At 38.7% G+C, this 144,179-nt stretch overlaps 9 protein-coding genes and 1 non-coding gene across 15 annotated transcripts; 6 read left to right on the forward strand and 4 right to left on the reverse strand.

Moving 5' to 3' along the window:
* Window positions 1-1,489: 1,489 nt before the first annotated feature.
* On the forward strand, window positions 1,490-15,215 carry fshr (follicle stimulating hormone receptor). The gene is made up of 14 exons (XM_037753981.1): window positions 1,490-1,946; window positions 4,034-4,105; window positions 4,520-4,594; window positions 4,835-4,909; window positions 5,014-5,088; window positions 6,384-6,458; window positions 6,866-6,946; window positions 8,209-8,277; window positions 8,374-8,448; window positions 9,673-9,858; window positions 10,558-10,778; window positions 11,106-11,287; window positions 11,369-11,560; window positions 12,811-15,215. The coding sequence occupies exons 1-14, from the start codon at window positions 1,753-1,755 to the stop codon at window positions 13,345-13,347; spliced, it is 2,109 nt and encodes a 702-aa protein (XP_037609909.1). The 5' UTR covers window positions 1,490-1,752; the 3' UTR covers window positions 13,348-15,215.
* A 146-nt stretch (window positions 15,216-15,361) lies between these two features.
* Window positions 15,362-36,394, forward strand: fbxo11b (F-box protein 11b). 5 transcript variants are annotated; one of them, XM_037753978.1, is made up of 22 exons: window positions 15,362-15,559; window positions 20,515-20,678; window positions 21,585-21,666; window positions 21,889-22,033; window positions 22,121-22,250; window positions 25,713-25,796; window positions 25,974-26,106; window positions 26,245-26,351; window positions 27,473-27,584; window positions 29,071-29,177; window positions 29,454-29,591; window positions 29,680-29,897; window positions 30,744-30,924; window positions 31,049-31,171; window positions 31,618-31,703; window positions 31,824-31,900; window positions 31,988-32,131; window positions 32,767-32,877; window positions 32,988-33,095; window positions 33,199-33,307; window positions 34,594-34,692; window positions 34,862-36,394. In XM_037753978.1, exons 1-22 carry the CDS (start codon window positions 15,556-15,558, stop codon window positions 34,989-34,991), a joined length of 2,592 nt encoding a protein of 863 aa, XP_037609906.1. In that variant the 5' UTR covers window positions 15,362-15,555; the 3' UTR covers window positions 34,992-36,394. The 5 variants fall into 5 exon arrangements, with proteins under 5 accessions (XP_037609906.1, XP_037609903.1, XP_037609904.1 ...); XM_037753975.1 differs by lacking the exon at window positions 15,362-15,559 and adding an exon at window positions 18,379-18,697 and having other exon boundaries at window positions 21,892-22,033; XM_037753976.1 differs by lacking the exon at window positions 15,362-15,559 and adding an exon at window positions 18,379-18,697 and having other exon boundaries at window positions 21,585-21,645.
* Window positions 36,395-37,168: 774 nt separating this feature from the next.
* On the reverse strand, window positions 37,169-50,608 carry msh2 (mutS homolog 2 (E. coli)). The gene is made up of 16 exons (XM_037753979.1): window positions 50,354-50,608; window positions 48,924-49,072; window positions 45,884-46,168; window positions 44,862-45,008; window positions 43,873-44,022; window positions 43,397-43,530; window positions 42,803-43,002; window positions 42,234-42,343; window positions 42,003-42,126; window positions 40,563-40,713; window positions 40,356-40,453; window positions 39,822-40,067; window positions 39,082-39,286; window positions 38,754-39,001; window positions 38,418-38,593; window positions 37,169-37,465 (listed from the first exon to the last, which is right to left on the reverse strand). The coding sequence occupies exons 1-16, from the start codon at window positions 50,559-50,561 to the stop codon at window positions 37,289-37,291; spliced, it is 2,808 nt and encodes a 935-aa protein (XP_037609907.1). The 5' UTR covers window positions 50,562-50,608; the 3' UTR covers window positions 37,169-37,288.
* Window positions 47,840-60,697, forward strand: gch2 (GTP cyclohydrolase 2). Its single transcript, XM_037754040.1, has 7 exons — window positions 47,840-47,983; window positions 56,427-56,714; window positions 58,080-58,189; window positions 58,408-58,463; window positions 58,912-58,943; window positions 59,062-59,146; window positions 59,839-60,697. Exons 2-7 carry the CDS (start codon window positions 56,438-56,440, stop codon window positions 59,966-59,968), a joined length of 690 nt encoding a protein of 229 aa, XP_037609968.1. The 5' UTR covers window positions 47,840-47,983; window positions 56,427-56,437; the 3' UTR covers window positions 59,969-60,697.
* Window positions 60,698-64,465: 3,768 nt separating this feature from the next.
* Window positions 64,466-67,562, reverse strand: cript (cysteine-rich PDZ-binding protein). Its single transcript, XM_037754050.1, has 5 exons — window positions 67,403-67,562; window positions 67,121-67,186; window positions 66,447-66,501; window positions 66,176-66,279; window positions 64,466-64,937 (listed from the first exon to the last, which is right to left on the reverse strand). The coding sequence occupies exons 1-5, from the start codon at window positions 67,416-67,418 to the stop codon at window positions 64,873-64,875; spliced, it is 306 nt and encodes a 101-aa protein (XP_037609978.1). The 5' UTR covers window positions 67,419-67,562; the 3' UTR covers window positions 64,466-64,872.
* Window positions 67,563-68,819: 1,257 nt separating this feature from the next.
* Window positions 68,820-72,623, forward strand: pigf (phosphatidylinositol glycan anchor biosynthesis, class F). Its single transcript, XM_037754042.1, has 5 exons — window positions 68,820-69,206; window positions 70,273-70,364; window positions 71,171-71,287; window positions 71,387-71,495; window positions 72,255-72,623. The coding sequence occupies exons 1-5, from the start codon at window positions 68,979-68,981 to the stop codon at window positions 72,366-72,368; spliced, it is 660 nt and encodes a 219-aa protein (XP_037609970.1). The 5' UTR covers window positions 68,820-68,978; the 3' UTR covers window positions 72,369-72,623.
* A 7,364-nt stretch (window positions 72,624-79,987) lies between these two features.
* LOC119478944 (cytochrome c oxidase subunit 7A-related protein, mitochondrial) lies at window positions 79,988-88,667 on the reverse strand. The gene is made up of 3 exons (XM_037754049.1): window positions 88,510-88,667; window positions 80,984-81,118; window positions 79,988-80,314 (listed from the first exon to the last, which is right to left on the reverse strand). The coding sequence occupies exons 1-3, from the start codon at window positions 88,579-88,581 to the stop codon at window positions 80,174-80,176; spliced, it is 348 nt and encodes a 115-aa protein (XP_037609977.1). The 5' UTR covers window positions 88,582-88,667; the 3' UTR covers window positions 79,988-80,173.
* A 6,865-nt stretch (window positions 88,668-95,532) lies between these two features.
* kcng3 (potassium voltage-gated channel, subfamily G, member 3) lies at window positions 95,533-101,063 on the reverse strand. The gene is made up of 2 exons (XM_037754029.1): window positions 100,198-101,063; window positions 95,533-98,182 (listed from the first exon to the last, which is right to left on the reverse strand). Exons 1-2 carry the CDS (start codon window positions 100,821-100,823, stop codon window positions 97,537-97,539), a joined length of 1,272 nt encoding a protein of 423 aa, XP_037609957.1. The 5' UTR covers window positions 100,824-101,063; the 3' UTR covers window positions 95,533-97,536.
* A 1,271-nt stretch (window positions 101,064-102,334) lies between these two features.
* mta3 (metastasis associated 1 family, member 3) lies at window positions 102,335-134,583 on the forward strand. Of its 2 annotated transcripts, XM_037754018.1 has the most exons (19): window positions 102,335-102,705; window positions 107,565-107,632; window positions 109,908-110,001; window positions 115,291-115,417; window positions 115,609-115,672; window positions 117,251-117,368; window positions 118,324-118,426; window positions 119,642-119,741; window positions 119,841-120,029; window positions 121,521-121,595; window positions 122,253-122,311; window positions 122,440-122,564; window positions 123,886-124,043; window positions 125,601-125,823; window positions 127,357-127,449; window positions 127,579-127,740; window positions 128,252-128,283; window positions 128,380-128,498; window positions 134,320-134,583. In XM_037754018.1, exons 1-19 carry the CDS (start codon window positions 102,678-102,680, stop codon window positions 134,489-134,491), a joined length of 2,109 nt encoding a protein of 702 aa, XP_037609946.1. In that variant the 5' UTR covers window positions 102,335-102,677; the 3' UTR covers window positions 134,492-134,583. The 2 variants fall into 2 exon arrangements, with proteins under 2 accessions (XP_037609946.1, XP_037609945.1); XM_037754017.1 differs by lacking the exons at window positions 127,357-127,449; window positions 127,579-127,740; window positions 128,252-128,283; window positions 128,380-128,498; window positions 134,320-134,583 and adding an exon at window positions 124,530-124,574 and having other exon boundaries at window positions 102,340-102,705; window positions 125,601-126,085.
* A 4,802-nt stretch (window positions 134,584-139,385) lies between these two features.
* Window positions 139,386-139,479, forward strand: trnai-uau. Its single transcript has 2 exons — window positions 139,386-139,423; window positions 139,444-139,479. It is a non-coding gene; the product is annotated as a tRNA-Ile (tRNA).
* Window positions 139,480-144,179: the final 4,700 nt, after the last annotated feature.

The following is a 144,179-nucleotide window of genomic DNA, read 5'->3' on the forward strand; positions in this document are numbered from 1 at the left end:
TACATCAATAAATACTATTGTTGGTTAAATGATTTAAATGGATTGTGAAAAGAAATAAGGATTTATTATTTTTTCTTTAACCTCCAGGTAAAAAAAACAATTGGTTTTCCTTTACCACCATTCAGTTGATTAAATAGATACATTTATTTTTATTATTTTTTTATTTTGCCCTTCTATTTATCTTTCTCTAGCTCATGTTTAAAAAAATTTTTTTTGCTGAGTAAAATAATACAAACTAAGTTTAACAAAAATGCTCTTGCCCAGCAGTGATGTGAGTGATTTCACTTGTGTTTACTATTTTAGATTTTAAACTTTAGCCTATTCACTATTCAATTTTTCAGATTTTTCTTCATAAGATGATTCAACTCTTGAGGTGACAAATGTGTGTGAGTCTTGTTGTGAGAGATTGTTACTGTGTATGATTTTTAAAACATGTTTTGAATAAGAATTTATACTTACAAAAAAGTCTTGTACAAATTGCATCAGCATTGCATCCAGTGCTTGTGTGATTTGATTTGAATGAGAGATTTGAAGTGTAATGAATAAGAAGTGGAAACAGATTTTTGGACAGACTAGACCAGGGGTCAGCAACCTTTACTGTCAAAAGAGACATTTTAGGCAAAGAAATATATATAAAAATCTGTCTGGAGCTGCAAAACATTTGTGATGAAGGTAACACAGTTTATAGTCTAAGTATATAGTATATAAGTCTAATGCAGTGAGGGCCAAAGTGCAAATGTACTACGGCGTATTAGGTCCACACTAAGGGGAAAAAAAATCAGAGATTTCCAGAATAAAGTCATAATATTACAAGAAAAAAGTCGTAACATTACGAGAAAAAAAGTCATAATTTTACGAGAATAAAGTCATAATTTAACTAGAAAAAAAAGTCGTAATATTACGAGAATAAAGTCGGAACTTAACGAGAAAAAAAGTCGTAATATTATGAGAATAAAGTCATAACTTAACGGAAAAAAAAGTCGTAATATTACGAGAATAAAGTCATAACTTTACGAGAAAAAAAAAAAAAACTATGAAAAAAAATAAAATAAATAACTCTGACTTTATTCTCATAATATTAAGCCTTTTTGCCGCAGGTTGCAGACCTCTGAACTAGACGATGTAATAGGCCCTTCTCACAGCAGTCATTTTGACAGAGCAGGGTAAACACAGGTGTAATTGATCAAATTAATTATGGTATCGTTATATTTAGTGTGTCACAGCCCAGTCCAGTGAGCCAGCATGCACAATACCAGGGTCCTAACCCACCTAGATCAGGGCCATAATTAATGTAATTAATCACACCTGTGTTGACCCTGCAATGACTGTGAATGCTGTGAAAAGGCCTATTTATAAAAGCTGATAAAAATTGTCTTCACCACAACATCCTCAAGATCTGTGCACTACTGCGATGCTTTTTTACACACACAAACACACACACACAACCCAGCAGAGACCTCCTACATCCTCATACACCCATAAAGCTTTTCACACGCCCCCGTTATTCAGGAAGCACCAAAGCACCTCACGCTTCTTCTCTCTTCGACCTGGCGGTCAACCCAGAGTGGATAGACGGACAATCTGGGCAAAAACATTCATATCAAATGTGGAGTTTGGGCTCTGGTTTGAAGGCCTGTACATGTAAAAACACCACGTGGGAGACAGAGAGACCGAGACGAAATCCGAGTGGGAAGAAACACCGAAATTTAAAAAGTGAAAAACCTAAAACTACAACAATCTGGGCAGACTGCAATGATGATGGTGATGATTCTGATCATGTTAATGATTGTGATGATAAAGACGGCAGCAGCGTCGGCGCCTGGCCCTGAGATGGACATTAAACCTGGAGATGAGACCGGCTCGGCCAATCGAACCCTGCCCTGCTACCCGCTGGGCTTCGGGATCACAGAGATTCCCTCCAACATCCCCAGCAACACCCAATGCGTGTGAGTACACAGTTACTTGCTCGCAGCACAGTTGTTTCACGTCTCAGAGAAATAGTTTGGGAATTCCTGAAAATGCTAATTTAACACCGACACTGCTTTGCTCTTAATACAGTCCTCTTCTTATTGGCAACTCTACAGAAAACAACTTTATTGTGAGACCATTATTGTGGTCTCACAATAAATCCACAGGATAAGCTTTTATGTAGCCTTATGTCTAATTCTTCTTCTTCTTTTGACTCATTCCTTTCTTCAGATGGTTTTCGTGAACATGTATATTTGTGGGGTTTCTTTTTTTGTATTAATTGTTGTAAGTTGTAGGATTTGCAAGAGACATATTTCAAAATTGAACCAGCAGAGATATCCACACTTTTAGTCTCTAGTAAACTCCCAAAACACTGGATCCTACATTTCCCATAATGCAACTCAACAGCATCTTTTGCTGGACCCTCCATGCCTTGTGAATGCCACGTCTTTCATACTCCATTTTTTAATGCAGGCTTTCTGTTATAAACTTGTAGTCTGTTTTGTTTCTGTTTGTTTTTTCAGACATTAGGAAGCTCAGAATATACAGTTGAGTAGTACTGCTTATGATGACTTTCATGTGTAAAATCGATGTACTCAAGTACAGCTAGTGGCATTTGTCAATATTACAGAGAATACATCCCAAAATAGTATTTCTCATTCACCATCTTACACCGTCTTACACCATATTCAGGGTGCACGCCATGTGTACAATTCAATATCACATCCCGTGAGCGTGCATAATCATTTAGATTTTCCTCTCTAATCCTCGCTCATCTCCTCTTGGCTGAATTTTGCACTGAATTTCCATTTTTTTTAAACATTCATTTGCATAAGGGAATGTATGCAAAGCGTGTCTGCTCGTATTCAGCGACTCCCAGCGTAACCACAGCTTTCTAAAGTGGTCACAGGTTAAAGATGCCCTGTAGAGTTTTCTTGTAAACAAATAAAAGTTACATTCAATGTCACAAAAACACATTGTGTGTATCCTTGAAGCCTGAACAAATGTGCGGAATGCATTTTCTTCCCAGTAAAACATTTGCAAAGCTGATTTTCTTTCATATTTAAAATTGTGCATTGTTTACATCCATGTTTACTGTCTTGCACCCTCCCCCTTCTTCACTGCATTTGGGAGCACATTGCTATTTGCACGTCGCCGCTACCAACTGTCAATCAGCAGAATAGCGTGAAACTGGTGATAGGACTGTGTAGCACAAGTAGACATAATCAATAGCTAACATTAGCTAACCCTACTCTACTGGTCATATTAGTCCAAGTGAGGCAAAAATCTTGTTTCCCAAAATGTCGAACTTTCGAAGAGGGATTGTATTTCTTATTTTCAAAAGTTATGCAGTGTGGCTTTAGCCTCCAAAGGTGTTGATTGAAGGTCCTGTAAGTGGTTTAGGTGTTTTTGACACAGTGACACAGAGCGGGATGAGGCACGGAGTAAACACTGACCTGTTGTTTTGGCCGTTGAAACATTTTGAAGAAATCTCAAGGCCAGTAGGAGGAGAGGATGGCGCGGTGGCGGTGGCGGTGGCGGTTAGCATAAAGATTAGGATCGCCTGAAGCGCAATCATGCATTTATACACAAGAACAAAGTACAGATGCACATAATGTTACTTATAAATACAGCCGACACACACACAGACAAGGACGTAGCCTACTTTGTGGCAGAAGTATAGCGTCCATTCCCAAGAGACGGTCTGCGAACTCCCAGGCGGCGATGTGTGTGTTCTCATCTGTTCTGTTCTGCTTGAAGGTCAAGGCTCAGGAACAGTGGGGATATTTACAAGTATGCAGCAATGGAGGGCCATTTCAGATGTGATCTACAACCACCAGATGCACAATAAGCTTGGGATCTTTGTATAGACATTCTGTACACATAACAGTTTGCTTCTTGCATGAAAAGAAAATCCCCAACACGAGTGCGTAACTACTGGTCATGTGATCCCACCCACGTCAGCGGCGCACAACAAAAAATGTCCACTAACGAGTTTTTTTCTCTTCACTGTGATCAGTGTATCGCTGAAATATGATGTGAGTTGTTGTTTCTACATCAACAGGGAAGTTGAGGGGACGCAGATCACAGTGATTTCCCAGGGCGCCTTCGCCAGCCTGCAGCATCTCAGGAAACTGTGAGTGTCTGTCGTCCATGTTTGTTCTTTGATGTGGAACATAATGAACGGAGGAGGTCAAAACACTCAAGATATGGATCATCCAAAACAGAGGAGACGTAGTCAGGCCTCACCGTCAAATTTCTCTGTACCTAGATTAGGTTTTATTCCTCCAAATTAGTTTAAATTTAATGGCAATACAGTTTTGTGTTTAGCTGAATTTGATATGCAGTACAGTACACATTCACGGTAACTCTACATGAGATTAAATCACATATAAAGTAATGGAAAACAAGAAAGCTCAAAAACAGAGGCTTCCTGTCTCTATATTTGGTGTTTTTTGCCTTCTTCTACCTTAGCATTGTTTTTTTGTAAGTGTCCTTTATATCCTTTAATTCACCCTCTCCCTCTTTTCCCCACTTCCCCCAACCGTAGCTTCATATTGAGGAACGACATGCTGGAGAATATCAGCGCGTTGGCCTTCGCCAGCCTCCCTCGGCTCACTGAGATGTGAGTATACGTTTTTTTCTAAACGCCACCGCTCGTGACGTATTTTATCCATTGTGTGTTTAGTCTTTGTTATGGAACAAGAACAGCTGCAAACTCTGAGAAAGCTGATCACCCAAACAGCTGAGGAGTAAGCCTGGCAGGGTGGTGGAGACAAAATAAATTTAAAATATGAGTGTGAATGAAGACCTAACAGCTGATATATATGTTATATTCTTCTTTGCACATCTGTGTTTCCCTTAGCTTCATCTCTGAGAATGCTGCGTTGAAGGGCATAGGGGATTCTGCTTTCTCTGATCTCCCTGAACTCACTAAGATGTAAGTATAACTGGCAGGATAATTGCAGTGGTGAAACCCTGTAATCATACAGTAAGACCTGTCATTCATACTAATGAGTACATGACTCTATGTGTTCCTCTCAGAACCATAATAAAGTCACAACACCTGAGACACATTCATCATGATGCATTCAAGAACATGGTGAAACTGCAATATCTGTAAGTACTCAGCGGGAGTGCAGCGGGGAGGAATACTTTCTTCTTCAGTTTGTGTTTTTGAGTCCAAAATGGGTCATGGGTGACAGGCCTACTTCTGACGGGCCCCCCACACGACCAGACATCATTTTTTAATTAGCTCGGATCCCCTGGAAGAGAAATCAAGTGTCACACTTCATCTCATGAAAATAAGTTTTTCCCATAAAATGAGTCATCCGTCATTCCAGCCATGTAAAATATATCTGCTACAAAAAAAATAATACATTTGATTGTTTCTATCTTTTGAAACAGTCTCAAAATTATGAAGGACAGTACGTAGCCAAAATCATTCGCTATTACTGTTACGTTTGTCCCAATTTGTAAGAACTGGGTCAGATAAACAGAACTGTTTATGGTGTAAAAATAACCATTATTAAACTATTTAACTTTTAAACCAGGGCACCTTAGGTAACTGTCATAGAATAAAGAACACGCCAGAAATACATTTTTAGAATAGGCAAAAATAAAACATTTATACTGCATGCAAAAAATTGCATGGCTTTTACCCAAAACTGCATGTGATTATCATAAAGAGGGCATGTCTGTAAAGGGGAGACTCGTGGGTACCCATAGAAACCATTTTCATTCACATGTCTTGAGGTCAGAGGTCAAGGGCCATGCCAGTTTTTCCTCGCCAAAATTTAGCGTAAATTCGGAGCCTTATTTATCCTCCTTCACGACAATCTAACATGACATGGTAACCAATGGATTCCTTAGGTTTTCTAGTTTAATATGATACCAGTATAAAACTGAGCCCACTACAACCTCCGAAAGATCGAGTAGAAGCCGGAACCGACGGCGGGCCATCGGATTTTTAAGAGATTAATTAAAAATCGATACAGTATCGCAACACATAATATCGCAATATTTTCTTACACCCCTATTAGCTGTAGACGCTCAGTCTTGTTTTGAAATAATCAAGTTAATTCTTTCCAAATTCAGAGCCTGTTTTGTCCTCATTCTGAATAATCAGTGTTTCACAGATACTGAATGTTGAACTTGTTTTGTGTTGCTGCCAAAATAAGGACAGTTATTTGGAACAAGGGAGCTCTTTAAATGTCTGATTTATCTCTCTGCCACCTGAGCCTCTCTCTGAATTGTCTTGGAATCTCTTCACTTGCTAATTTTTAAAAAAAAATCTCTGTTAATACAATGAATTGTCTGATTTTATCACGATGACTCACTGCACAAGAGTATCTGTTGTTCAGAGGTTGCAGTGTGAATGTCGTAACATTTGGTGGTTAATCTGCCCATCACAGGAAAATCGCCGACACCGGACTGAGAAGGTTTCCGAACTTCACCAAGATCCACTCAGCTGCCAGCAACTTTATGTTGTAGGTCTCAACACAATACACAAATGAACCACAAACACCCACACACCATTATTCCCACATGCATTTGATCATATATGCTAGTGTATGTGCACAGAATTAAAATATGCCCGGAAGAAATCACACCATGTAACACTGCAGTGAAAACCTACGCATGAGTAGTCCTCACAAGAGCAGAATATCAGAAATACAAACCATCTGTCCCTCGTCTCCAGCCTTTAAAAATCCATCTTCAAACTGTCTCCCATCTGACATCTATCAGCTTCAAAAAGGGAGTGGATTTAAAGGGGGTTGTAGCATGTATTCACGATATCTTAGTGCACATATATCTGCTGTTTTCTCTACTTACCAATCACGTTCTTCTCAGTATGTGTTGTTAATCCTGTGTTTTTGATCTTTGTGCCTCTTAGTTACCTGCAAGACAACCGCCACATAAAGATAGTCCCCGCCAATGCCTTCAGAGGCCTCTGCACTCAAGCTATCAGCTATCTGTAAGAGATTCATCACTTTTTTTAGAAACATCACCCTCACACAGCTCCGAGTGGGCATTACATGCGCAATGCAAACGTTCCCTGGAATGCTCTCTGACCTCTTTACTGAGTCCTGTCTTCTCCTACTTGTCTTCTCTTTTTTTTCTGCAGTTTTAACACTCTTAACGCTATATATCGCCACTCTATGTTTTTCTTATTCTCTATGTCTGCTCCATGTTTTAAAGGCAAATATTATACTTTTGACTCCACTACACTGACAGTTACTGGATACTTTACAAATTAATATTTTACATACAAATCATGTCTTCAGTTAATAAAAATATAATGCAATTTTGTGGATTAAAGTTACCATGGGGAACTTTGAACTGGTTATGAAACCGTCTCAATGTAATACTGATGCCTCTATATGACCTACATAAGTAAGCGAGACCATCAGCTAGAAGATTGGCTATTTCTATATAGTTACTCTTAATGCTTGGCATCGGTGCCACCGGGTCTGATTCCACGCAAAATCAGGTTCACCAGAAACTCCTTTAACTCAGACTCCATCGAGGCCTCCGGGAGCGACCAGACCGCCACGGTCAAACCCAGATCCTGCTTCGCTGCCGTCTTCGACATGCAGTCGGAGCTCCCGCTGGAGGTGGAGAGCTCCACGCCCGGCAACATCGGCTCCTCCTCCTGCCGGGAGTAGAGCTTCGCCTCGCTGCTCCACCAACACTGACACCACGCTGTTGGTTTTCTGAAGGGACTCTGGTGCTCGGAAACACTAACGCTTTTGTCCGAAAGGACCGCCAAAATCAACACAAAAAAAGTTCCTTGAAGTAACTTTAAACTTACTGACAGAATGTAAAATAGTTAAAAGTAGCTCCCTCTCGACCGGTTGCGACATTACTGTTAGTGCAGTTTGCCGAGAGTGTATTTCCAAAAATGTTGAACCATCCCTTTCAATAACATTTTGAATACAGAACTCTTACTTATAATAGAGTACTTTTAGATTGTGGCATTACTACTTTTACTTCAGTACAAATCTGATTATACTGCCAAATCTATCCAACAAGCTTCCAAGGACTCTGAGGAAGTGTTACATGATAATAAATACAATTTATTTAGTGTTTTCTGTGTACTCATACAGCTTTAGTCACTGGGAACACAAGAGCTGCACACACTAAAATTATCTTTGTTAGTTCAGAGAAGTTTATTGTTGTGAATTGTTTGTGTTGGAGCACACATGACTGTAATTTGGCTTCTCTTTCTAATGACAGACGGCTCCCCAAAAATGGCATCAAGGAGGTGGCAAGTGACGCCTTCAACGGCACAAAGATGCACAGATTGTGAGTCACAGGCAGAGACGCGATAACAAACAGAAGATTCACCAAAAAGAAGAAAAAAAAAGAAGTCCACTCACATATTTAATTTGTCTCTCTTAGATTCCTAAGAGGAAACGAACAGCTTACTCACATCAATACCAACGCCTTTGTGGGTTCCAGTGAGTTGGTGGTACTGTAAGCATGACATCCAACAGCAACTCATGCCTACATGATTCACCCTCATCATCATCATCACTTATTAAACTAGAACAAGAAACAATGTGGCATTTATGGGGAGGCTTAGAAACACTTAGAAACATGCCAGATTTAAGGTAAAAATAAACCGAGAGCAGGTGAAGTGGTGGTGGGGAGAGATTTGTTCACCTGTTTATTCCCCAATCAAAGAGACACACATTTCTGTTGAAGTAGCAATCAGAAAAAGACTATTTGTTTTTCTTTTGGGCCGTCATTGCTGTATTGTCTTTTGACTCCACTTCCCAGCAATCACTTGGCAATCAAACAGTGGCTCTGGGTTTCAGTGTTTTATTCAAAGCAAAACTGGAAGTTTTTTTAATGTAATAATGAAATATAAATGACAGCATTTATGAAATGCCTATTACATTAACAAGACATTTGTAATTTGGAAGACGGAACCTGCCAAAATAATAAATAAATAAATAAATGATTCGATAAATAAATAAATAAATATGTAATTACATGTAGCAAAAATAATATTATTAATAATAGCTATTTTTTTAATAATAATTTTCCCTTTTATTTATTTATGTATTTATTTGTATTACTTTTTAAATGTATTTATTTTGCATTTATTTTTATTTATTTATTTATTTATTGAGTGGCAGCCCCCTCATTTGCATAATGACACAGAAATGCATAAAGAAATGTGTAAAGAAAAGAATACTGAAATAAATAAGTTTGGGGAAATACATAAGGGTTGAAATGCAAAGGGAAAATGGTGCAGAAATAAATAAATGCATAAATACACAAGTAAATACATACATTTACAAATGAATAAAAAATATAGAAATAAATAAAAAATAAATGCAGAACTAAATAAATAAATTGATTACAAATACATACATAAATAAATAAAAGGGGAAATTAAACAGAAGAGTAAATAATTAAGGGAATTAAGGATAAATAAATGAAGAAGCAAATTAAAACAAATATCAATGTATGTCACATTTCTTCAATTAATTAATGGCTACATTTATTTTTTATATTTTTGCTACATTTAATGACACATTTATTTATTTATCAAGTCATTTGTTTATTTATTAATTTATTTTTGATTTTGGCAGTTTCCGTCCTCCATACTGTTAAGCATGGATTCTGAAAACTATAATGACCGTTACTCCTCTGTTAGATACCAACTTGTTTTGTATTTGTTTTATGCAGGGACATTTCCCAGACAAACCTCAGCTCCCTGCCGGACAACATCCTCGGTGGGCTCAAGACGCTGTTCGCAGAGTCCACCTTACTTCTGAAAGAACTTCCTCCTCCGCAGCTCTTCACCAAACTCAGCCAGGCCAACCTGACGTATCCTTCACACTGCTGCCCCTTCCAACTCATGAGCAGGAACGAGTATGCATCAAAATTTGGGGAAATATGCTCATTTCTTGCCGAGAGTAAGATGAGAAGATCAATAGGCACAATATACTGTATGTACCTTGTGTCTAGAGTGCATGGAGAAGTTAAAACTCACCTTGAAGAAAACATTGAATGCTTTTAGTCCTGTTTAGAACATGGGTTAGTGGTGCACTTCTGCCTCTTGTGGCCGAAATGAGTATCACATTAACAAACTCTCTCTTTCTCTCATATATACACAAGTGTATGATTGAAGGAGCCAGCAATCTTCAGCTGAAACATACAGTTAACTCGTAGGTTAATAGCAAATATTCCAGTAGTTAATGTTAACTTGCAAGTTGCCCCATTTCGGGCAGTGCTTAACAAGGCAGCTGTTGCACACTCACCAGGGATTTCGATGGCTGCAGCAATTTCTGTCCACTTCTTTCTCAACAGTTTCTTGTCAATTTCCACCAGGAGCAGGATGTGACATCATCTCCAAAGGAATGTAGTTGTAGTCTTGTAAACAGTGACCCTGCAAGAGCCCTAGTCTTTGCAAAATATTAGTCTGTGACTTAATACACACTGTCTTTAGATTGTCTTTTTTCTCTCTTGCCTCCCAGGGCTTCCATAGAAAATATGGAAAAAAAGGAAAAATGAAAACACCTCATACATATTATTTACATGCACTTTTTGTATGTTGTTGTTGTTTGCTAGATCGAGGTGGCACCCGCTGTGCTCCCACCCAGACGCTCCGACTGACCGTAACTTCCAACAGGACTATTGCTTCAACTTCTCCTCCGTCGCCTGCAGCCCAACCCCAGATGACTTTAACCCCTGTGAGGACATCATGTCCGCCGTCCCCCTACGGGTCCTCATCTGGATCATCTCTATCCTCGCGCTGCTGGGGAACGCAGCGGTACTTCTGGTCTTGTTAGGTATGAAATGGGACAATCGTTACTAACTCACTTCCTTCTTTCCTTCATTCCCTCACCCTGTCATACTTTCTCTCATCATTTTGTTTCTTTCCTTCCCTCTTTTTTTACTCTCTGCTTTCCTTTCTTGTGTTCTTTCTTCCATCCTACCTTCTATCCTTATTTCCTTATAAGCGTATTTCTTATTTACTTCCATTTCTTCTCCCCAAAACTGGAATTATAAGGTTTTCACATCACAGCTCAACTACTCAATAGAATATCAACATTTTACTGTTGATACTTGTTTACCAAGTTCCTTTTGGGTACCAAAGTTTTGTTTTGTCTTGTCAGGCAGCCGCTCCAAACTGACTGTTCCTCGTTTCCTAATGTGCCACTTGGCCTTCTCTGACCTCTGCATGGGCATCTACCTGGTAGTCATAGCAACTGTGGACATGCTCACTCGTGGCCTGTACTACAACTACGCCATAGACTGGCAGACGGGCCTTGGCTGCAGTGCTGCGGGCTTCTTCACGGTGTGTATTCGTGCGTGGAGTCCTTTGCATCCATGTGATAGCTCTAGATAAACAACAACACTCAGAAATGTTTTGTTTCAGGTGTTTGCCAGTGAGCTGTCAGTGTTCACATTAACAGCGATCACACTGGAGCGATGGCACACCATCACACACGCTCTGCGGCTCGACCGTAAACTTCGCCTGAGACACGCATGTATTATCATGACAGCAGGCTGGATCTTCTCCTCCATCGCCGCTTTGCTGCCCACAGTCGGGGTCAGCAGCTACAGCAAGGTGAGCGCTCTGCGTAGACCGCCTTGTGTCAACAATTCACTGTATTTGCTCATGTCCATGTAGTTGGGGATGCAAAATGGTGCATGAACTCATGCTTTATTTGCATCAAAATAAACTTAAAATATGCAAAACAACAAATGTAATATTATTTTCATTAGCGATTAATCTGCACAATTATTTTCTCAATCAATCGTTTAATCGCTTGGTCCCTAAAACACCAGAAGAAAGTGAAAAATGGGCATAACAAATTTCTAGAGCCCCAAGGTGACATCATTAAATGTCTTGTTTTGACTAACCAACAGCCCAAAACACAAAGATATTCAATTTATTACCATGTAACACAAGGACAAGCAGCAAATTCTCACATTTGAGAAGTTGGAACCATCAATTGTTTGCTTGAAAAAATAATTTTACAAATGAATTCATTTTCAAAATAGTTGCAGATGAATTGTGTCGATCAACTAAACAATTAATGGACTTAATTTCCATAAATATGACTCATCATTGCACACAGTATGCTCTCTGTGGTGTCTAATAATGCGTTTCCAATATCAAATCTATGTTTTTAAAGAAAGTTCTTGTACAGCAACTTGTATCATGGCTTTTTTGGGTTTGCTCTTTTGTTTTCAGTATATTACATTCATTTGCTGACCTTTAGTTGGTAGCTTAGTTGCTTTGTTCATATCATAGACTGTATATAAGGAGTGGACGTATACATTCTGACGTCACCCATTGGTTTGTGGACTGCCTTTTTGAAGCCTCGAGTTCGGCCTTTTGGTCTGGTTGTTTGCTACCAGAAGTGACACGAGAGGGTGGAGCAACGAAAAACTGAATAAGACAAGGCGACCAAAGTGGTTACAATTAACTTTGATGAACTGAAAACACACAAAGTTGTAAGACGGACAACACCCAGACCGGACAATGATGTGGTAGCAACCTGTCAATCACAAGATAGCCACGCCCTAAAGCATCCCCTGCTTTATGGTCTATTTGACTCTAAATGGGACCATAATTTACTAAATGAACATCATGCTGTATTGAAGAAGACTTGAAACTAGAGATTGAGACCATAAACTCATGTTTACAATGTTTACTGAGGTAATAAATTAAGAGAGAAGTAGGCTCATTTTCTCATAGACTTCCATACACCCAGACTTCTTTTTGCAACCAGAGGAGTCGCCCCCTGCTGGCTGTTAGAAAGAATGCAGATTTTGAATACGTGTGTGTTTATGTATTTGTTTGTGGTGCAGGTGAGTATCTGCCTGCCCATGGACGTGGAGTCTGCGGGGGCACAGGTCTACGTGGTGTCTCTCCTCCTGCTCAACATCCTGGCCTTCTTCTGTGTGTGCGGCTGTTACCTCAGCATCTACCTGACCGTCCACAACCCCTCGTCGGCACCGGCCCACGCCGACACCCGCGTTGCCCAACGCATGGCCATCCTCATCTTCACCGACTTTCTCTGTATGGCTCCCATCTCCTTCTTCGCCGTCTCCGCCGCCCTCAAGCTCCCTCTCATCACCGTCTCAGACGCCAAACTCCTGCTGGTTCTCTTCTTCCCCATCAACTCGTGCTCCAACCCCTTCCTGTACGCCTTCTTCACCCGCACCTTCAGGCGGGATTTCTTTCTCCTCACCGCTCGCTTCGGCCTGTTTAAAACCCGAGCGCAGATTTACCGAACGGAGAGTTCCTCCTGTCAGCAGCCAGCATGGACCTCTCCAAAGAGCAGCCATGTGATGCTGTACTCCCTGGCCAATACTTTAAGTCTAGATGGGAAACAAGAGTGCTGACTGTCAATCAAAAATCCACAGATACAGACCTGCAGAAGTCCAATTTCTCTCAATCCATCTTAGGTCTGATGAATACACCATTAAAGTTACAAGAAATTCAACTTTGCTTAAGAGGTGCACTTGTTATCATGTGTGCGAGTTGCGGAGACACTGAACAGACTGATAAATCCTCAATATGATGCCCCAACTCATTATTCTTATGCTTTGGATGACATCGAATTTTGTTGTTTGTTCTCATATACGTCCAATATGTTGCCAGTATCTTTGGCCAGCACGTCAGCCGATGGCTCAATCCCAACGTCCCCCCTAAGGCCTGAAGCCCTGAACCCTCAGGGACTTGACTGACGTCACCTGGTAAACGGTTGAGTGTGAGGCTGCAAGGGCTTAAAATGGTATAAATATGAATGGGACAACACTTTGCGGCGACATATCACGTTACCTTGACGATGCCATTTGTGGGATTTTATTTTAAGTTTTTTTTACTGAATGTTTAAACGTCTTCCAGGGTCTTGCCTTACAAGACTAGAGGTCAAAAAATATATTTATTTGTTTTTGTCAGACTTCATTGAGAAAAATTAAAAGAAATGGTTGATAAATTAATCAAATTATGCAAATGTAATACTCCAGGCTGAACACCCATGTGCCGTCCTCTTTGTTTAACTTCTTTTAACGCCTCCGGGCTTCCCCTGGTAACCGTGGTAACCCTGTTTTTAACGCCACAACGCTATGAATTGTGGGCAATTCCCTCAGGCAAAGTCTGCAGGAATGCGGACTTAATAATAATAATAATATAATAATAAATATATTTATATAGCACTTTTCAAAACAGATGTTACAAAGTGCTTCACAAGACAATAAAAGCAGATAAAGTAAAAAATAGGGTAACTGTTAAAACAACATATCAATGATAATAAAATGGTAAAATGGTAGAACAAGGTGATAAAAACAAATATATACGGTATACATAAATGTGTATAAATATACACATTTGCATATACAGACATATAATATTGGGACCTTATAAGAATGCTATCCTAAAAAAAGTTTTATATACAGAGTTAGATGATCGAATCTTACGAGACTTACGGAAAGTCTTCATAAAGGGCTCTAAATGTCTGCCAGAGAGACCTCAAGGACTAAAAGATTTGACAGTGGGACAGCCCTAAACCCTCACGGACTTTGCGGAAACGCGCTTCAAAGTCTGTGAGTTTGTGGACATTGGGATTGGGCCACTGACCTTTGACCTGCAACAACAAGTGTCCTTTATAAACCACGTGACCCCTGGGGTAAACTCTACTGTATGTAAAGTGTGTACAGAAGCAAAGCTACAGAACTGCAGATACTTTGACCAAATCTAGGTCAAATAGCTGTCCTAGATAATTCCTAGCGTTTGTTTTTACCTTGATTGGAACGCCAGACGGGTGGAGTTTACTGCGTCATAACAATTTAGATCACAAGTTAAAAGTAGAACGAGTAGAGGAAGGTGAGTAAACTGATTTCCCTTCCATGCATCGTCAAGATAATGAAATAAACTGAAGTACGTTGAAACAGTTTAACAAAGGTTTGACACTCGGGATGTCGGCATCTAGAAATCAACATTCATTTAGCATTCAACGTTATGATTGAATGATATTCATTAAGGAGCGCGCCGCAGGGACCCGCTGATTAATAATCTCCTCATACACTCTGTCTGATGGAGCTCTCCATGCCTCCACATCCCTCCTACCCTTCTTAAAATGTAATTATCTTTCTAATGTAATTTGTAAATGGAAGTGTCACTTTTTTATATATATATATTTGTGTGTTTTGTAAAAAAAAAATATATATATCTTTGTGATGGTTTTCATTTATAAATATGTTATATCCTCTCTGCTTGAGTAGTTTTTATGGTGAATGTGAGTGCACGAGGAGCAGCAACAAAAGGAAAACACACATTAAATTGAGCTGTCTTTATCTAGAAATGCTGTCCTTCAGAGCATCCGAAGCTTTCAAGGACAGAGTGACCCCCACCGACCTCTGCTCTGCATGCCAGGGTGGGGAGACGACACAGCTGCTGCTCTTTCTGCTTATTACAGGAGGATGGATATGGCAGCTAGATAAAGCACACTCAGAAGCGAGCGACCCGGGGTTTCAAGGCTGCAGCTGCACGAAGGAATCTGAGTCCGTCTCATTGATATGGATACACTGCCTCCTACATGCCAACATTGAATGTGTGAGTGCATTTATACTCTTTAACCAGCAGGTGGAGCTACTGATGCAGGATTTATTGTGCTCTGTTGTGGTCCATTCAGCTGTGAACATCAACATATTTAAAGTCACCCTCTCAACAGGCACTATAAGTGATAGTGAAAGCACACTTTTACAGCAGTTCAGTGTGAAAAACATACATTTAACAGAATAAAATGTGCTATTCTCTTCACAGCTGGGTGCCATTCTTTCATAACATGCATTTCATACATCAAACCATGACTATTATGTCAAAAAACAAACGGTTACATACAAGATTACATCACTGATGCTGTCTGCAGTAATGTTATTTCAGAGAAAGGCTGATACAGCTGTTGCTTTGCAGTTCAGGATTGGAAATAATCTCCCCTTCTCCTCACCTGCTCTTGCAGACAATAAAGCACATGCAGTGCTGACGATCTTTAAAGTCTCCAGTGAAAAATACTTTTACTCAAGTACTGTACTTAAGTACAACTTTGTGGTATGTGTTCTTTTTTTGAGTATTTGTATTTTATGCTACTTTATACTTCTACTCCACTACATTTCAGAGGGAAATATTGTACTTTTTTACTACATTTATTTGTCAGATATAGTTATTTGTTACAAAAAAACAAACATATGATCAGTTTCTAAAATACGATTTCGTTAAAAGTTAAACTAGTAGCTGTTCTAGTTTGGTCCCCCCACATGTTTCAAATAGTATACATTGTGGTATCGGTACTTTTACTTAAGTAAGACTTTAAATGAATGACTTTTACTTGTAATGGAGTACTTATACATCAATAAAAATGATCAATCGCTGTTTTTGTTGAATATTTAAAAGTGGGGCAAGAGCTCTTACATGTAAAGTTTTTTTCCCGAACAGAAAAATAATGTGTCAAAAGAAAAAAAAGAAAAATAAACGCCAGATAAAACCTTGTAACAATGCAACAAAACAGTCTCAGTAATGCTGTACTGTGAGATTATAGCCTAATCGTTTGCAGCCAAACAATGCCATCTGGTGGTCCAATTACATGAAATGATACTAATTGTTTATTAAAGTGATTTATATCCACTTAAATAAGTAGGCTATAGGCTTTTTCAGTGTTTAAATCTAATTCATTAATACATTAATATATTCTTTTAATCATAAATTGATTAATTCAATTTGTATTTAAATGACTCAAAATAAAAAAAATAAATTAAAAAAATCATTCAATTTCCCTGCATCAAATTTGAATAGAATTAACTTTTAAAGAGCTTTTAGATTTTACTTTAAAATTTTAATTTTACTCTACCTGTCTCATTGATACATTCTAAATTTTGAGCATAAATTGATTCATTAAATTTGTATTTAAATAAAAAACATAATGACAAAAAATCATTCAATATCCCTGATAATTATTCCGTTAAAATCATTAATTGATACTTTAAATTTTGAATAGAATCATCAGAATTTAACTTTTAAAGGGTTTTTAGATTTTACTTTAACATTTTAATTTTACTCTAGGGGTCACATTGATACATTATGAATTTGAATTATAAACTGATTAATTAAATTTGTATTTAAATGACTCAAAATAAAAAATAATGACAAACAAATCGTTGAATTTCCCTCTTAATTGTTTCATAATCATAAAATTAACTTTTAAAGGGCTTTTAGATGTTTATTCTATTTATACATACATATACATATACATATATACATATATAATAATAATAGAAGAAAAAAAATTATAATAATAAAAATAATAATGATAATAATGAATAAATAAATAAAATAAAATTTAAAAAAGGAAAAAGAAGATACTACTACTGGCTACTCAGAGATTACTGTAGTGGGTTTCTCAAAAAATGACAAAAAGGGGCCCCATACTTTGTAAAATGTACTCTCTGTTCCCCGGGTGGTATAACGGATTTTCTCTAAATTCATACAGGACATAATGTCTCTGATCCAATGTGAGTGTGCATTATTTTTAACATTATTATCATTATTAAAATAATTATTATTTATATTATTATTACATAAAATGTATGTATTTATGACAATATAAAATGTGCATTATTTTTTAGCATTATTATTATTATTATTATTATTATTATTATTATTAATATAATAATAATTATTATTACATAACCTTTATGTATTTATGACAATATAAAATGTGCATTATTTGTATTATTATTATTATTATTATTATTAATATAATAATTATTATTATTATTACATAACCTTTATGTATTTATGACAATATAAAATGTGCATTAGTTTTAGCATTATTATTATTATTATTATTATAATATTATAATTATTTTTATTACATAACCTTTATATATTTATGAAAAAATAAAACGTGCATTAGTTTTAGCATTATTATTATTATTATTATTACATAACCTTTATGTATTTATAACAATATAAAACATGCTTTATTTTAGCATTATTATTATTATTATTACATAACCTTTATGTATTATAACAATATAAAGCATGCATTATTTTTAGCATTATTAATTTTTTTATTACATAACCTTTATGTATTTATAACAATATAAAACATACATTTTTTTAGCATTATTATTATTTTTATTACATAACCTTTATGTATTTATGACAATATAAAAAGTGCATTATTTTTAGCATTATTATTATTTTTAGCATTACTATTGATAAAAATCGACGCTTGACCGATCCCGAACCCCAACAGAAAGGTTTTGTCTTGAAACGAAGCTCCTGATTGGCTGCTACAGGAGGACATTACAGAACGCCCGATCTGATTGGTCGAGCGGCCACTCTGCTGTTTTCTTCTCTCGCGATTGTTTCCCGTGTGTGTTTAATGGCTCCTCCTGCTACCGACTGAGACGGAGCTGGCACCGAGCAGCGACATACGGGGGGAAGAGAAATAAGCGATTTACACCCCAAATACCAGCGGGTTTCTGATCGCAATCATCTCAGAGTGTCCTGGGGAAACAAAGCGGGCTGTTCGCGGGTGTTAGTTTGGGTCTAAAGGGGCTAAATTTAGCATCATTAGCTTAGTCTATTTATCAAACCAGATGAACTCCGTCAGAGCCACCAACAGGAGACCCAGGCGAGTGTCGAGGCCGCGCCCGGTGCAGCCCGAACGCAACAACGGGGATAACAGAGGTAAGCTAGGCCGCGGCGGTTGGCTACTTATATAAGCCGCGTGAAGCTGGTTAACGGTAAACGCGTGACCCGTTTTCAAATCTACAGAAGCAGCCGTTGGTGAGCAGGAAACACCGAGGCTCTGTGGTTTAGGCCAGGCCGCGCTTTGTTTGGCTTGACTGATTGAGACTAGCTAACTTAGCTTAGCTCAAGCAGGTTTATATGGAGGTTGGGGGGGTTGGTTGTTTCGCCCTTAATGCGTATGTACATTAAACTGTTAATAATGTGTATATTCAGGTATTTAAAATGGAGCTCTCCACAGACACAATCTGTGTGTGTTTCTCGGCCGTCGCATTCCCAGCTGTCACTAAACGATTCAGAGGGTGTAAAAAAAAAATCTGCGGCGTCCTTTTTTTTTTTTTTTTTTTGTGACTGCCTGCCATTTTTTGGGGTGTAACGTTAACAAAAACATTAGCAAGCCCAAAGCTACAAGAAGGGCCAAGATCAGCTGTGACTAGATGATATATTGTGGATGCATTCACTTGTTTTTTAATAGCAGATTGAACCCACATCCCCTTCCTTGTTCTCTCCAGCTCTGCTAGCTCCATTTGTTTACACCGCGGATTTGCCAGCTACGCAGTTCAGTTTTGTAGCCATTAGCCTGCACGTCTAGATCTGATCTGTGGGCCTTATTTCTGACAGCAGAGTCTGCAACACCACCAGAGACAAATGCATACATATATCCCTTCATATATCAGCTGTGTTAAATGACTAGGCTGCACGATTTGTGTGGCTGCAGGGGGGTTGCATCTGCCATTATCAATCACTAACCTTTGTCTGCCTTTACCAACTATTTTACCCCATGTCTGTCTGTTTAGCCTGCGCAGTGTGTGCAATACTGCATGTGAGCTGAATGCACACTATTGTGTCATTAATGATGAGGAGAATTAAAGTGTCAAAGCTGCTATCACTGGAGTTGAGCAAAAGAGAAATGACTCTCATATATATATATATATATATATATATATATATATATATATATATATATATATATAAATAAATAAATATATATAAAATCGCATGGCCTTGCCCTATACTGCAGCTTTGTGCATTGAATGCACACTATTGTGTCATTAATGATGAGGAGAATTAAAGTGTCAAAGTGTTTGCTGCAATTACTAGAGTTGAGCAAAAGAGAAATGACTCTCATATATATATATATATATAAATATAAATATAAATATATAAATATATAGATATCTATATATATATATATATATATATATATATATATATATAGATATCTATATCTATATATATATATATATAAAATTGCATGGCCTTGCCCTATACTGTAGCTTTGTGCATTGAATGCACACTATTGTGTCATTAATGATGAGGAGAATTAAAGGTGTCAAAATGTTTGTTGCTGCAATTACTGGAGTTGAGCAAAAGAGAAATTACTCTACCCTTTTTATATTTACAACAAGGAAGGGGATGTGGGCTCAATCTGCTGGTTACTTTAAAAAACAGCTCCGAGCACACAAAAAACAATGAATGCATCCGCCATATATCATCTGATCACAGCTGATCTTGGCCCTCTTGTAGCTTTGGGGGGGGGCTAGCTAATGTTTTTGTTAATGTTACACCCCAAAAAATGGCAGTCCAAAAAAAAAGACGCCGCAGACGTTAGGGGCAAGTATATATATATATATATATATATATATATATATAATTGCATGGCCTTGCCCTATACTGCAGCTTTGTGCATTGTAGTGCCTCTTGAGAAAAGTGCTATATGTATGTATAGGAAATCTGTTTTCCTTTTTCCGTCCCAGATGAGGAGGCTCCTGCAGCAGCTGCAGCAGAGATGGCTATTGAGGAGTCCGGTCCAGGAGCTCAGAACAGTCCCTACCAGCTTCGACGCAAGACCCTGCTTCCCAAGAGAACCGCTGCTGCCTCTGCCACCGCCTCTGCCTGCCCCAGCAAGGGCCCAATGGAGGTTAGACTGAAACATTAAAGTGCTTCTTTTTTTTTTGAGTGTGCAGTGTGCATGGCTACAGACTTAAAGCTGCAGTAGGCAAAATGATTTTGGCATCATTGGGGTCAAAAAATGCCATAATAACCTTACAGCATATTGTAATTCAAGTGCTCTGAGAGATAACTAGACTTCTGGCTTTAGAAAAATGTAGCCCGTGATGGGAGACTTTGGCCAATCGCAGGTCATTTCAGAGAGCGAGCGTTCCTATTGGCTGTTAATTCAACGGAGGCAGCTGTCAGTCACTCGTGAACTCCGATCAAACGGTCAAATTAGGCAGCGCTGATCAAATATGAATCAATATTCTGTTACTGTAATGCCTATTTCTCACCTCAAATGTTTTCAGAAATATCTTGTAGTGCACTGTTTAGCTGTAAGATGAGAAAGTTTTCTCCGGCTGGTGGGTGGTGCTTGGTATTTCCTCAACTGATCTCAACATGGTTGACGAGGTCACAAACTTTCAAATTTTTGATCGGAGTTTGCGAGTGATTGACAGCTGCTCAGAGAAGGCAAGGCTCCAGCTCGGCTCTGATTGGTTGTTTTCCTCCGGTCTGTGAAATCTCGCAGATGCCATTAGGAGCACCGGAGGACACAGGCGCATGATTTTTTTTTTTTTTTTTTTTTTTATTACCTGTCTCATGCACTACTGTCAGGATATAGTGCCCGTTTTATAAAAATAACTTTTCTTAATCATATTTGCTCCATTTCTACCCACTGCAGCTTTACGTGTGTGAATAAGAGAGAATTGCTGATTGATTGTGTCCTCCTTTGACAGAGCAATGATTTTGTGACAGAGCATTACATTTTCCAGTTCATTACTTAGTGCTGCATCTTGGCGTGAAGTTGATATCCTATTCCCCTCTTTTACAGGGAGCTTCCACTTCATCAACAGAGGCCTTTGGCCATCGAGCCAAGCGGGCACGAGTGTCCGGTAAGAGCCACGACCTGCCAGGTGTGTGTTTAATCTCCACAGCGGTGGCAAGGAGAGTGTCAGCTTTTTTTTTCTCCCTTTTTTTTTTGAATCTATATTGATTTTTCTGTGTGCGCTGGTAAATCTTGTTATTTTGCAATCCATTAAATAGCATGACTCCATAGATTAATGTGCTTGGAGTGAAAATATTTTTTCCTAAAGCTTACATTGTGACTGCGTGTGTGTATTTGTGTGTTTTTTTAGCAGCCCCAGCAGAGCAATATCTGCAGCAGAAGCTTCCAGATGAGGTTGTTTTGAAGATCTTCTCCTACTTACTGGAACAGGACCTCTGTCAGGCAGCTTGTGTCTGCAAGAGATTCAGCCAGCTAGCCAACGACCCCATCCTATGGTCAGTGCTGCTGAAGAGAAGGAAACTTGTCTTTTCATTAAAAGGCAAACAACTGAAATTAATTTTATGTGGTATTTAATATTCTAGGAAGCGTCTGTACATGGAGGTGTTTGAGTACACGCGTCCCATGATGCACCCTGAGCCCGGCAGGTTCTACCAAGTCAGCCCCGAGGAGCATGAACACCCGAACCCCTGGAAGGAGAGCTTCCAACAGCTGGTAAGTCCTCACAGTTTTTTGTGTGTTGTTTAACCATGAAGAAGAAAGTGCTCTCTGAAGAGTATCGATATCTTTGCACAGACTTGGTTTATTTTATTGACTCCTTACATTTTTCTCTCTATATATTAAAAAAATACAATGTGCAGATCTGAAAAGTCATATATAGCCCTGCAATAAAATCCTTGCCTCTCACCAGGGTAATAATAGCCGACCTGGGGAAAAGAGTGCCCGTAATGTTAAAACACTTTGCACACACACTTTAGAAAGTCTGTATATTTATTTTTGAAATATGTACAGAGAGAAATGGAAGCATAGCTATCACTATATAACATGGATAAGCACTTAGGATTTAGGGTTGTGTCGATAGACGATGTTCAGAGCGATCGCCAATAGCCAATGTCAAGATGATATTTAACCTGTATTCCCATTAATGTATTAAATTATTATTATTAGTAGCAGTAGTATTAAATCTAACTGTAATGCAATGAATACGGTCTGTCTGTATGTCCTTCGCAAATCTCAAGAACTGCTCATCCAATCTACTTCACATTTGGCGGGTGTATTGCTGGGGACCCAAGGGAGGGCTTTGTCGAATTTAGTGCAATTTGGACATGCAACAATATTAATGAACTTTGGCCAAATAAGTGAACAGCGCTCTGTGCAGCAGCAGGGGCGGGGCTTCAGGGCTCATTGACTGCCATTCACTTTAAAACCAAACTCTTTAATTTCCCTGGAGTCAACACGAGCGGATAGCCAAATGGAAGCAGAATCGAACCAGAGTGTATTTCACCGGTGTGACCGCGAGTAATCCGCAACTTGGGTGTGTTTTTCCCCCGCGAGTAAGATGGTATTTCCCCGGTGTCAGATTTTATACTAACTGATAACACTACACCATTAGCAAAATACCTCCACTAATTAAATCTATGCTGTACTTTATAACCACAGTGGTAATGTCAAAGCAAGCGAATAGTACGCCTATTTGGAAATTACCTCTGCTAAGTGAATTTCACCGATGTTTCTGACAGCGAGTAACCGCGACTTGGGTGTGTTTTTCAGGGGCGGATTTAGTGATTTTGGGGCCAAAGCAAATGTTGTCTTGCTTTACTTTTCCCTCTCTCTAACTGGGAATGTTGGTATTGTTAGTGGTAGAAGAAGTAGGCCTACCCAAAACTTTCTGAAGTAAATCTATTTACTATTAATAGTAAAACTATTAACACACAGCAAAAGTCCGGCATTCAAATGTTTACTTCAAGTGAAGAGTGAAAGAGAGGTATATCAGCACATTGTACTTAAATTTACTGTTCAAGGTGGAGCTTTCAATTCTAATATGATGCTGGATAGTTTAATGAATAATAATGCATCATATTTTATTGGTTAGATTTTGTGATATAACCAGTAACATTTCTCTGTCAGGCAAATGTAGTACCACAATATATTCCTATGAAGAAGTATACAGTTGAGTGGCTTTTTTACATGCTTTGGGGGCCTTTTGTAAGTTATTTCAGGGTTCAGTGGTGTTGCCTATCTTGCCTAATGGTAAAGTCAGCCCCTGGTGTTTTTTTTTTCCCGTGAACCAGTGTGTATTTCACCAGAGTTTCTGACCACAAGCTACGACTTGTGTGTGTGACATAACTATGTCATGGCGGATGTATTGCTGAGGACCCGAGGAAGCTCAGTGTCGAGTGAAGTTGTTTGTATGAGCGGTTCTCGAGAAAGATGCAAGCATCAACACCTCAGGCCAAACATTCAGCCCGTTGTGAACCGGCATGTTTTGAGCGTGCACTAGTCAATATTCAAACTAATTAGCACCGTCATAAATAATGTCTTCCGCGTGTACCGTCAACATTTCTTTGCATAGGACATTAACTTGGACCCGGCGCCACTGCTACATTTAGGCTATTTGCATAGGGCTGCACAGCGCTGTCCCCGGTACTGAATGGAGGGAGGAGAGAGACAGAACACATCACTGCACCTTGCTTGCTTTTCGTGCCCTTATTCTATTTATATATTCTATTACCACAACATCGACTGTATTTGTTATTTTCTGGTAACACCAACAAACTACTCAGAATTTTTTACGCTGTTCCTTTGTGTCTTTGTTTCGAGGAAATTTTGGTCAGCGTTTTATTTTGACCAGTAGCTCTCAAAACTCCTCTTCTGCTTTTTCTTTTTTTTTTTAAAGTATTTCTTAGAAGTTTAGTCTCATAATGAATGCGGTGCAACGTGTACATGTGACCACAAAGTTGTTCTAAGGCTATGTCAGTGCATCTCATTATCTAATTATGTCAATCCAGGGTTTCTCTCAAACTAAACATTGTCTAAGCTCCTCAGGCTAATTGGACGCAAACATTTTTGCTTTATTAATTATAATATAAAGTGAAAATGAGTCATTGATTGCGTTTTTTTTTTATATTGATCACTTGACTCTTTAGTTTTTGCAGGAGCCCTACCTCTTACTGTTAGGGGCTTTTAATTGTGATGTCTAGAAATCAAAGAGTGCTGTGTTTTTTCTGTGTATCTATTGCAATCCACTCTGAAATCTACCTTTGCATATACTGTTCTGTGGACGCCAGTGGTTCCTAATTTGGGGTTGGAGGGTTGCAGGATGGTGAACTGGACAGGAACCAGGAAAAACATATTTCTGCTACACAAAATTAGATTTATTTTTTCAGGCTTTTGCCCTTTTTTGCAGTGACTTGTTGGAACATTTTACCTCTTCAGGGGGAAAAAACTCTGCGGTTGAAGTGTTTATAGCCAGTAGACATGCAACAAGGGGTCACAAGTACACATTGCTTTCAATAAGGTCACGCCTGAAAACGCATCGCATGACCATTCACGTAAACTGGGCATGTGCGTGCCAGTGTAAACAAGAAGCAGCGCGGTTGGTTATTTAGTTACAGAATATACTACGAAGGAAGAACAGCAATGGCGAAAAGTAAGACCAGAGATTTCTTTGTCTGGACCGACGACGCTTTGGAGCTGTTACTGAAAATAACACACGAGTATGAGGGAAGGACACGTCATGACTGATGAGACCCAATCAAGAAGAGAACGTGGGTGTCTGCATCATCGTTTATAAAGGTTTCCGTTTCTACCCGTCTCGACTAAAACACAACCCTGGAGTTTTAAAACTAAAACGGGGTCAGCAGCGTTTTCAAACGTCTCTGTTTTAGGGGCTCAAAACGCCATAGTAGTGTGGACGTTAGGCATAAACGTAGCAAAAGTTATGCGTCTTAAAACATATTAGTATGGATGTAGCCTATGTCGCTTTTCGTGGTACCCTCTTGTGTAGCACATTCAAATTGCGCTGTATTTTCCATAATAAAAAAAACGCACTGCACCTATATAAACAACATCATTGCGTCAAAAGTTAGGTTAGTGTCATACCTAGGTTGTGTGGGGACCATGTTAATGTTTGGTGTGATCACCAGAAACTTGACTTTGGTGTTTTCTGTGTTGCAGTACAAAGGTGCTCACGTAAAACCAGGCTTTGCTGAGCATTTCTACAGTAACCCCGGCAGATACAAAGGCAGAGAGAACATGCTGGTAAGTCATAGTTAAATGAGAAATCCTCCAGGATTTATTTCATTAGCCATCACACCGACATTTATGCAAAGCAGCACAGCTAATGTAAACACCTGCTTGCTTTTCCAAACTGCCTGGTGATGAATTGTTGTTGTGTTTACATTCTGCCTGAAAGTGTTTGTACCTTTTCTCCTGCAGTATTATGACACCATTGAGGATGCGCTGGGTGGAGTACAAGAGGCTCACTTTGACGGTCTAATCTTCGTCCACTCCGGCATCTATACAGATGAGTGGATTTATATAGAGTCCCCCATCACCATGATTGGTGCAGGTAAGCATGTTTCCTTCACTGGAAAGTAGATTCTTGTGCCGCATGCAATCAATATCTCTCTTAAGATGGGATACACTCAGCGGTGTTTATGTCCATATGTATGAGGGTGTTAATGAGTGTTCTCTGCTTTCCCCTCAGCTCCCGGTAAAGTAGCAGACAAGGTGGTGATAGAGAATACTAGAGACTCAACGTTTGTCTTCATGGAGGGCTCAGAGGACGCCTATGTGGGATACATGACCATCAAGGTAAACAAACATCTCCCCTTTCCCTCGATTTCACCTCTTACATTGGCTTTGTTTTATAGTCTCATCACAGGGCTCCTCTGTTAAGCTGTGTATTCACAGTGGAAAAGTCCAGCTTAGTCTATAATTTATTATTTATTCATAGTTGAGGTTAAAATGATTATTATCTCCCAAATGGAGACTCCTGGGTTTCGGAAAATGAGGCGAACAACAAACCTTGTAACGATGCTCATGGTCTCTTGATAACAAAATGAAATTGTGTTGTCAACTAGAAAATTTGTCTCTGCAGTTTTGAAGATTGGAAAAGGACATTTTGACCATAATATAAAATATGTTTTGCTGTATAGAACTGTATAGATGATAATATAGTAAGTAATGAAGTTAATAATGGCCTGATATTGGTACAGCTCTACGCTACTTCATCCTCTTGTTTTCCTCTTCAGATTGGTTTGCTGATCAGTTGTTGGATATTTTTTTTAAATAAAAGCTAGATGGTTATAATATAAATCGTGAACTAGGGCTGCAACTAACGATTATATTCATTGTCGATTTAATCTGTTGATTATTTTCTCGATTAATCGATTAGTTCTTTGGTCTATAAAATGTCAGAAAATGGTGAAAAATGTGGATCAGTGATTCCTAAAGTCCAAGACGATGTCCTCAAATGTCTTGTTTGGTCCACAACTCAAATACATTCAGTTTACTGTCATAGAGGAGTAAAGAAACCAGAACATATTCACATTTAAGAAGCTGGAATCAGAGAATTTAGACTTGTTTTCTTAAAAACTTGATCAGACCGCTTATTCGATTATGAAAATGATGTTTGATTATTTACACAATATTATCATGTGTGTATTATTAACATATCAATATTTCATTTTTAAATATCACAGTTATCGTCAATGCCGGTATATCACGGCACTCCTAGTACTGATTATTCTTTTTTCCTCGTGGTGTAAGAAATCAGTTTCCTGGTTATATCCTGTTACCAGCTACATGTATTAGTGTCACTGTTGCCTCCAGTAGCGAGAGTCCAGTGTGGATGTGGTGGGTGGAAAAGAAGCTTGATGTGTTTGTCAGTAAGCGCAGCCTCTGTCTGACCTCTGCTGCTCTTCTCTCCTCAGTTTAATCCTGATGACAAGTCAGCGCAGCACCACAACGCCCACCACTGTCTGGAGATCACAGTCAACTGCAGCCCCAACATCGACCACTGCATCATCCGCTCCACATGCACAGGTAAACGCACACGCCGACCACTTGTTACTGGGGGAGGACACAATGACATGAACACTAGAAAATATCAATACACTTGAGTACTGCAATATTATGTTTTGTGATACTGTATCGATTCTCAAAAACACTGTTGATTTTAATTAATAGTTAACATGCAATGTTTCGTGGCAGACAGTGGCTCATTTTGTGTTTAAACCTCCGACTGCTAGGTAGAAGTGTTGTAATCTATCTTCAGCCCTCTGACTCTTCTGCTCCAACGTAACAACGTATACTGAAACAGAAAGTAGTGTCAGGGTGCACTGCGACGTTTTCTTTTAGCTGTCACTGTGAAGGAATTTTCCCTGCTGTGATGAGGATTGGCTCAACAGCGAGATATGCAGTACTGTCGCCGTTTTTTTTGCCAATTACTTCATTTATTCAGATTTTTGTGCCATATAAGTTTTATTGTTAGGCTATTATTAGGTATATTGTTGCTTTGTAAAAGACAAAGATGACAGTTTTAAAACTATGTGGCGATTTTTGATAAATAATCGACTAATTCCCAGTGATTTTCAAATAGTATTTTTGCTTGGAATGCACATCCCGAATCATGATGCGTATCGTATCACTAGATTCTTGCCAATACAGCCATAATGAACACCTGTACAGCCCTAAAAAACAACAACAACAACAAAGTTGACAGATGCAACATTAGCTTCACAAAAGTAGCATTTACTTCAGGGGTCTTGTATTATTTTACATAATATTATACAGGTGTATATGTTAATGTGTACTCCTGTATTATAACAGTTTAGAGACATGGTTTACTATGGTTAGAATTAGAAACACAGTGTCCCTAATTGTGGTACATCACTAAATGATCCGTGTGTTCATTATGTCCCAGGATGAGAGACTAAATTTGTCTTTTGGGACTTGGACTGAAAACCAAAAAAAACCCTGGAGCAGTATTTTTTTTTGGCAACAACTATTATTATGACATGTTCTCTTGTTCTTTTGGGTTCTCGGGTTGCAGCAATAGGAAATGTAGGAAAAAATCTGTGCCAGTATTGCGTGGTATAACACAACCTCTCGTGTACTGACGCTTCGTTTCCATCAAGGGTTCAAGGTTCTTGATTTGTCATTTGTCAATGATTATCTTTGGTCTCAGGTTCCTTCAACAATGCTCATAAAATATGTATATATAAAAGTGGAAATCCTACAAGTAAAAGTAAAAGCAAAATAATAATCTAAGGCTTTAAATAGTGCAGTTAAAATAAATATAAAGATAAGTAAATATAAGATAGTAATGTATATTTGTAATTTTGTGGAAGACAGTATTTCAAAACAACTCATTTACAGTTAACAATGCTCTTCAACCTCTCGGCATGTACCCCAATAATATGACATGATGATGATTTTTTTGTATGATGTTGGTTATTTGATAATGGAAGTGACCATTACTTGCCGCCCTACTGTAGTGTGACGCTTTTGTTTTACTTTCTGTGTTTAGTGGGTTCAGCTGTGTGTGTGAGCGGCCAGGGAGCGTGTCCAACCATCAAACACTGCAACATCAGTGACTGTGAGAACGTAGGACTGTACATCACCGATCACGCACAGGTAAAAATGACTTTTCCTCCTCAATAGCAACACAAATGGTTTGTCATAAAAGCTAGGGGTGGGAATAAATATCGATTCACCTATGTATCACGTTTTTTTTTACAATTTTTTAAATGGATTTTTTTATACCAGAATCAATATATTTGCTTCATTTGAGTCTATGCAGAGGTAGAAGGAAGTTACCTCTTTTATTTTTGTACAGGAGATAGCCCTTTTAAATGCACATACAAATGTTCACACAGGTTTCTGACTCCACGTCTTCTCGTCTGTTTTCAGGGCATTTATGAAGACAATGAAATCAGCAACAATGCGCTAGCGGGAATTTGGGTGAAAAACCACGGTAATCCCATCATTAGACGTAACCACATCCACCACGGACGAGACGTTGGAGTGTTCACCTTCGACCACGGCATGGTAAATACACAGCAATTATGTCATGTCGTACGTTTTACTCGAAGAAACATCACAGAGCGTCTTATTTTTCTATTATTCTGTGTTTCAGGGTTACTTTGAGAACTGCAACATCCATAGAAACCGCATAGCAGGCTTTGAGGTGAAAGCCTACGCCAACCCCACAGTGGTGCGTTGTGAGATCCATCATGGCCAAACGGGAGGCATCTACGTCCACGAGAAGGGGCGGGGGCAGTTTATCGAGAACAAAATCTATGCCAATAACTTCGCTGGTGTGTGGATCACGTCCAACAGCGACCCGACGATACGGTGAGGACACACAGCTTTTGTAATAAACCTATAGAGGGACACGGCCTATTTGGGCATCGGTTGTGTGCAAAATTAGATTTCAATGGAGGTCAACATGGCTGATATTGATACTAGGGCTGTCAAACGATTACAAATTAGTTTTGACACCACTCATTTCTTTAACGCAACTTGTGATTTTTAGGTTGTAGCGGGCTCGGTTTTAAAGCTAGACTGTAGATACTGGCATCATATGAAACTAGAAAAACCTAAAGAATCCATTGGTACCAACCATGTCATACTAGCTTGTCGGGAAGGAGGTTAAATAACGCTCCAAACTTGCGCTAAATTTTTGGCGAGGAAAAAACGTCATGCCCATTTTTAAAGGGGTCCCTTGACCTCTGATCTCAAGATATGTGAATGAAAATGGGTTCTATGGGTACCCACGAGTCTCCCCTTTATAGACATGCCCACTTTATGATAATCACATCCAGTTTGGGGCAAGTCATAGTCAAGTCATCACACTGACACACGTGTTGTTTTTATGCTAGATGCAGTACCTGTGAGGGTTTCTGGACACTTTGCCATTGTTTAGTGTTGTTGGTTAATTTCCAGTAATAAATATATACAGGCATTTGCATAAAGCAAGCATATTTGTCCACTCAATACGTGACAGATCTCCCTTTTAATGTACATTTTGAACCATTAAAAAATATGCAATTAACTATGGACATCTTGATTAAATATTTAAATCGATTGATAGCCCTAATTGATGGGGGAAAATACATGGTTGTGTAGGAAATTTGATGTCAACATGTGCATGTTTATTCCAAGATGGTGACTGTATCTTTCCTTTTTTTTTATATCCAGGGGAAATGCTATATTCAACGGTAACCAAGGAGGGGTGTACATATTTGGAGATGGACGGGGTTTGATAGAGAGTAACGATATCTATGGTAACGCCTTGGCGGGAATCCAGATCCGAACCAACAGCTGCCCCATTGTACGACACAACAAGATCCACGATGGACAGCATGGGGGCATCTATGTGGTAAATACACTCTTCAGTTTGGTTAAATATGTAACCCCCTTTTCCCAGTACAGATAATTTTTTTATGTTTTTAATAAAAACTTCAACAGAAGTTTTTGACAGCTGATCCTGCTTTGTGTTTCAGCACGAAAAAGGCCAGGGGGTGATCGAGGAGAATGAGGTTTACAGCAACACGCTGGCTGGAGTCTGGGTGACTACAGGCAGCACTCCTGTCCTCCGCAAGAACCGCATCCACAGTGGCAAACAGGTAAAAAAGATTTATTATATTTTTTGCAATTTCTATATTTAGCGGATAGTTATATAGAGAGATAGAACATTTCACCAACTACAAAGAAATAACATGTGTTACAGAGAGAGCTAGAAGTCTGCAACAAATGAACAGCACATTTTGAAGCTTTTACCATTATCCGTTTATAACAAATATATACATTAACATGTTGGGAGACAATTCAGTAAGTTATCTTACTTAACATACTTAACACAACAAAGTCCGTCCTCCCTATTCTATTTTTATTTTTGGTAGTATGTAATGACTTTTATAACTTGATGTTTATCAGGTACCAAAACAGTTTGTCCTTAATACTAACTGTTTTTTTTAAACTTTCTAATTTTTGAAATTAGTTCAATAAATGTATTATCTTTTCATGTGTTCATTCGATGTTGTGAAGTGATGTTGCTAACTTTTTTTTTTAGGTTGGCGTGTATTTCTACGACAACGGACACGGTGTGTTGGAAGACAATGACATCTACAATCACATGTACTCTGGTGTACAAATAAGGTAACGAACCTCCCTTTAAGCATTGTGTCCACTGAACATACAAAATATGAAACACGTCTTTAAACTAGATGATTCTACGTAAAAGCTTTCATCAAATATTGAATTGTTAAATCTTGACAGGACGGGGAGCAACCCAAAGATCAGGCGCAACAAGATCTGGGGAGGCCAGAACGGAGGGATTTTAGTCTACAACTCAGGTCTGTATTTCTCACTCTGCCACCACGTTTGTCTCGTATGTATTGTACGTGTACTTGCATGTTTCATCCTGCTGTTTAACACAACAGGTCTGGGCTTCATCGAGGACAACGAGATCTTTGACAACGCCATGGCGGGGGTGTGGATCAAGACGGACAGCAACCCCACGCTGAGACGAAATAAGATTCACGACGGCAGAGATGGAGGCATCTGTATCTTCAATGGAGGCAGAGGTATTTAAACACAATCTGTAGCCACATAATAAAAGAAGAACTAAACCCCAGAGTTGTGGCTGAAGTGCCTCTACCCTGGAAATTCAAAGAATACCTCTAGAACGTGAGAGTTTGTGGATGAAGCATCAAATTTTACTCATTTTGCAGCTGACTAGCTGTGAATTTGAGTTTGAAGGCTGGGATATGTGTATGCTAGTGATTAGGATTAGTGCTAGCTTTTTAGGCTGAATGGCGATACACAATATATATATCTCGGTATCTTCGACGAAGTGAGCTAAATGTTCAGTTTTAAGTCAAAGCCACATGTGAGATGCACAAGCACTTTTATTAAGACAGATATATATCATATGACGTGGTTAAGCTATCACTTTAATTCAATAAATTTAACAATATAATCATGCTATCGTCAACCATTTGTTGTTGTGGATTACTCATCTAAAGTATTATTGTGTAATTAATCATGTTACTTTGTTAAACAGACCAGACTGAGGTTACATCCCATGACAATTATGAACAAAAATGTGGTTATAATAATCATCCTCTTATAGTGATCAATTTGACCCGGACACACGTGATCACTACAACCGGCTCCTGTATATCTACAGTTTGAATCATGCCCATCTTTTCCTCTGTAGGACTCCTGGAAGAGAACGACATCTTCAGGAACGCTCAGGCTGGTGTGCTGATCAGCACAAACAGCCACCCGATACTCCGCAAGAACCGCATTTTTGACGGCTTCGCTGCAGGTTAGCTTTTTTTGTTTTTTCCCAAAATCCAACTTCATAAGAGTACAAATAACGTCTCAGTTTCTGTCTCTTTTTGGTGCTGATGACAAACTTTTCTTTTTCTTCTCCAGGTATTGAAATCACCAACCACGCCACCGCCACGCTGGAGGGCAACCAGATCTTCAACAATCGCTTCGGAGGCCTGTTTCTGGCCTCGGGGGTCAACGTCACCATGAAAGGTAACTAGCTGCTTTGTGGGCGTTAAAAGATTTGCTCAGCCTGGTCACAAGCAGTTTTTTTTATCTGCTTTCTAAATCACATTTCCTGTCCCTCTTCTGTCAGATAATAAGATTCTGAATAACCAGGATGCCATCGAGAAGGCAGTGAGCAGAGGACAGTGCCTCTACAAGATCTCCAGCTACACCAGTTACCCCATGCACGACTTCTACAGGTAAACTGCGTCACAGGCTTGCCGCGGTAGTCGTGTTCAGGCACACACAGATTACATTGAATAACCATTATGTAGATGCTAGGAATTCAAAAAAGGGTTCTTAGAAAAGGCAAAAACAGGAAACTGGCCATTTCTAAGAAAATACAACTTAATTAAATCACAGGTGTCTTGTCACATCATGCAGCATTACCAATAACCCCGGGAGGCTTTCATTAAATTCAGGCTAAATAACATTTTAAAAGGTTATCTATATGTGGCATCATGTTTTAAAATGTATTCGTCACTCGCTGTTTCAAAAGAAATATGATGTTCTTGAAAAGGGTTAGTCAAAAAAACAGACTAACAAACACATCCAGAAATAATTCTTTATTGACAAACTATACAATTCAAGCGCTCTAACGTGCTTGCCTACAGTACATGAACTTTGACCTTTGTTGGCCATGATGAGAACGCGAATACAAGTCTCAAAATCAAACCGTTTTTCGCAGGAACACAGCGTGAAAGTATCTCTATAATATACGTGTTATTTTTGGCGAATGAAGCTCCCGCCACCACCGTCGGTTTGCTTTTTTTTATAGAAATAAAACCCATTTAGTTAATTTTCGCGTATCAGCGTCGAGTTATTAATACATAGACGGATGCTATTAAGTGAAAGTGTCTGCTCCGTACGGAGTCTCAGCTCAGAGTAGCAGACAAGTTGACGGACAAGATGATGGCGGAGGATTTGGTGTCAAAGCGAAAAGCAAAAGCGCCTATTTGGCAATATTTCGGCTTTAAACCCAATGCTACAGTATAAGGGAACCATAATGTTAATGAGGCAATCGCCGTGCGGAGGACGGAGCGGTCACAGCTGGTGTGCAGCAGCGCCAGGTGGAAACCTGCGGCCCTGCAGCGAAAGCTCCACCAGAGAAGCCAGACACACAGCCATCCAACGTTAAAGATCAAAGTAAGCTCTCTCCATATATTGTGCGTCAATTAATTAATTAATCGTTGTGTAAAGTTAATTTGAAAGTAAAAATGCCGAACGTTACCTAGTTCCAGCTTCAAGCTGTTGTTTTCCTCGTCTTATGTGACAGTTAAATAAATACCTTTTCATTTCTTTGGACTGTTGGTCAGACAAAACAAGAGGTTTGAAGATGTCACTTCTGGCTTTAGGAAGTTGTGATGGGCATTTTTCACTTTTAATTCTTAGTTGAAACATGAATTATTAGATATTTGTCTTTCTTTTTATTTCCCTCATTGTGTTTTATGTAAATTAATCCGTTTTTGTCTTTTTATCTCTCCAGATGTCACACCTGTAACACAACAGATAGGAACGCCATCTGTGTAAACTGCATCAAAAAATGCCACCAAGGGCACGATGTAGAGTTTATACGGCATGATCGGTAAGACATTTCTGGTTCCTTCCTGACAATTTTTTTTCATGTTTGAAAAATATGATTTTTGCAGTTTTTTCAATATTAACACAATTTAAAAAAAAATGCTTTGTAAATTTTCTCTCCATTCTTTGAAGGGACTCTGGTTCATAACCCCTGATATTTGTTCCCCTTTCAGGTTTTTCTGTGACTGCGGAGCGGGAACGTTGTCCAACCCGTGCACGCTGGCCGGAGAGCCCACACACGACACAGACACTCTGTATGACTCGGCGCCGCCCATCGAGTCCAACACGCTGCAACATAACTGAAGGCATCCGGTCCAGTTACACTCTCTCACATAAGCATATAAACACATTACATTGCACACAGCCATACACACACACACACACACACACACACACACACACACACTCAAACAAACACACACACACACACCGTTACGTACACACACACACATCCACTTGCAGCCATAAGGACCCAGAGAGACTCTGTGATTGCGGCGCTCTCCGATGGGATCGAGGTGAAAGAGGCTGCAGAGGAAGCAGCTTCCTGCCCGCTGCAGTCGGACGCGCTGCAGTGGAGGCAGTCTCCACTAGAGGGAGCAGTGGAGCTGAGGGTGGACGGCCACAAGAGATTCCTCACTCGAGTAATTCTTATTGCAGTCTGTAGACAAAGAAGATGAGAAGAGAAGGGCTACGCAGAGGGGCTGTCGATGGCGGCCCGCGCCGCGTTGGCAGCGCGTGAAGATGCCCTCCCCCGCCCCCGGTGTTAATCCTCGGCTCCCAGCCCACTTCTTCTTCCTCCTCACAAGAACTGCTGTCAAAGAGACTTCCTGCTTCCTCGCAGCTGCCATCCCCATTGGCTGTCCAGGCAGTTGTAACTAGGCAACGGATGGACGGATGTTGCTCTGTTGTGTGTGGATAAAGAGCAAAGATTGTGTGTGTGTGATGGAGCACTTGGGCTTTTTTAAAAAAAAAAAAAAAATGTTCTGATCAGTGGATTTTATTTCAATGCTTTCTCATGTAGTTTTGTATTTTCAAGCAAAAAGTTGACTGTATTTGAATGTCTTTTATTTTATTATATATTATTATTATAATTATTATAATTTTTCTTTGGTTAGCATCCCTCCTCCCCAAACCCCGACTCCAAGGCAACGTGCAGAAACTCAGACGTCCCAGTGGTGAAGTTCTTTCTGTGAAAGAGAATTTAAACACTAACAACCCTCTCCGGTATATTCGCTTCAATGGCAGGTGGAGGAGCTCCACACTTGTATAAAGGTGTGTATGTGAGTGTATAAATGTGTGTTGTGTACAGTGAAAGTTGTGTGTATGTGTGTGTGTGTGTGTGTGTGTGTATATGTTTATAAGTTGATGCAGTCAGTGTTTTGTGGAGAGGGTTTCAATAGGAGGCGTCAGAGCTCCTTCGAACTGGAACGTAAGAGTCAATCTGCAGTCCTCCCCGCCCGTCCTCCCCTCTCCCCCCCTCACTTTCCACCCTCTCTCCCCCGTGTATCGTGGTGACTGTGGCTCCTCATGCAGCCTGAATCGTATGCATGTACCATAACATCTAGACTTAATATATTGTGAAGTATTCAATAACCATTATGTAGATGCTAGTTGGAATTCAAAAAGGGGTATACTTTCTTAGAAAGATTAAAAAAAAGAAAACAGGAAACTGGCCATTTCTAAGAAAATAAAACTTTATTAGATCACAGGTGTCTTTGTTTTTAAATTCACATCATGCAGAATTACCAATTACGCCGGGAGGCTTTTGTTTAGTTCAATGTGTTTAAGGGTGAGCTACATCATGTTTTGAAATGTATTCATCTCTCATTGTTTCAAAAGAAATGTGATCTTGAAGTTATGCAATGTCAGTAATTGGGTCAAAAAAAACATCCAGAAATAATACTTTTATTGTAAGTGCTCTAGTGTGGTTGTCTAGTTTCAAGATCAAGTCGTTTTCACACAGCGTGAAAGTTTCTCTGTCATATACATGTTATTTTTAGCTCCTGCTTCCATCAGGCACACACCGTTTACATTACCTACCCAATGTCGGTTTGCCTTTTTTTATAGAAATGAAACCCATTTAGTTAATTTTCACGCATCAGCGCCGTGTTATTAATATATAGTCGGATGACGGACGCTAGAAACTGAAATTGTTGGGAGTCTCAGCTCAGAGTAGCAGGAGACGAGAGAGAGTTGACGGATAAGACGATGGCGAAGGATTTGGTGTCGAAGTGAAAAGCAAAAGCACCTATTTGGCAATATTTCTGGATTAAACCCAATTTTATAAAGGGGACCATAATGTTAATGACGTAATCGCCGTGCGGAGGTCGAAGCGGTCACAGCCGGTGTGCACGGCCCAGCAGCGCCAGGTGGAAACCTGCGGCACTGCAGCGAAAGCTCGATCAGAATTTCTTTCAAAAGAAATGTGATCTTGAAAAACGTCAGTATTTGAGTCAAGAAAAAACAGACTAACAAACACATCCAGAAATGATTCTTTATTGAAAAACTATACAGTGTTAAGCGCTCTAGTGTGGTTGTCTACAGTACATGAACTTTGACCTTTGTTGGCCATGATGAGAACACAAATGTGAGCCTGAAAATCAAGCCGTTTTCCCAGGAACACAGCGTGAAAGTATCTCTGTGATATACGTGTTGTTTTTGGCGACGAGCTCCTTCTTCATTCTCCTCAGCGCCGCCTTCACTTCTTCGTCACTCATGGTGTCAGCAGGGAGCGACTTCGCCTTCTCCAGGAAGTCCTGGATCAGGTTTTCTCCCACCTGAAGAACCAAAAACAGAGGTTTCAGCCTCATGACCAAGTACGTTTATATAGTTGTTTTAGTAGGAAATACGGTTGGGTCATTGGCTGAGTACATTGTCGGTTATTAATTCTTTTTTTTGGGGCGATGTCATTTTAATTTGCTAATTTAATGGTCTGCCTCCGAAGAACGAGAGAGGCAGAGAGAAACAGCAGGGGAAAACAATGTGCAGAGTCAGCGTATCATCACATTTAATAGTGAAATAAGTATTAATTTTGATAAAAACCAGAGGTGGTTAATGTTGGAAAGACTAACCAAGACAGTTTAGGTGAGTTTTATTTTGTTTATGTCGAGTTTGACTGAAGTGTGTTTCATGATGCTCTACCGCTAGAACGGCTGATTTCCCAGCTTAAGCTACTAATTTTATTTTTATATCTTCACGACATACTATACTATGCCAATTTATGACATACGATGACTTTTCTGGACATGTTTTTTGACATACTATACTATGATGTTTTTCTTTTACATTTTTACAACATACTTTACTATACCATGACTTTTTTTGACATGCTATACTATGACTTTAGTTAAAGTTGTGACAAATTTTATAATTTTTGATGTCATACTATTCCATGTATAGTTGCCTCTCCGTGATTGGTGCAGCTTTAAGTCAAATTTGAATTTATAATGGAGTGTTTTCCTCTGATATTACTTCTTACTACTCCAACTTTATGTAAACAACTTGGCCTGATGTTGAAAACAGGCAAATAAATGGAGGCTACCGATGCAAAGAATCTTTACATTTGGGATAAAAAACTTTCTTATCTCACCTTCTGTATCAAGTTAAGCGTTTCAAAGCATTTCTAATCTTTTCCTTGACCCACCCATCAACTATGCAGACTATGCAGACTATGCAGGTACTGATGCATTGCCATATATTCAGCAGGATTACTGGAAAATCGAGCCCTACCTGTTTGTCTGTCCGTCGTCTCTTTGCCTCCGGCTCTTCGTCCTGCTCCGACTTTTCCCCCGCAGGTTCCTGGAACTCCTCCAGCTCCTCCGCCTTCTCCTTCGCCATGGCAACCACCGATGGCGGGAAGCACGCCAGCTCGGCGACGTGGATCCCAAAACTCTGATCACACACACCTGAACACACAGTAAGTACTTTACTCTTACATCTTATACACTTACATAGTCCAGAGAAACAACAAAATAGATCTAACTTTATATCAGTTTACATCCATATGAGGGCTAGGAAAAACGCTTTAATGAACATTGTGTGGAACCATGTGTGTTGTGTGCAGACCTGGTTTGATTCTGTACAGCATGGTGAGAGTGTTGTGGGAGGTCAGGGCTGTGACGTGCAGGTTGTGGACGGTGGGCTGCTGCGCTGCCAGCGCCGTCAGCTCGTGGAAGTGAGTGGCAAACAGACAGAAGCAGCTGATTTTGGAGGCGATGTGCTCGCTGATGGCCCAGGCCAAACCGAAGCCGTCGTACGTGGACGTGCCTCTGCCGAGCTCGTCGATTATGATGAGCGAGTTCTCCGTGGCCGAGCTGGAGGGGACGACACGGGGGCGATGAGAAAAAGTCTCATGTATCATCTTTGTAGCTGTAAGTGTGGCGTCTGTTCTTACCGCAGGATGGCAGCCGTCTCCAGCATCTCGGACATAAAGGTGGACACTCCTTTGACCTGGCTGTCTCCAGCTCCCACCCTGGCCAGGACGCTGTCAATCACGCTAAGCTCCGCCTTCTCGCACGGCACAAAGCAGCCGATCTGAGCCATCAGAGCGATCACGCCCACTTGGCGGATAAACGTCGACTTGCCGCCCATATTTGGTCCTGCAGACAAAAAAAGAGAGGAGTTGTGTAAGCGAGTTTTGTCAAACAAGACAAGTTAATTTTTTTCTTGGTTGACGTATCGGATCGGAGCGTAGACTGGCGTACTTGCCGATACCGAATTTTGGGCAGTATCGGACGTATTTCCAATACTGGTATCGGAAAGAACTCTAGCTAAAAGAGAGTGAATAACTGACTTACATTCATAAGGTGGACACAAACACGACTCCAAATGTTTGTTAATGTTTCTCCGTAACTGCTGGATGAGTTAAAAATTAAAATAAGTCGTACGATGTAATAAACCAGAATTATTCTTTAACTTTTAAAGCTGCATTCATTTATTTTTGTTGGCCACGTGGGGGCAGAAGAGCTGCAACGTGTCCAAACAGACACACAAGTATTGATTTGAGGTTTCTGAAAAATATAACTCCCATATTCACTCTCTTTTTAACTTTGATATTTTTCTCGTTATCATTGCGATGAAAGTGTTTTAAAAACGTCAGATATTTCACATGAAGTGCGTCATCTCTCTCTGCACCTGTTATAATATAGAAGTTCTTCTCTCCCTGGGCGAAGGTGATGTCGTTGGGTATGAAGGCGGTGTCCGCGTCCGTCTCCATGCAGGGATGTCTGGCCTGCTGCAGCTCCACACGCCTGCAGCCGTCCGCCAGCAGCCGGGGCCGAACATACGGCACAGGAGCCGAGACGGACGCCACGGCGAAGCTCGCCACCGCGTCCAGCTGCGCTATCACGTCGCTCAGCGTCTGCAGGGGATCCACGTAACCTGGTGGTTCAAAAGGTTCAACGCTTTAAATGATTCATCACAGAGACGGCACCAAAACAACTAGTATCTGATGAAAGAACGCCATGTGATCACAATCTCGGCAAACTCTCTATTTAAAAGTTAAAAGCGGTGTATGATTTACTGGTCTGTGTAGAAAATGTGAATCAATTGCTAAAAGGTCGCATAAGACAAGATCCCATGCGAGTAAGAAATCATCTCAACTTCTGTCTGTGAAATTGATGCCACGCCGACGAGACACAGTGAGCAGCATGTGATGACATTCCTCACCTGAGGCGATGTTGATGATCTCTTTGACAATAGCATTCTGGGCCTCCTCGTACTCCTCTCTGTTCTTAGTGTACTCCTCGTTTAGAGAGCTCAGCTTACTATAAACACATGACAGAGCGCATGTGAGACAACAGACCATCAGCTGACAGGAGGAGCGCGGCTATCCGAGGCAAACATTAGGTGTGTGCGTGTCACAGTGAGACGGACCTGTTTGTGAAGCGCACTCCGTTCTTCTGGACGTCGAGCGTGGTGAATTTCTTGTTGTTCCTCAGACCCTTCTCCTCCTTGCAGGTGACTCTCAGGTAGAAACCCAGCATGGCGTTGGACTCCAGCTTCACCGTCTTACCGGCGTCCAGACCTGAAACACAAAGATGCTGAAATTCAAACAAACATCCGAGTATAAAAGGCAAGGCGACACAAGAAAACCCAGATGTTTCTCTCCCTAAAGGCAAGTAATATATCCACTTTATTAAGCATGTTAGTTTTGTTGTTCGTTACCAGACATCCTTAAGTTTAGCTGTGGCCTGCACTAACCATAATTAATTAATCTTCTTGTTGATAAAGACAATTAGCTCATATCTTTAAAGGCTCTGACACACCAAGCCGTCAGTCGGCCGTCGGACAGTGAGCGTCTATCGGCCTAGTTTCTGCAGCGTGTTCCGCACAGTCGGCCTCTAGTCTGCCCATGTCAGAGTTTTTTTGGCCGATTCAGCATGTTAAATCGGCGGCGTTGCCCGTCGGTGAGAGAAATCACTCTGATTGGCTGTTCAGCTGAAACGAATCAGTGCACGAGAAGAGAAACGTTAGAGAGGAAAGCAAGCCAACAAGTAAAGGAAGGCTCTTCTCATATTTCATCTTCATCTGATCATTCCAATACACGGATATTTTCACAGCGACATGAACATCTGGAATGAAGCTAAGTGGTGAGTGAGAGTGGTGTGAAAATGGTCGGCAGACGCCGCTTTGTTTCACGTACATATCGGCTTCTATAGCCACCTTCCTCGGGTCTTCTGGTTTCTCTTTTTGAATGACAAACACAGACCACCACGTGGTAGTTGGTCGTCAGCTGTAGTCTTTGCGGTGTGTTCGAGTGCAACTTTTTTGGCCAAGATAAAGGCGACTCAAAGGTCGGCCTTCGTTGCCGCTAGTTCTTTGATGACGGCTTGGTGTGTCAGGGCCTTAAAGGGGACATATCATGCTCATTTCTAGGTTCATACTTGTATTTTGGGTTTCTATTAGAACATGTTTACATGCTTTAATGTTCACAAAAGATATTAGGAAGGGGAGCGAAATCTGAATGGCTTGTTGAATCAACACAAAAAACTGACTGGGTTGTCGTATTTCACAGTTTGTGGGCTGGTAGACACATGATATGTCCGCTTTAATGTCGTTTTAGTTTTGACAGTCAGTCTGATTTATAATCTCAGTCTTTCAGTTGGAGGTATTGGAGGAAGAATTTACTACGCTCAAAAAAATGTCTTTGCACGGTGTAACTGACTTTCTTTTTTTGCCGTTTTTGTCACACCACGCTTTAAAAACTCATCAGCAGATACGTGCGTTCAGTCACTCCTTTCTTTCTTTTCACAAAATTCAACATCAAACGGATATCTGTCGGTTACAGAAATACACCCGAGTCCTCTGGCTGACCTAGTTCTCTGGCTGCAGCGTTCAGCACCGCCTGCATGCTCTTTTCCAACGCGTCCATCTTTTCTCTCAGCTCGCTCAACACAGGATCGAACGACGCCTTCACCAGGAACTCGTGGTGGTCGATCTGCACGCGACATGCAAGAAAAGATGAACATGTTGAATTAGATAATAATTGTAGAGATGCGATATTCTTACATTGTACATGCGTACATAAAATACTAAAGCAAAGACCTGGTTCATGTCCAGCGTGGTTTCAATCATCTCCTGGTACTTGGTGAAGTCATTGTTCAGGTCTCTGAGAGGAGAGAGGAACACCGCCTCCAACAGAACCTGGTAGCTACCTACAACACAAACACACATCAGAAATCAATAGGTAGTATGCACAGACGATGAATGAATGCACTGTACTGTGCAGTATGTATGCAGGCTACTAATACATAGATTTCTTTAGCATCAATTGACAGAAGGATTTGGCCCGAGCAACATCCAGTCCAGGGAGTCATCCTGTTAAGTATCAACAGTACAGTCCGGTGGTGGTGTTGGTGTTATGTATGGCGCAACACATTAAGGCAGAGGTGAGGACAAGTCATTGTTTTGCAAGTCACAAGTAAAGATCTTTGCACACAAAGTCTGTATTTTTCCGTATGCGTTTTTTTGATCAGTCATCCGATAAAAAACGCTACGCACAGAAACCTTTGCACACCGAGTCTGATGCGTTTTATTATTCTATTCGTTGCGAAAATTCGCAATATAACACAAAAACTGAATGAATTGCATGTTAACTGCAGCTTTGTGTGTACCTGAGTATCTCTCCAGGACTGTGACGAGGGCAGGGACGTGGCTCACGGCCTGGTAGACGCGGTAGCAGTCCTGCAGCGTCGCAGAGTGACGGTGGAACTTCTTGGCCAGACGGTGAAGGTCGGGAAACCGCCGGAGCAAGTCCTCCTGACAAGTCTGCCTGAGCTCAGAGTCGCACACGAAGCTCTCCACCAGGTCCAGCCTACACACACACACACATACACACACATGTAAAAGCATCAAGACTATCCTCAACATTTCTCCTATGAATATTAATTTAATTTATATAGCATCAAATCATACCAGAAGTTATCTCAAGACACTTTTCATATAGAGCAGGTCTAGACCGTACTACTACTATCATTTACAGACTCCCCTTTAACGCGTCAAAACCTAGCCTCTAAATGTGATGTAATTTATTTTTCACAAGCTTCTTGATTCAACTACTTGACGTCCTGGTTCAAAACTATTACATTTATAAGGTTAAAATCATTGATACACAGGTTAAACTGGCTCCTGAAACCGGCCTGAGGCGGTCCGCTGTAGACTAAACAGATGTTTGATCCTCAGAACTTTGTTCCCATCGTTGTAATTACCTCTCCTCTATTTTGGTTTTGTCAATAAGCGGTTGTTTGATCCACTGGTTGACGAGTCGCTGGCCCTGCGGCGTGCGGCACTTGTTCAACAGACCGGCCAATGAATGAGCTCCACTGGTGTCATCAGGAGATCCCTGGAGGGGGAACAATTCAAAAAGCCTGTTTCAAAGACAAATACAGCGTACACTTAAACTAATATTGACTTTTTTTAGGTGCTTAAAATATGTTTTTCTGCCGTCCCCGTCCACAGCAGTGTATTGGCTTTGCTCGATAATGGGGGCGTGCCGACCATCATCTAGAAGTAATACACTGACTGTGGATAAGTACCTCAGAAAACCCCACTTCAACAACACTCAAACTATCCCTTTAAGTTTTTCAAATTTTATAATGTTAGCGTGGCTTTTCTCCGGGTTCCTCCCACAGTCCAAAGACATGCAGGTTAACTACTCCTCTATGACCTGGTTCCCGTCACTGACCTGGAAGAGGTTAAGAGCCCTCACGGCGGCGTTGTCCAGCCTCATGTACTGACCCAGGTCCAGTGCGGTCAGACTGAAGGAGTTGAAGTTGGACTCGTCAGAGAGCAGTTCAAGGAAACGCACCACTGCAGCCAAGCACGACATCGCCACCTGTGAATGACACCGCACATAGATCGCCATTTAGACGTTAATCTGATTTTGTACTGTATATGCAGACTGCAGGAGGGCATGATAAAGCTTCCAATCAGGGCTTTTTACGTTAGATTTAGGGCTGTCGAATGATTAAAATATTTAATCGTAATTAATCATTTTTTTTGTAAAATTTTTTTATCTGTTCAAAATGTACCTTAAAGGGAGATTTATCAAGTATTTAAAACTCTCATCAACATAAGAGTGGGCAAATATGTTTTCTTTATGCAAATGTATGAATATATTTATTATTGGAAATGAATTAACACAAAACAATGACACATATTGTCCAGAAACCCTCACAGGTACTGCATTTAGCATAAACAAATATGCTCAAATCATAACACGGCAAACTGCAGCCCAACAGGCAACAACAGCTGTCAGTGTGTCAGTGTGCTGACTTGACTATGACTTGTCCAAAAACTGCATGTGATTATCATAAAGTGGGCATGTCTGTAAAGGGGAGACTCGTGGGTACCCATAGAATCCATTTCCATTCACATATCTTGAGGTCAGAGGTCAAGGGACCCCTTTGAAAATGGCCATGACAGTTTTTCCTCACCAAAACTTATACCCCCAACTGCATTAATGCACAAATCTAAGTAACAAAAACCAGGACGTGAACAAGATTACACATGTCTAACCTTTTGAAAATGTTTTGTTACACTAACAGTGAGATTATATTCCCTCCTGGGAACAGAGCTCAACATCTGTATTGTGATGTTCTCGATGGTTTCATGTGTGACGGATGATTTAAGTGGAACTGTTGGGGTGTCGGAGAGCTCGTTCTTTTAGTTCACCTGTTTGTCCAGCTCGGGCAGCGTGTTGCTCGCCACCGTCTCTCCTTTCTTGGCCCTCAGCAGCCTGTTGAGATCCTGGACCATGTCCTTGCTACTGAACTCTGCTCTCTTCCTGTCAGAGACCAGCATGCCGCCACGCTGCACCACCTACACAAACACACAGTAACAGAAATGTCTTATTTACACCATACATCTGCCTGCCTGTACCGTTAGCGGGCGTCAAAGAATGCAACCATTGCTGGGGGGGGGCGTGTTGTTTCAGGTTGCACCGAGACATGAAACACAATCCATATAGTCCAGTTTGACGGACAGATCCGTGAGATTAAATACTTCTTAAACTCTGCACAACCTGATTTTACAACCCTGGAAATGATCTTATCTTCATTTATGACGTTTTGTCGGGTAAACGGCGCATCTTTTCACACATCTGACATCTGTCTGAGCGCAGCCGTATATCCACATCTCTGCAAGTTTTAATCAAATTATGTAAATCCTTTTAAAGCAAGGGTGTTGACGTAACTGTAACTGCAGGAAAGATTCGACATGAGAGAAACACCACAACAACAAAACTCCCAAGCCGAATGGGAGATGTTACACCAAAACTCATGTAATTTCATAATGCAAGCTCTGATTGATCCCAAATTTGGTGTGAAAGTGGCCAGGGGGTTCCTCTACATGTGTGATATGAATATATTAATGCAATGAGGAAATACAGTACTACAAACACACAAGTACACTAAGCGGAAATATCAAATATTAAAGCCTATGAAGAATGTGTTCATTTACTTTTAGGCAGCTTTGGCTGTGATTATCCCCGAAATACAAATCAGGGTTTGCTGGAATTCGGTCCAACTCTATCTTAAATTTACAGTTTCAGGATTTTCCAAGAAGTGCAGACACCTTATACATACATACAAATATGCATGTCAAAACTGCACAACCCCACGGAGTGATTTTGCTTGTTTGTGTTGATATATTGAACAAACAGTGACTCACGTTTCTTTCAGATGGAGCACACATACCTCCCGTAGTTTAGTGCCGTCGGTGTTGCATTCACCCTGGACCAAGAGACACTCTTTGGGGCTGATTTGGACGAGAAGGGACTCCAGGTTGGAGAAGATCTCGTTGTCTGGGAACTCGCACACCCCCATCGTCCTCTGGGCGGCGTCCACGTAGCCGACCCCGACCACGCGCTGTCCGTCGGCCCCCATAGAAAGACGCACGGCTACGACTCCGGCGCATCCCTCTGCTCCGGTTCCACCGCCGAACAGAATGTCCTCAAACTGAGTCAAGTTTCCTGGAGAGGCCTGAGAGGAAACGGGCGAGATGGACGACGGACAACAGAGAGAAAGAGAGAAACAAGAACTTTATTTTATTGGTTTATCTAGATTGTTTTTAGCCCTGTCGCCTCACAGCCAGAGGGTTGCAGGTTCAAACCCAGCTTGAGGCCCTTCTGTGTGGAGTTTGCATGTTCTCCCTCAGGTGATAACTCTCTGTAGATATCATCCGTTTCACATTTTGAGGGAACTGAATTCAGTGCTTTATAAGATTTTTGAAGACCTGCAGATGTATTTTAACATGTTGGAAGCATGTTGGACTTTTATCATGATATCGGGATATGAGACTAAATATCGTCTTAGATTTTGGATTTCATAATATGGCATAAGTGTTGTCTTTTCCTGGTTTTAAAGGCTGCATTACAGTAAAGTGATATAATTTCCTGAACTTACCAGACTGTTCTATTAGTTGCTGTTACTTATTTAGTCATTATATCCACATTACTGATGATTATTTATCAAAAATGTCATTATGTAAATATTTTGTGAAAGCACAAATAGTCAACTTGCTCTGCAACAATTAATCAATTAAATGAATCGCCAAAATATATATATATATATATATATAAAATAATATATATATATATATATATATATATAATATAATATAATATAATATGTATAATATAATATAATATATATATATATAATATAATATATATATAATATATATATGTATATTATATGTATATATAATATAATATATATATTATATATATATATATATAATATTATATTATATATATATATTATATATATATTATATAATATTATATATATATATATATATATATATATATATATATAGCAGGGAAAAAAAGAAAAATAAATATATATATATATATAGCAGAAAAAAAATATATATAGCAGAAAAAAAAAAAATATATATATATATATATATATATATATATTGCAGTATGAAAAAATACAGGAATATTCACCCTACCGTTTTTTTTAGCTACATTTAAAGTTAAATGCTTCAATCTGGTGCACTTCGAGAGCAAAATTAACAACAATAAGAGGCTAGATAAACAATTTTATGCTCTTAATTTAATCATAAACACATTGGTTGTATAGATAATATCTATAACCGAAAAGTGAAGGCAAAACATCTGGATCACAGGCTGGTGGCTGGCTGTTAGTTTAGGAAGTGCTTGATTTGATGTGCATGCAGCAGAGTTTTCTATGAGCAGAACGCGCATTTTAAAACCTAAATATCAAAAGTGATCATGTTCAATTAATTGTGGGGAAGCCAAAATTGTGATTGTGATTAATATTTGATTAATTGTGCAGCCCTACCTTATATAGTTCCATTACACTGGGCATCCCTAACAGCAGGATGTGACAGGTTTATATTTCTAAAGCCCTTAACTTGCCATCATATATTATAACAGAACTGAACCGATAGGTTAATATAAAACCATGATGAGCAACTATTCTACTCTTTAATGTAACTGGTCTGTTTGTTTTCTTGTTAACTATTTTGTTTGTGTGTATTTATTCAGTTTTAATTGTACTCTGGACATGATACTTCCAGCCATATCACCCAGTCCTAGGTCATATGTGTATAGTGTGAACAGCCCAGGGCTAAATTATCAAGTCATATCTGTGTACAGACATGTGCACAAACCAAAATCAATATGGCCTGCGCTCTCACAATGTTATACAGATGTTGGTTCCAAAGGTTAGAACAGAACTTGATAAAGGAGAAGCTTTTAAATACGCATGTTCTTCCTGGAATAACTTACAGAACGACGTGAAATTGTCAGAAAGTTGCCCCTCCAGGTCAGTGTGATTGCTCTTGATTTCCTCACTGAATCGTTTTGAGATTTACCTGTTTGTGTGTTATAGCCGTTTTTGTGTCACGTACAATCTGGACATCATGTTTGTTCACTTGGTGGTGTGTGACAGTTGTATTTGTCTGCTTGTATTGTTTGTTTTTATTGTTGTAACAATGTTCATGCTGCCCTCTTGGCCAGGTCGCTCTTGGGAAGGATAAAAATGAGTTTTTACCGGGGTTAAATAAACGATATAGTATATACCAGAGGTCAGCAACCTGCGGCTCCGGAGCCTCCAGTGGCTCCCTGTGGATTTTTTTTAAAAATTAGTGGAAATGAATAACTGTTTTTTGTTTACATTTACAATTTTATTTATCATTGTTGTAGGTCTATGGTACGACGGAGTATTAGGGCCACATTGAGGGAAAAAAAATAAGAAAGTGAGAGGAAGTCGTAGTATTATGAGAATGACGTCATAACATTATAAAGTAGTAATTTTAGGTGTTATTTTCTTTTTTTCTCGTAAAGTTCTGACTTTATTCTCATAATATTAGGACTTTTTTTCTCTTAAACTTTTGACTTTATTCTCGTAATATTAAGACTTTTTTTCTCGTAAAGTTATGACTTTATTCTCATATTACAACTTTATTCTCGTAATATTACGACTTTTTTACCTAGACTACAAAGTGTGTTCATCACAATGCTCAAATGTTTTGGGGCTCCAGACAGATTTTTTTTTTTATTATTTGCCTAAAATTTCTCTTGATAGTAAAGGTTGCTGACCCCTGGTATATACAGTGTGTATATATATAGTTGCTAATTAAAACACAAAAGCTTTATATAGTACACTACAGAGCACACATGATTCATAATGGAGTACTGGCACAATTACAGTAGGACAACAACAACATAGCTCATCTACATGTGGTAGAGTGACACTGTTGTACCTTGTAGTCGATCTTCCAGTCGTGCTCCTTGCTGTTCTTGCTGTGGTTCTTGTAGACCTCCACTCTGTACTGCCTCACCAGCAGCAGGTCTCTCACAAAGGCCTCAAAGTTCAGCTTGCTCAGCACCACACTCTCCAGCCTGCGACTCCCTGCAGACACAACACGACCACATTAATGATAGAAACGATTGCCCAGAAGTCTTTAGAGACATTTAAATCAATATCCTCCTCACAAACACTAACCATACACTTCCATGCAACACACACACACACACACACACACACACACACTTGTCTTTTTTGATATATTTACTGTATTATTATTGTTGTTATTGTATATATCTTGTCCTAATTGTTTATCATTATTATGTAGTCATATTATTTCTTTATATTAACCTTGCCCTAATTGTTTGTTATCAATATTATGTAGTCATATTATTTCTCTATATTAATCTTGCCCTAATTGTTTGTTATCAATATTATGTAGTCATATTATTTCTCTATATTAATCTTGCCCTAATTGTTTGTTATCAATATTATGTAGTCATATTATTTCTCTATATTAACCTTGCCCTAATTGTTTGTTATCAATATTATGTAGTCATATTATTTCTCTATATTAACCTTGCCCTAATTGTTTGTTATCAATATTATGTAGACATTATTTCTTTATATTAACCTTGTCCTAATTGTTTGTTATCAATATTATGTAGTCATTATTTCTTTATATTAACCTTGCCCTAATTGTTTGTTATCATTATTATGTAGTCATATTATTTCTCTATATTAACCTTGCCCTAATTGTTTGTTATCATTATTATGTAGTCATATTATTTCTCTATATTAACCTTGCCCTAATTGTTTGTTATCAATATTATGTAGTCATATTATTTCTCTATATTAATCTTGCCCTAATTGTTTGTTATCAATATTATGTAGTCATATTATTTCTCTATATTAATCTTGCCCTAATTGTTTGTTATCAATATTATGTAGTCATATTATTTCTCTATATTAATCTTGCCCTAATTGTTTGTTATCAATATTATGTAGTCATATTATTTCTTTATATTAACCTTGCCCTAATTGTTTGTTATCAATATTATGTAGTCATATTATTTCTTTATATTAATCTTGTCTCTAGGTGGAGGCTTCAGATAAACCCAGTGGGGTTTTTTGCCTCTTCCTGCACTGTATATTATTCATTTATGTATTTTTTGTTATATTTTATAGACTTAAATTGTGCAAAACAAATAAATAATACACAAAGCAAATCCTATTCCCCATGACGCCACATACAGTAGCTAGCTAGCTTAGCAGGACTAATATGGATGCATCTGCAGCTATCTTAGCTTGCAGCTGCATCTAAAGCCTCTTATACATCAACAGTTTGAGCTGCAGCTACTTGGTTAGCTACAGAGGAGAGCTTACCTGAGCCCAGATACTTGATGACCCCGTTGGTCTTGAAGACTTCCTTCGCAGCGAATAAGGCGTCCTTTCCGTGAACCGTGTAGTAATCGTTCCGGTCGAATACTCTGAAAGTCGTGTCTGGTTTCTCCGGCATGGAGGAGATGAAGCTCAGGAAGCCGTGCTCGGCTGCACTGTCCATGGACAGGTTGTGTTTCGGTTGCACCGCCATGCTGGAATCTCCCGCCACCGCTGGAGCCAAACAGGAAACTACGTCATTCTTCTTCTTCTTTTGGAATTTTCAGCGGAACTAGATTCTTCTTCTTCTGTGTTTATTTGAGGATCGCAAAGCAACATAAAAGGTGCATACTGCCACCTGCTGTAGAGGAGGGTGTTGATTTATGGCTTTAAAGCAGCAGTAGGCAGAATATTTTTGGCATCATTAGGTACAAATTTAATAATTACGATGGAGTATTAGGGCCATATTGAGGGGGGAAAAAAATCTGAGATTTCGAGAATAAAGTCATACTATTTCAAGAAAAAAAGTGGTAATATTACAAGAATAAATTCATAATATTACGAGAAAAAATTCACAACTTTGCGAGAAAAAGTCATATTACGAGAATAAAGTCATAGCTTTAGGAGAAAAAAAGTTGTAAAATTACGAGAATAAAGTAAAAACTGCGAGGAAAAAAAGGTCTTAATATTACAAGAATAAAGTCATAACTTTGCGAGAAAATTTTTTAATATTGCGAGAATAAAGTTATAACTATGCGAGAAAAAAATTCGGAATATTACGAGAATTAAGTCTAATTTTACAGCTAAACAGTACACTACAAGATGTAGTGTCTTCAGTCTGTCAGGATATAGTGACCGTTTTATAAAAATAACTTTTTTTTAAATCATATTTGTTCCATTTCTACCCACTGCTGCTTTAAATCCATGATTACAAACTATTCCGCTCTTGAATGTGACTGTTTTTAACATTGTTCTATTGTTATCTGGCTGATTGCTTCTTGTTAATTATGTTCTGTGTTTATTTATTTTGTTTTATTGTACTCTCCACATCATTGAAAATGAGGGCATGCCCTCAGTGATACGATTGCTGGGTATACTCACAAGACTTTGAGTGTATGCAGAAAGAAAACAAATAATAATTCAATTCAGCTGAGGATAAAATCCTAATAGACACAGCTGGAACTCTTGATTGAAACATAAAGGTTAATTACACGCCCGCATTTGAGAAATATCAGCTCCTTTTTCATTCTCCAGCATCTGACACAAGTTTCCAAGAAACCGCATGCATGACAAATGTCATCAGCAACAGCCCATGCAACGTGCTTCTAGGACAAGACGTTGTTCCATTGTCAACCACCAAAATGTTTGCGTGTGGTATGACTTAACCGTGATACTGAGTTAAACAGAAAAGGTTATTTCAGGAGAAATGCTGGTCTTAGAAATGCTCAGTTACTGTGTATCATATTATAATTAATGAATGTCCTCTCCCAACCCTCTGATCTCCATGAATTCCCCCTTCTGGGGATCAATAAAAGCTTATCATGTTAAGAAAGAAAGAGTTTGATTTCAGGTCAACACATGCCAATCATTTTCCCCACAGGGGAAATTCCTTCACGCGACAGCCCTAACGCAAATTTCTTTCATTTCTTTCAACCACCCAAACCACATTTTGCATGTCTTCTGGCAGGTCATAAAATGTAAAGTGATTATATTGACTAAAGGCAAATGTGACAGTGCCGTGAGGAGCTCCCTAAATGGAAATGGAGCCTGATCGGTCATGAAATATACCATTTTGTATTTAAAAGATTTATGATTTTCATTTATTTTGCCTGTAAAGAAAGCAATGTTCTCTCAGAAACTGGTATAAGCCGATGCAAGTGCATGCAGTGAAGCTATTGTATAAGTAGTAAGTTAATTATCGATCTAAATAACGTTAGATTAGAACATCAAGTTAGCTAGTGAATAAAGATATTAGCCTATTGAATTTACTTTCTTCTCAGAAATTGTCAACATAGGACTGTTTCTTTTGTAGGTCAAATCAAAACTGTTCACAATGAGGCTTGTGTTATAATCTATTCTGGGAAGTCAAATTGCTTTTGAGTTATTCATCAACTCAATTCCTTTCACTCTCACTTCTGTTATAATGAGGTATTTTAGAGGTGTATATCTCCGATGGTGTAAATACTGTACATTTGTGACATCAAAAAATTACAGAAATCCTGACCGCTTGTTTAAAGGCACAGTTTCTGAATACGGGCTGTGTGTATTTCTCCAGCGTTTCAATACGTTCACAGTATTCATACAACGATAAAACCTGCTTTATAATATAAAAGACGTGAAAATCTCACTTTTTACAATATGAGACTTTAAAACTGAATGAATCCAAAGTATAACTGAGGATCCGGAGACAGAATTTGGGTTGAAACTTTCCCTTCACACCAATTCAGCGTAGCAATCACACACCACATGCAGCAGGACGGCGACTCAGAGCCATCACAGCTGAGGTCGTCATGAGCCCGGCAGTACATTTGTCCTGATTTTGCTGTGATAACTCGCTTCTCCTCAGTTAGTAGCAGTTAACGCACCAGCACTGACAATTTGTTTCAGATTTATTCCGTCACAATTTCATCCTCCATCCTGATCCACTTGTAATAACTTTTTAACCACGCTAGTGTCTGTTTTTGAGCCTGTCGGTCAAGCCACCACTTTGGTTCAGGCTGAAACATCTCAACAACGACTGGATGGATTGCCATGAAATTCTGAATAGACATGGTCCCCAGAAGATCAATCGTAATGACTTTGGTGATAGCCCACTGGCACCACAAAATACATTGTTTGTCCATATTCTCTGGAGCAAAAGTCTTTGTCTTGTTAAGGAAATAACAATTAAGTAAGGGATAATGTACAGCGAGTCGGTCATTGTTGTGAAAGAAAGCCCGACAGGGCGATTCCGTACCCGACGCGGAGCGCTCTCATCACCCTGAAGGGGATTTGCTATGCAAAGATATAGAGGAGTAATGTCTACCTGAGCAGAGAATGAAGTTTCTCTCCCTCTGTGTGTGTTGTAATCCGAGCTTCTATGTGCTTTGTTGACATATCCGCGCATGCTTTTAGTGCATGTGAGCATGCTCCACTGGCTAGCTCAAGGCTGTTGCTCTGCACTGCTTTGGGGTTACAGCTGATAACGCCGTCCCGACCGACGGCACAGTCACGGAAGCGTAGCACCCACCCTCCGGTTCCCCCTCAGGTTAACACTGTTAGCTCGGTCAGCACTGTTGTCATTGTTTTCACCGTTAGAAATGCAGAAATGCTCCCAATCTCGCATTTAGCACCTTTAGCAACCCCCGAGGCCGAAGAACGAGTTGTTCATGAGCACACACCGTGATCCGGAGAAACGAGTGCTGAATGATGAATCCAACTTTAAATTATTGGCACTCCTTAAATATTACTTTTAATTATAAGGTGTAATGCCGTGAGCAAATACTCTGACGCATGCCCCAAGAATTGTCTGTAAGAAGAAGAAGAAGAACTTTAGTTGAATTGAGTTACTGTTAAATAAACTTAAACAAAGGAATCATGTGATTTTTACATAATATCATTCAAGTGTTTTATAGACTTTGATCAATGGACCAATTGCCCACAAATTTAATAATCCAATCTTTATAATTACTCTAAAACATATACATCTTTTATTATATAATATTCTGTCATTTTTTTGATGTTCTTCAAATTCAAAACATATGCTTCCTTGCGTTGCACATTTGTGGACTTTGAAAACAAGATGTTTTCTTGGAAAGAGGGCTGTCAATCGCTTGTAAAATGTTCTCTTAACTAAGAGCAAAAATATAAGGAATTTAGTTTGAATATTGCTTCCTGCGTGAAACCCATTGAGAGCAACAAAGAAATGGAGACAAAATTGCTGGTATGTGGGCTCTTCTGATAGTTTCCCAGCAGAAAATGAATCCATTAGGCCTAATTGTTTAATTCATTTATGAAGCAAAAAAGAATCCAAATTGAGGATTCGCTGCTTTTCATTGTGTATGAAATGTCTTTGGGGCTTTGAATTGATCGGAGTCCGCGAGCTGTCAAAACAAGACATTTGTCATCATTTAGGTTCTGGGGCATTGTGGTGGACAATATGTTTTATTCCTGTATGTGTATATATATATATATATATATATATATATATATATATAAGGATATATACTAATGCAATGCGGTAGTGATGACAACGTTCATAATACAATTATATAAATATAATATATATATATATAATATATATATTTATAATATATAAATATTATGTATATTATATAAATATATATTATATATATATCTTTGTTTTTTGTTGATTTGTTATTTGTTTTTCTTTGTATAATATAATATTTAGTTTTTTATATGTCACTGTACTTGTCTTCACCTGTTTTGTAATCACTTTATCACACAATTGAAGAAAAATAATAATAATAGCTGTAGCCCTAATTTGAAAACATTCAACCTCTACTATATACTGTACCTGCATGGCAGAGCACACATCATGTAAAATAACCTGCTAAATTACAAGAAAGAACTCTTTAATACTGCATGCATGCATTGTGATCTCAAGTATTGATTGTGGCTTATCAATGCATTTTACATGGACATATGACATCTGTAATATTGGATTTAATAGAGACCTAATAGGCCTAACTGTAAAGAGATCCTGTGTGAGCTCCACGTGGAGTCATGAGCCTGCTGTAAGAGAGAGGAGCTCTGCCTGTCTGCTAGTAAAGAAAGATCCTCAGAACGAATGAATGGAGACGGATGATGATAGTTTGTGTCAAGAGATGAACTAATTATATAAATATAATATATATATATATAATATAATATAATATAACGTTTTACGTTGCAAAAGCCCAAATTTACATTAACTCTCAGAAGTTTTGCAAAAAAAATCTGTATTTTTACAAGAAATATTTTTAGAATTCCATGAAATCCTTTTCTTCTAACATAAATTAATTGTTAAAATAGAGTCATAAACCTCTAAAAAAACAGAATAATTATCTTAAAAAATTATCAAGAAAAGCTTAAATACAGATAAGTACGTTTTATTCATTAAAAAATACTGCAAATCTAATACCATTTACATATAAATCACAAATTAAATATGTAATTTTTACATTTTTTCTGTCATTTTGTCATTTTTTTTTTTACAGTGTAGTAAAGAGAGATCATCAGAACGAATCAATGGAGACGGATGATGATACAGTTTGTGTCAAGAGATGAACTAATTATATAAATATAATATAAATATAACATATATATATATATATATATATATATAATTGTTTTGTGTTTTGTTGTTTGTCTTTCTTTGTATAATATAATATTTTGTTTTTTATGTCATGTTTTGTAATCACTTTAGGATGAACTAATTATATAAATATAATATATATATAATATAAATATAACATATACATATATATATATATATATATATATATATGAATATAATATATAATTGTTTTGTTTTTTGTTGTTTTGTTGTTTGTCTTTCTTTGTATAATATAATATTTTGTTTTTTATGTCATTGTACTTGTTTTGTAATCACTTTAGGATGAACTAATTATATAAATATAATATATATATAATATAAATATAACATATATATATATACATATATATATATATATATATATGAATATAATATAATATATAATTGTTTTGTTTTTTGTTGTTTTGTTGTTTGTCTTTCTTTGTATAATATAATATTTTGTTTTTTATATGTCATTGTACTTGTCTTAGCTGTTTTGTAATCACTTTAGGATGATCAGAACGAATGAATGGAGACGGATGATGATACAGTTTGTGTCAAGTGATGAACTAGATGGGAGGAGGAGGAAGAGGATCTCTGGTGACATTTAACCTGCTGACGAAAACTAAATGTTTTGACGTCACTTTGGAGAATGATGCCCACGAGGCTCCGGGTCTGGGCTTTAAAAGCTCAGTGCACACTAGAGACCAGGAGCACTTCCTTCCACTACAGACCTGCAACAGGACGCATCTCATCCTCCTCTTCCTCTTCCTCCTCTTGCAGAGTTAATAAACATGAACATGAACAGCCACTGCAACGGACAGGTCCACGACAACAAGGACTTCAGCTCGGAGCTCATCAAGAAGTCCGCTTCCTCCGTGCACCGCAAACACGAGACGTCCCGCAAAGAGGACGAGGACAAGTCCCACCTGCCTGCGCTCGAGTCCGCCTACACGAGCATCCTGCGGGAGCTCGGGGAGGACACGAGCCGCCAGGGGTTGCTGCGCACGCCGCTGCGCGCGGCCAAGGCCATGCAGTTCCTCACCAAGGGCTACCACGAGACCATCGAAGGTGAGTCCTCTATTTATCTTATTATCGATTATCGATTATCGAGATCTAGCTGTGTGCTTATTCAACTTTACTTTATGGTGCTGAAATTTGCATTGGATTGCATTAGTGTTTCTAAAAAATCTTCTGTCCCGATAACGATAAATATCACGATATATTTCTGATTATTCAATAAATAAAGAGTCTATATGAAATAATCACAGGAAAAGCCTATGATTTATACTCCGGTGGGACTTAAATACATGCCTTAACTGTGTTGATTCAACTTTGCATTAAACTACACATGTTTCTAAAAAATCTTCTTTCCCGATAACGATAAATATCACGATATATTTCTGATTATTCAATAATTAAAGAGTCTATATGAAATCAACTTTATGGTGCTGAAATTTGCATTGGATTGCATTAGTGTTTTTAAAAAATCTTCTATCCCAATAACGATAAATATCACGATATATTTCTGATTATTTAAAGGGCCTATTTGTAACTTTCAGAAATGCTTGTTAACAGCGAAACCTGTGGCCGTTAAGTCAGCGTCGGGCTCGTGCTGGTTCGCGCTAAATAGACATGAACGAGCATCGCTCAACACAGTGAGGCGACACACGTCAGCTAAAACCACAGTATTACTCTATATTTCACCTGCTTGGCAGTAATGTTAGCTGACCAGACGAAGGTCTCTACGTGAATCAATGCTGATCGTAGTGTTGGCTGAAATGTTATCGCCTCCGACCGCAGTGAACAGGGGAGACACCGGAGTTTTGGTCAGAGACGATAACGTAACTCGTCACTAAACCCGTCACTTCACAAGACACGGGAAACCTCTGTTGGTCTGGAGGAGCTGCAGCAGTTATTTCTGCACAAACGTCCGCTGTGCATTCACTAGATATTCTCAGAGATAAACTAACTCTACTGCAGTGTGTAGTGTGCACGCATGAACGTGAGGTGGAGCGAGAATGCACGCGTTGTGTGAGTGAAGGCAGGCAGGCAGAAGAGCGATCTGAACAGCGTAGCCACATGCGAGCGCGCATGGGAAACCAACCCGGTAGATTTATACGTGTAAAAAGTTATAAACAGTCCCTTTTAATGTGTTGATTCAACTTTAGTGGTGAGAGTTGCATTGGATTGCATTAAACTACACGTGTTCCTAAAAAAGCTATCCCGATAAATATCACGATATATTTCTGATTATTCAATAAATAAAGAATCTATATGAAATAACCATATAGGTAAAGCCTAAAACAAGACATTTTGAAGGTGTCTTCTTGATGGACATTTTTCACTATTTCCTAACATTTATCAAGTGAGTGATTTACTGTAAGTGGATGCTATTTCTTATAGTGTGCATACTTGTGTTTGTGCCCTCCCCAGACATCTTAAACGACGCCATATTTGATGAAGACCACGACGAGATGGTGATTGTCAAGAACATAGACATGTTTTCACTATGTGAACATCACCTGGTGCCCTTCTTTGGCAAGGTAAGGCTGTGTGTGTCTGTGGGTTGAAAGCAAATTTTAAATCATCATTAAGTTGTGCATGAATTGAAGAGTCAGCATTTGAATTGCTAATATGTACCATCCTGGTTGAAAGCAAATATTAAATTTTGCGTGTGTTTTTAAGCATGGTAAAGATCTTCATTTTAATTGTTAACGTGTTCGCTATAATTATCTGACACCTGGCTGTCATCTCTCTCCAGGTTCACATCGGGTATATTCCCAACAAAAAAGTGGTGGGACTGAGCAAGCTGGCAAGGTAACACACGCACACACACACATCACACACTACTGCTGCCACTGTGGCTGTATGTTTCTGGTGTTAGTGCCGGGTGGCTGCGTTCTTCTGTTATTTCAGCGCATTGACCTGGAGGATTAAGTCTAAGCCCAGTGGCCATCATCTAGTCCCCTCATCAAGCACACTCACAGACAGAGAAAATCCCTTCAGACCTGTGGGAATCACCAGTTATTATCACAGCCTCTCTGTCTGGTCCTTCTCTCTCCCTTTCCTAAAATATCACACCCGGAATAGCAGTAACAGAGTCACTGGGTTTTTTGCAGATTCAGAGGGTTCTGAATCATTCACAGACGAAGGGTCTGTGCAGTTGGGAGTAGAGGCCGGGAGTCAGGGACTGTTTATCAAAAGATGAATTATTATTATGCCTGATCTTTAATCAGCCCTCTTGCTTGTGCTCTGCTTTCTGCAGGATTGTGGAGATCTTTAGTCGGAGGCTTCAAGGTAAGCGGCTAAAGATATAACACGATTTGTACACAATCAACAGTCCCTTTCTTCTTGTTTACCACAGAATTTAAAATGCAATCTGGTATCACATAATATGTCCCGTTGTTTCTTTCAGTTCAAGAGCGTCTAACCAAGCAGATTGCCATGGGAATATCAGAGGCTCTGCAGCCTAAAGGTGTAGCTGTGGTTATTGAAGCAGCGTAAGTACGCATACACACACACACACACACACACACTCACACACACACACACACTCACAGTGGTGGAAAGTAACTAAGTACTTTTACCCAAGTACTGCACTTAAGTACAATTTTGAGGTATGTGTGCTTTACTTGAGTATTTACTTCTATTCCACTACATTTCAGAGGGAAATATTGTACTTTTTTACTCCACTACATTCATTTGACAGATATAGTTACTAGTTCTACTAAAAACACATGATCAGTTTATAAAATACTATTATATTATATTATATATCAGTAGTTTAGTTCAGTGGTTCCCAACCCTGGGGACTAAAGACTCCAGACCCATTGAATTTGTAATATAATATAATATAATATAAATATATAATCCACAAAACACATACTTTTACTTTGATACTTTTAAGTACATTTTGATTATAATACTTCTGTACTTTCACTTAAGTACGATTTTAAATACTTGTTACTTGTAATAGAGTACTTATACATCGTGGTATTGGTACTTTTACTTAAGTAAAAGATCAGAGTAGTTCTTCCACCACTGCACACACACCACTTTCATCATCATCTGTATGATTTAAAGCTGCCCTACTATGTCACAGGTTTCATATTGAGGGGTACATGCGCTTACATGAGCATTACTCGCTCCTCACTTGCTGCAAATCTGATGTTCCATGTGTGTGTGTTTGCAGGCACATGTGCATGGTCATGCGTGGTGTCCAGAAGATGAACAGCCGCACGGTGACGAGCACCATGTTGGGCGTTTACCTGGAGGACCCCAAAACCAGGGAGGAGTTCCTGTCTCTGTCACAGAACAACTAACAAGCGCCACTCACTCCAGGGCCGCTGCAGCCCACCGAAAGTTCCAGAGCAACCGTGGATCCGCATTGACTTTTAAGAAAACATAATAGCAGGAAACATAAAGGTGCTGTTTGATGCAGGAGCCAAGCCAACTCTGGAGCTCAACCAATCAATCCACTGACGCCTGATAGATTTCAGTCCTGCTGCAGAAATCAATCACTGTGAACATGATAGGAAATACTCCTATTCTCTGTGCCTTTAGTAGATATTTTAAGTCTTGTATTGCAATATTGTTGTTATCAAGTATGAAACCTGATATTGTAACATGTCAATAAGATATTCACTTTTTTTTTTTTTTTTAAATGGGACTTTCATTGGTGCTTTTGCAAAGTGTTACTCTTACATCTTTCCTTGCTTTATTATTTAAAAATACACAGATTTTCAAAATTGAATGTGTCATTTATAGATACATTTATAAAGTCTTTGTAATATATGACATTTCTAAGATGCAAATTATTATATCTGTAGTCTAAAGAGTAGAATAAATTATGTACTTAACCAGATTTTTGCTTTTATCAATGATCGCTGTTGCATGTATTTTGAAGAATATTTGCTTAAATAAAATTATAGAAACATTATAAAAGTTGTCAACTTTACTTTGTGTATGACGTCAATAAGAGTTATACCGTGGTCTGGGTCAGGGGTCAGCGACCTTTACTATCAAAAGAGCCATTTTAGGCAAAAAAAAAACAATCCGTCTGGAGCCGCAAAACATTTGATCATTGTGATGAAGGTAACACAGCTTATAGTCTAAGTATATAGTATATAAGCCTAATGCAGTGAGGGCAAAAGAGCAAATGTACTACGGAGTATTAGGGCCACATTGGGGGGAAAAAACATCTGAGATTTCCAGAATAAAGTTGTAATATTACGAGAATAAAGTCATAACTTAATGAGAAAAAAAGTCGTAATATTACGAGAATAAAGTCATAACTTTACGAGTTCCCTGGCAACACCTGAGGCTTTGCTAATACCTGGAATAATCGTTACCATCCCATAGGGTTCTTATGCAATGGAAACGTTGCTCACTCCTCCTATAAATAGGACGAACCTTAACTAGGACTTGACAACGGGAGTTATTTCTAGTCCGCTCAGGTCGTTGAACGCTTTGGCTCAGTTATGAGCCAGAAAGCTAACGTTAAGCTAGCAAGATTCAAAGTCAATAAAATTGCGTACGGTTGAAAATCAGTAACTTACTTCTTGCAGTTTTTGTGCTGCAGTCGCCACGTTGTGGTTTTCAGAGGATGAGGCACTGAAGGACTAACGTTACACTCACTGTTAGATAAAATATTCAGATTTTTGTAGCCGGGCTTTCATTTAGAACAGGGAACAGACAATGTCACTGGAACTACTTAGTAGGTGTACATTATCAGGAATTAATGGACACCCTGCAGCCAATCAGAATCGAGTATTCCCCCAGACCAGGGGTCAGCAACCTGCTGCTCCGGAGCCTCTCTCCAGTGGCTCCCTGTGGATTTATAAAAATGGAAATTAATAACTGTTTTTTGTTTACATTTTCATTTTTATTTATCATTGTTGAAGGTCTATGATACGACGGAGTATTAGGGCCACATTGAGGGAAAAAAAATAATCTGAGAATTAAGTCATAATATTGCGAGAATAAAGTCATAGGTTTACAAGAAAAAAAAGTTGTAATATTATGAGTATAAAGTCAGAAGTTTAAGAGAAAAAAATCATAATACTATAAAGTAGTAATTTTACGTGTTATTTTCTTTTTTCTCGTAAAGTTATGACTTTATTCTCGTAATATTACGACGTTTCATCTCGTAAAGTTATGACTTTATTTTCGTAATATTACGACTTTTTTCTCGTAAAGTTATGACTTTATTCTCATAATATTACGACTTTTTTCTCGTAAAGTTATGACTTTATTCTCGTAAAGTTACGACTTTATTCTCGTAATATTACGACTTTTTTCTCGTAAAGTTATGACTTTATTCTCGTAAAGTTACGACTTTATTCTCGTAAAATTACGACTTTTTTCTCGTAAAGTTATGACTTTATTCTCATAATATTACGAAAATAAAGTCATAACTTTACGAGTCCATAATCTGAAATAAATGGACTACCGTTTTCCATTTTATATATATATATGCTGATATACATATACGTATATGTATAACAGAAGTGCTGAATGAATGCTGAAAAATAGGATCTATCATCAAGTGTGTAAAAATGCAAGAATAGCATAAATAAATACAAATGTTAGTTTAAATGTACTGTATAAATAAATGCCAGAGTAAACCAGATTATTGCACAGCTGAATCAATGCACTAAATTATTGTACTGTTAAGTCAGTATTGCACAGTTGAAGATATAATAAATTATAGGGTTATAGCTGCTGATAGGGGTAAAAAATAATGTTGTATATATATATACAGTATATATATATATATACTGTATATATATATATATACAGTATATAGTATATAAGTCTAATGCAGTGAGGGCAAAAGAGCAAATGTACTACGGAGTATTAGGGCCACATTGAGGGGAAAAAACATCTGCGATTTCCAGAATAAAGTTGTAATATTACGAGAATAAAGTCATAACTTTACGAGAAAAAAGTCGTAATATTACGAGATATGTGAAACGTGGGTGTGTTGTGATCTTTTTTATGTTCCGGGCATTGTTACCATATACACATAAAACACGCAGTGGGGCAGTGTGTGCGCAATAGGGGCCAATGCCAGGAACATAAAAAAGATCACAATATACCCAGTTGCTACTGATGCAAATAATAAAAATACCGGTGTGTTTGATGTGAGTATGTTTTGTAAAATGTACTGTGATCTCGCCAAGAGACTTGTTCTGCCCGGAACAAGCTCATGTTCCCGCTGTGCAGCAAGTGTGCTGAAGATTTTAACAAAACGTCTTGTACTCAAGTGTGGCATTTTCCCCAACAAGACAGACACATTGTTCAAGGACTAAGTCAAAACATTTCTAAAATGCAAGCAAGAGGCTTCTGGCTACCCCGGACATGTCAAAACACCTGATGAACAGAGATTAATGTCTCTAAGATCAAGGCACTGACGCAATTCAGAGACATTAAAAGCTGGTATGTCTCTGATAAGTATGTCATCTGTATCAGTAGTAGATGAAAGGGAACTTTCTACAAGTCTTCCCGCCCCATCCTGTACATATCCAGTAATCACCGTCTACACCCTGAGACACACCACCACCAGTGCCACTCATCAACGCCAAGGTGGTCACAGATCAAAACATTGCCATCAGTACACAAACACTTCAGCATTTGCACCAGCAACAATGGGTGTGTTGTGGTTGTTATTGAAGGCATTGTCATCACCACATGCAGACATGCCGGCATTTGCATCATCAGCAGCGGGGACATCTAAAGTAGATATAATGCCCGCCATCATACTTAACAGAGTGCAGAGTCTTGTGCTTTGGATTTTAGACCACTTTCTCATAGTTGCGTGATCATATTTTACATCGGTCTCTTTGAATATCTGTCACTAATGGTATAATACCCTTCAATAGTGTCAGGGATATCAGGGATTTCATTATCACTAACACCACTATGATCATCAGCATCATTATCATCAGCATTACGACCAGCGTCATCACTATATTTGAATTTTTTTCTAGAAGGTGACATGTTAACAGCGCATTTCACATGCACACGCAAATATACCCCATATATACTACTGTCTTCAGTAAGGGCAGCTGGTTATGTCGGCATCGATGCAGGCTCGCTGTTGGAGGGTTTTATTACCCACTTCCACTCCCCACTAATTGGTTTTGAATGGCACTTAACATGGCGGACCCTCCGCGCAAACGGAGTAGAAGTGGGTAGGGAGAGGGTGTAGGGGGTAGTTTGGAATTGGGCCCTTGTTGGGCATTATCCATTACATATTATACTGATGTCCCTGAACGCACCACAACAGAATAACAGGAACAAAAGGGCAGTGATATAACAAGCAAACTAGAGGATCCATACTTATACTGTATAACCAGTTGTATTCTCTTGTAAACTCTTTTTTTTATGTTAAATCACTTGCTTTTAATGTTAAATCACTTAGGAAGGTCAATCTAACACATTTGCTACATCCCAACATTACCTGCTGTATATTACATGTATTAGCTGGAGACTGATGTAGATCTTGTGCTGTGGTAAAACAGCATAAATCAATAATGAGACGTGTGCGCACATGTGGTTGAAGGCCTGAGGGAGATCAAGGCCTTTAAATGTCAAAGGACGAGCCTGTCGTCAGACAACCTGTGAACTATAACCTATATCTCTGACAGCAATGGAGGAGGGGGGGGCTCACACCTGACAGCAGCACGCAGTTTCCAAATATGATTATGTAAGAGTAAACCAATTATTACAGGCATACAGGACAAATATATGAGTATGTTGTGCGTAAGAGGCCGAAGTTGTAACCTTTGTGAGGTCAGGCAGAGGTATAAAATAAATGTCCTTCATATTGAATGGTTTAATTCGCTCAAAAAATGCAACACTTGATATATTACATACAGAAATCTACTTTTTAAAAAGCAAAGAATCAAAGTAAAGAAATTTAAAATATACAAAAAATATAGAAGCCTTGGCTTGAGAAACAGGTTATGACCGGTGATGCATTTGGATACAACAGTGCTTCCCTGTGTACGGCCACTGTAATAATTCCAGTGGCATTATATGATATTCTGTAATAAGAGGGCAAGGCCAGCTCCAAATCTCTCTCTTTCACAAATGTGGGAAAAGATAACAAAATAGTTATAGCTGTATGGTGAGCAGGATATTGTGGAAAGTCGGTACAAGATGACAAACATAAACATCAGTCTCCATTCACTCGCAGAACGCTTCTCTGATCGGCACACTGTCACACAGACGTCTGTTTGTAGTTCTTGGTGTCCAAAACTTTCCTTCCACACATTGCACAGATTCCTGGAGAGACAAAAAGGGAGGAAAGAAAGAGAAGAGCAATTTAAAAAAAAAAAAAATAGTATAGAGAAAAAAGCAATATCGTGAGCAGGTGCAGCACTTCTTGTATTATGTAGCATGTGATTAACCATAGCAGTACATTTGCAATCAAAACGTTGTTATCAAATCCATTAAAGCATGATACAGTTGTCAATTTTTGGATTCATTTTCTGCATCTTTGCAGGCATTCATTTCTGCACAGTATAAAAATCAACTATCATATTCTTGAAACTTGCTTGATGAACGCAACTTATATCTCAGTCTGAGGAAACTTAAAAAAAGGACAAAAATTTGGATACTAAAGGGAGGAGATGATTCCAAGAGGATCACGCATCAAGAAATTCCCCTCATTTGGGTATAAAAATGTCAAATTCAAAAGGAAATGGGAGGCCATCCTACACAAATGTTCTTTTGATTTGATTTTGTAATTAATTGAAGAAGCTAAGCAACAGAAAACCAACATACAATCAGAAATAAATCCAATTTTTAGAAAAGACTCCATTGATCCCTCTTAACAAAACTTCCAATTGAAAACAAACTACGTGAGCAGATGGAGAAACTAACAAATTTATTGAAACGGGACAAACTGGCTACATCATCATAAAAAAAATCATCCATCTGCTTCGTGTGGTCTTGACATGAAAAGAGTTCATTTTTTCTCTCCATGCCCTTATAAATGCATAATCTATAAGCTTGTTTTGTATATGAATTATAAAAACAATTAATGAATGAAAATGAAATGCTACTAAATATGTCTAAAAATGAGAATGATGGGTAATAATAGATTATAACGGAGTTTTTACTACCCTGCCTGTGAAAAAGACGAGAGCCTTACGCAACCACTGTTCCAAACGAAAACAGATCTTTTCAGATTAAGTCTGGTATGAGCCAGTTCTCCCAGATTTTGTCACTGGAAAATAATGTATTTTCTCTTCCAGGATGCTGAACAGAAAGACGCAAAGCACAGCGATGAGCTGACAGAGACAGACTTCTCAAAACCTGGCCAAATAAACCCCAAACTATGTACATCGCTACATACCAGAAGAGTAAGTACGTGAGAAGACATGGATTTTTTTGCATTTAGGCGACCCAACCAGTCGAAGTGATCTGTTTGTTACAGATATGTTTCATCCATGAAAAAATCTTGATACTGTGTTTTTTTTTTTGGCTCTGTGTTAAGTCCAGTGTGAGTGTGTTTATACCTTTCTTGTATGCACAGCCCTGACAGTAGTGTGATCCAGACTGATGAACGGAGCTCTTGCAGATCCTGCAGGTAGCAAAGCCCGTCTTGCTGTACGGGTCAAACCTGAGAGGGAGATGCATTACAGATACATTACTACACATGCACCAATATGTGTTTTGTCCACTAAAGAGACACATGTTTAGGGAACAAATGAACATGAAAATCAGAGTGAGTTGATAAAAACTACTTTTGTGTAGATAAAAACAGAGAAAATGATGGAAGCAACTCACCTGGCTTTCTTAGAAGTCAGGATCTTGTTTTCATTTAGCTTACGCCCACCACCCTCTGAGTGAAAGAAGCAGAAGGATCTCAATTAAACATCACCATCTTAGTCAGAGGTTCCCAAGTCAGGGGGGACTCTTGATCAAACATAAGCAGTAGATTAAGGACACTCACATCTAATTTTGCAGGAGGTAGTAAGATATTTCATTTTGTTTCTTTTTTAAGAGTTTGATGGATAGAAACACGTTTCTTTCTGTATAAAATAATCTCTCCTCAAGCCTAAAGCTGATCACATCAGAGAGCATATTCAAAGTGGCCTTGAAAACATGGTTTCGCAGTCATTTGCAGGCTGATTTGTATTATGAAGGGAGCTTGAGACAGTAATATAGTTTTACATTAATTTTGTTTCTTTTTCAAGAGTTTGATGGGTAGAAACACTTTTCTTTCTGTATAAAATAATCTCTCCTCAAGCCTAAAGCTGATCACATCAGAGAGCATATTCAAAGTGGCCTTGAAAACATGGTTTCTCAGTAATTTGCAGACTGATTTGTATTATGAAGGGAGCTTGAGATAGTAATATATAGTTTTACATTCTATTACAACCTGATCTCAATGTAGCCATACATATGAACTATGCACAGTAGCAGTAATAGATTTCACTGAATCTGTGTCCTCAAGTTACCTGTTGTATTCCGGGCTCCATCCTTCCAGGTGTCAGGTGTGATGACTTTACCGAGCTTCTTCTCGCCTGGAATAACAAGTAACACACACAATTTGTAGAGAAAATAACATACTTATTAAAGAAATAAAGTCTAACTTGTAGGGTCAGTGTTCATAAACCAAAACAACTCTGAGGACACAGTAATGACAACAGTTAGCTAACAGTCACATAACGTTAGCTTTAATTCCCAGACTTCTAGGTGAGATTTGAAGACAGAAAGCATCCCAACATGTTGATACGTACACTTTTCACAAACCATCTTTACTCTGTGGTTGTTTTAATCCGACGATTTTCAGCAGTTGGTCAAAATAAAAACAGAAATGTGAGCTAAATGTTAGCTTGCTCTGTTGATGTTTGTAAACTTCCGGTCGTTTCTTCAGCTGGCTCGTATTAGCAACGATTTGATTGGTCAACACTGTGGCAAGCTCGAATTTCATTGGCTGATAGGACCGTCCGTCACAGAAGGTCCCAGTAAAACGTCACTGACCTTCTGTGATTGGTTAGAGGACGGCCGTTACGTCACAGGTTACCTACAGGATAATACTTTCTGTTTTCCTCGTCATTTTTCTTCAAAATAAAAGTCCGCTGTTGCCATCCTAGATGTACATAATATTTATTTATTTGAGAGCAAATTAGCTATATCATATGTTAAAACCTAACCAAGGTGACAACTAATAGGGTTCACCTGTAGATACATTTGACAATGTAATTATATTCTTAGGATAAATTGATTTCATTATGGAAAAATAGATAGATTAGTAGATAGATAGATAGTTAGTAAAAAAGTTAGTAGTGCAAAGTACAAAAAAATATATCAGATAATACAAAAATACAAGGAGATGAAGAAAACTGTTAAAACTGTGCCAAACATAAAAGGACAACAGAAACCAAACAAAACCAACATAAAATAATAATGATAAAAAATAATAATAATAATAATAAAAAAAGCGAGAGTATATCAATAATTTCACTTAAAAACTTTAAAGATATTGCATACATTCATTGTTTTCATTGCTTTTTTGTTTTGTGAAGAAGAAATTGTTGACAGATATAATTCCATTTCTTTCATAAATACAAAGAAATTGGGCTTTTTTTTGGTAAATGTTTTCTTGTGAATGTGGAACTTTGCAAGAATTCAAATTAAATTAATAATAAAAAATGCATTACTGTCTTTGTCACCTGTAATCATAGCAACCGAATATAATATTTCTATAGTATCTATATGAATGCGCGTGTGGATATAGACATATGTATATACTGTATGTATATATATATATATGAGGTTGGTTGTATGTATATGAATATGAATATTATTATTATATCTTGACACTGCACTATACTAGAACTTTTTTATTTTCTTTTTCTTATGTTTCTTTTTTGTTTTATATATGTTGTTGCTGCTCTCTGTAAGTCCTTTTTACAAGTATGTGTATGTATTCCTTTAACCTTAAATAATAAAACATAAATAATAATAAATAATAAAAAATCTAATATTTCTATAGTACAGTGCAAAATCTGAGAAATTGTTAATACGTATAAAATTATTGACATCTTTCCACAATTCACATGTAAATTTACAGGACCAGAATAAATGAGAGCAAGTTTCAGGATGTGATTCACAGAAGAAGAAGAACTTTTATTGTGAAGTCTAAGCGGAAGTCTGTGTCACTCCATGTTTACGGAAGCCAGGTCATAAAACTCACTCATGGGGGTTTAACCTACTCTGTACATCCGTCACTATATTAACACTTTAAAGTGTTTTATTTGAGTTGTGTGTATTGTTTTAGTCTCCTAGTTGTAGATAGTTTCAGTCTTCATCATGTGGGACCATGAGATCAGAGCCATGGCTTCCTCTCACGCCATCCTCGCCTCCTCGGTGTTCATGGCGACCGTCCTACCTGCAGCTCTGGTGCCGGGCTTCTCTGTGTACGGGACTCACCTGCTGTGGCTCTACTCGGTGTCTGGGGCGGTCACCGCCGTCAGTGTCTCCGTCTTCTGGCTGCTGGGCATCACACCGCCCACCAAGAAGCACACAGTGGGATACAAGGTGGTGACTTACTGTCATTTTTATTTATTATATATATTATATAATATATAATATATACATATATATTATATATTATATAATATATATATAATATATTTATATATAATATGTATATAATATATATATTATATATTATATATTATATAATATATAATATATATATATATTATATATTATATAATATATATATATAATATATTTATATATAATATGTATATATTATATATTATATATTATATAATATATAATATATATATATATTATATATTATATATATATAATATATTTATATATAATATGTATATAATATATATATTATATATTATATAATATATAATATATATATATATATATATATTATATATTTATATATAATATGTATATAATATATATATATATATTATATATTATATAATATATATATATAATATATTTATATATAATATGTATATAATATATATATATATTTATATTATATTTATATATATTGTATAATTATATTATATATTATTATATTGTATATATTATTATGCCACATTTGTTCTGATCGGTCAAAAGTCTTGAAATTTGGTATGAACATACTGCATAACATACATAATGTGTGTTAATGTTTTCCATATGATATATATTTTTACACTGCATATGTGTGCAGATCTTGGATATTCAACTTGTTCTGAGTTCATTGATACAAAATACTTGATTGTGCTCCTTGTAGTTTCTGAGATACAGACATTTTCTCTTCATACTATATCTAGTATTTGAATACACAGGACTAAAGTTTTTTCCTAAAACATAATGGCATCTTTTTGCAAAAACAGAAGTCCCATCATGTGCCCAAAGACTAGATATAGTATGATAAGAAAAAGTAACCTTTCAGCCAAACGGTTTGACCGATTTTGAAAATGTCTTCATATTTGTGCTCAGTCAAGCCCAGAGAGAACTTTTCGAAACATTAATACCTGGGTATCAAAGGCTCTATCATTTACTCTTTAACTTTTAAGTTTTGTGAACTTTGTTTTTACATAATTTATTAACCTGAACTGTCTTCCCCCATTTCTTTCTGCAGCTGTCTAGGTTGTTTCGTTCCTGTCTGTACTTCTTCCTGTCGTGCCTCTTCTTCCACACTGTGGTTGTTCTCTATGGAGCTCCGCTGATTGAGTGAGTAGCTGCTGATGCTCATGTGATGTACCTGTATGTAGAGCGATGTAAATCAAGATTAAAACAAAAATACAGAGGACAGTAAAGGAGGACGTGTTGCTTGCAGTTGATTTGCAGAGATGTAAGGATAGCACGTAATACAACTTTAAATGTATCACTCATAACCAAATGGTTGAAAAACAAGTAAGTAAATGCAGCTTTTATTGAGTATTTGCACACTGTCCGTGAGATTATTTTTCTGACATGCTACATATTTGCAGATTTTTATTTTGTCTCTGTATGTTTTTGATTGCATTAAAGGGATAGTTCAGGTGTTTTGAAGTAGGGTTGTATGAGGTACTTATCCATAGTCAGTGTATTACCTACAGTAGATGACGGTCGGCACGCCCCCCAGTTTGGAGAAGCATTCAGGAGTTACTGCTCGGAACCAAAGCAATGTACTGCTGTGGACGGGGCAGCAGCAAAACGTATTTTAGCCACCTAAAAAATCAATACCAGTTTAAGTTTACGCTATATTTAGGATATTTTCTAATATTTTACCTTGCCGTCAGACAGCCCTTTCCGACGGAGAACTGAAGCCGTTGTATCCATCAATGCTTTCTTCTAAGCCACCAGACTCCATTGAAAAAAGCTGTAATTTTACCTCGCAGAACACGGGGGTTGCTGGTCTACCACTGCCTCGATCAGTTAGTTAGTTTGTCCTATTGTGTGACTTTGTTGAATCTGAACTTCTATCACTAAAACTCTGTTGTGCTAGACAGCTGCCATCGATACTGTGAGTCTTTAATTTCTCATATGTGTCTCAGGTCCGCCTTAGAGACGTTCTCCCTCGCTGTGCTGCTGACCTCTCTAACCACGCTGAGGTGTCTCTGTGTCCTCGGCCCCAATGTCCAGGCCTGGATACGAGTATTCAGCCGGCATGGGTGAGCCTAAAATCTCCCTGTCCTTCTATCATGTGCTTATCTTGTGTTTCTAAACTGAATGTACTAACTGCAGTTGCTTTGCTCTGTGTCCATCTCCAGAGCCATGTCTGTGTGGGACACCTGTCTACAGATCACAGTGGCCTGCACCGTGGTAGGAGCCTGGGTGGGAGCCTTCCCTATACCTCTGGACTGGGACAGGCCATGGCAGGTCAGTACACAGTAGAAAGACTGCGGTAACGTGAGCTGCTGAGCACAAAACTGTGATAAAACCAGTTCTCAACCAGAAACGATTTTTAGTTTCAGGTGATTATACACTAATAAAACATAATAATGAATATTATATTCCATTTCTGCTTTACACACTGGCCCTTTAATTGCACAAATTTATCATAAATCCCTCTTTTCAACTTGAGGAATGCAGCCTGTTCATGAGCAGGTGCACATTTATGAGATTTCATCATTAATATAATCAATGTTCTTTAAAGCAATGCTCTTTGTCCCTAATATTGCATATCTGCAATTGCTGCTTACTTTTTTGTACAATAATAGGAGTATTTTCTGTAATTTCTTTGCCAATTGTCATCTTGTTTGACCTCCTCTGTTAACAAGGAGCCAGTTGTTTCCATTCATCATTGAACAATATTAAATACAACCTCCATCAGTCGGAAATTATAATTCAACGCAGTAACCATTCGATTGTTTTAAATGACAAAAAGGAAAAAGATTAAAATTATAATTGCAAAGGGAGTTCTCTGCAAAATGACTGGAGGGAACTGCTAATTAGAAACAGCGGTAATTGGAGCGTAACTCTAAATGACACACTGCTGTACGGCTGGTTTTTGCTTTTAGAAGTTCCTCTTCCGGGAGACATGCTTGTGAGGGAAAAAAAGGATGAAGTTATCTAATAGTTTGTCTCCTCTCGATCTATCAGTGCAACAATCAGACTCTCTTGTCTTGTTTCTTGTAGGTTTGGCCTGTTTCCTGCAGTCTGGGCGCCACGATCGGCTTCCTGACCGGACTCGTCGCAGCTCCCGCGTGGATCCACTATCATCGCAAGCAGCTCACATACAAGTGCAAGTGATGGAAAAGACATAGGTTTCTGTGTTTCTATGTTTGTGACCACGGAGGTATTTCTCATATTCCTTTAACTTTGTACTGATTATTTATTGGGAACATTCACTCCATTTGGAAAGATGGTTTTGTAATAACGCAAGACGGTATGAGCAACATTATTTTGTACGCATTGAAGGCTGAACATGTTCCTGACGATTACTTCTCTCTTGGAATTTTTTGATTAAAACGTGAGGAGTTTATAACTGAAATGTCCTCAACATCAGTGATTTGAGTGATTGAATCTACAAACGCTTAAACCTGTAGGTGGTGCTGTTGGATCACCACGTGTGTGTGTGTGTGTGTGTGTGTGTGTGTGTGTGTGTGTTTCTTATGTGAGGCTGCAGAGAGTTTAAATGAAGAGAAGAAATGAAGCCACACACTCATTTGCAAAGTAATACAAAGTAATCACTGTTATGGTTGGGTGGTTATTTATTGAAAGAGTGGCGAGGGAAAGTTCGAAAGTTAAAGACAAAGTGTAAACTCTCACACACACACACACACATACACACACACACACTGACGTTGTTCTGCACCTGCAAGCCGACTACTGATGAATACTGTTCCTTTTTAAACAGCCATTAATCTCTCTCCAACTCTATTTCAACACCCTCCTCCCTCTCTCCCTCTCTCCTTCTCATTCCAGCTTTTCACATCCCCAGGCCACCATATTGATTCACTTTAATTTTAGGGACATTAATTTTCCCTCCTTTCATGCCGCCCACATCTCTTGTTCTCCCCCTCGCAGCCTAGTAGCCACAATGAAACTTACATCTTCTGCATCGCTGTGTCAAGCCGTAAAGTAAATGAGGGATGGTGTTCGCAGATAAGTCTCTAAGACTTTTGTAATACAATGCGACCTAAGTAATTACACGCAAGAAAAAGAAATGCCATCTTTGCAGCGTGAATGGGATTGGTGGACAGTTTGAGCACAGAGCCAAGGGCAGAGCTGTCCATTCACCCTGCTTTTGAACTCTTACATAAGGTAGTTGCCAGGGAAAGGCTAAGAAAAATAGCCTGAAGGAAAAAGAGGGAAAAAATGGAGAGTAATTCAAAGCCTTTTAAGAAGCCTACATGCACTTATGACACCAATCAGCACACCTCTTTTTTTCATCTGACCTCAAGCTGTTACCTCCATTACCCCTTGTACTCCGTACTTTTTTTTTTCACCACCTCCTGATACGTTATTAGCCGCCTAGAGCAAAGGAAGTGGCGAGTAGGGTCCTCGGAGAGCAAAGGGTGCGATCTAACTGATTTCTCCTCCAGCCTCCTAGTAGTGTTGAAGATAATTCATACGTGTCACCCCACTGGGCATGCCACATCTGGTGTTTTTTTTGCAGTGTCGCAGTCTGTCCCTTGAGGTGTTCTTATACGTGCAATCGATGTACTCGGAGGACAGAAATCTGGACGGAGTTGCTTTGTTCCTGTGCTCCAATTCCACTTGTGGTGCTTTCATCTGCAAGACAAGGAGAAGGCCATTCACACACACACACACACAATAGCTACTGCTTCAAAACAACATGCTCCTCGTTCAATCTTGGAGAACTTTATTTATTCATTGTTTGTTCTCAGGCTGTGCTATTGTGGCAGGGCGTTGCGAGGAGAGGTAATTTGTCACTCTACGCACCCCTCTTCTCTCCCCCAGCCTCTCCTGCGAGGCTGTGGTTGTATTCATCTGTTTGTTGTTTGCGGAATGATTCTGCAGAGTTGTATATATCCTGAATTAAGATGCATCCTCTTCCCTCTGTGGCGAATCATCCATAATTAAACCTGACTTAATCAATATACTTTAAGGGCAGCATTGAATAAAATGACTATGCAAAAAGATTGCTCGGGCTGCAGAGAGCACAGAGTTCACAGCCAGCTCTGCAGCTTTTTCAGCCATCATCTTGGTTTTAACAGCCTGCAAATTCAATTTCAGGTTTAGTCTCACAGCTCTTATTAACTCTGTTTCTAGAGTTGTTTTCAGCAAGCAAGTTCTGATTAATCCCCTGTACGCTGCCAGCCCAGCATCAAACGGCAGACTGACAAAGCGAGCTGGTGACAAGAAGAGTCAAACAATCTAACAAGCTAACAAGTCAGATATATTTCTCAGGAGTTGGTGGAGACAAAACCGCAGCGAGAAACAGAAACATGGCACCAAATGAATGTTGCTCCATGTCTGCTTGATGTGAAAATAATTTGACAACATGTTCTGCCCCATAGTGGCTACAAATATATGAATGCAGCTTTAAAAATAAGGGGGGAAAGTGATTAACTTAAAGGAAAAGTGTGTAGCATTTAGGGGGATCTATTGGCAGACATGGAATCAAATATTTCTAAGTATGTTTTCTTTAGTGTATAATCACTTGAAATTAAGAATCGTTGTGTTTTTGTTACCTTAGAATGAGCCGTTTAAGATGGTGAACATTGGAAAAATTGGCTATTATCAGCATGTTAGCGTTGTCATTGTGAGCCTGCTATCATTTAGCTAAAAAGCACCTAAAGTGCTGCCTAAGTACAGCCTCACAGAGCCACTAGCGTTTGTCTTGTTATTTTGAAATATAACACTACATCAGCAATCAGAAAAAAAAGACTATTTTCAAACACACTCTTAGTTCAAGCTATCTTAGTTATCTTAATATCCATTCTGACACCACCTTATTTTACTAGAAATAAATACAAAAAGAAATAATTCAATGCTGAGAAAAAGAACAACATCTTAGTTCACATCAATGACATCAGTGTGCCTCCACCTTATTCGTTTGTTTACGCATCTATGCCCCTCTTGAGGAAACATTTTTCCATCTTCTTACACGTTCTTTATGACATTTGTTCACCTCGGCCTCTCTCATCTCGATGAGGAGGCACTCCAGTCCCTGCGTCTCATTTTCTGCCCAATCATCACTGCTGTCTGGGTCCAGTTATACCTTACAGTCTCCTAAATTTGTAATGAGATGTGAAGCTGTGGACAGAATACAAATGACTGCAGACCTATGACGTTCACAATACAACAGGGAATTTTCATCCAGAATTGTTGGATTACAGGGCATGTCCACTGTGCATGTACTAGTGTACCCAGATCTGCCCTGATCCGGTTTATCGTTTTCTATTTTAAAGGGAGAGTGTGTAGGATTTTTTGGAGGCAAGTGCAAAACCGTGGTAATGCCGTTCGCCTCGCTCAGAGGTCATCCTTACCATAATAACACTACTTTAGGAGCAACGGATGTCAGACGGTGGCTGGCGGTACCACTGTTTTGCACTCTGCAGCTCACGTTACCACAGTTTCACAAGCGTGTTGGAGAACTACAGTGGCCTTCAGGTATGTGAAAACACGAAAGGCTCTCTCTAGATTCAGTGTTTGGTTTGTCCGTTCTGGGCTACTGTAGAAACATGGCGGAGCAACATGGCGGACTCTATGAAGAGGACCCGCTCCCTATGTAGATATGAAGGGCTCATTCTAAGCTAACGAAAACACTACAATTCTTAGTTTCAGGTGATTATACACTAATGAAAACATAGTTCTGAATTCCATTTCTGCTAATAGATCCCCAAAATGTTATACACTGTTCCTTTAAATGTTTACTTTGGGTCAGAAAATCCCAAAATAATTATGCTTAAAGCCAGTATGTGTATAACTTCTGGTTCTGATGTTCAAATCTGACACAGGACACTAATAAAAGGGCTGAAAGCGACACATATACTTCACAAATTTTCACCAGGATTGTGTCATTTTTCTACAAGGAAACAAATGCCATCAGAATAATTAGAAAGCTGGAATAGTGTTACACATACTGGCTTGACAATGATTACAGTTATTACAAGAAGGGATTAGAGCTGGAAGGTGAAACAGGATGGACAAGATGTTATCGGTTTCCTCGTGTACTAATCTGGTTCTGCTGAGGAGGCTGTGAGTAGCTGTAAAGAGGGATTACATTTTCAATTTTCTCCCGATAAATCACACCCATCCTCCACATAACAACCTTCCCTTCACACTCTCCTCCTCCCCCTCCTCACACCCAACTTGCTTCCTGTGTTTTGCTCTCCTTTTCCCCAGTTTCCTGTGTTCCCGCTCCCCCCCCAACCCCGCCTGGTGCGTGCTTCATTAACAGTTTCAGTGCTGTGTTATTGAGTGGTAAACATGTTATTGCAGAGCTCTCGGGTCTCTCCTGTCAGGTCTAAGAGCAACAACAAAAGCATCCATTGTGATCGAGGGATGCTCAAGTGGGCTGTCATGACGCATGAGGGAGGGGGGAGACATTAAGGGGATGCTGAAGGGTTCCTTGATGAAAAGCAGGTACGAGGTTTATTATCAAAACAAGATATTGGGTGCATCTCATGACAAGTTAATGTCAGTGGGAGGATAATGACTAAATAAATGAGAATCAGATGTAAAAGGAGCAAATGAGTAGGGGATCCCTTGTTAAAACAACAGTACAAAGACAGGTTTTGTACACCAACGCGTTCTCATCCCAACTCGACACCTTTTCAGACCCCTCGGCGTCACTCTTTTCAGTTGCAGTAAACCCAAAAAGACGTGCTTAGTTTCAGGAAATTAAACCACTATAGTTAGGTTTAGGAAAAAACAACATGGTTGGCCTTAAAACTACTACGTTTGTACAGTGAAAATGAAACTGAACCTTGTGAACGCGGGACATGAACGAACAGCTGATTGTAACGTGACGCACGGAACACGAACAGCGGTCTCCTGGATGAAAGCCTTGTGTTTGTTGGACCCATCCACCTACCTTCCCAGTGTGTGTCTTTTCGCTCTTAAACGTTTCCACCCTCCCGGCGCACTTTCCCTGAGCGTTTATATTGATGTGGATGGGTTTACATTATAGTTAATGGAAATTTCGGTGCTTCTCGTACTGGTCCTAAAGGGTGCCTTAAGCGTCGGCATCTAATGCCGTCGGCTGTGACAAATCGTTGGTAAAATAAACCATAAGGATAAAGAGATTTGCTCGGAGATTTGCCACGCTCGGAATGGAAATGTCGGTCTGCCGGCCTGTCGGTTGGCTGACAGTCGCGCCAGTTTGTGGAGCTTCTGAACTCCGAAAACGTCAATCAGTTTTTGTTAAAACTGCCAATATTCAAAATCTACACAGTTGATTTCTCGCCTCAGAAATTCTCAGAAGTGAATTTAATATTGAAACAACATCACGGACCGGGTAGCCTACTGCCATCTGGCTCGGACTGCCATGGTTGAGTCGCTCTCCTCAGCCATATGTATATATATATATATATATATATATATATATTATTGTGAAATACTAGATACCTGCACCTCTAACAACTGTATAAATTAAACCATCTCTTCTTGTGTTGCAGTGCTTGTAATTCATAGACACGTGCAAGCTGTGACAAGAGGGTCACTAGTAATGATTGCCTCAGTTTAAAGGATCAAAAGCCAAACACAGTTGGGAAGCAGCGTTGTGTTAGAAGGGTCTTCAGAGTCTCGCTTTTACACGTGTCTAATGCCAGCTAGACATTGGCGCAAAAATAAAGACTGGGTAATTAACTCTAAAAATTAGCCTCCCTAGTGTCTGAGTTTCATGCCATGTTTCCATAGTAACAATCAATAACATTAAAAGGGAAAACATGGTTTGTGAATGTTGTGGAATAAGCAATGAATGACTCAAGGTCCACCCCTTTGTGAATATGTAAACATGTTATTATTCTGCTGTTAATTCTTCAACAAGGCACAGCACATGTTTTCAGTTTGGAGTGAATAGAGCCTCGCACGTTGAATGTAGAGCTTGATAGGCCAAGTGTTAAAGAGTAGTCTTGCTCTGGTCACCTGGCAAATTAGTGCTATTCAAGATAGTGAGGAACTCAACACCTACAGTATGTGTAGCCAGTAAACTAGGATGTAATGCACCTGTACTCTCTCCTTCATCCTTGCTTTGTAGAAATGTTTTTAAAGACACTCTTCTGCCTTTATTTATACTCATTATTTCCCCACAGAGGGTCAAATTAATTATCAGTGGCATCATCAATTATCCATCATAACGTTTTGCTCAGGGTGTGGAGTATTGATGACAAAGGGAGACAAATTAATGTGCCATATCTTCAGTTTTATTTTTTAAATCTATGCATACAACTAAAGACTTCTTATTCCCTCCTACACTGCAGTTAGAAAGTATTTGGACAGAGACACATTTGTTGTGTTAGCTTTGTTCTCCAGAAAGGATTTGAAATGAGTTTAATGTTCTTACTTCGAGGGTGTTTACAGAGCTGATGAAACTCCTGTCATAATGACAGCACTGCACATGTGTGCACCATGCAGCATGTTCATGCTTTGAGCTACTTGATTATTACAAGTGGTAGATCTCTCTGCGAGTACATCGGGTACATCAAGATGTAACGGCTTACAGCATTAGAACTGGTGATAAAGGCTTTGAGTCGAATATAACCTTGAAAAAAAAGACTTCTTCAGATATCTCCAGGCTCCGAGACTGAATATCTAATTTGGTCGATATATTAATTGATGCATATAAGATTAAAAACAACAAACAAATATATAATAGAGTAGAAAACTACATTAACAGAGAGAGAGTAAGACCTTGATACGTTTGAGGATGATTTATTTTCTGCATAATGAGTACTTTAACTTTTGGTACTTTAAGTATATTTTGATGCTAATAATTTCGCACTTTAAAAAAAAAAAAAAAAATAATAAATTAGTCTTCAAACTCATTTCTTTGGAAATGTTAAAGTTTTTGCGAACTAAAATCCAGACATTGGTATTACCCTGCTAGCTTCCCACGAGCTAACGGTGAGGAAACTGATTCACATTTGATTGGATAAACTGCTTACCGAGTTCTACGTCATATTTTATATTGTAGAACAAAGCGTTTAAATTCTCTTCAGCTTGTGTTAACCACAGACCTTATTTCAGACATCTAACTAAAAACCCATTTACCTCTAGACGAAGGAACAGGAAGTGCTAAAATGCTAACTCATTTCTGTGTTTTAGGACTCATTCCTGTAGTACTCTATATCTTTACATAGCAAATAGTTGTTAACTGCTATATTAATGCTCTGAATATCGTGTAGAGCACCTTTAACTGTAAACTACACTGTATATGTGCCTTTAAGTTGTAACACATTTCATTGAAAGACCCTTTTCCTCCACAAGTATTATGTTCATGTATGAAAATATTATTAAAAATAAAGTTGCAGTAGAAAAAAAAAACATAGAGGCAAGAGAGAAAACGCAGAGCCTGAGATCATCATCAGTGTTTCAGCAGCTTGATGTGGGGCTGCCAACATGTCTGTCTGAAACGAACTCGGCGAGAAGCATCTGACATCACACCAGAGCCCACACGTATAAATACTGTATGAGACCGTACTCAAGCCAAGTGAGCAGCAGCTATGTTCCAGATGGGGTGTCTCCATCATGCTCTCTCTCTCACACACACACACATGCTCATCACTGCACTACCACACGCCTGGCGTAGAAAACTATCTTTACATCTCCGCTTCTATTTTGGCTCTTTACCCTATAGACAGTTTCATACGTGATGTGCATCTGTCTGTTTATCGGCAACACCTCTGAGTGCTATTTCAGTGAAGATGTAATGTTGAAGACAAACAGGAAACAAGAAGCACCTTTGTTTCCCCTTAAAATTTATTAACTTAGACATTTGTTTTACAAAGAAGACAGACATTTTTATTATTGAGCGTGATGTTGTGTTTGAGTCCCAAGAGGTGGCATGGCGAGGGCAGATGGAGGCCGGGAATGTCAGGTCGATGAATGAGGTGTTAGATGGAGATCCTGGGTTGCGTTGTTGGTCACTTATTGTTGGGCTGGGCTGCGAAGTAAAGAGCCACCAGACAGTAGAGAGCGCCTCCCACAGTGAGAGCCATGGTGGTGCGGTACAGTAGCCTGTCGGGGACGCCACGCTTCAAATGAATGGGGACACCGTCCGACGTCTGGGGGGGGAGATGAAACAGGAGGGGGAAGGCAGGGGAGAGTTAATGAATTATTTGGGTCAGAACATCATTTCTCTTTTTCCTGTCCTTCATAACACCCAGTTTCAAACCAGGTCTGCATGTTTCCCCGATGCTGTGTGTGTGCAGTGTGCTTTTTCTACATAACCATTGTCAGAATGAAAAAATATTGGAACAATTAAAATTGACTTTTTAATTATAAGTTTAATAATAAGAAGGAGAAAGAAAAAGTTTTCTCCATTATTTAATTTGCCCTGGAAGGCCACAGTTTCTACATAGACTTCTGGTTCACGTGTCCTTCACTTTAACAAAAAAATTCCCTTGCAATTTGAAAATCGCAGCAGTCATTACTGTGATTTCCATTTGTTTGAGTGATTGCTCTGCCCAACTTCATAGTTATTTCCCTCCATGCCTCTCGTGTGATGAATACTGAAGGAGGGGGGGGGGTCATTAAGAACGGAGGGAAATAAATATCAGTCATCGCCTGAGGCTAAAAAAATCTTCAGTGCTTTGACTGACCACTTTAACGGCTCATGAACTTTTATTCTGAGGACTTCTTTGAATTAACAAAAACGGATTCACGGTGAAGACTGTATCAGTGTCAGGTGGAAATAAATGATCTTCTTGTCACAACTATTTCAGTCTTTTTACCTGGAATAGCCTCTGGAGGTCAGGGACCCTGTTTGCTCCCATGTACTCCACCGTGGACCCGGCCTCTGACACCACCTTGGTGGGTGTGGCGAAGATCATGGTTGGGGCCTCTGCTGGCACACCCGGCTTCAGCCCCTAAACACAAACAACCAACTGGTCACAATAATGCACTTTTCTATTCAACGTCATTAGCACACATGCATGACAGCACCTTTCTTCCTATAATTTCTAAGCAGATTTATGGACGTTTATTCACGACGGTATATTGATATCCTCAGAAAGTGTAAATCTCTCGTATCTTATGTTGACCGACTAGCAGTGCTTCCGTATGATTAAGACCACTTGTATTTTTTGTAATATATGTTTGAATTTTATTTGGACGTAGTGTATTTTGGCAGACTGATGGACTTATGGCATATGAGATGTATTTCTCTCGATCAGCTAAATTGTATGACAGAAATGACCCCTAAATGTGGTTTATCAGCCTAGTTTATCTGTAGCTTGGGATTCATCCTATAATTATTATTACTGTCAATGTGTTATTTTAGTTTTTTCTTTTCTTTCTTTTTCTTCTTCCTTTTTTTTTAAATTTAACTTTGTTTTTTGTTCTTTATCCTTTTTGCAACGGCAGTGGGTGGGGGTTGGGTGGGAGGGGGTTTTGGGGGGTGTATTAATTCCCCTACCTATTTACTCTTCTGTTTAATTTTCCCTTTTAATTATTTCTGTATTTATTTTTATAGATTTGTAATCTATTTATGTATTTATTTTTATTCATTTATTTATTTTTTTATTCATTTAATATTTATCTTTGAATGTATGTCTTTATGCATTTATTTATTTCTGCACAATTTTACCTTTGCATTAGACCCCTTATTTATTTCTGTATTTTTTTCTTTATACATTTCTTTACACATTTCTGCCTCATTATGCAAATTAGTAAATTCATTTAAATAAATACATAAATAAATAAAAGGGAAAATTAAACAAGAGTAAATAAATAAGAATTAATACAAAGATAAATAAATAAAGAAGCAAATTAAAACAGAAATATAAATTTAAGTCACATTTTTATCAATGACATATTTATTCATTTATCGAGTCATTTATATATTTACTTATTTATTTATGATTTTGGAAGGTTCTGTCCTCCATAGCACCCACCTTGGGTCTGAAAATGACTGGGAGACGGGGAAAATTAAATCTGACATATGAAAATGCAGAGGCACTGAAAGCAGATTATTTTTAAATGCCATTTAAGAGGAAGCCTAACTAAAAATGTTAACAGCAGGGAATCATCTTTGTGCATTAAACCAGAAATACAGACATAATTCCCTTTGAGTAGTTGTAGCCTCACCTGTTGTTATTACAGAGGGACATGTGCTACGCTGTGCAAGATGCTGAGGGATAATAAATAGCGAAAATGCAAAGGAGAAGAACAAAAACGCTGCCTTGTATGGTGGGGGTCCCTTCACCTTTATCTAAACACATACAGGTAAGGCAGACTGGAAATTCTACATTGTCTGAAGGTGTGACTCCAAGTGTGAATGTTGTTGTAAATTTTTTTTTTAACCTTTACAAACTAAAATCCTTTCTATACCTGCCTCTGTGTGAGGAGACCCGGGCAAGATGAGTTGATGTCACATGACCAGCTTTAAAGGTGATAATTAAGTGGGAAACGCTGCAGTTGCCATAGTGCTGCATCAACAACTGCTGGTAAAGGTGAGATTTTCTATTACTCTACTATATCAGGGATCAGCAATTAGGTTTAGGTGGCTGGCTGTCTGTTTAGGAAGCGCTTGACTTGATATGCAGCTTTTCTTTGAACGGAGCACGAATTTTAAATGTCAAGATGGCAGACGATCGTGATCATTTAATTGTGGGAAGCCAAAATTGTGATCGCAATTAATATTTGATTAATTGTGCAGCCCTAACTACAGGCCTCTGAAAATAAAAATGGAAAACCACTTTAACTTAAATGTTCCAGATACAAAAGTCACAACAAACTATTAAGATGTCATCATTCCCCACCAAACAAACTACCTAAAAAGATTTAATAAGGGATTAAGAACTGGATTTAGATTAGAAAAAATGTTATCGAACCCCATCCTTACTAAGATGAATGCTCAATTGGCAAAAAATGACTGTGTTGCAGTAAGAGACTATAGATGCAATTGTCTGGTTATCCACACACTATAAACAGTGGCCTGCTTCACTTGTGGTTGAATAGAAGTATTGTTGTTGACACAAATCTGTTCTGGTCAAAGCAGCTAAATTATGTTATATATATGTTATTCATCTGATAAGTTTATTAGACTTCATCTCACACCTATGGGCTGTTCAGACAGCCTGCTTCTCTTCCCTTTGGGGCATCAGATGCATTGAGGGATTTACATGAGCCTTGCAATTACATTATCAGCAGGAGATTAAGCACCATTTTAACATTGTAGCTGGACAATGGGGAGCTGATTACGACAGTCCCATTCCATTTATTACTCAAGACGGCTATCACACTACTCACTGTAAGACATAGGAAGGTTCGTTGGTCATCTCTGATATCTAGAAGAGATTTTTTCTCACAGTTTTCTGACATTTTATAGACCAAATGACTAATCGATTATTCAAGAAAATAAAAATATTTGTTAGTTGCAGCCTTAGAAATAAATGTAGTGTAGTAAAAAAAAAATTGTTTTCTCCGGTGAAATGCAGTGGAGTGCAAGTATAAAGTAGCATGAAAAGGAAATACTAGAGTAACATACAAATGCAGTTTCTTGGACTTTAGTTAAGTATTTTAGTTACATTCCACCAAAGACAATATTAATGTTGCAGGCTATTTGTTTCTTGAATAAGTGACTTCCATACTGAGACACAGGAGAGCTTGAAGGCAGCCTATAATCCACTATCATAGAAGAACAAGGAGGCAGGAGGGGTGATAATAAAGGTCACATCTGGCAGATGCTCAGAGAGGCCATTGATTTTCACAATTGGCTGTAAAGTCACATGAAAGCTGGATCCCCCATAACCTTTCAAAATAAAAGGTTAAATAAAGCTTCTGCATAATAAGTACTTTTGGTACTTTAAATAGACTATATTTTGATGCTAATACTTTTGTACTTTTACCTTGGCTAAGTTTAGTTAAGTATTTTAGTTACATTCCACCAAAGACAATATTAATGTTACAGGCTATTTTTTTCTTGAATAAGTGACTTCCATATACTGAGACACAGGACAGCTTGAAGGCAGCCTATAATCCAATATCATAGAAGAACAACAAGGAGGTTGGAGCGGTGATAATGAAGGTCACATCTGGCCATTGATTTTCACAATTGGCTGTAAAGTCACATGAACCCCATAACCTTTCAAAATAAATAAAGGTTCTGCGATAAGGTAGTGATGAAAAAAAGGGGAATTACATTTTCAAAGAAAGAAAGGACATTGGTTCTTTATTGTGTGTCTCAAAGATTTCTAGATTACTTAATAAAACAACTACAGGTGACTTTATGCGACACACAGCTGGTTCAAGTGAAGAACTACCGTGTACTAAGACTGGAAACTACCGTTAATAACTGTTATTTTTCAGCAGATAAAACACATCAAGGAGAATCACACCACCTGAAAAAAAGTATATTTGGCTAAATACTATAAGTTCACTTAAGAAAACGTAGTAAACTTGCATTAAAAACTATTAAACTAGTAGTTTACTGAGAGTATACTTTAAAGTGTTCTTTCATAAACAAAAAAAATGGGCTACAAGTATATAACTAGTAAACTAACAGTATACCTATAAGTTCACATATAGTACGTCCATATTATAGTTGCAGTACAAAATACAACCTAGATGTAAACTAGTTGTATACTCAAAGTTTACTACTCTTACATTTAAAGTATACTTAAAATTATACTTTTATAAACTAAAAAGTGGGTCAATTTAAAGTATTAGTATAGCTAAAGTAACATAAAGTATAAAAGTAAATGTAAGAGTAGTAAACTTTGAGTGTACAACTAGTTTACATACTACAAGTGAACTTATAGGTATACTGTTAGTTTACTAGTTATATACTTGTAGCCCATTTTTTTTAGTTTATGAAAGAACATTTTAAAGTATACTTTTATAAACTAAAAAGTGGACCAATTTAGTCTCTAGAAGTATTGAAGTCGTCAACTTACAAGTATACTACTAATACATTGATATTAGTATACTTATTACATACAGTATACTTGGGAATAAACTATATAAATTATACTTAAGTATACTTGGCTTATACTGAAAAGTATATTTGGCTAAGTACTATAAGTTCACTTCAGAAAACTTGCATTAAAAACTATTAAACTAGTAGTTTACTTATGTACTTATCAGTGATGTACTTAACAAAATTATAATTAAGACTACTTAACTTATACTGAAAAATATACAGAAAAGTATATTTGGCTAAGTACTATAAGTTCAGTTAAGAAAACTTATAAGTATACTTGCCTTAAAAACTATTAAACTAGTAGTTTACTGAGAGTATACTGTAAAGTGTTCTTTCACAAGCAAAGAAAATGGGCTACAAGTATATAACTAGTAAACTAACAGTATACCTATAAGTTCACTTACGTAAGTAAACTAGTTGTATACTCAAAGTTTACTACTCTTACATTTAAAGTATACTTAAAAGTATACTTTTATGCTAAGAAGTGGGCCAATTTAGTCCCTAGAAGTATTGAAGTAGTGCACTTACAAGTATACTACTAGTACATTGATATTAGTATACTTATTACATACAGTATACTTGGGAATATACCTAAAGTTTACTTCATAAAATAAACTTTAAGTATACTTCTTTTTTGCAAGGGTTATTTGCCTCCAAAATGTAGAAGTTTAAGTAGCATAAAATGGAAACCCTACTCTTACATTTAAAGTATACTTTCAAAGAAAGAAAGGACATCACCTCTTCATTGTGTGTCTCAAAGATTTCTAGATTACTTAATAAGAAAACTAAAGGTGACTTTATGCGACACACATCTGGTTCAGGTGTTCAGGTAACTAGTAAACTAACAGTATACCTATAAATTCACTTGTAGTATGTAAACTAGTTGTATACTCAAAGTATACTTAAAAGCATACTTTTATAGTACACTTACAAGTATACTACTAGTACATTGATATTAGTATAGTTATTACATACAGTGTACTTGGGAATATACTTTAAGTATACTTTTTTTTGCAAGGGTTATTTGCTTATAAAACTAGTAAACTAACAGTATACCTATAAGTTCACTTGTAGTATGTAAACTAGTTGTATACTTAAAGTATACTGTTACAAGTATACTACTAGTACATTGATATTGGAATACTTATTACATACAGTATACTTGGGAATATACTGAAAGTATACTTAAAATAAACTTTAATTATACTTCTTTTTTGCAAGGGTTATTTGCCTTAACTAGTAAACTAACAGTATACCTACTGTATAAGTTCACTTGTAGTATGTAAACTAGTTGTACACTCAAAGTTTACTACTCTTACATTTAAAGTATACTTTTATAAACTAAAAAGTGGACCAATTTAGTCCCTAGAAGTATTAATGTAGTACACTTACAAGTATACTACTAGTACATTGATATTAGTATACTTATTACATACAGTATACTTAGGAATATACTTAAAGTTTACTTCATAAAATAAACTTTAAGTATACTTCTTTTTTTGCAAGGGTTATTTGCCTCCAAAATGTAGAAGTTTAAGTAGCATAAAATGGAAACCCTACTCTTACATTTAAAGTATACTTTCAAAGAAAGAAAGGACATTGCCTCTTCATTGTGTGTCTCAAAGATTTCTAGATTACTTAATAAGAAAACTAAAGGTGACTTTATGCGACACACATCTGGTTCAGGTGTTCAGGTAACTAGTAAACTAACAGTATACCTATAAATTCACTTGTAGTATGTAAACTAGTTGTATACTCAAAGTATACTTAAAAGTATACTTTTATAGTACACTTACAAGTATACTACTAGTACATTGATATTAGTATAGTTATTACATACAGTGTACTTGGGAATATACTTTAAGTATACTTCTTTTTTGCAAGGGTTATTTGCTTATAAAACTAGTAAACTAACAGTATACCTATAAATTCACTTGTAGTATGTAAACTAGTTGTATACTTAAAGTATACTGTTACAAGTATACTACTAGTACATTGATATTAGAATACTTATTACATACAGTATACTTGGGAATATACTGAAAGTATACTTAAAATAAACTTTAATTATACTTCTTTTTTGCAAGGGTTATTTGCCTTAACTAGTAAACTAACAGTATACCTACTGTATAAGTTCACTTGTAGTATGTAAACTAGTTGTACACTCAAAGTTTACTACTCTTACATTTAAAGTATACTTTTATAAACTAAAAAGTGGACCAATTTAGTCCCTAGAAGTATTAATGTAGTACACTTACAAGTATACAACTAGTACATTGATATTAGTATACTTATTACATACAGTATACTTGGGAATATACCTAAAGTTTACTTCATAAAATAAACTTTAAGTATACTTCTTTTTTGCAAGGGTTATTTGCCTACAAAATGTAGAAGTTTAAGTAGCATTAAATGGAAACCCTACTCTTACATTTAAAGTATATTTTCAAAGAAAGAAAGGACATCACCTCTTCATTGTGTGTCTCAAAGATTTCTAGATTACTTAATTAAAAGAAACTACAGATGACTTTATGCGACACACATCTGGTTCAGGTGTTCAGGTAACTAGTAAACTAACAGTATACCTATAAATTCACTTGTAGTATGTAAACTAGTTGTATACTCAAAGTATACTTAAAAGCATACTTTTATAGTACACTTACAAGTATACAGTACATTGATATTAGTATACTTATTACATACAGTATACTTGGGAATATACTGAAAGTATACTTAAAATAAACTTTAAGTATACTTCTTTTTTGCAAGGGTTATTTGCCTTAACTAGTAAACTAACAGTATACCTACTGTATAAGTTCACTTGTAGTATGTAAACTAGTTGTATACTTAAAGTATACTGTTACAAGTATACTACTAGTACATTGATATTAGTATAGTTATTACATACAGTGTACTTGGGAATATACTTTAAGTATACTTCTTTTTTGCAAGGGTTATTTGCTTATAAAACTAGTAAACAAACAGTACACCTATAAATTCACTTGTAGTATGTAAACTAGTTGTATACTCACAGTTTACTTACATTTAAAGTATACTTTCAAAGAAAGGAAGGACATCACCTCTTGATTGTGTCTCACAGATTTCTAGATTACTTAATTAAAAGAAACTACAGATGACTTTATGCATCTGGTCATCAAATCCCACCACGTGTGTGAGTTAATATACATGTTGTATGTTTATCTACCTGCCCTGTAGATGTTTAGATGTGTTAAAGTGTGTATCTGTTGTCTACCGTCGCAGTACTGATCCACTAATGAAGGTCATCTCCCCGGTTAAAGACTCGCTCTGTCACCTCCACACCGCTCTCCGTCTCACCTGAGGGCTGTAGGCGGCCGCGGGACCAGATCCCGTCAGTTTCTGGGTGAAACCGCTGAACTTGTAGTACATTTTCCTGCTGAAGGACGAAAACAAGGTGTCTTCACAACTAAATCAGCCTGGCAAGGGTCTTCCTGCTGAAACCATCGAGGGAAGTGACGTCAGTAGTCAGCTGCCTCGACGCTGCCTGTTTAAAATTCTAATGGCCTGCTGGAGGTGGAGTTGTGCAACACTGAAGGTATGTAAAACATGTAACTAAGTACATTAACTCAAGTACTGTACTCAAGCACAGTTTGAGGTACTTGTTCTTTGCTTGAGTGTTTCCATTTAGTTAGATAATAATGATAATTTATTCAAATAATAATGCACACAGTGCACTTTCATAGACTAAGCTACTGGAGTTACCCTGCACTATGTCTCTTCTGCACTATACTCACTTTTAACAGTCTCTTCTGCACTATATTCACTTTTAACAGTCTCTTCTGCACTATACTCATTTTAACAGTCTCTTCTGCACTATATTCACTTTTAACAGTCTCTTCTGCACTATACTCATTTTAACAGTCTCTTTTGCACTATACTCATTTTAACAGTCTCTTCTGCACTATATTCATTTTTAACAGTCTCTTCTGCACTATATTCATTTTTAACAGTCTCTTCTGCACTATATTCATTTTAACAGTCTCTTCTGCACTATATTCATTTTTAACAGTCTCTTCTGCACTATATTCATTTTTAACAGTCTCTTCTGCACTATAATCATTTTAACAGTCTCTTCTGCACTATATTCATTTTTAACAGTCTCTTCTGCACTATATTCACTTTTAACAGTCTCTTCTGCACTATATTCACTTTTAACAGTCTCTTCTGCACTATATTCATTTTAACAGTCTCTTCTGCACTATATTCATTTTAACAGTCTCTTCTGCACTATATTCACTTTTAACAGTCTCTTCTGCACTATATTCATTTTAACAGTCTCTTCTGCACTATATTCATTTTAACAGTCTCTTCTGCACTATATTCACTTTTAACAGTCTCTTCTGCACTATACTCATTTTAACAGTCTCTTCTGCACTATATTCACTTTTAACAGTCTCTTCTGCACTATACTCATTTTAACAGTCTCTTCTGCACTATACTCATTTTAACAATCTCTTCTGCACTATATTCACTTTTAACAGTCTCTTCTGCACTATATTCACTTTTAACAATCTCTTCTGCACTATATTCACTTTTAACAGTCTCTTCTGCACTATACTCATTTTAACAGTCTCTTCTGCACTATATTCACTTTTAACAGTCTCTTCTGCACTATATTCACTTTTAACAGTCTCTTCTGCACTATACTCATTTTAACAATCTCTTCTGCACTATATTCACTTTTAACAGTCTCTTCTGCACTATACTCATTTTAACAATCTCTTCTGCACTATATTCACTTTTAACAGTCTCTTCTGCACTATATTCACTTTTAACAGTCTCTTCTGCACTATATTCATTTTAACAGTCTCTTCTGCACTATATTCATTTTAACAGTCTCTTCTGCACTATATTCACTTTTAACAGTCTCTTCTGCACTATACTCATTTTAACAGTCTCTTCTGCACTATATTCACTTTTAACAGTCTCTTCTGCACTATATTCACTTTTAACAGTCTCTTCTGCACTATACTCATTTTAACAGTCTCTTCTGCACTATATTCACTTTTAACAGTCTCTTCTGCACTATACTCATTTTAACAGTCTCTTCTGCACTATACTCATTTTAACAGTCTCTTCTGCACTATACTCATTTTAACAATCTCTTCTGCACTATATTCACTTTTAACAGTCTCTTCTGCACTATATTCACTTTTAACAGTCTCTTCTGCACTATACTCATTTTAACAATCTCTTCTGCACTATACTCATTTTAACAGTCTCTTCTGCACTATATTCACTTTTAACAGTCTCTTCTGCACTATACTCACTTTTAACAATCTCTTCTGCACTATATTCACTTTTAACAGTCTCTTCTGCACTATATTCATTTTAACAGTCTCTTCTGCACTATATTCACTTTTAACAGTCTCTTCTGCACTATATCCCCTTTTAACAGTCTCTTCTGCACTATACTCATTTTAACAGTCTCTTCTGCACTATATTCACTTTTAACAGTCTCTTCTGCACTATACTCATTTTTAACAGTCTCTTCTGCACTATATTCACTTTTAACAGTCTCTTCTGCACTATATTCACTTTTAACAGTCTCTTCTGCACTATATTCACTTTTAACAATCTCTCTGCACTATATTCACTTTTAACAGTCTCTTCTGCACTATACTCATTTTAACAGTCTCTTCTGCACTATATTCACTTTTAACAGTCTCTTCTGCACTATATTCACTTTTAACAGTCTCTTCTGCACTATACTCATTTTAACAGTCTCTTCTGCACTATATTCACTTTTAACAGTCTCTTCTGCACTATATTCATTTTAACAGTCTCTTCTGCACTATATTCACTTTTAACAGTCTCTTCTGCACTATACTCATTTTAACAGTCTCTTCTGCACTATAATCATTTTAACAGTCTCTTCTGCACTATATTCACTTTTAACAGTCTCTTCTGCACTATACTCATTTTAACAGTCTCTTCTGCACTATATTCACTTTTAACAGTCTCTTCTGCACTATACTTATTTTAACAGTCTCTTCTGCACTATACTCACTTTTAACAGTCTCTTCTGCACTATATTCACTTTTTTAATAGTCCTGTATCACAGCTGTTACTCTGCACTTTATTCCGTTTTAACAGTTTTCTTCATCTCTTTGTATTTTTATATCTGGTATATTTTTTTGTACTTTGCATTACTAACTTTTTTACTGCCTTTTTATTAACATGTTTTGCACTATGGAACTGTGATGCTGGAAACTTGAATTTCTTTCGGGATCAATAAAGTTACTATCTATCTATCTATTGTATGCTACTTAAACTTCTACATTTTGGAGGCAAATAACCCTTGCAAAATAGAAGTATACTTCAAGTTTATTTTATGAAGTAAATTTAAGTATACTTTAAGTATATTCCCAAGTATACTGTATGTAATAAGTATACTAATATCAATGTACTAGTAGTATACTTGTAAGTGTACTACTTCAATACTTCTAGGGACTAAATTGGCCCACTTCTTAGCATAAAAGTATACTTTTAAGTATACTTTAAATGTAAGAGTAGTAAACTTTGAGTACAACTAGTTTACATACTACAAGTGAACTTATAAGTATACTGTTAGTTTACTAGTTATACTTGTAGCTTGTGTATATACTTGTAGCCCATTTTTTTTAGTTTATGAAAGTACACTTAACAGTATACTCTCAGTAAACTACTAGTTTAATAGTTTTTAATGCAAGTATACTTATATGTTTTCTTAAGTTAACTTATAGTACTTAGCCAAATATACTTTTCTGTATACTTTTCAGTATAAGCCAAGTATTCTTAAGTATAATTTTGTTAAATATATCTCTGATAAGTACATAAAAATTAAACTGAAAGTATACTCTCTTATTTTAAGTTTAAAAGAAGTATACTAATAGCGTACTTGAATAAACTTCTTTTTTGTAAGGGATTTTAGCCTAATTTGTACTCTACTACATTTATTTGACAGCTTTAGTTACTAACGTTACTTCAGATTTAGATTATTAATACAAAATATAAATTAACTAATACATTATGATATATCATTACATGTTAAGCTACCCAGCAGTAGGCTATATAAAGTAATTAAATTAGCCCCACGTTTAGGCCTACCAGCTGCAACATTAAAGTAATGTAGCTTACACATGAGTGCATCACTAATTATAAAACAGTATACAATATATGTGATTGTGAAATGGGCCATTCTGCATAATAAGTACTTTTGGTACTTTAAGTAGACTATATTAATGCAGAACTTTAACTTGTAACTGAGTATTTTTACACGTTAGTATTGTTGCTTTTACATAAGTAAAAGTTTGAGTAGCGTACTTCTAGTAACTGTACTTTCTGCCGTGATTTATGTGTTTTGGCGTTGTGGATCCATCATAGGAAATAGTTAAATTTCAAGGATGTAGGTTTGGGTTTCAGAAGTGGGGGGTTGCAATGAAGTCATGGGTTCTTCAACCCAAAAAAATATAAAGTATTATTAATGAACTTAACAATATAGAGACCTAATACTTAAGATAATGATGGATAAATTATCATAATAATGTTGAAAAGGAGCACTGTCTTTTACTGCCTTATCTTTGAATGTTAACTCTCGCACCATTGGAGGTTATTACAGTATAATCCCACATTGTCAGGTGTAAATTAAAATATTTCAGGGATTGTTTTCCTGAAAAATATACAGAGGAAGTAGGCATATTTTTTCAGCCTTGAATATTTTCTGCAGGTCTTCCCTTCTTGCCTCAAAAAGGTCCATCGATCAGAAGATTAGAGCAGCGTGATTAAAAACAAAACAGGATTTTCTCCATCCCCAGTGGAAGTTACACCCTTGTAAATGCATTACTTGAAACTGAAAACACTAATGCATTTTTACTTTTTAGTCAGTCTGAATCCTACTTGACCTGCATAAATTAAAATGTTCACGTCAAACCACTTACCTGCTTTTTAAAATTCTATTATGCGAGCGTATAAGTGATGCTATTTTCTCATTCATAACAGGAATATGAAAACATACTGTGTGTTGTAAGCATCTTTGTCCACATGTGATTTTCTCTGCCTTCCTCCCCCAGGCTGAGTTCACTTGTATTCACTGCATGTTTTGTACTGTGTTACATAAAAAGAGCTTTTTAAGAAAAGGTTTTTCAAATGTAAATCCAGAACATCCCCGGAGACTAAGTGACCATCTGCACCGTCATATTTCAGCTGGGACCATTTTGGTCCCAGCTGAAATATCTCAACATCTGTTGGATTGCCATGAAATTTTGGTACAAATATTCATGGTCCCCGGATGAATCCTACTGACTCTGGTGATCCCCTGACTTTTTCAATCATGACGTCTCAGCCCCTTTTTATAGCGTCAAATAACTAATTAAAACCAAACTTATCAGAAAAATGAACACTTGAACATACATCAGCGTGATAAGAACTACCTGAAATGACAGAAACCATCTCTGGGAAAAATATATATGACGTGTACTTTGACTTTTTAGTTTGGTTCAAGTCCCATCCGCTAACATGGATGAGGCGGGATTTATGATCTATACTGCAGCCAGCCACCAGGGGGCAATCCAGATGTTTTGGCGTCACTTTTGGGGAGCTGTCATGTCATCCATCTTTATATACAGTCTATGGTTTACAACAACAACATTCATACATAGAGAGGGGGTGACAAACTAACAGACATTTTAGTTAGTTTTTCCTTAAATTTGTCACCCATGTATCTGTTTTTTTTTTTATTTACTTTAGGTGCATATAATACTGAATGAGCTGAAACACAAGCCTTAAGAGCTCATTGACAGATGTGCAACATGCATTAAAAAGTCTGAGCCCCTGAGAATGGAGCAGCAGCCGTTTGGCTCTTACAACAGTACTTTGTGAACTAGACCGTGGCACGATGTTCACCCCAGTGTGAATCTGTTGAGTGCACTGAATGTCCTGGCCAACGGGCTCAGGTGTTCCTCACATTGAATGCTATGTTCCACCGCCTGCAGGAGGCCCAGAGGTGTAGGATGTCAAGACTGTTGAATTATCAAGCTCCATCTGCCAAAAAGGCCTCATCCATTTATCACCTCTCGATGTCATACTGTGTGTCTTTAACTAGTTCAGAAGAAAGTTATATAAGGGGGGACACTACAAATGCATTAAGGCAATTATTTTGATGTAATATTAGAGTAAAAGGTTTTAACAGAGGGGATTTTCAGATATCTCTTTTTATCATTCCATAAATCAAGTCAATGGCCATAAAAAAAACAATTTTCGCCAAGTTTTTAGGAATTACATGTTCTATAAATCAGGCTATGAATAATATATGAACAACCCCCTCTGTAAAAACCTTCAGAATATAGATGGGAATGAAACTGGAAAGTTTAGTGTAAAGTTTAGTGCTACTGAAGTGGAGATTTCTGACTCAGATTGAGAAAAACCTTTAAAGTTATGTACTGTAAAATTCCATATATTTTGTAAGACACTGCAGAGGAATAGGGTAAAGAATTTTAAGTAATAGTTATCACTGTGAAACTTCCCCAGTTGATTACTGACATTAAGATAATTATTTTTTGTATTACACATTTTCTGAAATGTTATGTTTAAATATGCGCTAATTTACATACATTTCTACAACAGAAATCTGAACATTGAATAAAGCCAGGTTCAGAATTCTTGTTTCATTTTGTTGACATATTAGAGTCAACGGTTTTTACAGAGGGAATTTGGAATATTTTTTTTCATCAGTCCATAAATCAGAAAATACTGTCAACATTCATAAAAAAAATCTACTTTCACCATGTTTTTAGGAATAAAATGTTCTATAAATCAGGCTATGAATGATATATGAACAAACCCCTCTGTAAAAACCTTCAGAATATAGATAGGAGTGAAAATTGAAAGTTTGGTGTATGTAAGTGTTACTGAAGTAGAGATTTCTGGCTCAGAGTGAGAAAAAACTTTAAAATATTGACTACAATTTTATACATTTTGCAAGACACTGCAGGGGGATAGGGTAGAAATATACTTCTACTAATGCTACTAACTAATAGATATCACCATATGCAATTAACTTTTGGGGAATTTAGGAAAAATCTACAGACGCAAATAGACAAAGTAGTAAAATAAACACCTAAATGTGTATTGTTCATGTTTTCTTTCCACTGGAAGAAAGAAAGAAGGCGCAAAATAGCACAAAATCTCAAAATTGATCAGTGCCTGAAAAAATGATGTTTTTGCCTGAGGTGTCTCGTCTAGGAATAAGTGGAAGCAGATGATGGAGTCTGATAACTCTTCAATTTCACCATTTTTATGGTACAGTCTGATTTGTAATAAGCAATTACACATTCAAAGACATTTTGCTCAGAGACATTTTATTATAAAAGCTCATACATTAATCACATTAATTATAAGTTCATAGTCGACTGATGAAAAAGTTTTTGATTGATGGTTTCATTCAGGCCTGGCCAAAACCCACTGGGCTATGAGCTATGTTGGGAAAGTACGCGTTGTAGGCAAGGTGGTAAAATATTCTCTAATTTTTGTGACTACTTAAAAAGCACATTGATAACACAACAACGATAGTGAGATGTGTACTGTCTACAATACGTACTAAACTCATACAAGGCTGCAAAGTTGATGAGGAAATAACAAATGTAAACTTTAAATTCAAGGACCGACGGATAATTAAGACTCATTCATTTTTTAATTTTTGCAACAGAAGAGCTTGATGTGTGCATGTGTGTGTAAAGCGAGGACGGCTGATGGCAACAGGAGGAAGAGGAGAGGAGATGCAGAGAAAGACTGTTGTGTGGGAGAGGTGTTGACTTGTTTGTTTTGGATCATGTGTCTCTTCCACAAATCATATCATCTTGGCAAACGACGGGCAGTGCAAACATGTCTGAATCATGAATGTCAGAGTTTTTTTCCACTCTCGTTTTCTTTTTTTTCCGGAAATTTCAACGAATCCTGTGATGTATTTTTCCCATCTAATCGCACTAAGCCTGCGTGCCAGCCAGGAGTTGTGTGCGTGGATGTGGCCTATATTTGTGTGCACACAAAAATCAACCATTATGATTGACATGTTGGAGGATGGAGGGTTGCCTTGGAGACACAGAAACACAAAATGCCTCGCATTCACTCGCAAATGGAGAAAGCAAGCACTCTCGCCTCCTTCTATTCATTCTTTGTGCTCACGGTTTGCTCCACATTCTGTCATCTCTCGTCCCAGAATCTTTTTATCCACCATTTCACGCTCCATCTGCGCTGTCATATCCGTCACACCTTCATTTGTCTGCCACCTTATAGTCCGCTGACCCATCTCCATATTTCATTTTCCCTGGCTTAAAACCACTCCTTCACACTAAGCCCTCTGTGCACCCCTTGTGCATCCCCACTTCACTTCTATATTTCACAGGTTTGACAGAAAGCATGTAGGTCACACATCGATCTTGTGTAACTTGTGCCATCTGGGTGCAAAGCTTAGACAAAGTGAAAAGCCAGACAAACAAACACACAGCACTGGATGCAACGTACAGGAAAAAAAGCAGTCGTCTCTACCAATGTTGTAGCCATGGGAATACAGTGTAAACAGCAGCCGCCGTCAAAACTGGATTATTTATTCCTGTTCCTTCTGTCCAAGTGGTGTTGTTAAGGAGGCGGGGAGCAGAGCATGCTGGTTGAAGACGATGATTGGAGATCATCAACGCAACAGGACATAAAATCAGGTGCAGCTCAGGCAGGAAACGAGGCACCAAATTGATCACAAGGGGATCAGCGGGTTTGTTGAGTTTCTCGCTGATGTGTTGTATAAATGTTCATTGCACTATCTCCACTGACAGGCTGCGTGCGTAACTGGCCGAGCGGAGTTTGAGTTCATGGTAGCACTACAAAACTGTGGTAGATGAACGTGATGGGCAGCGCCAAGAGAACAATGCTGCTCACTACACACATCCGCCCGAGCACCCGTCCCCCAATTGTCACAGGGTAAACATCCCCGTACCCCACTGTAGTCATGGAGATGATGACCCACCAGGCGTCCGTTGGGATGCTGTTGTAATCTGGGTTCTTTGCTCCCAAGTCCAAGCCGTGCACCAGCAACTGGATTAACTGCGCCTGTGTGTGTGTTCAATTATTTATTCCTGTTCTTCTGTCCAAGTGGTGTTGTTAAGGAGACGGGGAGCAGAGCATGCTGGTTGAAGACGATGATTGGAGATCATCAACACAACAGGCAGGAACTAGACAGGCCAAATAAAATCAGGTGCAGCTCAGGCAGGAAACGAGGCACAAAGTTGATCACAGGGGGATCAGCGGGTCCACTGGTTTGTTGAGGCAGGACCAAAGATGTTTTGGTATAAATGTTCACTTCAGCATCTCCACTGACAGGCTGCGTGCGTATCTGGCCGAGCGGAGTTTGAGTTCATGGTAGCACTGTACAAAACTGTGGTAGATGAACGTGATGGGCAGCGCCAAGAGAACAATGCCGCTCACTACGCACATCCCCCCGAGCACCCGTCCCCCAACTGTCACGGGGTACACGTCCCCGTACCCCACCGTAGTCATGGAGATGATGACCCACCAGGCGGCCGCCGGGATGCTGGCGTAATCCGGGTTCTTCACTCCCAAGTCCAAGCCGTGCTCCAGCAGCTGGGCCAAAGCGCTGTATATCGCCATGGCGACGAAGACAAACACCATCAGCATGACCATCTCCCGGTAGCAGCGCGTGAGCGTCAGCCCCAGCGTCTGCAGGCCCAGGAAGTGCCTGGCCAGCTTCATGAGCCAGAACACTCGCAACATCCTCAGCACCCGCAGTATGACCCCGGCGACCCCGAGCCCGGCGCCCGGCATCCCCGCCCGGGCCAACGCCATGGTGATGTAGTAAGGAGTGATGGCGATCACGTCGATGATGTTCAGCGGCCGGCGGAGGAACTCCCACTTGCTTCTGGCCACCAGAAAGCGCATCATGCACTCTGCAGTGAACCAGCCGATACACACTGTCTCCACTATCCTACAGAGGGGAGAGCAGAGGAGAAAAATGAGCCGTAAACAGGAAATGACAGAGAGATACGGATGATATGAGACACTGTTTGACTAATGTGAAGAAGAAGGAAGCAAAGGGGGTGATGTGAATTATGGGAAACAAGGAGGACATCTGACGCAATTCAGGGTTGACACGAGTAAACAAAGACAGAAGGAACGATATACAGTAAGGACAGAAGAGGGAGGGATTAAAACCCCTCAAAGAGAGACACAAGCATGATTACCCCCCATTGATTAGCACAGCAAAGGCAATCAAACTGAATTACAGTGAGGTGGTGCTTGTATTCGACATAGAAGCAATCAGGCCCAACTAATAGCACACAGAGCCTAAGGATAACTACGTCAGCACAATTAGACAACAAAACCAAATTATAGAGCAACTGAGGGAATTGCATCATCTTCTGGCAATCGGAATCATGTTGACCCCGAGCATAAACTACACTTTTTAGTGATTACCTAACCACTGTGGCCGATCCAAAACTATATCCAGCCTGAGTGAACATAACCCGGCCTTATATAGAGAGAAAGGCTGCCTCGGGCTTCCTGGAAAGGACATGCTGTGCAAAAACATAATGTGGAAAGAGAGATGCTCTTTTTCACCTTGCATCCAAAAAGACAAAATAACCATCAAGCAGTATAGACAGAAGGTGATTCCTGTAATTCCTTTTTGTTTGCTTACCCTAATAGATAATCCCTCAGTGCACCTTCTACTCTCAACTCATTACCCGCTGGAATATTATGAAGCCTATCTGTCATTTACCCGATATGTTTGTCCTTCTTGTGTACTGTACAGTGTACACTAACCAAGCCAATAAAGATATTCAAATGAATTGTGAAGAGGAGGGGAAGAGGCGCATGCAGGAGGAAGACAGGGTGTTCTGTGTGTTAACACTTTTTGTAGATAATATGGATTGTTTATTGATTTGGCTTCCTTGGGAGCTTGTCTGACATGTGAGGATCCTACTGTTTAATGTTGTATTGACCACTAAAGACAAGGATAGATCTAACTTATGAGTGTTTTCTATCATGGTTTTAGATATATTGCTTTAAAGTAACAGTTGATTTTGTTTACCCCTTAAATAGTAGAAAGAAATATCATATTGGGGCTAAAAAAAAACACTGGGAAATGACATCAATGCATCAACCTTCTGGGTATAAATGGATAGTGCGCAATGAGTTTTTTTTTTTTTTTTTAAACAGAGTTTATTTCTGAATTTTGTTAATACAACTCTGACAGTCCATTGCACAAACATGTTTGGACTGATAGATATCACAACCACCCATGACAATACCCAGAGGGCACTAAAAAAAAACAAGTGTACAAAAATGAATATAAATAAATAAATAAAATAAAATAAATAAACATAAATATATACACACATATCCTTTATCCATATACATACATACATATATACACACATACACATATATACACACATACATACAGTACATACACATATATACATACACATACACATACATACACACATACATACATATACATATATATACACATACACATACATATACATACACACATACATATACATACATACACATACATCAAACTTTAATCAGCCAAAACGTTATCTGAGTCTAAGGAGTCAACACGACTAAGGAAAGGTTGCCAAATCAATAAAAACGTGTCGGCTGACCCCTTAATAGTATACCGGATTTTCTCCAACTTAATAAAATATAACATATCTCTGAGCCATTGTGCAAATGTTGGAGGGTTGCAATCTTTCCATCTAATCAAAATTTGTGCGCAATAGTGTGCAATGAGTTTGACCGCTGCCTTGAACACATGAATGTATGAGATTCCCAAGTGTTTATTTATTTATTTGTCTTTATGTTGAGCTCCTGGCATGAAGTCGCTGACTTTTACGCACCAGATTTTAGACCCAGTTCTAAAATCTGGTGCGTAAAAGTCAGAATTTCTAAACATTTAAGCAGCATCCTCATGAAAGAACCCTCCAAACTTACTTGTGCTCCTCCACAATATTCCTCTTGGCAGTGTCCCAGTCCGGCAGCGTGCTCGCACACAGCATGATCATGGAAACCAGCACAAAGATCACAGACACAGACGCCACAAGCTGCGCCAAAAGCGACGAGTTGGGCTCCTCGAAGGTCATGCGCGTCTTCTCCATCCATTTGGCGCGTCCGGTGAGCGCATTCTGGTGCACCGGCTCCACCACCGAGCTCTGCCGGGACTCGTCCACGATGATGTCCACCTCGGACAGATCATCCAGTCCGATCTCGGATATCCTGTCGTCCAGGCGCTTCTGGCAACACGTGTCCAAGTGCACGCTCTCCAAACCCCAGTAGAGCATCTCAGTGTAGAAGGACAGCTCGCACACTCCGGGCACGAACCGGAGTTTACCGGAGCGCACGTACAGCATGATGAAGACGAACGCCTGCGCGTGGCGGTCGAAGAAGAACTCGTTCCGGTCTCGGTCGTAGTCGTCGCAGAGTTCTAGAGCCTCTTTCTCGCTCGCGCAGGCATGCAGGCGGCTCACGCGCCGGAGAGGGAAATCCTTGATCACGTCTCTGGTGAAGGCGTACCGGGTTCCTCCCACGTTCAGCACGCAGATGCTCTTTCCGAACTTCATCTTGCTTCAACATGTAAAACTATAACTTATCTTCTTCCATCACTTGGACACTTTGTTGTGGGTGTCCACGGTGTCCCCCTGTGGAGATGTCCTCTGATGCGCTGAGCTCCTGTGGCTGCTGGATGGGGATGGAAACTCTCCTCTCCTCTCCTCTCGTCTCTGTGCAGCCTGTAGAAAGAGACTCTCCACTCCAGTCAGGGCGAGCCAATCCCATCAATGATGTCACATGCGCGCGCGCATGGACGCACGCACTGAGAGAGAGAAACTCATACATACTATTCTATGACTTTTTTAAAAACATTTGACATATTATACTATGACTTTTTTTGTTTACTTTTTTCGACATACTATACTATGACTTTTTTTACTTTTACTTTTTTCTACATACTTTACTATGACTTTTTCTTTTTCAACATACTATACTATGACTTTTTATTTTTCGACATACTATACTATGACTTTTTTTGTACATACTATACCATGACTTGTTTCAATATACTACTGTATACTATAACTTTTTTTTAATATTTTTTCAACATACTATAAAAAACAATATCAATACTAATACTACAAATAATAACAATAATGATGAAAACATAATCAATACTACTACTAATAATAAAAAACAATACTACTACTACTACTAATAAAAACGATACTAATAATAATAATAATAATAAAAACAATATCAATACTACTACTACTGCTAGTAGTAGTAATTATAATAAAAACAATATCAATACTACTACTACTACTACTACGACTGTTACTACTACTAATAATAATACACACACTACTACTACGACAACTACTGCTACTACTACTACTTCTACTACTAGTACTACTAATAATAATAATGATAAAAACAATATCAATACTACTACTAATAATAAGAATAAAAACACTACTACTACGAGAACTACTGCTACTACTGCTGCTACTTCTACTACTACTACTACTAATAATAATAATAATAATAATAATGATGATAATAATAATACAAACAATATCAATACTACTACTACTACTACTATTAGTAGTAGTAATAATAATAATAAAAACAATACTACTACTACTACGACTACTACTACTTCTGCTACTACCATTACTAATACTAAAAATAATAATAATAATAATAATAATAATAACAATATCAATACTACTACTACTACTACTGCTGCTACTACTACTACTAATAATAATAAAAATGCTACTACTACGACAACTACTGCTGCTCCTACTTCTACTACTACTACTACTAATAATAATGATGATGATAATAATAATGATAATAATAATAATACAAATAATATCAATACTACTACTAGTAGTAGTAGTAGTAATAATACTAATAAAAACAATACTACTACTTCTGCTACTGCTACTACTACTACTATGAATAATAATATAGACTAATTAATATAAAGTATAGGTAAAATTTGTAAAGGTAACAGTGCGCGTGTGTGTGTGCGAGTCTGTGCTCGTGTGTCTGTGTATGTGTGTGTGCGCGCGTGCGCGTCCCCTCTCTCTCTACGTCACCAGTCGCAGGTTTGGTGGTTGGTGGTTGTTTCGGGTTGATCGGACCTCTTTTCTTTTGGCTGCTGTGAGTTCAGCTCTGTCTGGTTGTAAACGGTGTAAACGGAGCTGCTGCTGCTGTGTGTGAATCCTTTACAGGAGGAGGAGAGGAGGAAGAGGAGGGGGGGCTCATTTAACCAACAAAAAAAACACATCTACAACACATCCGGAGTCTCGACGTCTGATCTCACCTTTTTACCTTTTTTACTGTAATTTATTCTACATTTCCTCTGTAGTTTATGGTTCACGTTACCACTCCGGGAGGGCAGAGAGAGAGAAATGGCGGCCAACATGTACCGGGTCGGAGGTATGTAATGTCAGTCAATGTGTTTTAATCAAACTGATCAAACAATCACATCTTTACATCTTCACTGAAAGCATTAATGCGGCTTCTTTATTGTGTTTACTAATGTGCATCTTATAGTTAAACTGCTCCTACACACTCAGAGATGCTTTAAACTGGAGCAGGAAGGTGATAATTGCTAAATATTTGGGATTCAAAATGGGTCAGGCCTCTGTTCGCTGTCTGTGGCCACAGCAACAGCAGCAGCTAGCATGCTAACTAGCTCACAATGTAAACATATTTCTATATTGTTGGACACCTTTTTTGGGGACATTTGGGGACAGTTTAACCGAGGACAGGCGAATGGACACACTTTGGGACTTCTCGTCTAGACATGTGTGTTGTAAAGGTTGTTAAAATGTTACCACAGGCTGTCTGAGGCTGCCTTTTGTATTTGCCTCTTCTGGCATGCAGCCATTTAGTACGAGTCCTTATTTAGCTAACTGTTAGCATCATTAGCTAAGCGTTAGCATCACTGATTAGCATTAGCTCGTTTTACATTAGGAGGAAAGCATCTATTAAGAGAGTCTTGGTAACATTAGACACTAGGAATTGCTCTATACACTTCACATATACACTATGCTATGTACACTATCCAGCTGCATTCACAAACTTAATTAATTAATTAGCAAATTGGTTAATCACTTAGCTAGCTTAGCTTGTTAGCTACTAGTGTACTGGAATTCATAATAATTGTCTGCATTCATGGCGTCGCTGTTTGATTTGATTAAACCTTTAATTCACACGTATTTCCAATCTACATTAACGCTGTGATTAAGAGTACATGTTATAGATGCTTGGCACATCACTTAAATAAGCATTAAGCATCTTATTATAGTATATTATTGGTGACATATCAATGTAAAGGTATATCAGTTTGTTGTCCATATGGTCACCTTAAGCTGCATTCAAGTGCTCTTTGGAAACTGCAGTTCACAAAACTTTAAAAGCTTGTTTTTTGTTTTTATTTATTGAATTTTACATATATACATACATACAGACAGACTAACCATATTAATAATTAAATTATACAATGAAATGTTTAGTCAGAATTTCAAAGAAAGAGAGACATGACAAATATGCTCTATACACTGTACATATACACTATACTCTATACACTGTCTAACTGCATTCACAATCTTAATTAATTATCTTAAATTGGCTAATCACTTAGCTTGTTTTTAGCAGTGTACTTGAATTCTTAATAATTGTCTGGATTCATTGCGTGGCTGTGTTGTGTTTGATTATACACCTTTTATTCACACGTATTTCCAATCTACATTAATGCTGTGATTAAGAGTACATGTTATAGATGCTTGATACATCACTTAAATAAGCATTACGCATCTTATTATACTATATTATTGGCAATATATCAATGTATCAATGTATATCAGTTTGTTGTCCATATGGTCACCTTAAGCTGCAGTTCTCCTGCTGCCTTCAAGTGCTCTTTGGAAACGCCAGGTCCCAGAACTTTAAAAGCTTGTTGTTGTTTTTTAAACAATATTTTTATTGAATTTTACATTTATACATATATACACACATACAGACAGACTAACAATATTAATAATTAAATGATTAAATGAAATGTTTATTCAGAATTTCAAAGAAAGAGAGAGACATGAAATTGCATGCATTTCACATATCTAAACAAAGAAAACAAATAAAATGAAAGATAAGACAAAATAAATAAATACCTCAGAGAAGAACAGAGAAAAAAAATATTACACAACAACACACAACAATTTCAACAACAACACTCAGCAACACTCAGCAGTTTCAATTTGACTGTGCCCCTTGATGTCCAAGAAACTCCAACAAAGGTTTCCAAACATTAACTTAAAGCGTGTTGGTTGCATTTTGTCTTTATAAAATGATAACAAAATCTGGTTTGAAAATAGACTTTTGGAAATGTTGCAGCTACATACATATAGCTTGTTTTAATTTGTGCAATTTAAAGAGAAGAATATACATGTCAAGGGTTGCAATTTATTCTCTCTAAACAATATGGGGATAAACATATTTTGAATCCAGTGTAAGACAACTGTGATATTTATATGCACTGACTGAAATTCAAACTTTGTCAACTCTGAAATATTTACCTCTTCACTGACTTGTGTGTATGTGCCTGGTGCATAGTAGTTACAACATTTCAGACAGCACTTGAAGGCAGCATTTGCCATGGACTGAACTTTTCCAAAGTTACTGTATTTTCTGCTCAGGTAGAGTTGAATCAGGCTGGATTTCTGTATCCCTAGACTAGGTGCAGTCATTTTTATGCTGATTATTTTTGATGAGCAGTGGAAAATAAGCAAATATGACTAAAAATATATCCTTGTCAATGTATTTATCTTACAAAATCTTAACGGTGTGGTGACTGTCTCACAGGATGTGAAGACCTTGCAGTACACATATAATTGCCTTTGCTTTGACCTGTTTAATTATTCTTTTGTGGTGCGTTCTCATTACAATTACCCAGTTGATTAATTAGGGCTGGGATGATATACCTATCTCCCAATTCGATGCTATGGTGATACTTGGGTGCCGATTCGATATTACGATTTATTGCAATTTTTAACTTTTTTAACAGTAGACCAAGGAAAAAAATTAAATCATACACTACTAGGGACATTTACTTAGGAAAAATGTTAGATTTTCAGCATGTATGTAGTCAGAGATGTCCTGAAGTTAAATATATCAGTCATTGTCAGGCATTATTTTTTTTTTTCTCATTTTCCTCACAAATAAGTGGTATTTTCTTTTTAATTTATAAGGGACACGTAATGTTTTATACTTCTGGTGAATATAATCCAATCAATCTTATTTCCATATATGCATTTGGTGTATACTGTTCCCTTTGTTAACACCCTGTATACTTCTATCAACTTCGCCAAGTCCGTCGCTAGCTCTCCCCGTCAGCTTCGTTCTCTTTATACATCCATGGTCAGCTCCATCGGGGCCGTTTGGATGCATTTAACATAAATGTCAGTATATGGGTGCTCTACAGTTGTAGCGTTAATGACCACGGAGATGAGAGTGACAGCTGGCTCTTTAGCCATGATGTGTAGCTCTGCTTTTCCTGCCAATGTGTGAAACCCAAAGTGTTTCCATACTTTACTGTATGTGTAGTGTTTACCACTTTGGATTTAAAATGTGACGGTGCAGGTCGTATCCACGTGCCGTTTTCTACTTTTTTGTTTTGGCTGGCTGCGGCCAGCTGCGGTTTGTTTTGGTTGACAGATACGGAACGGATATGACGTTACGTTACTCAGACTACAACATTAAAAGCGGTAACTTCCTTCTACCTCCGCATAGACTCAAATGAAGCAAATATATCGATTCTGGCATTAAAAATCTATTTCAAATCGTGGGGGGAAAAAATCATGATACATAGGTGAATCGATTTCCCACATCTTTTTTTTTTTTTAACTTCTTCCTCTAGATGTAACAATTGCTGATAGTCACGATTTTCTTTACATTTACACAGATATGCTTCTGGTTTTGGCTCCATGGTATTATTGAACTATTAGTTGCTCAATGGTATCAAACTATTAAGCAAGGAATCTCTGTCTGTCTGTCTGTCTGTCCGTATGTCCTTTGCATATCTCGAGAACTGCTCATCTGATCTACTTCACACGTTCAGTACGCCTATTTGGAAATTACCTTTGCTAAGTGTTTTTCTAACCGCGAGGAACCGCGACTTGGGTGTGTTTTTCAGGGGTGGATTTAGAGTTTTGGGGGACCCAGGCGAATGCCATCTTGCTTTACTTTCCCCCCTCTCTCTAACTGGGAATGCTGGTATTGGCAATTGTAGAAGAAGTAGGCCTACCCAAAGCCATTTTTTCTGAAGTAAAACTATTAATTCTGCACAGTAAAAGTCCTGCATTCAAATGTTTTACTTCAAGTTAAGAGTGAAAGAGATATTATCAGCACAATGTACTTACATTTGTGTAATGTCTGTTCAAGGTGGAGCTTTCAATTCTAATATGATGCTAGATAGTTTAATGAATAATAATGCATTGTATTTGACTTGTTATATTTTGTGAGTCAAATCTGAATCTGCAAGGTAACCAGTAACATTTCTCTGTCAGGTAAATATAGTACTGCAATACTAAGTGCTTTGGGGGCCTTTTCTAAGTTGTTTCAGGGTACAATGCGTTAGAATAGTAACATAATTCAATATTTTTCATATCTAAACATCATAAATCTATAGCTTTTGGGGGGGCCCCAAGCAGTTACCTACCTTGCCGAACGGTAAAGTCTGCTCCCGGTGTTTATTTCCGTGAACCAGAGTGTATTTCAGTGGTGTTTCTGACCTTGAGTAGCCGCGACTTGTGTGTGTGATGCAGCTATGTCATGGCAGGTGTATTGTTGAGTACCCGAGGAAGCTCAGTGTCGAGTTTGAAGTTGTTTGTATGAGCGGTTCTCGAGAAAGATGAAAGCATCAACACTTCGGGCCAAACTTTCAGCCCGTTCTGAACCGGCATGTTTTGAACGGGGACTGCACTAGTACTTAAAAAATGACAGAAAAGACTACTCTATGTTACTAAACCAGTGTCCTGTTTCTCTGCGTACTTTTTAGTGAGCTGGGAATGGGATAGTGGTTGCAATATGTAGATAAATGTACACTCCCTGGCCACTTTATTAGTACACCTATACAATTTAATGCAATCCAATACAACAAATCTGCCACAAATTCTACATTTAGGAAGATTATAATGTTAAGCTTTGTTGACACCGTCAGAGAGGGGTTAATTCATCTGCTTCTAAGGCAAATCCATCGTTACAGTGAAGTGATCAGTGTGTGTTTTCTGTTGCAGATTATGTATTCTTTGAGAACTCCTCCAGTAACCCATACCTGATCCGGCGGATAGAAGAACTCAACAAGGTACTGAAGTGTTTGTGTGTCACTTTTTGTGTGTGTGTTTATGCTGTTTAATGCCTGAGGGTGAATAGCTAGGATTCCTTGCTGTTTACATCCCCACCCCCCATTTTGCAATGTTGTGTGTGTGCAATTTGTGACTAAAAGTGTAATATGATTGAACCGGACAGGTGTTTCTCAGTCTCCTACCTGCCGTTGATATCATAGGACACACCTATTGGAGTGTGTTGTAATGAACATTTCAGGAGCTCAGATAGCTTTGTACCAACATCAGCTCACACCAGCTCTGAAAATCAACGATGTCTTTTCTGCCGATGTTTGATCAGTAATAGTGCTTCCTGTTATTTCCTAGACGTGTGTCACATATGTCAGTTAAGAACAGACCAAACTTTTGGTTAAATACGACACAAGCATCTTTAACGGGCGTGTCAGAAAAGCCTTTCCTGTGTTGCATTTGCAAGATAGTCAGATGAATGCATGCCATTATCAGATGGTGTGGGTGGGAAGATGTCAGCTTGGTCAGTATCCGCCCAGGAGACAGTGTTGTTATCATAAGTGATAAACGTATAGACAAAATAACAGGAACACCCTGCAGCATGATGCAGTGTAACACCTAGGGATGTTAATAATTAACCGTTTAACCGATTAACGCTATCGGTTATAAGTAACGTTGGCAACAAAGACGGGTTTGATGAGTTTTATTTTGTTTCTGTCGAGTTTGAATGAAGTGCGTTTTTAAGGTAAAATTACTGATTCTGTCAGTGGAGTGTGGTGGCTATGAGGAGAGCATATTAATTGTATGTTTTGTACATTAAGAGATTATTATAATTGTCCAAATCCCTGTTGATTTTATTTATTATATCCGCCCAGTTGTCATGTTATCATCACTGCCGATCGGAGCTGGGGACGATAAATACCTGTGACTACTGCAGTCATTTGTGCTGTGAATGAATGCTGATTGTAACCTTTCCCACTGAAGACAGATGCCAGATGTTAGTGGGTGTTTGTGGTTTTTTTTGTCCAGTGGAAAAGGGGCTTCATAATGTTCTTTTCTTGTTGAGGTTGAAAGAGGTTGAAGCAACTTGGTGGACATTTTTGTGGCTGTAGTTTGTTGGTGTTGCACTGTATTACAATATGTTATGAGGTGTTCCTGTTCACTGTCATCAATCTGCTCTTACTAGGGATGCTCATTTTGAAAACATTTCTTGACCAATAACCGACCCTCGTTAACCGATTATTAACCGTTTACCAACCAGATTTGTGCCTTGTGTCAGCTCCAGGACCACAACAGATATTCGCTGATGGGAGTCCCCAGTTCACCCGTCCGGGAGTGTTAACTTGGCAGCCACGATGCTGCGTGTAGTTTCGCGAGCCACTTTCCCAGTAAAATTCTCCACCGCACATTTAGTTTAGTTAAGTAGGTTGTCAGCTGTGTGTCTGCCCGGCATAAAGATACTTTGTCTGCCCGGCATAACTTTAGCAAGTGGCCAACAGTGTGTGTATTTGTGCTACATTAGCAGTTCTAGCATTGCCGGAGGTTTGCCGCCGCACACGTAGTCTGCGTAACTTTAGCGAGTTTCCATCAGACCGTGTGTTGGCGGTGAGTGTGAGGTTGTTGGTGGCGGCGTTATAGCTGTGAACGTAGGTGTAGCAGTGTGTGTACAGTTTATTTGTCGGTGAATAAATGCGACGAAACTACAACTCCTCCCCTCTGCTCAAGCGAGCCAGAGACTGGAGCCGACTTCCTGTATCCTATAACTCCGGCTCCTGCTCTTAAGGTGGGCTGTTAAGGTGGACCAGTGTTTCTCCTTAAAGTGACGAGCCGCTCCTCTGAGCCGCTCAGCTTTTGAATGAATTATTAACATTTCTTTTAACCGCTTTAACCGATCGCTTTAATCGGTTAAAATGCTTAATGTCGGTTAACGGTTAAAGGATTAATTATGGACATCCCTAGCTCTTACCTACAAGCTCCCTAGAAAAGCAGCAGAAGTTGGAAGCGGTTTTCTCAAACCTCATACCCCCACATCCATTCCCTCTCCATCAGTCACGGAATTTAATACTGGCTGAGTCTTTAAGCTTGTCGTCCTAATTATCCAGCTAGACAAGTCAATCAATCATCCGATCAAAAGCGGCGTTCCCGCCCTGGTCAGCCTGTCATAGCAGCATAGCTTGACGAGCACACAAAGGAGCCCAAGGTCTCTTGGGAAATTAGAGGTTTTGTGCCAGGAGGTGTTGCCAACACTTTCAGTCAACCTGGATCCCTCTACTCTCTCTGTTTCAGACGGCCAGTGGGAACGTGGAGGCCAAGGTGGTTTGTTTCTACAGAAGGAGAGACATCTCCCACAGCCTCATCCAGCTCGCAGACAAACATGCAAGTGAGTAGCAACTCCTGTCACACACTTGGACAAACTTGTTGTTCAGGTGTCACGTGTGAATGAAAGTCCCTTTCAAGCAACTCAGTGTAGTAGGAGACAATTTCTTCAGAATCTTTATAATATTTAACATCAAACGCAAATGTAGAGCTGAAACAATAACTCGATTATAGGGATGCCAGGCTACCATAAATTTAGTAGTTGATGCCAACACCAGTGAAATTCCACAATGCTCGATACCACGGTAAAAAACAAAGAAAACAATAAATCCCAGATACTTCAACATCCACTTATTTTTTACCATTTGCATATCATTTTTTGTTAGGAAGTTAAACAGGTCATAATTCCTTCTCTATTATCTATTTTATATTGCTCTGAAAACATCTTAAATTTGAGCACATCATGATGACGTTAAAATTTACCTTCGCCCAATACTCATTTTACTGAATAGAGCCTGAACACATCATAATGTGATCAATGGAACATCCCATGTTAAAATCAGCAGGACGGGAGCTAGTTAATGTTAGCTATTAGCAGTCAGTAAGCAGCACAGTCCTGCACGGAGCAGCACCGTTGACAAGCTAACTTAAACTAGCTCTTGTCCTGCCTGAACGCATCATAATGTAACTCAATGGAACCTCCTGTTAACATTAGCTGTTAGCTTCTTGCAGGACCTGGATGCGTAGATAGTGAGTTTACTGCATCCGAAACACATTTTCTATTGCCGTTACTCTCGAGCCCTGACGGTACCTACGCTACCTGTGGCACTGTAGAAAAACAAGTACCTCACATTTTTAGAATTTTGGCATCAACTTGGTACCGAAGTATTGGTTCTCGGATAACTATTTGGCAACAATTTGGATCATCAAATCCTTTCTTCTAATTCATACAAAAATGTAAATATTTGCTGGTTTGAGCTTCATAAAAGTGGAGATTTTCTGCTTTTCTATTGTAAATAGAATATCTTGTGGTTAGTCGGTTAGTCTAACGAAATTGATTATTAGTTGCAGCCGTGCTCAAATGTATTCACAATATGAAAAAAAGCGGCAAGTTAGTGCTGTCGAAGCAATTCTTAGTCGAGTAACACTCATACGATTTAGTCGACTAATTGATTAGTTGATTTAATCGACAGATCTGTTAAACTGAGTTTCTCCACAAAGTATCACACAAAAGCACCACTTTAAATGTTGTGTTTACCAGAGATGTGCTCATAAGTTTGTCATTCAGCATGAAAAAAGCATAAAAAAGGACTTACCAACTAAAGAAATCTTAGTCGACCAAGACCAAAACGACTGATTAGTCGAATAATTGACTAAGAGGGGGCAACCCTACAACAAATCCTCATATTTGAGAAGTGAGAATTGGCGAATGTTTGCATCTTTACTTGATAAATGACTAAAATCATGAATCTATTATTAAAATTGTTAATTTTTTAATAGTCTGAAACTGTAGGGTTTTCATTCATATTTACAGCCAGCTTCAGTGAGGGAAAATATCATTATGGGCTTTCTGCTGCATGTCAGTCAGGCAGACATTTCCAGCTGCGTTTCCACTTAGCACGTCCTGTGCACATTGTAATATTTACCATCAACATGATTTATTTCTTTTCATGTCGACCACAGCTCCAGAGTGCAACTATTTATAGTATATATCACATTTATTTCTCAATTACTTATTACCGGGAGGAGAGAATTGGAGTGTGGCTGTATGAGGAGAAGAATGTAGTAAAGTAAACTGTTGTTATCACACCAACACCTGTTCCGTGTGGAAATTAAAAGCTCCCCTCTGCCAAAGCAATCATACAACTTTAAGGAGGACGATTGAGATAAGGAGTCAGCATCAGGACACCCGGTGAAGAACAGTTTATAAAGTTTACGTGACTGACAATCAGCACTGACAGGAAAGACAGGAATGTATTGTGTTGCTAAGTACTGCTCTCTTTGTGTGGTCAAACTGTTTGTGGAAAACCAGTTTTCCTCATTTGGCAAAGACTCTGTAAACATCAAGCAACCTTAAGTACAGAAATATAAACCGTACAGTATGCAGGGACATATGCACTCATCGCAGCACGGTGCCAATTCCACAAGCTATTTGGAGTCAGTCGTCTACCAGCTGCTCGGCAGAAGAGACAGAAACAACAATAAAATGTAGCACTGCCTGCCACTTAACACTGTAAAAAAAAAAAAAAAACATAATTTACGGCTCAGATTAGTTCAGGAGGAAAACAAAAGGACGGGCAGTGAATCTGATTTACAAGAATAAAGCGTGCAGAGTTTGTAGGAGTCAAAGCTGAAATGTCTGCACTTATTACCAAACTACAAAAAAAAATCTACAAGTTGAGATGCAAAAATATCAATCTGTTGCTCTGAATGTTTAAATTTCAGAAGGGAGCAACAATGTTTTGTTTTTGCAATGGGAGCGCCACATATTTACGCTATGGTAAAAATGCCAGCAGCGCGATGAGGTGCCGAGCGTCTTTTCTGCGCCTAGTGCTGCACGTTTGTCTTATAGTTTTTTAGGTCGCCGAGTGTTGAAAAATTTTCAACTTTGGGTAAAACGCTGCGCTCGCCACTGTCACTGTTTTTACAAGGGGTGGGACAAATAGCCTACCACAAATACGTGATCAAATGTGTTTATTATTATTATTATTATTATGAGTATGTTGTGATCTGAATCTGAGCCGAACAATCATATTCGCCGATATGTTTCCTCGCCCACAAAATATCTCATGAACCCACATGACCGGCGGGTCCGTCCTCTATCCCTACGTGCTTCAGCCTTCTCCTCATCCAGAGCAAGCCTTTATGTATGGAGCAAGCACCCTACCTTGTGCCGACCGGTGGCGACATGTGTACTTCCGTGGATATTACGTATCATAGCAACCAGATGCAACCAAAGCGTCTCAGCTGAAAAAACACTGCGCCTCCAAAGTGCTCCTAGCTGAGCGTTTTCAGAAGAGAGCCTGCCGTTGTCAGCTGGGGAAAAAAAAGCTTTGTTAGACACGGCCCCTTACTGGAGTTATTCTGGAGCCCTGTTTGCAAAATGAGTTTTGTCTATCATGCTGATTAATTATTGCAGCCAAATGTCAAACAGCTGAGGGCCAAACACAAGCTCTACAGGTAGCTAATGTGCCAATTTATCTGGAAAAAATAGACACTTTCCAACCTACCCTCATCAGTATCAAGCCATGCAAATAGTTTTGATTTGCCAAGATTATAAGAAGAACATTGCTGCTGCTGCTCCCTCCAAAACACAATAGTAGTGAAAAGAATTGCATTTGTGGCACTCAAAACACCCAAAAATTTGATTTGGGGAAAAAAACGTCTTTTACCATTCGTACCTTACAGTATTTGAATATATACATTTACTCATCCACTGCTATCTTGCTGTAATGAATTTAGCAACTGGTCACTAACCTCAGTGAGAAATAAGAGATGGACTTCCTGTAATTGCCTTCCAGTGGTTTGCAAGTGGAAAGTTTTCAATTTGAAACAGCAGCAGCAGCAAAAAAAAAAAAAAACCCTTTCGGTTTGCATTAGCTGTGTCTTTACACAGTAATTACAGCTCTAATGTAGAGACGGAGAACAGATCAGGAAACAGCGGGGCTGCTATCTGTTGGATAAAAGTAAGAACAGCAACATGAGACTATGTTACACTGTATCTGAACATAGAGAGACTTTTAAAAAAGGTGAACCAATCAGAGACAGTGCTCAGTTGATTGGGGGGGGTGAGGGGATCAGTATGCCTCAACTGAAGTGCTTGTCGGACGGTCGTACAGCGTCTGAAATCCCTCTGATGTTGGAATATGGGGGGGCTGTGTCCGAAAGTTTTTATTACTTTCAGAAACCGACAATCAGACGATTGGCCATGTGTGCAGAGGTTAGAAAGTAAGCAGGGTTTGAACTTCTCCCTCAAGCTCTCTTTCTACTTCCGTCACTTTTTCTGTGTGGAAACTAGTTACACACCATGAATGCCCTCATGAAAACACTGTCCAAAAGTGTTCAGTGTTCTTCCCATTTTTCCCCAGATGGCCATGTTGTTGTGTAAATATCTGTGAATTGGAATGATCAGATGAGGATGAAGATGAAAAATGAGAAGGGCCTTCTGTGTGTGCCCTCTTGACTTTACTCATTTACTTGCTTTCTTCTCTTCCGTTTCTCTTCTCATGCACTGAGTCGTTTCAGCTGAACAGCCAATCAGAGTGATTTCCCTCACCGACGAGCTCCGCCGGCAATTCAACATGCTGAATCGGCCGAAAAGTCTCTGACACAAACGCTCACCGACGTCCGACCGTCGGCTTGGTGTGTCAGGGCTTTGAGAGTTTAGCTCTGACAGTGGAAATGCACACTATACGTTGCAGCTTAGGGGCGGGTAATGCACAAACAGCCACACTGGAAGGCGGGGTGAAAAGCCGGCCGACCTAAAGAGGAGGAGATGTAATATCGTTTAAATATGGGAATAACGGCAAGCATTTTCTCCTGGAAGACATTCATAGGGTTGCACTCGGTTGTTCACCTGAAAAATTACATAAAATAGTCGTGTCAAGAATGAAAAAAAGAGAGCTTGAGAGAGAGAAGTTGGCTCCTTTCTCACCTACGCACAGCTGGCCAATCACGGTGTGAAGTGGGTGTGAATATCAGGGGTTTCCGGAGCTATTCGACCATCCGATGGACACCTGAACAGGCATACTGGCAGCTTAAAAGCGTGACATATGGGGACAGAGGAATCTGAGGCTCTGTAGGATTTTCTAACGGGGATGTGAAGCTGCCAAGACTAGAGAATGAAAACAACTGGTGTTATAAGAGATAGTTGCCAATGACCGATGGTTATTTATTTATTATATAAGTATATGCCTTCACTGTGCAACACTGACTTCAAATGTTCATCTGCTGCATGTCATTATGTGCCGACTGGGCTGCAGCTAATCCAGTATTTATGGATGAACACTGTGTTGTTAACATTAAGTTTCTCGTAGCAGTCCTGAGGATAATAGCTCCGGCATCTTTAATGGATGGCAGCAATAGTTTGTGATTGCAAAGCCCTCGAGAGACATTTTACCAGCCTATTGTATTAGATCTGAAGACGGCACAGTTATGAGATGTCATTAAGTGGTGTTTTATGAGATCTCAGAGATAAATGGATGAATTTAGATGAAACCATTTGATAATCTGCTGGTCTGTGATCTGTCACGAGTAAGCAACCGTCATGTTTCTTGTGTCAATTTTCTTCAACTTGCCTCTGTGTCACATGAGTTTATAACATCATCGTTTTCTCTCGTGTGCCTTTTTGCAGAGGAGTTGGAAGAAGAGAAGGAGAGCCCGATAGAGACAGACCTAACAGAAAAACAGAAACACCAGCTTCGTCACAGAGAGCTCTTCCTCTCCCGGCAGTATGAGAGTCTACCTGCGACACACATCAGGTACTGGACCCCGCATCTCATCTGCAGGCAGTGCCCATGGATGGTCACTCATCCAGCCATGAACTGACAAATCAAGTGCTGCTCACTTCCTGTATCTGTGTTTTACAATGTGCTTGTTCACTCTCTCTCTCTCTCTCTTTCTCTCTCTCTCTCTCTCTCTCTCTCTCTCTCTCTCTCTCTTTTCCTATCAGGGGGAAGTGCAGTGTCGCATTATTGAATGAGACTGAAGCCGTTCTTTCATACCTTGACAAAGAGGTGAGCCAGAGAAAAGAACCTGACTTTGCTTGTTTCAGACTTTGTCATAGCAGGTTTAGTCGTACTTTATATGCCTTTTCCAGGCTGCTCTCATACACCGTTTGTAGCTATACCTACGACAAGTAATGCACTGCAATTCGTTTATATCCCACAAAATCAATTTGTATGTAATCCACGTAATCGTGAACCAGGAGGTATAAGAGAAACGCAAACTTAGGGAGGACGTCGGAGAGGATGGGTGGGTCTAAAAGACCAGACTTTCGCCCAGGAGACCACTGTTGGTACCCTGTGTGAAACCAGAAGTCAACGTTGATTTATTTGTCGCATAACTTCTGTAAGTAACGCCACTTCCCGTGTTATTTTAACCCACATCACGTGTTTTTCCTAAATCTAACCAATTTGTTTCCTGTGAGGACGGAAGTTTATTTTGAAAAGACTGTATGCATGCAACAAGTGGAAATTGACACATGTTGCTGGACATTTGTAGGAAAACGCACAAGAATTGTGGAATAACTTTTCATAAGATATAAGAACCGTTGTATTTGATTTGATTTATTTGATATATGAAAAGTATTAGGGCTGTCAAAGTTTAAACGCATTAATGTAACTTGCAATTTTAAGGTTGTAGCGGGCTCAGTTGTAAAGTCATATAGAATATACTGGTATCATATGAACCTAGAAAGCCTAATGAATCCATTGGTCCCAACCATGTCATACTAGCTTGTCGCAAAAAAGGCTAAATAACACTCCAAAATTACACAAAATTTTGGCGAGGATAAACTGACTTGATTTCCAATAATGAATATATACATACATTTGCATAAAGCAAGCATATTTGCCCACTCCCATGATGATAAGTGTATTAAATACTTGATAAATGTCCCTTTAAGGTACATTTTGAACAGATACAAATGTGCGATTAATTTGCGATTAACTATGGACAATCATGTGATTAATCACGATTAAATATTTTAATCGATTGACAGCCTTAAAAATATATGTTTAACGATATGTTGGCTTTTTCATATGTCAGGTGTCAACTAAAAATGACTTTCATTGTCGATTAATCAGCTGATAAAAACAGGGAAAAATGTGCAGTACAATTGTATAACACCTAAGATGATGGTGTCAGATTTTTGTTTTGACCAACCAACACCTCAAGACTAAAACTATTACATTAATTATCACATAAGACAAAAAGAGCAGCAAATCCTCACATTTTGCTGCCAGAGTATTTAAGGACTTTTTGCCTTGGCTTATCAATTATTAATTTCAGCTCTAGAAAAGTCAAATTTTTGCAGCAGTTATTATCTTCATTTCCCATTAAAGCTTCACCTTCTTGTTTTTATTTTTAGCACATTACTGTTTTTGCAGATGTTACAGTAAAGATTATTCTGTTATACAACAGCTGGAATTTACAGGTTTACCAGCAGAAATCCTTGCCGTTTTTTCATGCTTCTTTTCCAACCAGGAAATTCAAGTTTAAGGTTCAAATGTATAATAGAGAAGTTTGACTTTCTTTGTTAAAAACCCTGTGGCTTAAAATATGGAAACTGATTGGTGTGTTGTTCTCTTCAGGATACGTTCTTCTACTCGCTGGTGTACGACCCCACACAGAAGACCCTGCTGGCCGACAAAGGAGAGATCAGAGTGGGACCGCGCTTTCAGGCAGACGTACCTGAAATGCTACAAGAGGGTCAGTCAGAACGTGTGAATTATTTCATTACACCAACAGGTTTTTACATCCAGTCATAGTAATGATGTTAACAAATAAATCAGACCGCATTGGCCCATTTAGCCCGTTGCTGCGATACGTCAGCGTAGCCGCCATATTGGGGAGGTCAGGACTGGCCTGTAAACACATTCAAGTGAATGGGGGATTTGCCGTTTTTCTGGCTAAAAAGCATTATTACATTTCTCAACTGATTTCAATGAGTCATTTTTATATTCAAGGATTTATCATCTACGAGGAGTAGAAGAAGAAAGTTTTGTCTCCGGTTACCTAAAATCTTGATACTAGTTCATAATCGCTGCAAGACGCTCAAAAGAGTGTTTATCAACGTTAGCTACTTTAAGTGGTGATCTTCACTGATGAATGATTTTGTCTCATGACTTGATTTTAAGCTTCTTTCACACATGCAGCAACTAACTAACTGGAGTTATTATTCCCAAAAAGTTGACTTGGCAATCAGCTACCTCACAGCTTGAGTAGGGAAAAGTAATTTATTTTCTTGCCAGTATAAACAAAAGTGGTAAAATGTCTACGTTCAGCATGCTCATTCGAGATTTGGGGGTTTTAATTTTGCAGCTTTTTGCAGCTTGTAGAGCTGAAAATCGTTCTATTTATATCGGACAAAGGAGATGGAGCTACCACTGTGCAGCGAGATGAATATGTACACAGTTAATAGTGGAAGAAACCAGCCGTTTTGTCTTCCGTCCAGAACCACCGCATAGTTTGTGGACATTTACAGATGGTAGCAAATTGTGTGCAGAGTTTAAACTACGAGTTCTACCAGAAAGGTTATTACGTTAATGTCATGGGCTGATGATCCTGATTAGAATATCTCACAAATAACCAAATTATTGTTCAGTTTCTTCTGTGTTCAAGCTCCCGCTCTGTCTGTAAGCTGTTGCCTCTGTGTGTCCTGCAGGTGAGGCAGATGACAGGGACCAGTCCAAGCTGGAAGAGAAGCTGTGGTATCCAGAGTGTCCGCTCACCAGCAAACAGATAGACCAATTCCTAGTGGTGGCACGGTAAGACCTCTCACCGCTGACCTCTACACTTACAGGATGTTATTAACTTGATAACTTTTCTTCTGATCCCAAGGCATTTGTCGGGGAGCTCCAAAAACTGTCTGTGTAAAATCAGGGCTAAAGTCCTGTAGTGTGATATAGGCATAACAGACAGATGGAACAATTCATATTAAGAGGATCCGAACCCTCACTGCAGACAAAGCTTACATTATTCAGCCATTATTTTCCTCTGTTTGTGGATGGTAACGTAAATATGATTGTTCAAACGTAATAAATGCACATTGTTGTGATGTTGAGGGATAGCTGCAAAGTTTGACCCATTATTTCTTTTTATTCTTCAAAAAATATATGTGGATTTATCATAGTTTATTCTGGATATAATAAATTGATGAAAATTGCATTAAAATATGTAGAATCCTATCAAACCACACCAAACATTTTTTGTTTTATTCTTATCTTTTTTTTTCTGTATTAAAGTTTTTTTTAATTCTTTATTTTATTCATGTTATTCAGATTTGTTATTATTATTACAAGATTTGTGTTTAAATCAGTGCAAAAACTTTAGTATAGTTTAACCATTTATTGTATTTGAGTCATGATCGACTCATTCGTGTCTCATTATTAGAAGCATATTCAGAGCTGTGCAGCTGTGCCTGGTTATTTTTCTGTAAACACCAATAAACAAAAACAGTGTGCCCTTCCGACTAAGGCTATTAAATGAAGGCTGGGACACGGTCTTGAGCTATGGGGTATGACGCATGCACAGTGTATCTGGAGCTGTGATGTTGGAGGGTTACAGCAGACAGCGATAGATATAAAAGGATGGTGTCGGCTCAGATGCTCTTTGGGTGCGCTCAGCCTGACAGAAGTTTTTGGGCACGCTCGACTGGATGGCGGCCAATATACAATTGAACGATTTCAAACAGAAAGCATTTGTTTATGGTCTTTTATTAAAGATCTTTTCAATAATTGCAGAACTGTAATTCTCACCAATAAAGTAGGCGACTATTGACACCCTCCCTGCAAACGCCTCGGTGAAACGAATCAATCATCCTCGTGTTCTCTGATAGTTGTACCCCGATGATATGAAGCAACATGATGCTGTGACTTCTCCTCTTTTTAACGTCCTTGCTTCTGATGAGGGTGTGTAATTATGCAGCAGTAAACTGGTACACAGATCTCATTCATATGTGTGTGTTTGTGTGTAATTTTCAGGGCGGTTGGGACCTTTGCTCGAGCGTTGGACTGCAGCAGCTCAGTTAGACAGCCGAGCTTACACATGAGTGCAGCTGCAGCGTCACGAGATATCACACTGGTGAGTTGGACACAAACATAAAGGCACACTCACTCTGCAGTACCTGATCGTGACTTAAATGATAACCCCCCCCCCCTCTCTGTGTCCCATTTGTTGTAGTTCCATGCGATGGACACGCTGCATCGCCATAATTACGACCTGTCCAGTGCGCTGAGTGTACTGGTCCCAGCGGGCGGCCCGGTGCTCTGCAGGGACGAGATGGAGGAGTGGAGCGCCTCGGAAGCCGCCATGTTCGAAGAGGCGCTAGAGAAATACGGAAAAGACTTCAACGACATCCGACAAGACTTTGTAAGTGTGTGTTTATAAAATGAGCAACAGAAATATGATAGTTTACAGAACTGCCATAGATGTTTGATTTAACCATTTTTATGTCACAGTAACAGAAATTTAGTAGTTAAAACTAATACCAGTGAAATTCCAAGATGCTCAATACCAATTAAATACCACGGTAAAAAACAAAAGTCAAACAATAAATCTCATGTACTTCAACATCCACTCCTTTTATTACCGTTTGCATACTAGTCTTTGTTAGGAAGTTAAACGGGTTGAAATTCCCTCTATTTCATATCACTGTGAAATTATCTCCTTCAAACAACTGGATTTATTCAAGTTTCTTCCCAAAAACTACATTTGAACACATCATGATATAACGTTAGAATTTACCTTCACCCAATATTTTTACTGAATAGACCCGTTAATCTTGAGCCCTGACGGTACCTGCGATACTGTAGAAAAATGAGTTGGTAGTCGACTTGGTGCCGAAGTATCAGTTCTTGTCAACTATGATTCTACCTGCAAACTAACAGGATGCAACACACGTTTTATGTAGCTCAGTCAGCTCTAGATGTGAATAATATTTTCTCCCTGCACTGGTATTGAATGTCAGAAAGATTTGTTCATCGTCATGAGAAGATGAGGCAAGAATAACAGGAAAAACGTGCTACATTTCTCAATATCCAGTTCGTCCTGTCTTGACTTGAGAGAGTTCAATATCTGTTGTTTATTCAAAGAGTAACCTTAAATTACTAACTCTCGCCTCAGCTCCCAGCACCGACACCGCACCTATCAATTACATCTGACTATTAACCCCGCCCCCCATTCTCTGTTTGAGAAAGAACGTTAACCAAAAAACAGGAGGTAAAACTGGCTGGAGGGGGGCTTTAAGTACATAATCGCGAGTGAAGCAAAAAGCAGAAGTTGTGTGTTTAGCTGTATTTTAATGGAAAATGTGTCTTTTTTTAAACTAACTTAGCAAATAGATGCACAGTGGAGAAGTTTGATTGTGCTGCCGCTGTGTTTTTAGAAGTTTCAACGGGCGTTTTGATACTTGCTTCTTCATCAGCGAAAACTTATCACAATTGGGAATTCATTGTAATCTCCATGAATTCAACATGACCACAGTCGCTGCTCTCCGAAGGACAAAATGACCAATTTTAACAGCCGCGCTTCAAGCCTACAGGGGGTGACTATCTCTATTGAACTTTCCTCCCCGCCATCTACCTGTACTGTATAAATAAAGACAGGATATGGGTTTATGCAGGGGCACCAGGTGCTCATGAATACTTATTAAATGTGTGAATCACTATGTGTGTGTGTTTGGTCTGGGGCTCAGAACCAAGCAAAGCCGGTAGCTTTTCAGCCTCTCTGGTCACGTTGCCTCATGAATATATATGAGGGCTTTCGCACCCAGATGGCAAGAACATGAGATATTAATATCATTAATTTGCTCTCTGTCTCTCTTTCTCTTCCCCTCTCTTCACGCCGTTTCTTCATGTGAAGCTGCCATGGAAGTCTCTGACTAGTATCATAGAGTACTACTACATGTGGAAGACCACAGACAGATATGTGCAACAGGTGAGACTAAATCAGTAGTTTGCAAAACAGTCAAATAAAGTCGTTTTTTGCTTGGCTTTCTGCTGTGAAAGATTTTCAGTTTTTTACTTTTGAGTCCAAGGCATAAAGGGATAGTTTGGGTGTTTTTGAAGTGGGGTTGTATGAGGTAATTATTCATAGTCAGTGTATTACCTACAGTAGATGACAGTCGACACGCCCCCCAGTTTGGAGAAACAGACAGGAGCAAAGCAATGTACTGCTGTTTAGCAAAATGTATTTTAGCCTATACTGCTTACAGTTTTTAATGGGAAAATAGGGACTTTTGGGTGTCGGAAAAGCTCAGAAAGTTGTCAAATAAGTAAAATACAAGGGTTGATAAGTTCTGATAAGAGCATCAGCCTAATATATAACGTGATACTGGTCTGACAAAGGGTTAACTTTTCATGCAAAAGGATTTTTCATGTAATCCAGCTTTATTGATAATCAGTGGAGGGTGTGACTGCAAACTGTCAGGAAGAAAGGAAACAACACCTTTTGAAATGACACCTTTAATGATCATCGTCGTAATGCCGATCAGAGTTAATTTAGAAAGGTGTCAAACTGTCTGAGAGGGTTTTTATCAAAAGATGATTTATTTAGTTATTAATGAAATAATCCACTGTGTTTCTCTCTGAGCAGAAGAGACTGAAGGCAGCAGAGGCAGAGAGCAAACTGAAGCAGGTTTATATCCCCACATAGTAAGTCACTTCATTTATAGTTGTTGGTGTTTTTTTTATGCATTATTCATACGTTTTGATTTGCTGAATTTGTCAGCTGCAGCCGGTCTGTTTCTTAAATCTCCTCCTGTTCTTCTTCTCTGTGACAGTAACAAGCCCAACCCCAACCAGATCTCTATGACCAATGGCAAGATGGCGATGGCGACAGTGAACGGAGCGGGCCCCGGGGCCTACCATGCAGCAGGCGGGGGCAGAGCCTGCGAGAGCTGTTATTGTGAGTGTGTGTGCTTAAGCGTGGCAAGTGTGAAATTAAATCACAAGGGCAGTGAACATGGGTCAATTAGAAATGAAAGGGAAACTAATGCAGTGTTAGGCAGCTAAAGGATTCATTCTCACTATTGAGCTCTTCTAACTCTGGAAGAGAAGCTTTCCTTTAACTCTCACCGTCACTGCTTATTTATCTTGACAGCTGTGATCAATATCTCCATCCGATAGCTCCACTCTTCACTTGTCAATTCCTGTCAGGAGGGTTTGGACCTGCTTTGCTACTAGGGCCAACAAGCTCTGTTGATATTTTTTTTCCTCCTATAAATTGTCAGAAAATAGTGAAAATGCCTGTCACAGTTTCACAAGGTGATGTCTTCAAATTTCCAAAATATTTAATTTACAGTGATATAACGGAGAAAAGGGCAAATCCTCACATTTGGCATTTTTGCTATGATGAAATTAATTAAGTGATTGATCTTATTAGGGCTGTCAAAGTTAACGCGTTAACACAAATTAATTTTAATTGTTCCATGAGACGCGCAAGTGATGGACGTCAAAAAAAAAATCTAAAACGCTTTCAGTGGAGATCGGCCGTTGGGTGGTTGACTGGCAGAAAGCTTTAATTGGGAAGCAGCGACAGACAGGAAGTGTTTGTATTAGTAGAAGCTGAACTGCGACCAAAATGACAATCGCTAAATAAATTAAAATTTGTGACCGCAAGCCAGTAGCTGATTTTTGCTTTCTTCATATTTTGGTTTAATTTCTTGTAGAGCTGCAACGATTAATCAAATTAAATTAATCGTCAACTATTTTGTTAATCAATTATTCAGTTTGAGTCATTTTTTAAGAACAAAAAGTCCAAATTCTCTGATTTCAGCTTCTTAAATGTGAATATTTTCTGGTTTCTTCACTCCTCTATGACAGTAAACTGAATATCTTTGAGTTGTGGATAAACAAGACATTTGAGGACGTCATCTTGGGCTTTGGGAAACACATTTTTCCCCATTTTCTGACATTTTATAGACCAAACAGCTAATCGATTAATCAAGAAAATAAAAGTTAGTTGCAGCCCTAATGTCTTGCTCAAATACGACGCTGAAAACTGAATTCAGGATTTGATAGGAAACAGGCCGAATGAGCAACAGCAACAAAATGCCAACCAAAGCATTTGTGTGTTCTGAGTCTCTACAGATGTTTAACTAATCTCATCAGTCAATAGCAGGCGCGAGGGGTGGAAGTAGAGATCAATAATGCTGCTGAGTGTCTTTGAACCAGTTTGTCGGCCGCGATGCTTCTGACCTTCATTAATGCATTTTGTGCGTTCACAGCCATGCAGTCGGCCCAGTGGTACTCATGGGGGCCTCCAAACATGCAGTGCCGCCTTTGTGTTTCCTGCTGGATGTACTGGAAGAAGTACGGAGGCCTGAAGATGCCGAGCAGAGCGGAGGCCCCAGAGGAGAGGACCTCCCCCAGTCCAGCAGCCAATGTAAGCTCAGGCAGAAGGCACACATGTAAAAACACGTGGGGTGTAGTGGGGGAGAATCGGAAGAAATCTGGGTGTCGCCAGTTCCTCAAAAATACTGTATTAGAGTTTTTTTTTTTATAAAGCGTGGAACAAAATCTGAATCCACACAACTGCAGCTCTTTAAAGTTTAACATTATACAGTATACAAGTGACGTTTTGAGCCGTCTGGATACGACCTGCACCCTCGCATTTTAAATTCAAAGCGGTAAACACTACACATACAGTAAAGTTTGGAAACACTTTAGGTTTCACACATTGCCAGAAAAAGCAGAGCTAGACATCACGGCTAAAGCTGCATGCTAACTCTGTCATGGACAGGAAACGTTATCGCATTGCGGTAACGGGCAGTCAAGCCAGCCGTCACTCGTATCTCTGTGGTCAAATTGGCCGACGCTACAACTGTAGAACACCCATATACTGACATCTATGTTAAATGCATTCAAACAGGCCGATGGAGCTGACCATGGAAGTATAAAGAGAACGGAGCTGACGGTAAGAGCTAGCAACTGACTTGGCGAAGTTACCGGAAGTATACACGTGTGACTACGTCCGGTTTTCAAAATAAGTGTAAACAAAGGGAACTGTATATAAACTGTACTGTATAATATACTGTATAATGACAGATACTTCAGCTTCGAAACAAAGTTTTTAGGGGCGTCAAAATTTTTAAAACCGGATGTTCACCCCACGTCCTAGTCCACCTCCAGGCTATTTTCTGTTCCACTAGCCTCCACATCACAACACATTTTATTTTGAAAGTGTGCTAATGTCAAAGAGTCACATGATCTACGATGTGGTGTTTTACAGTTGCCATTCACCGTGCTCTTAGTTACTCTCTTCCTGTCTTGTCTTTGGGTATATCTGGAAAGAGGCTCTGGGGCTACACTGTTAACACATTTGAAAACTAATTAGTTTAGATCATGATGGTACCACCTCCGCCTCATTTTGAGCCAGGAAAATCCCTGATCTAATGCAGTGTAATACAACCTGCAATAAATCCCACCTTAACGAAGGTTATAATGTTAAATTTTCATTTGAAGTGTTTTTAATAAGGTGCTGATTCAACTTTATGGTCATTTTGGAGGCTGTAGTTACACTCATTGACATAAATGGTGTGGATGAAATATTAAGATCACCTCTCAGGGTAACAACAGCACAACAAAGCCTCCTCTCTAAAACCGTTCAAACAAAAACTGATCATATTAACCTTAATGAAGGGAGGATTTATTGACTTTTAGTTGAACTGTATATTTTGGTTGAACTCAGCCCAACAACTGTCAGTGTGTCAGTGTGCTGACTTGACTATGACTTGCCCCAAACTGTATGTGATTATCATAAAGTGGGCATGTCTGTAAAGGGGAGACTCGTGGGTACCCATAGAACCCATTTTCATTCACATATCATGAGGTCAGAGGTCAAGGGACCCCTTTGAAAATGGCCATGCCAGTTTTTTTTCAAAGCACCTTAAAAATGTTTTTTTTAATGAAGTGGCTTTTTCTGTCCCTCCTCCCCTCCCAGGAGCCTCGCTCACGGGGTCACGCAGCTCGCCAGTCCAACCACATGGTGCCGATGCGAAACAGCGGCAGCCCCAAGTCCTCCATGAAGACCAAGCAGGCCTTCCTGCTGCAGGCCACCCGCCTCACCAAGCTGGCCCGGCACATGTGCCGCGACATCATCAGGCTGCGCCGTGCCGCGCGCCGGCCCTTTGTCCCCATTAACTGTGGGGCCATAAAGGCAGAGTGTAAGAGCTCTTTCAATTCCTCCTAACTTCTGCCACATGGACACACACACCTGCAGACACACACACACACACACACACACACTCGCCACCCTTCCTCACCCTGACCGCCCCACCATCAACCCCCCATCTCCCCCCATCTCTCCCCCCCTCACCCCCCCCCGTCTGTCTCTCTTTCTGTTTTTATTATTATTGTTATTATTATTATTTTGTTTTTTGTATTCTCCCACCCCCTGTTTCCAATAAAGACTGCCTGTCCTCATAACTATGAGTTTTGATCATCTTTTCATTCGTGTTTTTATGTTTTTTTTTATTCTTTTATCTGTTCTTGGTCACTGTGAACTCCATTTGTTGGAATTATACACAAAGATTTATCGGTTAAACTCACAGCTATTCTACGCCTGCACACACAAATAATAACTGACTTTTGCTCCTGTCATTAACGAGTAGACTGTAATCCAATAGAACTCATATTCTAGTCTGAGCCGTGTGAAGTTAGACGTAGAGAAAATGTATTTTACTAAGAGAAGCTCTATTTTGCACGGCGCCCCTGCTGCAGGCGTGCCCACTCTGTGCTGAACGAGTTGTCTCAGCCACGAATGTTTAATGTATATACTGAAACGCCCCTCACCATTTTTAAAAAAACAAACAAATTTTTGTTCCTTTTTGCGCACTCATGCTGTTAATCATGTGTGTAAAATGACTTGTGTGGGTTGATAATGAGCTTTAGATGGATTTGGACTGATAAAACTTGAAAGAAGGGAGGTTGAAGGACCTTTTTTTTTTTTTTACTTCTTTGCTGCTGGCTGCATCAACCGGACCACGTCCTCTCGGATGTGTCCCCTTCGCCATACCATCCACTCAGCTGTTCTCCTGTGTTCAAATCATGCAACATTCATCGTGTCGCCTCTCCTCGCTTGTAAATCCTGCACACAGGATTTGCCGCTCAGAGCCATTCCTCCCCTCCACGTTGCCTCCTTCATTTCTCTAACAACTGTTGCAATACTCTCATCTCATCTTCTACCTCTTTTTTTTGTTTGTTTTTGCTCTTTTTCTTTCATCACTGTGTGAATGTGAGAGTAGACCTCCAATAAAGTCACACCTGAAAGCATCTCTTCCGAGTCCTTGTGCTTCATGTGTCCCGTGTTATCTGTCCATCAACTCCACCACACTCAGAGGAACCATAAAGACTCGCCTTCCCCCTCCCAGCATGGACTCAACCTGCAGTCATACCTCCATATTTTAATGTACGTGTGTTTACGATGTTTTTGTGTGCATGTAATTACATCTGTATGTGCATGTGGGTAGAGATTATTTTTTAGTCACCACATTATTTGCACACTTGCATCGACTCCTGCATCATTCATTTGCACAAGATTACTTTTTTTCAACAGTTAGGACTGATTTTTATACACTTTGTTTTGTTTTTTACATGCATGATGCTGCAGAAATGTGTCTCAGTAGATGGAGGGAGATCATACGGTCGCTGAGACGCTGCACTGGATTGTAAAATAAGTGTGTGTGTGTTTGGTTTAGACATGTTAAGGGTGTCGGAAGGGCAGGGGACTCGCCTACCCAAAACCAGAGCCGCCCAAAGGAGCACTCTGACCAGTGTTGTCCAGTTTCTAGGTAAATCAACATATAAAATCAGTGTTTGAGCAGTAAATGTGCTAAATAACTGTAAAAATCAAAGGAATATGATATAAGTTATTCAGATAGGAGTTGGTTGATGCAGCTCCAGTGTGGTGTCTCTTCCAGAGTCCCGTCCGGCGGTCCACGCCCCTCGCTCCCACCGCACCCCGGGCCTGCAGACGCCTCCACCTCGACGCCTCCTCTCCTCTCTGCCACACGGCCCCCATGGCATGCTGGGAAAGCGCAGCTACCATCACCACAGCAGGGCTGAGCCAGACAGGCGCGCAGGTACACACATTTCTTTAAAAACAGCTCCTCAAATGAGTTATTTTATTTTAAATAAGAGTGTTTAACTTAATCCTGCCTTGAAGCAAAAAGTCATTACTTGTTTTGTTTTTTTAAACCCCCCTCCCCCCCAACAATTGGAAAATGAGTTTTCTTTTATGATGTGAGTGAACCTTGGGGACCAAGCTGTTGATGTCCTTTTGCTTGATAAAATCAAGTTAGTGGAAATAACACCCGGAGCTGATAACCTTTTCTGCCATTTCTTATCTAAACTAGCTCGTTGGAGAGAATGACAACTAATTCTAATGAAAACGAATCAGCAGATGGGGGTCATTTGGATAATTTGGATGATTCAACTTCAGTCTGACACTTTATTTTTTATTGGTAACTTCACTATTTCTACTGAAATTGAAACACAGTCATTTGTTGCACCACTTGTAAACTAGGAAAAGTAATCAATACTATTCACAAGTGGCAGATTCCCTCATGCATACTTTGCATCTTGTTTTTGCAGATAACCCTGGTACAACAGGTGGACCCCTCCTGGTGGGTGTCTTATACTCTTCTTCTTTTTTTTTTATCAAATCCTGTTACAGCTGCACCAATTGTAATAAAATTATATTTAATTGTCTTTTTTTGCAGCATAACGGCCGCAGCAGCAGCAGTGGAAACACCCGAGGTGGAGTGATGATCCGCAAGAGACGCCCCAACTGGATCGATGCCCCGGATGACAGCTTCTTCCTCGTCACCCGGGAGACCAGGTAAGCAAAGGTGACACTTTTCTAACCTCTGATTGGCTGACTGTGTGTGTGTGTGTGAAGGGAAAGCACGTGATGCTGAGAGCCGAGCGACAGCATATGGGAGGAATTGAGCTGTTATTTATGTCCCGTGGTGACCTCAGACAGCTGAAACACACAAACACAACGCATGTGTGGGTAAATTCACACGGACCCATTGAGCTGGAACAGAGTGCAGCCTGGGAATCCTGCAGAGTTAAAATCGATCACAATTGATTTGTATATAAGTGTTTATTTTCATCAAACCACTAATGCAGCGCGCACAGTTAAGAAACACTGTAAAAAAGCACCAATTTTGACAGACTGAATTCAGGTTTTTTGATCATTGAGGTCATATTTGCTATTTTTCTGGGAACTTATGGGTTTTAGCAGACTTGGGGAATGTTTAATTCTACCTTAAAGGGAGATTTGTCAAGTATTTAATACTCTTATCAACATGGTAGTGGGCAAATATGCTGCTTAATGCAAATGATTGTATATATTTGTTATTTGAAATCAATTAACAACATAAAACAATGACAAATATTGTCCAGAAACCCTCACACGTACTGCATTTAGCATAAAAAATATGCTCAAATCATAACATGGAAAACTGCAGCCCAACAGGCAACAACAGCTGTCAGTGTGTCAGTGTGCTGACTTGACTATGACTTGCCCAAACTGCATGTGATTATCATAAAGTGGGCATGTCTGTAAAGGGGAGACTCGTGGGTACCCATAGAACCCATTTTCATTCACATATCTTGAGGTCAGAGGTCAAGGGACCCCTTTGAAAATGGCCTTGCCAGTTTTTCCTCGCAAAACATTTAGCGCAAGTTTGGAGCGTTATTTAACCTGTTTGAGGCTAATTATGACTTTGTTTTGAGTATGTTTGTGTACTGATGTTTGCGTTGAGCTGAAAGCACCGCTGTGCTTAAATACACCCTGACAGAGCTGCTAGAATGGCTGCAGACTCTGAAGTCTTAAGTGTTAGATGTTGCATTTTTAAAGAAGTTTTAGTTTTTAGAAGATTCAATTTGAATCAAATTAAATTGTGGGCAGGAATGTAAGATTTGAGGATGCATTCAGTAGATTCTGAATGAACAAATAACTTAATTTATTACACGGCGTTGTTGAATACTCAATTCTGATTGGTTAATCACAGTATTCTACAGTCTGTTATTTCTTAATATCAGACCGTTGCTATGTATAACAGACCGTTGCTATGTATAACAGAGCGTTGCTATGTATAACAGACCGTTGCTATGGGTGCAGTTCTGATGTTGGACTCTTGCGGACCGTTTTTGTGTCAAATTCTTGATTTCTTAAGTAAGTAGCCGTGTAATAAGCGGGATAATGTACAGCTAGCGGGTCATTATTGTGAAAGTAACCCCTTCAGGGCGCCCTGTCGGGGTTTCTTTCACAACAATGACCGACTCGCTGTACATTATCCCTTACATAATAACTTAATACACTTAAGACTGCAATACAGGCATCACATGTTGAAAATAAAGCCTTTTAAAAAATGTCTCAAAAACCGCAAACAGCAGATTCTCTTTGTATTCTCAGAACACATTTTGTTGATTGAAATAAACATGCACTTATGTTTTAAAATCTATTTCTTTCTCTCGCACATACATAGACACACACTCTCTCACACACACATTCAAACATACAATGAGTCAATGTTTGCACGTCTGTATGTGAGGGAGAAAGATGTTCTTCCATTAAGCCCATGTCTAAATGAGCCATGGCACCCCGGCCCTCACAGACGCCCTCCGATCAGCGAGGCTAAAATTAGAGCAGCTAACTGGTGCCAGCGAGGAGCCAGGCAGCGCTGGACCCTGAGTGGAAATATCATTACCACATTAACCATGGCATGGATCACTCACTTACCACCAGTATCAACATGGCTGTGTGTTTGTGTGTGAGAGAGATGTCGTTCTGAATACTGTCCCTTTATTATATTACATTACACTGTCATTCGCTCCCCTGGCAGAGACGATTGATGCTTTTCTGAATAAAAGACATTAATAGATGTGCTCTGAAAGGCCGGCTGCTAATGAGAGATAATCGGAAGTTTCATTTTCTCCCCCCTCTCCGTCTCTTTCTCTTTCTCAGTGTGATGAAGAGCTCAGTGTGTCACAGAGCAGAGAGAAGGAGTGGGAGATCACTCCCACAAATTCAGGGATTCAAGAGAGACAAATAGAGACAGAGAAAGAGAGAGAGAGAGATTTCTTTGCACGATTCAAACTGCTAAACAGGACAATAATAAGAAAGAAGAAACTGAAATCGTGACCTGATGATGAAGCTGATGAAAAGTCAACAAATTATTATAAAGCTTTGGATGGAAAATGAATGTCTGTACCAGGTGGCAACCTCCACTTCTGAGAAGTGAAGCCAATGCTGAAGTGCTTTAAACTTTCATTCTTTCTAACAGCCAGCAGGGGGCGACTCCTCTGGTTGCAAAAAGAAGTCTGATTGTATAGAGGTCAATGAGAAAATGAACCTACTTCTCTCTTGATTTATTACCTCAGTAAACATTATAAACATGAGTTTATGTTCTCAATCACTAGTTTCAAGTCTTCTTCAATACAGCATGATGTTCATTTAGTAAATTATGGTCCCATTTAGAGTCAAATAGACCATAAAGCAGGGGATGCTTTGGGGCGGGTCTACCTTGTGATTGACAGGTCGTTACCACGGCCATGTCCGGTCTTGGAGTTGACCGTGTTTTCGTCTCATAACTTTAACCCTTTCACAGTGTGTTTTCAGTTCATGAAAGTTAATTGTAACATTTTAAATTATCCAATATTTCCCCAACAACAGAGATCAGAGAAAAGTCCAAAAATTACTAGAATTTTTTTCTTTTTCTTTCCTACCAGATTAATCATCTCACGATTTATCATGCAACCCTTTGGATGGGCCCGACCCCGATGTTGGGAACCACTGAAGTATATATAATAGTTATTGCTGCTTATGCATCGGTATTAACAGTCTAGTAATGTCATATATAATAATAAGATATATCAGCCACAGGAGACATTTTTCTGCAGAATGAGTTCTTTTGATGCTTAAAGTACATTGTGCTGATACAGTAACACTTCTGTATTAGTTAAGTAGGATTTTGGACTTTTTGGGCAAAACTTCCATAATAACATTTCAGCATATTGTAATGAGAAAGTGTGCTCCGGCTGGTGGGCGGTGCTTGGTATTTCCTCAACTGATCTCAACATGGCTGCCGGGTCACAAACATTCTCATTTTACAGCTGAACAGTACACTACAAGATGTTTCTGAAAACATTTGAGGAGAGAAATAGGCATTACAGTAACAGAATATTGATTCATGTTTGATCAGCGCTGCCTAGTTTGACCGTTTGGTCGGAGTTTGTGAGTGATTAACAGCAGCCTCCGTTGAATGAACAGCCAATAGGAACGCTCTCTCTCTCTGAAATGACCTGTGATTGTCTCCCGTCACGTACTAGATATTTTAAAGCCTGAAAACAGAGCCACGAGGGGGTGCAGAAGTCTAGTTTTCTCTCAGAACACTTGTCTTGTATTACAATATGCTGAAAGGTTATTATGGATTTTTATTATAGATATTCTGCCTACTGAAGCTTTAACTAAAGAATCGTAATTCCTTCACGACTGTACCTAGTATAAGATGCAGTTGAATGCGGACAGAGAAATAACAGGACAAAATGGGTCATATTAGAAAACAGAACGAGAGGAACAGAACATGTAAATGAGACAGCTTGATATATTTGAGCGTGGATTTACATGTTTGCTTTCCTCCTCCCAAAGGCCAGCTGAGCAGACAAACAGCACGGCTTTAGATAATGTGCCACCAGAGCTAAAGCTGCTCTCTTCTTCTCTGCTTTATATTCCGCTCTAACTCCGAGGGACGTTACAATACATATATCATGCTGTGTAATAATCTCAGGGTTCATTGTACTTGAAAGATGTGTTGTTTCGATTGCACGACTGTTGCAGGCCTATTTACTTGGATGCACGAGCACATCATGTACGCAGAGTCTTCATGAGTGCTCATTTTATCAACAGCAGGGATCTGGAGGGGGTTTTCCTGAGAGAGCAGTGCAAGAGGAAGAAAATACTCTGCCGTGCATTAAATCTGAAAGGCCTGAAGGAAGCCATGCATCACATATATACATTGTGGTTATGTTTTTTGCATTTGTCTGCAAATGAATTCCATTAGTGCTGCGTCCAACACTTGTGAGTATGCCCCATGGCCTTTTAGTTTAGTGCTGTTGGTTGCTGTGGGCTGTTACTTCCTGTCACAGCCCAAATCCCACCGCAGTCTGGAAATTACCAGCGAGCTCCTTTATATTAGTCCACAAAACCCTACAGAGAAGTCCCTCTCTCTCACCTCGTAACAGAAATATCTATTCGTATAGTTCTACTGCTGATGTTCAATAAATGAAATGAGAAAAAGTGGGTTGTTTCTAATTACTTTCTCAGCAGCCTGGAACCTCAACTTGCTGCCCTTAAACTGAACTTTTCATCTTTTCATTTAATCATTTTAACCAACTTAAAAGTTTGCAGTCTTCTCTCTTTATTAGTTTCTTCGGGTTATTGCTGGTGAAGGCTTTACGCCTCATTTAAAGCTGTTGCTCGTGAGATGTGCAGTCACAGAGAGGAGACGTTGCTATAAAATCAGAATCAAAGGTCGAGTGATGACAACATTTGTACAACCAAACAATTAAGTGATTAATTACGTCCGGTAGCATGCATCGTCGTCAAACTGCTGGTAAACCGATAGCATACATGTCAAAGAATCATTGTTTCGTCATTGTTTCTGTGTGTTGTCAGCCTCTTTACTGCAGGCTGTAATCTAAAGGCATCAAGCCTGTGGTCAGCTCCGTATAAATAATGTATTCAGACAAACATTATATGAGGACGAGCTACTTTAACTTGCTGATAAGTACTGTTAAGATGCAATCATGAGCTATTGGCTACTAATGCATTGTTTAAAGGTTCTCTATACGATATCCAGAGCAGTAATATAGCAGCAAACAACTATTTGCTATGTAAAGATATAGAGAAGTAATGTCTACCTGAGCAGAGAATGAAGTCACTCTCCCTCTGTGTGTGTTGTAATCTGAGCTGAAAAACCATCTGAATGACTCATTTTGATGGACAAAACAATCACTTGCACTGTAATTCTTATATATCCCATGAAATCAATTTATTTAATCCACATAATTGTGAACCAGGTAGTATAAAGAGTGACAAACGTTGTGTAGGGAGGAGGTCAGGGTGGATTGATCTTTGCCTAACTAAGTAGTTTTGTTGTCTAAACCTAACCAAGTAGTTTCCTGAAGACGGCAGTTTATTTTGAAGAAGAAGAAAAGACTGTATGCATGTAACAAACGGAAATTGATATGTGTTACTGGACATACGCACAAAAAATAAGGAATAACGTTTCGTGACATATCATACAAACCGTTGCTGATTTAGTAACTTTTCTGGAGCTTTCGATCACACAATCTTCCTCAGCAGACGGAGTTGTCATTGAATTATAGATTCAAATTTTCATTTTTCCTGAGCACTTTAAGGACTTCTCGTCCATGTTGGCTTAAAAATTGAGATACAAAAATAAATTCCTGACCTTGGAAACAGTAATTTGTCAAACTAGTGAGGTTATTTTATCAACTACTGTTACTACTAACTACTATTTCCAAGGTCAAGAATGAATTTTGCAATCTGGATTTTTTTTCCTGACATTAGCTTTGCATCAGTGTATCTTCTTCTGCACTTATGTCCTGTCTCGTCTCCACCGCTGCAGGAGGGCCAGGCGGATGCTGTCCCGCTCCCAGCTGAGGCACGCTTGTCGGCAGCCGTGCGAGCAGATCACCCTGCGCAGGGTCACCCAGGCCCCGCCGCAGGGGCTCGTCCTCGCCCCGCCACACCCTCACCCCAGCCTGAGGATGCGAGGCCCCATCGTCATCCACGACTGACCCCTACGCGGACCCTCTGACACCGCCGCTGCGTACACGTTAACCCACTCTGGTAACACTTTATAATAACCATCATTTATAAATGGTAAACTGATTGAACTTACTTAATAGTTATTTTACCGTTAACAAACTATGACATGATAATTAATAATGTTTGCTAATTAGTAGTAATGCTATAATTTCAGTTATTTTATCATTAGTTTGTGTTATATGAAATTAACTATTACATTCTGATTAAATTATTAAACTATTTATAACAGTTTATTGTTGCACATATTGTAATATATTCTATATTAAGTATGTGTTAATGATTACCAAATAATTTGTAAAACATCTATAAACATTACATAGATAGATGGACCAGAAACCAATTATTAACCATTGTTAAAGTATTAACTCTCTAACTAAAGTCTAAAGTTTATCAGTCTATTTTATTTGTAGTCTGGGATTTATCCCATAATTATTATTACTGTCAATATGTACTTTATCTTATTTTATTTTACTTCTTTTTTTTAAATGTAACTTTGTTTTTTGTCCTTTATCCTTTTTGCATCGCTTTGGGGGAAAAAATACCAAAATATGGAGGGACAATCTTTTACATTTGTGCTTTATTTGTTTCTTTAATATTACTTGGGAAAAAATATGATCTATCTAAATATTATAGACGCTTGACAAAGAATTTATTAGCCATTTAACAAGGTATTATAATCATCAGTTGCAACTTCCAAATACTGTTTATAGACTGTTTACAAACCAATTATTAACCATTAACAAAGTCTTACAAATGTCTATTTATGTAATGTTTATAGATGTTTTACAAACAATTTCTATAAAGTTCACAAATAATATCTTAATCATTGACAAATACTTATATATATAATAGTAACTGGAATAACATAAACTATAGCATTATTAATAATTAGTAAACATTATTAATTATCATTTTGTTGTTTGTTAACAGTAAAATAACTATTAATTAAATTTGATTCACTATAAATTTACCATTTATAAATGATGGTTATTATTAAATGTTACTAATTCTCTCATTAAATTCCTTTATTCCTTAAAATCCTGAACACTTAAACAAGCTGTCTCAACTGTTTGGCAACAGAAGGATGTCACGATGCAATAGAAACATACACCTGACTGCAAGTGCTGCCTGTCTGTAGTCCTGGGAATGTGTTTGTGTGTGTAAATACTGTATCTGGGTGCATGCAAGTGTGTGGCAGAGTGTGTGCGTGTATGTATGTGTATGTATGTATGTGTGTGTGTGTGTGGGTGTGGGTGTGTGTGTATGTGTGGGTGTGAGTGTGTGGGTGTGATCATGCCAACAACACATGAGAGAGCGAGGGGATGTTGACCGTTCTATGGATGGACATAACGACAGTGTGACTTTTTTGTGTTGATGGTGAATTGTTGTGAAGTTTTATCATTTTGTATAAAGTTATTTTGGTTGGGGAGGGGGCATGGGGCTGGATCAGGACGGGGTGGGGGGGTGGGATAGAGAAACCAAGACCCGCCCCTTCTGGTGTGGACCACTATGGGACCTTATTTCGTAAACAATACGAACGGTAGTCTACGGAGAGAGACAATATTTTTTTTATCCTGTTTGAATTACCTGTTTGAATTTAAGTAAAAAACTGTTGAAGTATCAGACTGTGAAAATACGTAAGTAGAAAGACGACACACCCAAAAGTCGTGTAAGTGACTTCTCTCTCTCTGAAGCTACGATGCCTGTGTGTTTCGTACTGGGATGTACTCACACCAGCAACGGGTCTGATCGTTCTTTTGCTGATAAAAAGACCAGGAGTCGCTGGAAAAATCACATCAGGAGATAACATTTCATTTGTGCGTGGAACATAGCTATAGCTTAGATAGCTAGATAGTGTTGGTGACGTATGTTGTACGAGACGAGAGATGTAGTTCACTGAGCGGTTTCACACAAAACTAAATGATGCTACGACAAACTGAGACTTTCTTAACTTGCAAAATTTTAAAATGACAAACGTGTGAGTCGCAATTCAGACTGGATCAAAAAAATATTTCTCTCGCCGTTGACTACAGTACGTATTTTTTTCAACGGCGAGAGACAAATATTTTTTTGATCCTGTTTGAATTGCACCATGAATCACACATATGATGTTTGTCAATTTTTGGGTGTGTAGTCTTTCTAATTACGTATTTTCACAGCCTGATGCAAAATTTTCTTTTAAAATGATAAACATCACATGTACGATTCATGGCGCAATTCAAACAGGATCAAAAAAATATTTGTCTCTCGCCGTTGACTATGTATTTTTTTCTGAAATAAGATCCCACAGTGGTCCATCGGAGGGGGCGGGACTTCGCCTCTCTATTGCATTTGTGGGGTTCTTGTATCATTGGAGAAGAGGCAAATGTCCAACGCTGACGCTAAAAAGAAAATGCACTATACGAAGAATGAATTAGCAGTCTTCTCTTTTTAAAAAAAAAAAAAAGAACGGCTGCTTTGAATTGTGTTTTACCTGCAACTTTTTCTCGAGGTTATAAATCAACGAGCTGGAGCTGGTGTTGAAGAATGGTGAGACTTTTATTTCACAAATAACTCTAAAAGCTGTCAGTCGTTCATGACAAATCTGCAGGTCTGAAAATAAACCAAGGCAAAGAAATAGAGTCAAACAGCCTCCCTCACGAGCCGGTGTATAATATATTGTATATCTCATTAAAGCACTGTAAATCTACTCATCCTATTTCTATGGCCGACTGTACCTACCTAGCCCTAAAATGGGTACTAAAGCACTTCCTTTGCAACAGAAAAAGGGCATGGATGTGTCATATTTTCCTCAAGGCTGTGGTGACATTTTGAGGCAAAACCCTTGCCAGCAGCTGTTTGCTAATATTTCTTCATCATTGTTTAAAGCCAACAGTCAAGTTCATCCTGTTTTCAGACCTCTCTCTCTCTCTCTCTCTCTCTATAATCCCCATGTTGCCAGAGGGCGTTGCCTCAAAATGTTGCCCATCCAGCCTTCAGGTGTGTTTCATTATGAGTTTTTAAAACTGGCATCGCCGCCGCATGTCTTTGAGGCGAAGAGCCTCCGCTGATGATTTCTTCTCTTTCATTCAGAATGTTTATGTTAGTGTTTCCTGTGTCATGTGTTGAATTATGAATATGCTGAAAACAATAATAATAAAGCAACAACTCAATGCTGGATTATGGTGTCCCTCCAGTCGGAGTGAGTCATTTGGTGTTACATCCTGACAGGCTGCCTTGTCTCCCAGCCACCTACTCCGTCTCTCTGCCTCTCTTTGTGTTGCTCTTCAGGTGGGGGGAGGGGTGTAATAGATGGGGCCTGGTGCACACCGTGGATGTCGTAAAATACCCCCAGAAATTATGGTAATTTGACACAGTGATGAAGAATGAGGAGTCCTCTCTGGATATAAATCATGTTCTTGGAAGCATACAGCCTGCCTCAAGCTACTTCACTGTGTGTATGTGTGTGTGCAACTTTAATAACATGACCACAGTCAACTGTTGTAACTGCTGTGGGTTTTTGCTTCTATACCGGTGGTTCTCAAAGTGGGTTCCGTTGAAAAATGTATAATTCATTCATTTAAATCATGATATAATTTTTGTAAATACAAAAAACTTATATAGTTCAACATATAATACTACATTTTTTAAATCTACTATATAATAGTTCATAAATTACATTCTAATCTAACAAATCTATAACTCTTATATCTGCAAATAATTTATGTTAAAGGGACTATTTGTAAGAATCAGAATTCCTTGTTAACAGCGACACCTGTGGCCGTTAAGTCAACAAAAGTTAGCATCGTGTTGATCGCGCTTGTGCTCGCTCTAGTCTACATGGACATGAACGAGCATCGTTCAAAACAGTGAAGCGACACACGTCAGCTAAAACCACAATATCACACCATATTTCACCTGCTTGGCAGTAATGTTAGCTGACCAGACGAAGGTCTCTCCATGAATCAATGCTGATCCTAGTGTTGGCATTTCCTGCTTCAGCCTCCCGACCGTGGCCGGAGGGAACAGGGGAGAAACCGGAGTTTTGGTCGGAGACGATAATGTTTCTCTCTGCGGAGCCCCGTCACTTCACAAGACACGGGAAACCTCAGTTGGTCTGGAGGAGCTGCAGCATTTATTTCTGCACAAACGTCCACTGTACATTCACTAGATATTCTCAGAGCTACTAACTCTCCTGCAGCGTGTAGTGTGCGCGCATGCACGTAAGAGTGGAGCGAAAGAGCGAGAACGAGCGAGATGTGTGAGTGAAGTCAAGCGGGCAGGCAGCGGAGTAGAGGAGCAGAGTACAGCAGAGACTCCGGCCCTGGAGACCAAAGCTACGGTCTCCCCCGCGTCCTCCGACCGCGGCCAACACTGTTTAACAGACGGGCTTCACTAGATATAACTTTGCGGTTTTGGTGCTTCCGTGTAGTTTGTGTTGGAGTCTGAGACTGAACAGCGTATATATATTATATTATATATATATATATACTGTATAAGAGGCAGTGAGTTATCTATTTATTTATTTATTATTATTATTATTATTATTATTATTATTATTATTATTATTATTATTATCACGGAAAATTATTGAAATGTTTGTTTTTCGAAACAAGAAAAAAAACACAATTACTCCTGTTGAAACTAAGAAGTCGGAGCTTTGTGAGAGGGTCTTGAACGCAGCCCGGTGTCTGCTGGACTGTGAGTGACCACCAACCTGCCTCACGGTGAGTTCTCTCCTCCCGGTCTCTCCATCATGTTTAACGCTCTCCACAACAAACATTACACTAAATAATAATTAAAATAAACTAAATAAGAAGATGTTTGTTCACCACTCTCGCTGGTGTCTTTCTTAAAGCGACTTCCTGCCCGGTATCCGCCGAAGCTCCAGTGGCGCAATCGGTTAGCGCGCGGTACTTATATGACAGTATGCAGCAGAGCGATGCCGAGGTTGTGAGTTCGAGCCTCACCTGGAGCAGAGTTTTTAGATTAACTCACCTGGTGAACCATGATGAGGTAAACCCGTCAGATGAGAGGGGACTTCCTGTACTGTGCAGTAATGACGTCATACTGTAAAACACCCCATCTGAAACAGCTGTGGTATATTCAGGTACACTTACTGCTCTAAATGCACCATTACCACAATACTGCTCTAAATACACCTTTATCACTGTACTGCTCTAAATACACCATTATCACAATACTGCTCTAAATACACCTTTATCACTGTACTGCTCTAAATGCACCATTATCACAATACTGCTCTAAATACACCTTTATCACTGTACTGCTCTAAATGCACCATTATCACAGTACTGCTCTAAATACACCTTTATCACTGTACTGCTCTAAATGCACCATTATCACAGTACTGCTCTAAATACACCTTTATCACTGTACTGCTCTAAATGCACCTTTACCACAATACTGCTCTAAATACACCTTTATCACTGTACTGCTCTAAATGCACCTTTACCACAATACTGCTCTAAATACACCTTTATCACTGTACTGCTCTAAATGCACCTTTACCACAATACTGCTCTAAATACACCTTTATCACTGTACTGCTCTAAATACACCTTTATCACTGTACTGCTCTAAATGCACCTTTACCACAATACTGCTCTAAATACATCTTTATCACTGTACTGCTCTAAATGCACCTTTACCACAATACTGCTCTAAATACATCTTTATCACTGTACTGCTCTAAATACACCTTTATCACAATACTGCTCTAAATACACCATTATCACAGTACTACACTGGCTTATTACTTCCCATGTTTAGATGGAATGTACTGATGTGATGTTTACCTACTGGACATCACTCAATACATAAATAAATTTACATATTCTATAATTAATAAAGTAAAGTAAAGTAAGATAGGAGAAGCAGCAGCTCAAAGACAGAAACAAGTACAGATAAATAGGAAAAATAAATGATAAGAGGTAGGCTATATAGAACTATACTACTACTAAATTATACTATAGTATACAGTATAATGTAACAAAGCAGTGTAACATATTAACATAACAGGATTTAAAATAATACGATAAAATAAAATAAACATAATAATAATAATAATAATAATAATAAATAAATAAATAGATAACTAAATAGGTAACTAAATAAATAAATAATAATAATAATAATTATAACAATAATAATAATGTCTAGAACTATATTACTTGGGGGAAGGATAAAGTATAAATGTGCTAAATATATTGTCAGTTAAATCATGAACCACTTGTAACATAACACATTTTAGCTGCATGATAATCATAATAAACTACAGACAAACTGTCTTGGATTTTTCATATTGGACAATATGAATACAAACACAGCAAAGCCATATATTTAAAAAAAATTCCATACAATTAATTAAATAATTAATGAAGAAAAAGGTGCTCTTGGTACCTCTAGTCTGTCTCCCTCCATCCTCTCAGGTGTGTTGTGGAACAACGCCCTCTGCCAGCTGACAGTTGGACTGATACTCCGTTGTAAAACCGTATTTTCACCTCTAGAGGGAGGTGCAACTGCAGCAGAGGACTCAGTCCACAACTCCTGTAGCTCTAAACATGGTTATCTAGCTGTAGAGGTGTGTCACTAGCCCACCTTTGACCTTTGACCTCAAGATATGTGAATGAAAAATGAAAAGACATGCCCACTTTATGATAATCACATGCAGTTTTTTGAATGCAGTATAAATGTGTTATTTTCACCTTTTCTAAAAATGGTGTATTTGAATATTTCTGCATACTGGGGTCCCTAAACAGTCTTGAAATTACATAAATTGTGTATCACTGTAAAGCTGAGACTCTTGTGGATCCAATGAGCCCAATTTCATTCATGTGTGATGATGTTAGTCTCCATAGGAGCCATTTCACTTTAGTGAGACCATTCTTTTTTTTATTTGACCTCACTGTATAAAATGACCTGTGATGACCTCTAGGATAATCACAGCCTCATGAAACTTTACAGCCACAAACTACAGAATAAGAGCATTCAGAGGATGGATGGCTTCCCTAGGTAGATTCACAATAAGGGGGTTTCTGAGCAATTTCCAAAACAGAAGCGCTCGCCATCTAATCGCCGGAAAATGCAATGCTTGCAGAAAACTCCAAAAGTCAAAAGTTTTTTTATACCAAATCACAGCATGGCTTTTACTATGGTTTTCCTCAAGGGCTTGTTGTCTTAATGTGGTATTTTGGAGGGATTATTGATCATTTTTATTGATTCTCAAGTGGTAAAAAATGGTTAAATTTAGCAGTAAATTCATGTAACAAATGGTATCAACCCAAAAATTGCTGCAACAACTTATGAGACATAATAGAGATGCTCTTCATATACTTCTATCATAATGTTCTAAACCCTTATGCACTTTCACTATTTATTTTTATGACAAGAACAACTTATCACTGTACTCGACTGTTACATGTTGTATATCTGTGTCCTTGGATGTGAGTGTGTGTGCTGTGTGTGGATGTTTGTGTGCAGGTCTGTCACTCTAAGCCCTTTAAAGCTGGGAATGAACAAGCAGAAGATTGCAGTAATGATGTGACCCAGATGTCCCGGCTGCAGATCTCCAGGCTGAAAATGAGAGTGCAGATCAGGGCCTCATACCTCCCTCCCTCCTCTCTATCCGGCCTGGGACACAATCACAGAGTATTTAGCAGCAGGGAATATGTGTGTATGTATGCATGTAAGTGCATGTGTGCATATCATTTGAGGGAATGTTGTAGCGTGTGTGTGTGTGTGTGTGTGTGTGTGTGTGTGTGTTTAAGCTCATCCAGATCCATGTAACACGAGGGATCAGATTTTGGAGTGTGTGCCACTTGTTCTTGGGGCTCCGGATTAGACGAAAACAGTTTTTTAATTTACTCCACCATAAGACGCTAAAGCCTAGCATCGCCCCACCAGAGACCCCACCACACAACTCCTCCTCCTCCTCCTCCTCCTCCTTCCTCACCCATCCCCTGAGGTGACCAGGTGGCTGAACAATCACACACACACACACCAGCCTGACAGTAGGCTCAGCGGGCCACTTTACTCAATGAGAGGCTCGGCAGTTGGAATGGCGCAAGCGTCTGTACCATGGGCGCAACTTTAAGGTTCACGTGCGAGCGACAAAATCAGGCTGATTGCATTGTTTTCTCCTGAGATGTAGGAAGTATCACCCATCATAGTGGTTAGCCTACATCTCCAGTCTGAAAGGTACGTGGTTTGTTTACATGACGTAACAGAAGTGCATATTCAACGGATTCAGTGTGGACAGAGAGCATCCTATATTATTATTATTTATAGTAAATAAAAAGACCACAAGTGAGGGATAATGTACAGTGAGCTGGTCATTGTTGCGAAAGAAACCCCGACATCTCTCATTGCCCTGAAGGGGTTTATTTCACAACAATGACCCGCTTACTGTACATTATACCGTTTAATACACGGCTACTTCCTTAAGAAATCAATAATTTAACAAAAACGGTCCGCCAGAGTCCGACATCAGAACTGCGCCCATAGCAACGGTCTGCTACACATAGTAACAGTCTGCTATACATAGCAACGGTCAGTTATACATAGCAACGGTCAGTTATACATAGCAACGGTCTGTTATACATAGCAACGGTCTTTTATACATAGCAACGGTCTGCTATAAAGAAATAACAGACCGCAGAACGCCGTGATTGACCAATCAGAATCGAGTATTCAACACAGCCATGTAATAAATATTATTAGTTATCTGGTTAGTTTTTTTATTCTGTCAATAAGAAGACACTAAAAGGTCGATAGTATTCATCTTTTCAATAAATTATAATAATACAAAATATAGATAATATTTAAATCCCTACATTCGTTTTTGGTTACGGTCACTAGGGGGTTCAGTGAGCCCCCCTGAACCAACGCAAACTGCGCCTGTGGTCTGTACGTGTGTGCGTGTGTGTGTGTGTGTGAGGGATTGAGGGGAAAGGGGACAAAAGATTGAGAGTTTAATATTTGGGATAAGCTGCGATTGAACATCCTGATCAGAGCAGAATGATCAAATTCTGCCAGTGATAATCCCCCCATCTTGGAAAATTAAATACCACTCTGCGACTCACTCACACCCTCTATCTGCATGTAACATGCTCACACACACACACACACAGACAGGGTCTTAATCTGACCTGTGTCTCATAACCCTGCTTGGTTCCTCAGGGAACTGTTCTGATATCTGATGAGTTTTTCATTAATAAGACACAAGTCTAATCCTGAGGGAGGAACACAAAATGACAGCGGATAAGCCCTGCTTTCCCCTCACACACACACACACACTGATCCACTGATCCACTATCTAACTAAACATCTTTATACACACACTTATACTCATGTTTATGCTTTAATCTCCCCATCCCAGTTTCATTCACTCCAACCTACATTTTATTTCTTTGCACGTCTTTGTTATTCGATTTCTAAATAAGCCCTTATACTGCTGCAGATTAAAGGGTTCAGTATACTTGATTAGAACCTACCTGAAAGTGTTTCTACCTGTTCTTAAAAGGCCTCATGTGAAGGTCATAGCCTGCTCACAGATGCACCTCACTCTGATAGAAGAACTCTGCGTCTTTTGCGTGCTGCGGTCGTCTCGACGCGATGAATTGTACGAAGGCAGTCATGGCGTTGCACTCAGCTGTA

Source organism: Sebastes umbrosus, chromosome 20 (assembly GCF_015220745.1).
Source record: "Sebastes umbrosus isolate fSebUmb1 chromosome 20, fSebUmb1.pri, whole genome shotgun sequence".
NCBI classification, from domain to species: Eukaryota; Metazoa; Chordata; class Actinopteri; order Perciformes; family Sebastidae; genus Sebastes; species Sebastes umbrosus.

Excerpts from the sequence above, each read along its gene's own strand:
- pigf (XM_037754042.1), top strand. The coding sequence starts at position 68,979 with ATGTGGGACCATGAGATCAGAGCCATGGCTTCCTCTCACGCCATCCTC. Across the intron at positions 71,288-71,386 it reads CGAGTATTCAGCCGGCATGG|AGCCATGTCTGTGTGGGACA; the intron begins GTGAGCCTAAAA and ends GTCCATCTCCAG. Across the intron at positions 71,496-72,254 it reads ACTGGGACAGGCCATGGCAG|GTTTGGCCTGTTTCCTGCAG; the intron begins GTCAGTACACAG and ends TGTTTCTTGTAG.
- msh2 (XM_037753979.1), bottom strand. The coding sequence starts at position 50,561 with ATGGCGGTGCAACCGAAACACAACCTGTCCATGGACAGTGCAGCCGAG. Across the intron at positions 42,127-42,233 it reads CCACGCTGGACATGAACCAG|ATCGACCACCACGAGTTCCT; the intron begins GTCTTTGCTTTA and ends TGTCGCGTGCAG. Across the intron at positions 40,714-42,002 it reads CGCTGCAGCCAGAGAACTAG|GTCTGGACGCCGGTAAGACG; the intron begins GTCAGCCAGAGG and ends TTTGTGTTTCAG.
- gch2 (XM_037754040.1), top strand. The coding sequence starts at position 56,438 with ATGAACATGAACAGCCACTGCAACGGACAGGTCCACGACAACAAGGAC. Across the intron at positions 56,715-58,079 it reads CTACCACGAGACCATCGAAG|ACATCTTAAACGACGCCATA; the intron begins GTGAGTCCTCTA and ends TGCCCTCCCCAG. Across the intron at positions 58,944-59,061 it reads CTTTAGTCGGAGGCTTCAAG|TTCAAGAGCGTCTAACCAAG; the intron begins GTAAGCGGCTAA and ends TGTTTCTTTCAG.
- kcng3 (XM_037754029.1), bottom strand. The coding sequence starts at position 100,823 with ATGAAGTTCGGAAAGAGCATCTGCGTGCTGAACGTGGGAGGAACCCGG. Across the intron at positions 98,183-100,197 it reads AATATTGTGGAGGAGCACAA|GATAGTGGAGACAGTGTGTA; the intron begins GTAAGTTTGGAG and ends TCCCCTCTGTAG.
- fshr (XM_037753981.1), top strand. The coding sequence starts at position 1,753 with ATGATGATGGTGATGATTCTGATCATGTTAATGATTGTGATGATAAAG. Across the intron at positions 11,288-11,368 it reads GTGCTGCGGGCTTCTTCACG|GTGTTTGCCAGTGAGCTGTC; the intron begins GTGTGTATTCGT and ends GTTTTGTTTCAG. Across the intron at positions 11,561-12,810 it reads GGGTCAGCAGCTACAGCAAG|GTGAGTATCTGCCTGCCCAT; the intron begins GTGAGCGCTCTG and ends TTTGTGGTGCAG.
- cript (XM_037754050.1), bottom strand. Across the intron at positions 66,502-67,120 it reads TGGAGCCCGGAATACAACAG|AGGGTGGTGGGCGTAAGCTA; the intron begins GTAACTTGAGGA and ends TCTTTCACTCAG. Across the intron at positions 66,280-66,446 it reads CTGACTTCTAAGAAAGCCAG|GTTTGACCCGTACAGCAAGA; the intron begins GTGAGTTGCTTC and ends TCTCCCTCTCAG.
- mta3 (XM_037754018.1), top strand. The coding sequence starts at position 102,678 with ATGGCGGCCAACATGTACCGGGTCGGAG. Across the intron at positions 110,002-115,290 it reads GCTCGCAGACAAACATGCAA|AGGAGTTGGAAGAAGAGAAG; the intron begins GTGAGTAGCAAC and ends GCCTTTTTGCAG. Across the intron at positions 115,418-115,608 it reads CTACCTGCGACACACATCAG|GGGGAAGTGCAGTGTCGCAT; the intron begins GTACTGGACCCC and ends TTTTCCTATCAG.
- LOC119478944 (XM_037754049.1), bottom strand. The coding sequence starts at position 88,581 with ATGTACTACAAGTTCAGCGGTTTCACCCAGAAACTGACGGGATCTGGT. Across the intron at positions 81,119-88,509 it reads CGGCCGCCTACAGCCCTCAG|GGGCTGAAGCCGGGTGTGCC; the intron begins GTGAGACGGAGA and ends GTTTGTGTTTAG. Across the intron at positions 80,315-80,983 it reads ACCTCCAGAGGCTATTCCAG|ACGTCGGACGGTGTCCCCAT; the intron begins GTAAAAAGACTG and ends CTCCCCCCCCAG.
- fbxo11b (XM_037753974.1), top strand. The coding sequence starts at position 18,607 with ATGAACTCCGTCAGAGCCACCAACAGGAGACCCAGGCGAGTGTCGAGG. Across the intron at positions 20,679-21,584 it reads CCAGCAAGGGCCCAATGGAG|GGAGCTTCCACTTCATCAAC; the intron begins GTTAGACTGAAA and ends CCTCTTTTACAG. Across the intron at positions 31,704-31,823 it reads TACTCTGGTGTACAAATAAG|GACGGGGAGCAACCCAAAGA; the intron begins GTAACGAACCTC and ends AAATCTTGACAG.